The sequence below is a fragment of the Schistosoma mansoni genome (genome assembly GCF_000237925.1).
Source record: "Schistosoma mansoni, WGS project CABG00000000 data, chromosome 3 unplaced supercontig 0192, strain Puerto Rico, whole genome shotgun sequence".
In the NCBI taxonomy this organism is placed as follows: Eukaryota; Metazoa; Platyhelminthes; class Trematoda; order Strigeidida; family Schistosomatidae; genus Schistosoma; species Schistosoma mansoni.
In genome coordinates, this window is record NW_017386013.1 from 91,149 (window position 1) to 199,233 (window position 108,085).

Consider the following 108,085-nt stretch of genomic DNA (forward strand, 5'->3'; position numbering starts at 1 on the left):
ATGTATGTGTATAAAACTGTTGCTTTGGTCACATATATTTATGGGATCCTTCTAGGAAGGTTCTAGCATGAAATCCTGAAATACGTTGTTATAGTCAATATTTGGTTTTGGTCGCTCGACTGATAGAATAACTTTCCTGTATCAATAAGCAAATTTATTCGTTTTACTTGGTAACTCTCTTGTATCTTTTATAAATTTACCTACTTAGTGAAATTTCGATTTTACTACTGATTGAACGATTATTGGTTGGATTATTGAGAGATGAAATTTGTTTGGGTATTGTACATTCCAATTTTTGACAAAATTTGGTAACAATAGTTTGGAACTTCCATCAATCCAATCACTTTTTTTCAGTACAGTTTTACGTTTGCTATAAGAGGCTTATGTTTCTTTCATGGAGAATGATTCGATAGTGTTGTATGTTTTGTCATGTTCGAAAACATAAATCTCGAACTATATCAGGAGGACCCCAGGATTCGTTTCTCAAGCTTCTTTCGGATACAATGTAGAACAGTGTAGACTTTTGATAGATCTTCTTGGTTGTCATAAATGTCTGCGAATTCTGTTAATAACTGATGCAGATCGCGCTCCATCAACGTTGAAGAGAGGCGATAGCCTCTAAGGTGTTAGTCTGTTTGACGTCCCCCCGTAAGTTGAATTTCCATAGACTGACACTTTCACCGACCGAATATCTATCTATTCCCGAGCGTCGACTACCTTGGAATATCCGGCTCTCTTTGAAGTTCAAGTGAATCGCCCTTATATCTGAATACTTTTTAACATTTCGTGCCATCCAAGTGAATGAAAACTGAGTATTTTAGGTCTGCTGAGGGACCACAGATGAATTTCAGGAATAATAGCGGGGAGAGTTTGGTGCCTAGTGAAACCCTAGTCACAATGATAAACATGGCCTCACTTCTTTAAAGCCTAAACCCACCTGTGAAGTATCGGACAATGATGGAATAAACCACCTAGTATGGGATGAATCAAAACGGATGAACGAAAGCCAAAAAAATGAATTTTCGATGCTTTCAAATAAAATATTAACATCGACCCAGTACGGTAGGGAGGTCCAACTGTGTTAAGGCTGATCAACCCTTGTCCAGAGAAGCCAATCGGCTTTTCTTGAAAACCCGCTGCGTAAATGTGATCATGTCCAAAAAGCCTTATTTCTAAGTATTGGCTTGCGAGTACGACACTGAGTTATTGGATATTGAGTGCAGAGACTTCCATGGTTTTCCTTTCTGTAGATAAGAATCGGAAGTTATCAGTCAAGAGATTAAAATCTAATGTCACCTAAAACATTCTGTAGATAGCCAAGTGATAAGTAGTTATTTGAATCTTATTATCAGAAAACCAGGACAGAATAACAAAATAACGGTCAGTAACCTCCAATTGGCCTTGAAAGTTGTCATTTTTCAAAAGTACTACATATTATTGCTGACAACGAAACTATGTACAAACAATACAAGGTAGTGAAAGTTAATTTTATATAATCGCCTTACAAATACAAGCTTTCTCAAGACCTCCGGGTTCGCCGAGTTTCCAGCAGAGCACCTGCTTTTTCTACGAAATCTCTGCAGAGTGGGATCAAGGGTGTGACAAGATTAGAAGATTATGTCGGAAAATATTTGGTCGCCATATTTTATCCTTCAAACTTGTAGGTTTTTTAATATCAATTGCTGTGGAAAATAACGGGCATATATTCCTCCATTTTGGGGAACTTTGAGTGAATTTTGGAGTTTCCACCAAAGTTGTAAATATATGATGGTTTGCCTGGAAGTTTGAAGAAATTTTGGAAAAACCCCGAAGTGTTATAAGATTTTGTACACATATTGAGGAAAACTCAAGAGTTCACGAAACATCTCGGGGATTCTTCCCTAGACCTGAAGAAAAACTACTCAAGACGGACAAAATTTCCCCAAAAACAGGGATATGTATGATATACTAGATAATCAGGCAATATTACCTATTTACGTTTTCGTGTAAGACGTTGCAATCGGCGGCCACGCCGTGGGGAATACGGTATCCGTCTCTGAGTTTGTTTGGTTTGCTTTTTTAGCCTTATTGTGATGGTCTAGTGGAGGGTTGATCCCAGACGGAGCTAAATAACTATGTAACATTTATTTAAGACACAAAACACCAACATGAACCTACCTTTGGGTCTAATATAAGATAAGGGGACGAGACTTAGACGTTTTTCCATTCGACCTAAAGTGGACTGGAAAGTCTTATCACTATCAAATAACTCACTCATTGAACTTATTCAAGTATACCAACGTTCTCAATGAGACTCAGTGTGGACTACGGAAGCCGAATCCGAGGTGATATCTCGAACTGATGGAGAATAGGATCTGATTAATTTATTCACCAATGGACTTGAAGACTTTGAAATGTGTCCACAGCTCTAGAAAACGTTTATTAGTCGCCGCTACACAGCCTTCAGTTGTTTCTAACTTATGACTTACTATTACTAATTATTACAGGTCTTTAAGCTTTCTGCATTTAGAGAAACACAGTAAGTGAAATGAGACTCCCTGGTGGGGCAACTTCCAGGAATTCGCTCAATGTTTCATTAATTTGGCCCTAAGACTTCTACCAAATCGGCATTTTTATCAGGGTTCCGTTTTTGTCTTAACGAGCTTCCCACATGGCTGAATTCAATTATTCGCTGGGTTCACTTTTAAAGTTTCACTATAAATTAGTTTATTGATGAATCATCAAAGCCATCCTCCACTGGTCAACTGAATCTTAAAACTAAAAAATATTTTGCTAGGCTGACTTCAGAGCATGTTAATGAAAGTTACTCAGAGATCCTAGTAAACGCTATTTGAGCGACTACTTCGAAGCTGAAAAAAGAGAATGCGGATTTCGGTAAATCATTTCTTCTTCATGAAAAAATGTGTTTGCCAAATGTGAACTGTTTTGTTTGCAAGACATAAAAAGGCATAGAATGCGTAATAAGCATAGCAAAACGCAAAGTATAATCGGCGCTTCAATGTATACCTACAGCTTCGGCCTAACTGATAAATATTTTTTTGGAAGACACTATTAGACCAGTGTAGAGTTTTATAATTTAAGCAATACTAATTCTTCGAATTCTCAAGGTTACACCAAAGAGTATATATATATATAACCAAAAGTCAGTCAAAACCAGAAAGCTATATTCAAAGTTTTGCAAACTGAGCACTTAAAATAACCACACAACGGTCCTGTCAAAATTCATCAACAACGAATGGAAAGAACAATTTGTGTATGCGTTGACAATTAGTTAGAACAAAAAAACAAAAGAAAAGTAAGGAAGATATCGATCCAACCATTCCGTTTGTCATGTTTTAAACCGAATGTACATCAAAAACTGACAACTCAAAAGAGTTACGGAGTTGAACTAAACATATGAACAGATATTTGATTGTCTATTTAAGGGTTAGCAGAGAAGAACACAGGAAGCGTGATCGTTTTTTGACGCAACATGAATGACATTATTTAATATGACAATTCAGTGGCAGTTTCAAAAACTTAGGGTGTTTCGATAAAAAGCAGAATATGCTAAAAAACTATTGGGGTAATTATTGCTATCAATCCAAATTCAACTAATTTCTACAGACCATTCAACCAAATAATAATCATTTACTTATCAATTATTAGCTTTAAGAATAACCTTGAGGAAAAGTGAAGACTAGTGGATTTCAACTATGTAAAAAGCTTGACAGTGACGTAATAATGTCTTTTGGATACCTCATGATCCATACCGAGAACCGATTGAATTCAGGAGTATATTTCACTTACTTTCGACCGATATAAATCAACCATCCCACTCCAATAAACTAAATATGAGTTGGCTACTTCAATTATCACGTTACGAGCCTGGTCAGCAAGATTAGATGAGGATTAAGTATCAAACGATATGAACTTGAACATTAACCTTTGATTGAATGCGTTCACTCCATGTTTTCCCGGAAAAAATCAATGAGGCGATTTATAATAATTTTACTGAATATACACGCATACAAACGATCATAATGTTAACCTAGCTTCTCTTCCAGCCACTGTGCAGGAATTCTGCTCTTTTAATTCACTGTGAAAGCGATAGATCATTGTTCTCAATTTTGCATGAAGTAATCACCTATAAGACCTTTCAACGTACATACTAGGCTAGTAGTTAGGTCAATACGTACATATCATGATGTATTTGTCAATTGTTTAGTGAAGAGTAATAAAAGCAGTAAGTGGACTACCAGTCCTTCCCTTGATAAAAGATTCATTTAAAATTATTGGTATTTTGATAAAAATCTGGAACAGATATCTTGATGTCAACGTCAACCATGTAGAAATTAAAGCTCGTCTGATTAATAATGCTGATTGAGGTCAAAATGTCGGGTATACTATGTTTTGATGTTAGGTATTGTAAAACAATTAAAATAGCTCTGGGGATAGTTTTCGTGTTAATTGCCACTAGTTAACGAGGATAGCCTGCAATGTCGTGAGAACTGATTCTACTATTGAGATTCAAACCACGTGCTACAGGTAGCATTAGTTTCCTTTACATTTCAGACATCTTACTAAAGAGTGATAACCAGTACGTGACTTGTATTCGGGTTTTTTTCCTAGCTTTCTTAAATCACTGAATGACTAAATACTATTACAGTATATTGTTATTTGTGCAACTATCTTCATCATTTGTAGAGCACAGTTAATTTATCAGTATTTTTCATATGAAATTATTTATAGCCTGAAACTTTCATCAGAAGAGCTATTAAATTTTAATGGTTATTTGTCAGACTTTCAAGAAATCAATTGTGAAATTTTAGCGATCTCCCCTGATTCCCTAGAATCTCATATCGCATGGTATTGCGCGCCAATTCAGAAGAATGGGCTTGATGAAAATGTCCACTTTCCATTATTGGAAGATAAAAACATGAGGATCTGCAAAGCATATGGAGTTTCTAACGAGGATAATGGAAGTGCTTTAATGTAAGTCTTTTTATAAGAATTTTCCATTGTAATGGAGTGGGGGAATTAGGACTAATAATCCTATGTAACATTGGCCATATTGTAAGCTTTGGAAAATTATTTAAGTTCAGTTACTATTCATCAATAGATAGAAACATTTTCGATAAGATTTATTTAAAACTAAGAAATACAAACTCGAGACTGGAAACTATTCAGCAGTCGGTTTTAATTCTGCAGGAAATCGATCGCTTATAGATTAGTTAACCAATACTATCTTCGAATATGACATTAATAATGAAGAATGCCAGCTTCTTTAAGAAGGTAGAATCGCTCTGCTGACTAGGACTGAACAGCGTGAGGTCCACACCCGAAATGTAGCATTTGTTCTCTCCAATCACCTAGTCAATAATGTATTAACCCTCAGTTTAATGTTAATGAAATTCGTGTGATTATTAATTCCAATACTTACCGTAAAACTGAGAAAACGTCATTATATTCAGTCACAGCTAAACAAAGTGATATGCTGAAGTAGTAGGATGTATGTATCATAGCTCGCAGAAAGCTCAATATAGTCATCTTCCTATTTTTAGAGTATACCGGCTAAAATTGAACGTTAACATCATGTTTTCATATTAGAGAACATTTATTCAGGTTCATTGAAACATAAATATAAACATTATTTTAGATGACTGTTACTGTAGTGAAGAATGGGTGAATGTTTATTCTTGTTGATATTGCAGATTTCGATAAAGCATATTGTTTACTTATTTGGAAAGTTAAATAAGTGGAGGGGAAGTTAAAAATGGGCTATTCCCGTTCTTTTTACGCTTTTGCTTAATTTGAACATTCATACAATATGTAAGTCTCCTAAACATTGGATATATCTCCAAGTATTGCCAATAATTTAAATAAAAGTTTGATTTCATAATTCACCAAGTGGACAATAGATTTGGCGTTTAGAGAAAAAAGGTATTGGTTTCAAGTATAGGTGTGATCATCAGCGTCTAACTGAAGAGTCACAAACAGAAACAAATGTGCATTCCGGATTCTACTATCAGCCGCGATTGTTCTGTTCTATATAACGTGTAACATAATGGCTATACTTATACAATCTGTACAGTGTGCAAATTCGTCAACAAATGTGTCGAATTCAGTCTTTTTTTACCAACAGTGAAATGATTCAGATCGTTCCTAGTAACGACATGAAAATTTTTGAGTTAGTTTTTATCTAGATCACTGAATACACAAACAGCATTTAAGCCAAAGCGATATACATTTCCTTTTTCCTTGAATTTATTGAAATAAATTATAATGAAAATACAGTAGATTGGTTACATTTTTCAGCTGGAGCTTCTTCGTGTGTCAGATCAACTTTCTAGTATAATTCTAAATGGTATTCAAGTTACGCAACATAAGCGGTCACTATTTGAACATAGAAAGCTTTTTTACACAACTGATAACTATATCTAAGAGAAAAACACCAAGGTATACGCTGAGAGACAATTTATCATGTTTATTGGCAAAAACAGATGTAAACGTATAATTTAATGGGATTATATAGGTCATTATGTAAAGGTTTTGAAAGAAATCGTGGTGCATTTCACCTTTATAATCATCATTTTAATTCATTAAAATAAAAAGTGATAGTGAGGACGGAGACTAAATTACAAATTCCGTAACAAATATTATGACTGTTACCTGGATATGTCCTGATGATGGCTAGTAATGAGATGCATGATGAACATTCTGTCCCACATGGGTCTTGTCACGGGGAATTACTTGTATCTCAGTGCCCATATTAGCAACAAGACTAGAATCTGCTACCTATCGCTTCAAACCCCAATAAGATTATTTACGGAGCTACGGCCGTTCGAGAGACCAAATTATCGACTAAAGCACAACGTTGTTAAATGTCATACATGACTGGCCAGCATCAATTTTGTCAACGAATAAGAGCTAACATTAAACTTACTTTCAGGACTTCCTACTGATTACCTCCAACCAATTAAAACTACTTTAAGGGATTGTATCAAACAGCATTCAGCTATGAATAAGTCTATTCTTCATAAATTATTTGAAATTAATTAATAAAAAATATTCTGTTTGACGTAGTAACTTGTGTTTATTATTCGGACTATAACTAATAATATTATCACCATTATTCATTTGGTATTGTTTACTTGAAGCTTTCCATTGATGCTTAAGACTGAAGTTGACCAGCCCCTTAATCGCATATATGCATACTGTCCGTATTGTTTCGATATTGCCTTAACTCACAGGCATTATAAGCAAAGAAGGATGTTGGCTAGTAGTGGAATGCGGGACGCGCGTTTCGTCCTATTCGGGATTCGTCAGCTGAATCTCACAGTTAATGTTCACTCTGGGACTTGAACTCAGTACCGTTCTCTTCAAACGTCAATCCATTACTCACTCAGATCCTGATAGCCACTTTCTTGTGAGATGGGGTGAAGTTTAAATAACGCGATAGCATTTGAAAAGAACGGTACTGAGTACAATGCCTAGAGTGAACATTAACTCTGATATTCAGCTAACGAGTCCGAAATAGGACGAAAAGCGTGTCCTGGATCCCACTGTTAGCCACTATTCATCTTTGCTTATCACTATTATTATTATTATTATCATTATTAATAACATCAGAATCTCATTTGTACATAACTACTGTAGTAAAAGTTTTAAAGGAGGAGGATAAAAGATGTGTGTTATCGATCTAAGGTTGCCATGGTTAACGATGGGTGTATTTTACAGAAGTTTTTAATTAATTATGGACAGGCATATGACTGAATAGCAATACTGGTCATGATATATTTTGTCAATTACTAAGTAACATTTCATTTTATTCTATCTAAATATATATATATATATATATATATATATATATTTATTTATACATATTCCAGTGCAAAATGATAACTTTTAGTAATTATAAAAACAATTAAATCAATATTCATGCAACACCTTTTTCTCTTCCAAAGGCACTTAGATGTCAATTTTACATATATTACTATAATGGCGAAACTACATATTTTTCATTACAAAACAAAATTTCTGTAACACATTAACCAAATTTAGAAACATCACACCTTAAGTCGCAACGTTTATTATATAGTTTTACAGGGGCATCAGATTATTTTTATTCCTTTTGTAAATAAACAAAATCGAACGAATTATTTCTGTTAACTATCATTAGATAGACTTGGTTGAGGTTTGGTGTATATCGAAAAATTTACACCTAAGAAATGATATATTTAGCGGAATGCGGTTGGCACTGTGTGATTTATTGGCTGAAATAGCTGGTTCGTGACAATTGTTGAAAGAGAGACTTGAACTCAAACTCAAATTTCAGTCAGCTGGTGATTTACTGCTGTAGTGAATGAAAACACTTGTTGGGGACAATTGAATGTATTTAAGCAAAAATTACAGACTTTGTCACTAAATTCTGATAACCATACAATGAACAGTTAATTTGAAAATTAACAACCAATTGTCTCAATCTTCACTGTTCCTTCTGTAAATATCAGTTCATCTCCTCTAATTCCATTGTTCATGCATTTTCCCACCAATTGCGCTTCATTTCGATTCTTTCCTTGTCGGTCTTCTGCCAAAATACATTCTATGTCTGACCATCGCCATATACTACTTACGTGAATATAAGTAGACCACACTACACTGCGACTATTAATATTTAGCTATTAAGTTGAAGTACATCAATGTTAGTTCCACATTATACAAAATATATAACCTTCAGCCCCCTACATACCATGTTGTTTTCTGTTTAGCGAAATCTGAATTTTAACTACCGTTCTTACAACAATTAATGTGAGGTGTTGGTAGCGTTTCCTCTCACTAACTAACTGTCGTTTTCCTTCATATGGCCACATATGTCTCTACTCTGGGAGTGTCATATTAAATCTGAGAAAGTTCCTCCTAAAAAGTAATCTTCAATGATCAATTTGTTTCGAAAGAAAATAATTTATATACACTTAATCAATTTGATATAAATATATTTTCCGTCGTTGTAAGGTAAATCGAATTCAGCATGTTGCCGAATTTTATAACATTTATCAAAGAATACGTTTTGTACAGCAATACCAACATCTGTATACGTCATTTCATTAGTTTCACAAATGTTGGTCAGTTTTATATGGTTAAGAGAAAAAAAACATTAATAGTCTTTCTTACAAATTACCATTTAGTTGTTGTTCATTGACGCTTACTTATTTTTGCTTGATGTAGGAGCATTTTTGTAATCGATACAAACGGATTGATACGTGTTACTATATGTTTAGATAAAGGAATACACTTCTCTGTAAGGGATATACTACGAATGGTGAAAGAGTTACAAATGAAAGATAAGGAAGATGAATTGGATATTTTAAAGCACTCAGAAACAACAATAACAACGCCGCTACTTGATTAGTTAAGCAAAGCGTTGAGAAAGAAGTGTTATGTGTTATTGTATATCTGGTTAGTTTTCAATTATCAATGGTTTTTGTCTCTATATGATAATTCCTTCTGTTGAATCCTATGTAAATTCATGCTTACTGTGCAATTTCTAACTTCGTTTTTCTAGTTCTACTGTTACTTTTAAACCTTGATATGCTATGATTTATTCTGTCATTGCTTCGACTTGTTTGTTTGTATTTACTTTCCAATGATAATGCAAAACATAATTATAGTTTTATCCAACTGTATGATAATCCTTATAATTATGATATGATATATACTATTTCAGCGTGAGAAATATAACGATGCATATTTTCCATTCGTATTCTTTGAAATTTGATTTTCTAAAAGTTAAACGTTTATCGATGGCTTAACGATTAGCTTTTCATTTCAAACTACTTTAAGTAGTATAAGAAATATCAGAAAGTTGTAGGCATTTATTAATTGTGATTGTTCATAAAAGATCGTATTCGTTTGAGTTCAAAACTTGTTTATTATTATATCTGTGTTTGAAATCTTATACACAACATATTTTCGCCTGAGGCCGATGTGCACTATGCATCACTTTAAGCATCTATAAATGTAGCAATTTATTCTGACATTTGGACTGAAGTGTAATCATTAAAGTGGTAATAAAGGAAGCACATGACTATAAAATGGATTTATATCAACGCGAATAGAGGATAAGAATGCCGTATATCCAGTGTATAAAGCATTTACATTTGAACAAAAAATACCTAGGAAATATTATACGTAAACAGCTTACATTTTAATATTCACTACTAAACTAAGATACATTCTAATAGGATTTTTAGCAGTTTGGATTTCCCAGTTGTTAATATATTGACTAAACCTTGATCCATCTTGGTTCCGTCTTGGCACTGAGTTTGAGTCCCGGAACGATCATTAACTCTGTGATGTAGGCACATCCAGCTGACGAGTCCCGAATAAAATGGAACGCACGTCCTGAATTCCACTGCTAGCAACAATCCATCTTTGCTTATAATGTCTGTGAATCAGGGCAATATCGAGGAAATCCGCACAGGATACACATATGCCGATTGGAGACTGATCAATTGAATTTCTAAGCATCAATGGAGAGATTCAAGCAAATAATACAAAAATGAACTAAGAACAATAACTGTTTAGTCCCTGCTGAATTATTAAAACATTCGAATTAGAAGTATGACCAAACTATAGCCCATGGTGTTATTTCGACGATAAAAATTCTTAACAGACATAACAGTACAACATAATAAAAACAATTAGTTTTTAATTTACGATAGGAAACATTGAATTCATGCAAAATATATGTCATAAATTACTATCATCATGTACTCATTAATTGATTAAAGCAAATTCACTCACCAACCATAATGAAGAGGTCTTTACCTATTGACTTGACGCAGACTAGCTGTCTGTGACTCCATACAATATCTTGATCATCCACTGACAACATTTTCTAAATTACTTTGTGTTAGTCAGTTAAGCGTGTATACGATTTATGTGTAAGTATAATAAATGTGCTAACGACCTCAGTTGATAAAAGCCTTTAGATTTAACAAGTGGATTGTTGTATCTTATTAGTACTCTACATCCAAACGTAACAATAATCAGTTAGTGTTTTTGTCAACATGATGTATCCTCAGTCTTGAATGGACTTACTGTGAAACTTGTAAACACATTGCAGTTTGATCGGTGGGATTCGATTGATTCCTATACAATGATCAAACAATATAAATATCTCAGTCCAATCAAAGATCAATCAGACCTCAAACAGCTCGTTGATTATGTTCATGGTTGTGGCCCTAGGTGACTTATATGTAAATAGCAGGTGAAATCAGATGCCTTTGGTTAACGGAATCACCTTTCTGGAACATACTGCGAACGGCTTCCAATCACTTAAAATCAAGAATATTTCTAGTCCATTTGAGACTAGTTAGGACATATTGTACGCAACAGAATAATAAATCGATGATCATTTCTAATGATCCTAACTAGATTAATGAATGAACATATAAATGAATATAAATCTCATACGATATTTAGTCTTGTAAATTCTCTTATCATTTGTCTTCATGAAATTTCCTTACGTTCATAAACTTTATTTTATTTAAGTTTCATTATTTATCCGTCCTTTCCGTAAAGTGAAAATTAGTAGATTTTTACGCTTTACAACATGGGAACATTAAATAGTTTGTCTACTTTAATGATCGTAAGGATTCTATTTTCATACTACATTTAACTCAGTGTTTCCATCACTTGTAGATGTATTTTCCAACAAAACCATAAAAATGTTGATGAAAATTTCTCAAATATAGTTGTGTTCATAATTATACGATATATATACATTAATCATTTGTTTATGTAATTAAATGTAGCTCAATGATTGTAAAGGTATTAAAGACAGAAAAAAGGTGTTTATGTCAAAACCATGTGACTAAGATTGCTTTATTAAATGATTTTAAAGCTATTTAACATATAAGGTCGAGGTTCCTAGTATGATCTAGTTAAATGAAATTATGATGATTAAATTTTAAGCGATGACGTTAATAATTAATTAATGTAATGTAATTTTTAGTTTTGACTAGATAATGTATGTTGCAATGTTCGTTTATCAAAAATCTGCAGCTAAATGTTGTTAAATTAAGAATGTTTATTCATTCAGTCTTTGTACGAAGAAACATTTACTCACAAAGATCTATTCTCTGCGTATCACAGATACTTAAGGATTCCATTTAATCACTCGCTACTGGCTTATTGTCTCCTTCAGCTGGTCCATCAATATTGCTCGCTGCTACAAGTTGATTGTAGTTCGGGTCGAGAATAGAAATTAAATCCAGGACTCGTGTTTTGTACTATCTGGAATTGGTCAATTAGATTTAGTGTTATCACAGTGCTAATGCTCATATGAACACTCAAACAATATAACAGTTCCTTCGAACGTTAGTATGTTACTCTTTAGATTACTGAGTCAATAAAGTAATCAACTAATTCAGTGTGTATAATGCTTGTTAGTGCTTACATGCGTTTGTTTATTGATAAACTTGAAACATATCTATGCACTCAGTTCAATATTTCAATTGTCGAATACAAAATCAGGCAACTAAAATGATTTGTTAGTTCAAGCGATAATTTATTTGGATTTTATCAGTTTTCAAACTTCTGTAGCTTCGATATTTTTGTAGTAAATAATTCCCAACTTTGGTTGCTTTGTAAATCGACTTTGAGCCAAGTATCGGTACATTTCTGAGTTATATAATGTTTCTTTTGAAGTAAAAGAATTATATTTTGTGACGGCTAGAAGTCATCTCTTCATACTAAATAAATACTGATTTTTAGTATGATTAGCGTTGAATAACATAACAGTAACCGATAATTACAATCAGGCTGAGCTTAATTGGAAAAAGAGCAAAGTGTGATGTCGTACATTTGTTTAATCTCGATCAATATTCACAGTAAATTAGAAAATGGTTTGGTAATGAAGTGAGTTTATAAGTTTGATGTGGTGCATTCTAAGATTTTAATACCACATAGTTAAAAAAGGTTACCTGTCAATTGAAAACGTAATAAAATTTATTCATATATTACTTAATACGTTTGTCGTCAGATCCAAATAACTCACGAAACGTTAGAAACACACTGCGGCGTTTAACTTTTACAAGTAAAAGATAAATTTTGTACACCTGCAGTTAATCATGGTTGATTTTAAACTAAGATAACCTTTATAACACAGATATTTCGGCAAAATTATGGGAATGAGCTTGAGTGATTCTTGAAATGACCGCACGATTTTGAAACCAATTTTTAGCCAATGAACAGATAGGTTTCACGAGTCAAAAGGATTTTCCAAACGAAATAAATAAACCTGTCAGACTTCAGTGGGTTTAAAAAGTTTATTGGTTTTTCAAGACTTATTCTCAGTTATCTAATCTAAATATTGTGAAAATATTACCATAAATTCTGATTAATCTAAATGTAAATTCATCAGCACTAAAGGTTTCTTTCTGAACCTCTCTCACAGCAAAAATGAGTTTTCTGAAAAATTTATCATTCCCTATAAAATCTTTATTAATCAATTCTCTGAAGAGTTACGGCGAATAGAATATAGAAAAATCATTATTTTCTTCATATTCTTATAAAAAAGTCATGCATTAAAATTGTAATCCACTTTAACATTCCTACTTTACTTGCTGGCCGTTTACTCAGTGAATAACTCATTGACTGAAGTTTGATCATTCTCGGTCGGCACATGAGCATGCTGTGAGGATTGCCACAATATACTCATTATGACACAATTTGAAATGGAAATACACGCCCTGGCTTCCACTGCAAGCCACATTCCATCTATTCCGAATAAACTTGTTTCATAATGGGTATATCGAGGCGATCCTCACAGGATATTCACATGCCAACCAAGACTGACCACATTTCAGTCAGAATATCAACAGCGAGGTAATCCAAGCTATTTCAAGTAAGTGGCTAACTGGATTCATTAACTTAGTGGATAACGCTATGGTGTTTGAAGCAAATGGTACTGGATCTGCATCCCGGAGTGAACATCAACTCCGGGATGGAAGTACATTCAAATAACGAGTATCAAATAGGATAAAATGCACGTCCTGGATTCCACTACTAGACACTTCCCATTTATTCTTTAGCAACTTAGGTATATGAATACGTAATATTATCGTTTTTACATGGTTATGTTGAAGTGAATTCTTCCTAACAATTTTTTAGAATAATTCATTTTTAAATTTCCTACAAAACTGGTTAATAGTTTTCTCAGTTCTTCTTGCTTCCGCCAAATTAATGGACTGTTACCAATATTTTGATTTTGAGTTATTTGTTTGAAAGAGATTTATTTAGGTTACACGTTTACGTAACATTTGTGAATTAAACAATCTTAAAACATTTGTGCCTAAATCTTCGAAATCTTCATTTCAAAATTAAATTATAAACAAGACACTTCAAGTTGTATACAAATTTTCAAAAATCAAGGATATTTTAATAATTAGGTTGTAATCTAGTAATGTATTTGAATAATTGTAAATGAACTGTTGTATAATACTGACAAAAGTGTGTGTTTTTAAGGTAGCTAACTCCATTCAGTCTAGATGAACAATCTTATTTTGTCATAACGATTATCTTTTTATCCTATGTGTGGGTAAACGGTACTGAGTCTAGGCCAAAAAGGAGGGAAAATTTAACCTAATTCCTAACCTTAACCATCAACTGTGTATCATGATTTTTATTCCTCACGCTGGTTTATAACCTTCATTCGGTCCTAGTTATTAGGTGGACGCTCTCAAGGTCACTTTGTCATCGCTCAAAAGTCGTCCATATATTATATTCTCAACGAAAACACTTAATATTCGTGCGATTCAATGGACACCCAGCAAACCCGTTGCAACGCTTCAGTGGTATCGTCTACTGATGGAGGTTGCTGATCACCTGAAGGTCAAACTGTCGTGAAACGATTGGTGCGTCATCTCGACAATTCATAAGGTTTTGTAGAAGCGGTCACATCAAGGCATTTTTTGATTTGAATAGGGCTCAGCGATACTATGTGTGATAATTTTCATCCTTCAAATAGCGTAAGTGGTGCCATCGTAATGAAATACAATTGTATATCATAAAAACATTGAAGATTCGTCCTATATTAATATAGGACGATGGTATGGCGATGGTATTCCTGCAAAAGCTGAGACTTTCTCAAATATTTGAATCTACTCTACGTGTAGTGTTACAAATACTTGTCTCAATCACACTGAGATGCCAGCCATAGGATCGGTACATGTGACTGAGGAAATTGTTATTCCATTGATTCACTATGAGGATGACGTTGCGAGCCTCGATTACATGCCACCCCTAGGTAAAAGTAATTATGCAGTTTTACGCTTTGACTTCCATATAACTGTCAATCACGAGCAAACGTCAGCTCAATCCAGATCTAACATCTGGAAAGTAAACATACAAGACATCATGCACTCAGCGTCGTCAATAGGTTGGACAATAGACCCAGAGTCCTCGACCGAAACGGCTTGGGACAAATTTCGAAACTTATACTTAAAATTTGTCGCACCCCACATCCCTTTGACTACACCTAGGGGCCGAGAAACTCTCCACCATGGTTCAGTAGGGAGGTTCACATCCTTCTCCGTAAGAGAAGAAAAATGTGGAATAGATTTAGGTTACTGGGGACTGATGAGACAAAATCTCAGTGTTGAAGAGCTCGGAATACCTGTATCTCGACCCTCCGTAGTCTAGAAAGTTGTACGAAGAGAAAATTGGTAAGGAACTCATAGAGTGTCCTAAACGCTTTTATACCTACATAAACCACAGGACAAAAAGAAGAGGAAATGTTCCTTCACTATGGGCAGACAGTACTGCTTCATCATTAGTGGAGGACGACTTTGGCAAGGCTCAAACTACTTTAGCAATGTATATATCATAGAAACGCCCTTCCCGCCAGACCATTCAAATCCCTTACACAAACACTGGACAGCATGACCACTAAAGAACTCGATGTCTTTGGTCTGCTAAACATAGGCAAATCCATGGGGCCGGATGAAATGCATCTTGGGTTACTAAAGGAACTAGCTAACTTCATTGTGAACCTTTTAAGTATATGCTTTAATCTATCTGTAACCCAGGGTTGACTACCAAAAGACTGTAAGAACGTCATAGTAAGTCCTGTCTTAAAGACAGGTACGAAACGTAAACCTGAAAACTACTGACCTGTTAGCCTAACTAGCCTGGGTGTTAAAATTTTAGGAAGAATTGTTCGGAAGGGGCTGTTTAAATATTTCAATGAAGACCAGATCCTTTCAGAGGATCAGTAAAGGTTATTCCTGTCTCACTAATTTAATAGCCGCTTGTGAAAAATGATGCGCTCTTAATGACCAAAAGTTATCTATAGAAGTAGCCTACATCCATTTCAGCAAAGCTTTTGACAAAGTTCTGCACAACCGGCTGTTATATAAGCTAAGAAATGTCGAGATTGCAGGCAATCTATTGATGTGGATAAAGGACTTCCTAGTTGGGCGCCAACAAAGGGTACGGGTGAACTCCAAGTTGTCTAGCTGGGAAACTGTGCTTACTGGAGTCCCCCATGGTGCAGTTTTGAGGCCATTGTTATTCCTCCTGTACGTAAATGACCTCCCTCGTCTAATATCGTCATCGGTCTTGCTATATGCTGACGATTTCAAGATATGGAGAGCAATACAGAGTAAGGGTGATAGCTAAGAACTCCAAAACGACCTGGAGAAATTATCTGAATGGTCCCAAACCTGGCAGTTGCCGATAAATACTTCCAAGTGTATTGTGATGCACATTGGTCATCAAGGTACAGATACATACACAATGAATAACACTGAGCTGACTATTGTTCAGACACACAATGACTTAGGAGTCATCGTTATCCAAGACTTAAAGACTACTGCACACTACCGTGCAATAGCCGCCAAAGGTTTTAGAACTTTATGTTCAATGCGTAGGGCTTTTAGTCATTTTGACGCTAAAACGTTTTTGACTTTGTATACAGTGTTCGTGCGTCCTAAACTTCAGTACTGCATACAAGCCGCTAGCCCCTGCTAAACGAAAGACAGTGGGCTTCTGGAAAATGTTCAGAGAACAGCAACCATCTTAGGCCTTCTACTATTCCTTCTCTATGTCATTGAATTAACGCTATTGCTTAAGTCGTCGACATTATTGTTTGCGGATTATGTCAAAATCTGGAGAACAATAAGAAGTGAGGCCGATCGTTTTCATTTCCAAGCTTACTTAAACGAATTAGTTGGATGGGCTTGTGGTTGGGGCTTAGAAGTTAATTCCAAGAAGAGCGTACTCATGCACATCGGCACGGTAATAGTTACCACTATACTATTGATGATACATCTCTTCCACGCGTCCAAGAACATAAAGACTTAGGAGTAATAGTAATTCATGACTCGAAAACAACTGCTTATTGCAACGCAGTTGCTTCCAAAGGTTGTCATGCGGTATGGTCACTTCACTGAGCATTCAAATGCTTTGACGAGGAGGCGTTTCGAACTTTATATCTGTCAGGATTAACACGGGTTCACCAACCTATTATCTTTATTGCGGAAGACTGAATGTTCAATGATTTTATGTTGTTACGACAACTTCCAAGTTGGGGCAATTTTCAGACATGTTTCCCAAACAACCGATAAAGGGGGAAATGAGTTAGAAAATAAGGGGGAAATACGCCGAAATGTCTGCTTTTTCGCCTATCCACGCGGTTATAATGCGAATTTTCTCCTGCATGTTGCTCTGCGTTTCAAATGTTGTTCAAATATCTACTTTTCTCCTATATACACACCGATTTATCTAATTTAGCATCCACTCTTAAAACACTCTTGGCATGACCCCAAACATCTGTGTTCGCCTTCATTCTCACCACACGAAAACTGAAATCCACCTCAAAAATTGGTGCACATTCAAAGAAATTTAGTGAAAAGAAAAAGCGTATTGTTGTACAACATTATGAGTGATTAGCAGGTGCTAGAGCATCAATTGTTATATTTTAATTGTAATTGCAAAGTGTCATTGTAATTTGTAAAGAGTTACAAAAGGAAGATTAAGTGATGTATTATTGAGGCGTATTTGAACATTTAAAAAGGTTAGAATCACCCATGACAGGACTGCTATCCAGCGTCGAATCTCCAATGAAGTGCAAAACAATCACCCCAAGTTTACGAGGCAGCGCCGATCAGGACATTGGCTATTGCACAGTTCCTAAAACACTCTACACTACCCCTCCCAAAAACGGAGTCACGTCACACACTGCCACTAGTCCTAAGAACAAGACTGAACACCAAGCCTCTGTAGCCATTCATCCAATGCCCAAAGACTAAGCTACTCCGAAATGCCCACCCATCTATGCCTCTATATTGCCCAAGCACTGTACTTGCGGCTACGATCCGAAATCAATCCTCCCAGAAATCGCTCTAATAGCTATAACCACTCAGACACTGTAATACGAAATAATATTAAATTCTCTGTAGTCACCCACCAACCATATTGGTATTAAACTAAACGAACATGAATATAGAGCCAGTGCTCCCATTTCTTCCTCTTCTCTTGGCAAAAGAGACAAACCACTGGGTTTGCATCACACCCTTCTACTAGACAAACACTCATCGTACCTGACACTGATGTTAATCAATGCTCGATCTATACAAGATAAAATGTGTGACCTACGCACCCTATTACTTCTAAACAACCCTTAACTTGTTTTGATAATGGAAAGTTGGTTGTCCTCTGATATCACAGACACGTACCTCCAAATAGACACTTATGTGCTCTTCCACTGTGTTCGAGTCACCAAGAAGGGTGGCGGTTGTCCCGTATATGCATCAAAAAATACGAGTGCGGGAACCTGTAGTGATCATATCCTCAGCAAACTACCAGATTCGATATGGCTTGCCATACACACCCATGAATATAAAGTACTAATCGAATGCATATATGGAGCTCCTAACACTTCCAGTTCAACTGACACCATTATAAGTGGGTCATTTGCTAAAGCTGCCTCTCTTGACTTCGCCTACAAAATTGTTTGTGGTGATTTCAACCTTCCATTCATCATTTGGAAGACACATTCTGGACCATTGTGCTGAAGATACCACCAGTACTGTAGATTGACAATACTTTACCAGTAACACCGATAATGGAATCGCACCTACCCAGTAAAATCAAAAGCGAGGAAGTTGGAAGGTATATTTGGTGGGTTATCAATGTATCGAGAAGTGACTGATCTAATCCGGCTTGTAGTGACCTGCTTTTCTCAATGAGAACGCGATTGGTGTAATGGAAACAATTATTATTATAACCAATTGTACTAGTGATTGTTTTATTGTACTCGTTGTTGTTTAACTGTTTCAAAGCCACTTCTTGTTCCGCTATCCATCTTGTTGGTTCGAACATTCTTACGCTCTACTCTTATTGCCTGTAATCTGTGGCGCGTCTCGGTATTCAATCGACGCCACGAGGTTTTCAGTAAATATACCCTGTCTGGACCAGTTACAGTCGTCTGGTTTGCGAGTTATCAAAGGGACCAAGTCGTTTTTGGGCGCGTAATCTTATTGTAGTGGTGATCATAGTTAATCAAGACTCGGCGCCATCTACAGGCTAATGACCGTGGGAGAGGCTTTGTACGCCGCTCTGAAACGTGATGTGGTACGGATGCATGACCGAGCGCATTTAGCTGGTTGAGTCCACTAAAACTAATGTGGTCTACAATGTCGAACACTTACAGAGTTATTGATTTTGGGGATTTATTTACAGCTATACTACCATCCCCTCTAAAATTGCTTTTAAAGCAATTACTTCCTATATCAACCAAAAGACCAAGTCTAAGCTTTGAAAACTAAGAAGGACGTACTCTATATCAAAAGACTTTAATGCCCTGCATCAGGTATAATCTGTACTTGAAGGAATGCAAAGTCATCACAACAAACATAAACAGACAGAACGTACTGCACTCACTGCTGTTTCTGAAGCCTAAAACTAATGTCGGCTCAGAACTCCCCACCACACAAAACGAAACAATAACGTTAGCTTAATTGAGCACCCACCTATTGCTTCTAGATACTACCAAAGTCAAAACTTTTTATACAGCTCTCTGATCTCCCATAATTCGACATATACACTACCTCATCATTTCTAATCTATCTCCCCCTCGACAGTGCTGCTATGCGGTCTCCAAATGTTGACAGCGACAATCCCACTATTCTGGGATCATCTAAATACTCCGACCTGATGAAGAGTGACACATCTTTCTCACTGTCAATAACTGTCTCTTGTCTTAAAAGCTCCTTGACGGAACCTGATCACTCCCTTAATACATCGCCTAGCCATTCAAATCATTCGCTTCTACCCAACACTCCTGAACATACTTCTTTCGCCAAACTAAACTCGGAACACCTTTCTCCCACTAACCACATTGGTATCAAACTAAGCGAAATTGAATATAGAGCCAGTGCTCCCACATCTTTCTCCTCTAATGAAAAAACCCCTAAGCCGAATGTGAGTTCCGGTGCCGATGATATACCATCAATTCTCTATAAAATGTCAGGGCCGGATATACATACGTTACTGCTCAAAATATACACACTATCTTTAGAGGTAGATATATATTCTGAAACCTGGAGGGTAACGTAACAGATCTATAAATATCACCCCAGTTATTTCGCGCATAATGGAAAAAGTGATATAAAATCAACTATCAGATCACCTACTTAAAGAAGAACTAATAGACCCATCACAACATGGTTTCATTAGAACAAGATCATGTAGTACATGTCTCATAGACTTCTTTAACGAGGTTACTCGCATACGTGACCAGAAGAAGCTAGTGATTATACTTTATTTCGATATAAAGAAAGCCTTTGATAAAGTACCTCATACTCTCCTAATCAACAGACTCCAGTCAGTTGGAATTATAAACCCCCTATTGCAAGGGATTAAGTCTTTCCTCACAAACAGATACCAAATAACCAAGATTAACTCTACAACATCTACACCTCGACCAATAATCAGTGGTGTTGTGCAGGGTAGTGTCTTGGGTCCATTGCTCTTTATAATCCACATCAACAATATATGCCAGTGCTTTACCACAGGTAAAACCTACCTCTACGCTGATGACTTAAAAGTCATCCATAAAACTGACATTGGTGATGTACGTAGTGCTATTCAAACGATCCAACATGGACTCAACAAAGTAGACGACTGGTGCAAACGCTGGAGGTTAGAGCTCAATACAGAGAAATGTGGTTGGCTATGTATTGGAGACACGTCTCTCAAAATAGAACTAGCACTTAACAAAAACCCACTGCCCAGACTGACATCAGTAACTGACCTAAGGGTACATTACTCTGACAGTCTTAACTTCTCAGAACATATCTCAACTAAAGCATCTCAAATGCGGAGATCGCTTGGCTTCATTCTTCGCAATTTCTTTCAAAACGAACCTAAAATCATCCTGCATAAAGCCTGCGTAAGACCCATCGTCGAATACTGCTCGTTCTTATTTTCCAACCTACGCCTATCTGATATATTTAAGGTGGAAGGAATACAGCGAGACTTCACTCGCAAAATACTTAAGAACGACCAACTCACTGACTACAAATCCAGATGCCATATCTTAGGACTAGAACCCCTCTGGAAAAGAAGGCTTAGGTCTAACATAATTCTTTATTTCAAACTCCTTAAAAACCTTACTTATTCCACATGTAATGTAGCTCTCTACCAAGACTCACATGGATACAACCTTCGAGACAAAGTATCCACTGTCAAAATTGAAAAACACAGATCAAAAACACGTGAAAACTTCTTCCTTATCAAGAACGCATTGATGTGGAACAGTCTTCCTTCTGAAATACGCATGGCAGACAAATGGCATACGTTTCAAAGACTCATTGATCAAGCCCTTACCTGCACAGATCTGGCACAAACAAACACATCTGCGTCCAACAGACATCATAGGCTCTCTACGTATATAGACTAAATTGCCTTACTTCCCTAATTTGTAGTTGTATTAGATGCTTTCCCCTCCCTAATTTTAAATTGAAGTAGACAGGCAACTCACTGGACCTATCAATACTCGGTCGCTAAACGACGCTTACAAATACCCTAAAACGTCAGAAGAAACGCACAATCGACTGCCTACTGCCAGTGTTCGTACAACCACAGAACCTGTCACCCATCAACCGGTTAGGATAGAGTAAAATAACATCATTCCAACCTTGACTTCCCTCGTTCATTGTAACCTACTCCACCTTGATAAATATCACAGCTCATTGTTCTTTATTACTGCATTCTCTCCTCTGGAGCCCCTAATCACAGTTCACTCTTGCAACATGAGTTAGTATCAATTTAATCTAATGATTTATCATACCTCCATCTGTTCCACTAATAAATGTTAAGCATTGGTTATCGTTCATATCCAAATGCCTTGCTGCTCCTCGGTTTCTTTTTCTTTTTTTTCTCTTCAGAATCTTGCTCTGATGGCAGGGCAACATAGTGTGCAGAAGAGTAAAAAGCTGATAAAGGATAGACAAGAAAGAACTCACACTAAATTCGCGCTGATGTTATTTTACTCTATCCTAACCGGTTGATGGGTGACAGGTTCTGTGGTTGTACGACCACTGGCAGTAGGCAGTCGATTGTGCGTTTCTTCTGACGTTTTAGGGTATTTGTAAGCGTCGTTTAGCGACCGAGTATTGATAGGTCCAGTGAGTTGCCTGTCTACTTCAATTTAAAATTAGGGAGGGGAAAGCATCTAATACAACTACAAATTAGGGAAGTAAGGCAATTTAGTCTATATACGTAGAGAGCCTATGATGTCTGTTGGACGCAGATGTGTTTGTTTGTGCCAGATCTGTGCAGGTAAGGGCTTGATCAATGAGTCTTTGAAACGTATGCCATTTGTCTGCCATGCGTATTTCAGAAGGAAGACTGTTCCACATCAATGCGTTCTTGATAAGGAAGAAGTTTTCACGTGTTTTTGATCTGTGTTTTTCAATTTTGACAGTGGATACTTTGTCTCGAAGGTTGTATCCATGTGAGTCTTGGTAGAGAGCTACATTACATGTGGAATAAGTAAGGTTTTTAAGGAGTTTGAAATAAAGAATTATGTTAGACCTAAGCCTTCTTTTCCAGAGGGGTTCTAGTCCTAAGATATGGCATCTGGATTTGTAGTCAGTGAGTTGGTCGTTCTTAAGTATTTTGCGAGTGAAGTCTCGCTGTATTCCTTCCACCTTAAATATATCAGATAGGCGTAGGTTGGAAAATAAGAACGAGCAGTATTCGACGATGGGTCTTACGCAGGCTTTATGCAGGATGATTTTAGGTTCGTTTTGAAAGAAATTGCGAAGAATGAAGCCAAGCAATCTCCGCATTTGAGATGCTTTAGTTGAGATATGTTCTGAGAAGTTAAGACTGTCAGAGTAATGTACCCTTAGGTCAGTTACTGATGTCAGTCTGGGCAGTGGGTTTTTGTTAAGTGCTAGTTTTATTTTGAGAGACGTGTCTCCAATACATAGCCAACCACATTTCTCTGTATTGAGCTCTAACCTCCAGCGTTTGCACTAGTTGTCTACCTTGTTGAGTCCATGTTGGATCGTTTGAATAGCACTACGTACATCACCAATGTCAGTTTTATGGATGACTTTTAAGTCATCAGCGTAGAGGTAGGTTTTACCTGTGGTAAAGCACTGGCATATATTGTTGATGTGGATTATAAAGAGCAATGGACCCAAGACACTACCCTGCACAACACCACTGATTATTGGTCGAGGTGTAGATGTTGTAGAGTTAATCTTGGTTATTTGGTATCTGTTTGTGAGGAAAGACTTAATCCCTTGCAATAGGGGGTTTATAATTCCAACTGACTGGAGTCTGTTGATTAGGAGAGTATGAGGTACTTTATCAAAGGCTTTCTTTATATCGAAATAAAGTATAATCACTAGCTTCTTCTGGTCACGTATGCGAGTAACCTCGTTAAAGAAGTCTATGAGACATGTACTACATGATCTTGTTCTAATGAAACCATGTTGTGATGGGTCTATTAGTTCTTCTTTAAGTAGGTGATCTGATAGTTGATTTTATATCACTTTTTCCATTATGCGCGAAATAACTGGGGTGATATCTATAGATCTGTTACGTTACCCTCCAGGTTTCAGAATATATATCTACCTCTAAAGATAGTGTGTATATTTTGAGCAGTAACGTATGTATATCCGGCCCTGACATTTTATAGAGAATTGATGGTATATCATCGGCACCAGAGCTCGCATTTGGCCTAAGGGTTTTGATGGCGGTATTTATACTCCTAATGTCAAAGTTTATGGTGCTAGTATAGCTTTTGCTTGCGCATTTTATGTTAACATCTAGGGCATTAGATGTACTCTCGTTTTGTGAAATCCATTCACTTAGCATTTCGCATATGACGGTTTGGTCATAATACGTCACGCCATCGTGCAGTAAAGAGTGATTGTGATCTTCGTTCTTTCTCATGCGTTTTGCAGGGTGCCGACATAAGTTTTGGACTGTAGATGCAGCTGTGAGCGCAGTACGTTCTTAAAGCCTATACTCTGATTGGCGACCTATACTTCAAACAATAGTTAATTAAAGCATTGCTTCGACGCCTTACCAACAGTCCATAATTTCTAACTGTCTTATAAGCTTGTAAAATGGTACTCATAGAAATAGTGTTTTCCAACAGGATATGAAACACGAAGCATTGTGTGAGATAGTACCAATTTAATCTAATAATTTATCATACCTCTGTCTGTTCCAACATTAAATGTTAGGCATTGTATATCGTTCATATGCAGACGCCTTGCTGCTTCTCGGTCTCTCTTTTTTTCTCTTTAGAATCTTGCTCTGAGTGCAGCAGCATCTGGTTAATGAATTTTCAAGGATTTTGCGACACCATGCACCGCAAAATGGAGAAACCTTTTTTTCACTTAATTTTGAAATCAGAAAATAAACTTCCCGATTGAATTATAACTAATTTCGACAAACCAGAAATGAAAAGAATAGCCCAAAAAAGCGCCACGATACCACATTATCGTTGCTCAAATCCACAGCAACTGGATTACGAAATAGCGGCCTCATGTCAGGTCATCCAAGGTTGTTAAACCGAAGAACTGGGAACGACTTGATTACCGTTTTCAAATTACTTAGTGATAAATTTGCATCCAATGTGCCTTTATTTGTTGTCTTCCGAAACAGAGAATTAACAAGGACTCTAAAAAGGTTCACAAGCCCATAACAAGTCACCTGTCAGATGATTGGCGGCTTTTCCATCGAATCATCAACGAGCGGGAATCCATACCTCAACACGTGATCGAAGCTCCATCTACCGACTCTTTCAAACAATTCTGGATCAGATGAGAGACCATCATTGACAGAACTACCACAGGTCATCTAGCCTCCTGTCCTTTCCATACTGAAACTGAAACGGTGGGCTGCACAAGAAGCACAGCAGACAATCTTCATATCTATTGAAGTTGATTCGTTTGTGGTGGGATAGTTAAGGTAAGACTGCTTAGCCTGATTCTCTTGTATTAGGATACTTTTTGAACAAGAGCATTGTAATAGGTCGAAATAAACAAGCTTCAATTGACTCATGATCTCAACTATATTAAACAAGCGTAAATATGATATAAATAGACAAAGAAGTGAATAAGTGGAGGTAGTTAAAATAGAAGCTGGAAGTATAAAATTTTGTGTACCTTTTATAAATAGTACTGAAAACGGTGTTCCGATGCTCAAATGCCTATCTCCCTTTTCTGTCGTAGCTATTTCAGCCCATCTTTATCGAGTTTTAGGGTCATGAGCAGACTTCACTTTCAACAAATTGTTTAGTTTTGCTCGTAGTAGGATCACTCGGTTGGAGGTGAAATCAATTCAACATCACAAACACGATTTAAAGAGGTATTTTGCACAATAAATTAGTAGCAATACCATTGGTTCGCGACATCCCCCTTGACCATAAGGAGCCGTAGTTTAACAACACGTTCTCGGCAGATATGTATGGATTGAAATTATCTCCTCACCATCATATTGGCTGGTCAGTAACGCCACCCTCCCTTCTTTTCTGATGTTAGGCTCTCGTACTTTTGTGGTGTGTGAGAATATTGCTTTAATCTGAGCTTAGTCTCTGTTGTAAATAAATTTTTCATTATGAAACTAATTAGCCGTCTAGATTTAGAAATAATAAAGGAGGCATGTTCTTCAAACTTTAGGCTTCCTGTGAATATACATAGATCGTGCGCTGATTTGAGTGTTTGAACCCTACTTTTATTTAAATAAAATTATGGTTCATAAGGATGCTTTCAGTAATCCATGATCCCACACTTGTCAGGATCAAATGTTATTTACCAATTTTCGCTCCAGATAGTTAGGTTATTGAGGTCACTTTGAATCTGGGATACAGTTTCACTTAGGGATTTATGCTCAAATCTGTATACTATTTTGAGATCATCAGTGTATGAGTATGGTCTCCCAAATGTTACGGTGTTACATATATCGATTATATGCATAAGAAAGAAAAGTGGACCTAATACACTTCCCTGGATGACTCCACTAGTTATTGGTTTGGGTGATGAGAGAGAGTCATTGTACTTTATCATCTGTTTACGCTCTTTTAAGACGGACTTTAATTTGACGAGAAGTCTTTTGTGTGTGCGACCTAATCAGAAGCTTTCTTAAAGTCTAAGAATGGGACTGATATAAATAGGCTGGTGTTTTGTTCGAGAGTTATGTCATTCAGGTAGTCTACTAAAAATGCCACAGGTATTCTGAGTTTGACAACGCTTTAACGAGGATCACCTTCTACCACGAATCATACCCACCCAGTGAAATCAAAAGACAGAAGCGAGAAGGTTCGAAGATATATTCGGTAGGTTATCAATAAATCGTGGATCGACTGATCTAATCTGACTAGCGATTGCAATGGATGTCGATCTGGGCGTTCCCACTTGTGATCTGGTGCGGATACATGATCTATCGCCTTCAGTTAAGTGAGTCCATTAAAACTAATGTGGTTAGCATCCGATGTCAAGCTACTTGTTGTCCAGACACACAATGACTTAGGAGTCATCGTTAGTCAAGATTTAAATACTACTACACACTGCCGTGCAATAGCTGACAAAGGTTTTAGAACTTTATGGTCCATACGTAAGGCTTTTAGTCATCTCGAGGCTAAAACGTTTCTGACTTTGTATACAGTGTTCGTGTGTCCTAAAATTGAGTACTGCATACAAGCAGCTAGCCCATGCCTAAAAAAGACGGTGAACTCTTGGAAAGGGTTTAGAGAACAGCAACTAAGCTGATTCCCGGAATAGCGAAGCTCCCGTATGGTATTAGACTGACCAAGCTAAACCTATTCCCGCTGTCATATCAAAGAGTCAGAAGCGACTTGATCACAGTTTTCAAATTGCTTAGTGATGAATTTGCACCTGATATGCCCTCATTTTTCTTGTCTTCCAAAACAGAAAATTTACGAGGACACCCCAAAAAAGTTCACAAGCCCGGAATGAATTACTTGTCAGCTGACCATCGACTTTCCCATCGAATAATCAACGAGTGGAATTCATTACCTCAGCATGTGGTTGAGGCTCCATCCGTCAACTCTTTCAAAAGAAAGCTGAATCAGCTGAAAGACCATTATTGCCAGGACTAACACAGGCCATCAAGCCTCCTGTCCTTTCCATACTGAAACTGAACACTTACAGAGCCATTTATTTTGGGGATTTATTTACCGCTATAGGGAAGCAACAATGACTTGAGACTATACCGAAACAATAAGAGGAAAAGTCCAAAATAAAACTTGTGATAAAGATATTAGATGTATATTGGATATTGGATATAGACTATTCTAATGGTCCTTCCATATTCATCTGTAATAACCTGACGACCCCGATCGTTTTAAACTACAAGGTTACTTATGTTATGTTAGGTACTTCTAAAGATAGTCAAGTCGAGGCTTCTCTTGAATCGCGTCTAAACAAGCTCGATGAAGTTGAACGAAAGATAAGCCTAATTATTCAGCACGCCGGTAGTGCGCTTGAAGAACTTTCAAAAGATAAACCCACGGTAAAACAAGTCGAAAGTTGCACACATAACTTCCGAACAGTTATTAAGGAAGTAGAGACGGAAATGAACTCACACATCAACTACCTATCACATATTTCCGCGGGACTACCGTATGAGGGGTGCACTTACGACAAAGCAATTGACCTCTATCAGACTCTTGACCAACTAGTTGCTGCCAAACGTCGTTTAGATTCCTGTTTGTAATTGTCTTAAATAAAATTTCCCCACAAATGTTTTCTCTTTTTGCACTGACCCTATGTCCATAATCGGATTTCTGCTCGTTTTTAAGTTTTTTATAGGTTGCATAAAATGGAGTCAGACCCAGCAGTAACGAGTACTGTTTGCGAAGGCGTGTTACACCCAAAGAACAAATGGAACGTCCCTACTGATAGTCCTAATCCAGTTAGAAACTCAAATATCTTTTCAGATGATGGCCTTACCACTCAAAAGACACCTTGGAATGCTTTAGATGACGCAGAGACAGCGTCTAGTGTAGGCGAGTCTTCAAGGCGAAACAGCAAGTACGATGACAATATGCCTGTTCATTCCGCATGTCCCGAGTTTGAAATCCCGGAAATGGAGTTTGACGAATTTGAGTTGGAATTAGCTACTGAAAAAGGTGTGTTTAAGTTTTTTTGAAGCCTGTTCATCATATTCTTGGAGGCTTTCAAACTCAAGTGGTTTTTCAGACTTTTTATGATTACTGATTTAATCATTTGTGTGGCGCATATATATTTGGCACCTTGTGTCAGTGTTCATGTTTTTAAATATACATTCGCCTTCAGACTTGGTAACTGGGATGATATCTGAAACTGGCTACCACTGACTATATGGCTTAATCATCTTAAGTGGAGGTCTGGATAGAAGATTAAAATTTGTTTTTAACTCTGTTCAAGGATTAGAGCCCCTAAACACTTCGAAACAATGGGGAGAGGAGCATTTACACTGGTAGGTTTCCTCCAGGACTCTCAAAATGATTCACCCGGGGTTATGAATAGTTATTGTATTACTAACCATGACCTAGAGTTTAGAGTAATCCTGTCTGGATGCTCTCGTTTTCTGGCCTTCTCAGTCTATGGGAAAGGATATAAATCGTCTTTTGATAACCAGAGAGGAATCAGTTTGTCAACTATAATCTAAATATTGGCCTTCGTCATCGTCCAAATACTTAAACATACTCCAAAAAAAAATACTCAAAACATACGTCACACACATCTCACGCACCTCAGTTGATGATTCATGGTTTCAACTATTGACTTTCCATTTTCGTTTATTACCTTAAAACATTCCTCACTCGTTTGTTCTGTTATGCGCGGACAGTTGTTGGTAGACATTTTAGACCGAATACTCACAAGTTTTTAACTTCCAGTTAGGTTTATACTAGATATGAACACCGCAGTCGTAAAATAATATACAGATTAAATGTTGGGTCCAGCTATTTACCGAATTTGCTGATTATATGTTTTCCAAAAGTTGAGACAATACAGTGGAAGATCAGGTGTAACTTTCAAAAAGAATAATGTTCAAAATGTTACGATTAGCTATTTGGCATTGATATTAGAGGTTTACCACATAAGTACATTTCATTATATAAAAAATAAGTATTAAGAATATATGAACTCCCAGACATAAAAGTTATCAAAGAAACGCGTGTCACAAAACACGATACTGTATACAGTAATTTTGTTTAAAACCTAAGTAGTGTCACTGTTTATGATCTGCTGTTCCAGATCCGTATATTTATGTTCAGAACCTATGCAGTTGGTGCCTGTATATGACGATGCTGTTGAAATATGCCCTAAAATTAAAGCTCTATGACTTTACTGAATGTTTAATTACCTGCATTGTATTAAGTTGGAGGCTTTATTGAAACTGATTTTCCACAGTTCCATAAGTATATTTTTATCGACTTAGTAAACTAACTAAATCTTTAGTTGTAAATACTGATTTTAGGTAAAGGTCATAGAAAAAACTCATGTAAGTGACAAATAAGGATTACTACTGACTACCGTTGTCCTTCAGCTTAATCACTCCCGATACAAAGTTCAAAACCCTTGATATATTACTGAAACCTGATTTCAAGCAAATGGGATTGGGTGAATGTGTACTTAGGATATTGTATGCATTTTGATCCTCAGTAGACTTACTTTTGCTGCCAAAAGGTTGTAGTATTTGTCCCAGCATAGCTTGACTAACCACCGAGTTCTACAACCCTATGTTACAACAAGATGTCAGTTTACCAGAAAGTGTAGGTCAATATTAGTATACTTATAGGAACCCATAAGGAAAATTAGACTATTCGTGACTAGCTAGTTGAAATTACTTTTTATCTTATGATAAGGTCCATCACAAAAACACGCGTTAGGAAAAATAGGTGTAAATAGCGTACCCCAACCATTTTAATGAATGAAAAAGGCGCACTTAATCATTCAGGATGGTTTAACAAAATGTTTCACCATTGCAAGATGAAGTAACCTTTAGAAGAGGTCTGTGTAATTTATGTGGCCTTCTGTGGATATTTTGACACTAATAGTATCCATAGCGTTTTCTGCTTTCATGTTGAATAGATTGTACCTCAGTAAAAATAGAGACTGTTGACAGATGGACATAGTATCGTTCGTATCTTAAATAACTGCTCACTGTACTTTGTAATTGCGGTTTAACACTAAAGATTCCACTGTAAGCTTGTTTTAAACACCGTTGCACTGAACATGGCTTAAGAAACTGATTGCGTGCCACTGAACCTCAGCAGATTAGTGGGATTTATTTGGCACATCACGTGTGTTTTTATCATGTATATCATGTAGAAAAATTCAAATTTCCTTATTGTGGGTCGTTTTTTTTTAGAATTTTGTTATCTAACCTATAAACATGTGATGGTCTCTCCTCATAGAATTAGATTAGTTCATTATCAGTGATAATCGTTTGATTATATAAAGACTAATTACATATACTATCAGGAACAAAAATTCATTTCTACACAGCGTTTTTGTACACACATTCTTTCTCTATTTTGATAGAGTTTTCGTCTGACGAACAGTTGTTTGAATCTGGTCGTATGACACCAGATGGGTTAATCGACGAAGACTTTGAACGTGAACTTGGATGTGCAGCCAAGGCAAGTAGTTCATTTGTAGTTTTAATCCTTAGTAAATTTAGTTTTTTTGCATTTCGTTCTCATTCTTTCCACATATTTATGTTTATCTATGGCTATCGTTAGTATATATTTAAATCAATTTCCAACTCATTTTATGCTTATGAATATTCCTAACTGACATCGTCTTTTTTTACATATCTTCGTGGCTGTTTCAAATAAAAGTGGGTTATCCGTTTCATTGTTTACTTGGGTTTCATGTGATAGTTTCTTACCAATAGCATAGAAGAGCAACTTTCAGTTATAGGGTAGTATATTTCATCCTGCGAACCATGTGATTTGGCTAACATAAAATAACTACTACTTGATTACAATTTTAATCCAGTTTTCACTTCTTGTCCCTAAACTCACGCCATTTACTGAGACACTACTTTCTTGTATGCTGTACGATTTCGTCCCTGGTTAGAATGTATCAAAAATTAATTTCACCTCAAGAATCAATTATGATTACAAACTTTGATTATGTAAGGTTTCAACTGAATAAGGGTGATCTATTCATATGTAGTATTAAATTATAGTTACTAATTAAAATGCATTTGACTTCCATAAATTGAACATAGTATTGTGATTAACACAGCTTATATTTTGTTTTAGTTCACATTACCACTGTGGTTTTAATGTTTATAAGTATCTACAATATATTTTTTTCTACTCACTGTTTTTTTTGCCGTTACTTAATCTTATGATCCATGGACTTGGGCGCTGTTATGTCCCAATACGAATTATGAATGGTAACTTTTGAGAACTATTTATGGACCAATATGATATATATATATATACTATAATTCTTAACTGAACTATTTATATTCGCGTTCATCTTATTATAAGCTTTATTTCGATCTATGAACTATTATTATACGATTTACCATTCTTGAGTTGTCCTTAGTCTATTAATTACTGTCACAGCCACATTTGGCTAAATCTTGTACAAATGTTGTTTTCCTATTTATGGTACGATGTTGTCTGTCTGTTTAGTATATAAACCCGGTATGCTTGAAATGAATGATTCATACTGCAGAGGCTGAGATTGGTGTTCTGGACTTAACTGGCTGGGCTAGGCAGAGGCAGGATCGATAAGTACTTTAGACTGCTCGTACAGGTTTCATGTGTCATTGGTCCGATCGATAAATCTCGGCTCTCTAATTGGTGGCATCGTCACGTCATATATTAAACAGCATCCGGGCGGTCACAAGTTATAACAGGCACCACTTGATTTATATTTAATAATAAGTTATGTAAGTTGTGCCTCATCTTTAATATGGGCAATTATCCTGTCACTAGTTTTTACACGGTATATTTCGGCCCATAGTTTAGTGAATGAATGGCGTGTGACTTTTAAATACCAGGCAACGGATTTGAGTCCTGCTTTATCTACTTCGATTTGGCAACTGAGTAGTAGTGCGGTGTGTTTTATTTATACGGACAGATATAAGAAGTATGCATTACGCATGGGAAGTAGAATTCTTACTGAAAAAGGAGGAAAATGATGAGAAGGGAGAAAAAATCTGAAAGCAATGGAAATAACAACAGGAGCGAACGAACGATGATGTTTGAAATAACAATTTCAAAGAAGATTTGCAAATGATGTGTTTAATGTGTTTCTTTTTTCATATTTCACTAAGCCGCTGTGATCTTTCATTAAACAATAAATCGGTTATCACCACCTGAGTTCTCGTTCACTACAGTAGTATCAATAGCCTTCACACAAAATGTGATTAAAAGTCGAGTACGCGAGTCTGTGTTTGATAAGTTGCATCATTAGTACACAATTATATTCAGATTGTATATGCTTACATTATTACGATTATTACTAGTTGCCCGACCGTTGCTGCAACCCTGACGTGGTGGTCGAGCTCACCTATCTTAATGAACCAATCGAGCTATACTGGCTGGAACAATCGTTCCTCAAGGTCCTACCATGCCAGGCAGGTCGATTGGATAACGGTAAGACTAAAAGCAGCAAATCCAAGGTCCGAAAGCGAAGTCGTACTACTGACTGTACAGAAATGTGACGGCAGTAAGGTGTTTCCTTCAGACAACCAGCATAACAGCGATGCTGCCTTCCCACAAGGAAGAGTGGGGTTAGAAATGGTCAAACCTAAAAATGCACACCTCGCCTTATCCCACGGATTTCCGTCTCCAGAGATAAGGCCCCAACAAGTACGGAGCTAATACAACAATTACTCACAAAAACGTCGTGTGTGACCGACCTCAAGCAGTTGTCCCTTGGGCACTGCGGAAGAGCAGGCTGGTTTTCGACCTAGACGTGGTTGTATAGACTAGATATTCACTCTCCGTCAGGTTCTAGAACATAGACATTCAGACGTCCCACAATCGTAGTAATTCTCGACCTTAAGGCGGCATTTGACTCCGTTGATCGTGATGTTCTATGACAGTGTTTGCCACTGAAAGGAGTACCAAAGAAGTAGATTAACCTTATAAAGGCTCTCTACTCGAACACTACTGGTCGAGTTAGAGCCTATGGCGAACCGTCATCATAATTGTTTACCTCAAGTGGTGTTCGTCAGGGCTGTCCACTCTCTCCATTCTTGTTTAACTTTGTCGCTGAAATAACACTTTCATCATCTAGATCTCCAGGAGTTGAACTTTTACCGGGAGGCTCACTTATTGACTTAGAATACCCCGACGACATAGTTTTATTTGGTGAAGACGCTGACAAAATGCAGAGTCTTCTGACCACTATAAGCAACTATGCAGGCATGTTCGGGATGCGATTCTCCCCCCTCGAAGTGCAAAATGTCACTTCGGGATTGGGTTGCATCGACATCTGAACTAATGATAGGGAGTAAAGTAGTTGAGCGTGTTGACCGCTTCACTTATCTTGGGAGTCTCATCAGCCCTTGTGGTCTGGCGTGTGATGAAATCTCAACACGGATACAGAAGGTTCGTCTAGCTTTCGCCACCTTGCGTCATTTATGGCGTAGGCGAGATATCCGCCTAGCAACAAAAGGACGGGTTTTCTGTGCAACAGTTCGGTCCGTCCTACTTTATGGCAGCGAAACATGGCCGATAAGAATAGAGGATATTCGTAGGCTACTAGTATTCGATCATAGATGTCTTCGAAGCATTGCTCGTATATCCTGGGACCACCGAGTAAGTAATTCAGTCGCTAGGAAATGGGTACTAGGTAAGGATGGCAAATCAATTGATGGAGTGGTGAAACTTCATCAGTTGAGATGGTTGGGACACGTTACGTCTGCCCAACCACCGACTGCCCCGACGTGCGATGTTTTGTGGTGTAAGAGTAGGGTGGAAGAAAGCTAGGGGCGGCCAGACCAAAACGTGGCACAAATCCATGAAGTCAGTGACAAGTGGACTGAGCCATGTTGGTAGGTGTAGACTACCTGGTTGGGATTCACGAGATGATAGCAATCGATGGTTAGAGACCTTGAATGACATGGCTCAAAATGGATTGCAATGGCGCAGGTGTATGCACTCTCTGTATTCTGTCAAATTCTAGTCTTCTGAATTCTTCATGTTCCTTTTTCTTTTTTCAAATTTATTTCACTGTATTATACTCCTTCAATAACATCAACAACATGTACGTACGTACGAAGTTCTACGTTGTAACTGACTGAATAACATCTTCAAACCCTAATCTTTCGGATTACTGTTTATACTCTTACTACTTCTACCACTATAGGATTTGAATCGACAACTGCATCTCTGTACTGATGTGGTATGGCAACTCGAACCGATGTACGTACGTACGAAGTTCTACGTTGTGACTGACTGACTAGTTTTTATTTGTAGGTGTTTATTTTGAAGATGAATGTACACGCTATTTATAAAGGAGTCTTATCAATCACAGCTTTTAATATAAAAAGAATTAATCTATATTCATACTGAATTATACTATTTAAACAATATTAATTTCAAGTAAATACTATTAACTTTTACTTTTAACTTGTATTTAAAAAAATTGTAGGCTTATTATGCAGGTGTTTTGTAGAGTTGTTTGTTCATGTCATCATGGAGCACGTAATATACAAAGAAAAAAAAACTAGGTATTTCTTTGTAAAAACTAAACGTCATGTGTGCAAATCAGTGTTGTGGAAACCAATGAGAATTTCCACAAAATCAATAGAAGTAGTCAACTTGATTATTTTGTCCCAATTTTTTTCAGCTTGTTCTTCCCATTGTGTCAGTATTAGTCAGATAGTTGAATTAAGTTACGTGGTTCAATATCTCTGCGATGTCACGGTGGTGAATTGTTTTGCACGTGTTGTTAGTGTCGAATAAGGGCTTCTTGTTTTTTTTTAAAGTACTGGTAAATACACTTTCATTGTTTTTATACAAAAATACGTAAAATAATCAAAAAAGCAGTAGAATGTTTGAATATCGGTAAACGCCATTTAAACCATTAACATCGATTTTTGTCATTTCTTCTATCGACCATTTTATTTTGCGTGCGTGCGTACGTTTACTCTAACTGAATTTGTTTTTCTATCTGTCGATTTGTCGAAATGGATTTTTTCGGTATTGTTTATTCTTTTGTATATTGTTTTGTTTGTATATTGTATATATTGTATATTGTTTTATCATAAGTGTTTTTCAGTTAGTGATATAACGACTACTTTAAATCATTAAATTTACTTCATTCTAAGCAATCGGTTAATATGACTAGTCATCACACAGTGTAACTCAAAACTGAGTACATAAACAGCAGGTTTGATAGATTAGTTACTTCAGAAGCACTGCGTTATGGTAATTTCCTCTCTCAGTACCGTTGTAAAGTCTAATCACTTGAACTAAAATACATCTATATTGCTCCTTCATTGTCCATGATTGACTGACTACTTGGTAATGTTTCCGTTGACTCTAAAATATATTTCCTTCCTTCAGTTAGCGAACTGGATCAACCTCAACAGGTCAACTTCTATCCTGCTTTCTACATTGTCAACTGTCTGATCTACCTCTGTTTTTCCATCTTAAGTTGTTAATAATAAATTTGTGGCGCCAGTTTTCAGCCAATGGATATTGGTTCAAATAGATCGACTCACTTTTTGTCACATTACGTGATTAGAAGAACAGAGTAGCTAAAGAATTCTAGAAAATGAAAAAGTAGAGACGCGAATACTCTTCCTTCGAACCCTCTAACATTTGATACGATAAGGAACGGCGATGTCCTTAACAATGGTTGCACCCACTACGGTTTTGTATCCATATCCGCCAACCCTACTGCCTAGTTCAAGGCAAACAAAGGCAAATCCCTTTGCTCTTACCTGCAACCACCGGTCTCTCACGGATAAGGCCAGAAACTGAAGGCGTTACGATTTTCCGAATACATGGCGTGTTGAGATTTATCAGCCTCGATCCATTTACATTCGATTGATCGTGTAAAACAATTCATCTTAGCATTATATGTTCACCTATTGCGAGCTGCTAACTGACCGAAACAGCTTTGAGATGAGCTCCCTAAGTTCTATGAAGATAGGTTTCCTGTCACTATCAGGGCGCTTTACTGCTTACTTAAATTTCACAGATTGAAGTAGAAGTTTCACAACCCTTTCCAAAGTCTCCAAAGAGTTCAGTTCATTTTTTCTAAATCTCTAGTACGATTTTCCATTGTAATAGGCAAATTTGATAAGGCTCCTGGATTGTCATAATCTACGTTTCTTCCATTGAATAAGTCTTTGTTCATCTCATGAGACACTGTGAGCCTGTTTGAACAGATACCTAAGTATTTCGTCGTATCGATAATAGTCTTCAGATGGTTCCGACATGACGCGACCCTCAATAACTCCTCAGACCTGCTACAACAATCCATGAGGTATGAAGGTTGTCCATCATCATATACTTTTAAAGCCATGTAGATTTCAAACTGACTCATAAACTTCTGATAAGACATTGGTTCCCCATTAAGATACCCTAATTCTACTTTTGGTGCCTCACTCCCTCCCGTGCCTATGAGCAATACGGACTTAAAAATACTTTTACTGTAAGGATGCTTGATTGGTTGGTACTCTCTCTAGTCAACCAATTCTCAAACATCTTTACTTAATCGACACCTACCGATCTCTCAAACTGGTTTGTCTTCCTTAAATCTGTTCCACTCACTAAGCAAGCTTTTACACTGGGGCCTACTGGGATCATCAATATCACACAATTTATCAAGATTAATAATTTGGGAGCTGTAATATGATGTATTAAAAGGGATTTGTCATACAACGGGAAAGTTTTAATTTTGTGGTTGTTCGTTGAAGCCGAATTTGACTTCTTTTGACTTGTAACTGGCATTAACAAATTAGTATGACCAGTAACTATTCTCAACGTTGCTGCAACCCTGACGTGGTGGTCGAGCTCACCTATCTTAATGAACCAATCGAGCTATACTGGCTGGAACAATCGTTCCTCAAGGTCCTACCATGCCAGGCAGGTCGATTGGATAACGGTAAGACTAAAAGCAGCAAATCCAAGGTCCGAAAGCGAAGTCGTACTACTGACTGTACAGAAATGTGACGGCAGTAAGGTGTTTCCTTCAGACAACCAGCATAACAGCGATGCTGCCTTCCCACAAGGAAGAGTGGGGTTAGAAATGGTCAAACCTAAAAATGCACACCTCGCCTTATCCCACGGATTTCCGTCTCCAGAGATAAGGCCCCAACAAGTACGGAGCTAATACAACAATTACTCACAAAAACGTCGTGTGTGACCGACCTCAAGCAGTTGTCCCTTGGGCACTGCGGTCACGCTCTCAGGTCGTAAAGACCACTTCTAATCCAATTTTTTTTCCAGGTACCTGTAGAAGAACCCTTTCACGGTGTGGGCAACTGGGAAGTGATAGCTGCCCTCATAACTCTAACAGCACTCAAGATCACTGTATTCATAATCAATCTCCTTATTCGACCCCTATTGTTCCTCTCACCTCGACTTTCAACACTTAACTTCCTCTTTCGGCTTCCTCCTCAAGTGTCACCATGGCCAACGATCCTAGTGCGCGAAACACTGTCCCAGGTCTACTAAAACCTCTCTCCAAACTACACATTGGAGCCTTCAACGTACTTACCCCTATGTCAAATCGGTCAACAGGCCTCCTTTGCTAATGACCTAGAATCTCGTCCCATTGATGTATGCTGTGTCTCCGGAACACGCATACAGGATCCTGGTGTGGTGATTCACTTGACCTCACCTCGCCAAAATGCACAGCCGACGAAATACACCCCCCATATATCTGGCGGCCCTATGGCTAGTTCTCGTGGACTGGCAGGTGTAGGCATAGCACTTAGTACAAGGGCAGAACAAGTACTGTTAGAATGAGTCCCCGTTAACAGTCGCCTTTGTGCTGTCCGGCTAAATGGCTCCGTAAGAACTCGGAAGGATAGGGACACAAGTCGTTGCCTTTTTGTCGTTTCTGCCTACGCTCCCACTGACTGCAGCCTGGATGAAGTGAGTGATGACTTTTACCGAAAGCTCTCTGAACCTCTTCAAAAAGCTAAGCGCTCAGACATAGTACTCGTAGCGGGTGACTTTAATGCCCAGATAGGCAGCCTAAACCAACTTACTTACTTACTTACTCCTGTTACCCCTCGTCGAGGAGCATAGGCCGCTCACCAGCATTCTCCATCCAACTCTGTCCTGAGCCTTCCTTTCCAGTTTCTATTCATCCTTTTCATATCTGCTTCTATTTCCGGCGTAATGTGTTCTTTAACCTTCCTCTTTTTCGCTTCCCTTCCGGATTCCAAGTTAGGGATTGCCTTGTAATGCACATTGGTGATTTCCTTAATGTATGTCCTATCCACTTCCAACGTCTTTTCCTAATTTCCTTTTCAGCTGGAAGCTGGTTTGTCCTCTCCCATAAAACGCTGTTGCTGATAGTATCCGGCCAACGGATGTTGAGTATTTTGCGTAGACAACTGTTTATAAATACTTGTACCTTCCTGATGATGGTCGTAGTAGTTCTCTACGTTTCAGCTCCGTACAGTAGGACTGTCTTGACGTTCGTATTGAAGATTCTGACTTTGAAATTAGTTGACAGTTGTTTTGAGTTCCATATGTTCTTCAATTGTAGAAATGCTGTCCTTGCTTTGCTAATCCTCGCCTTTACATCTGCATCCGATCCTCCTTGTTTATCAACGATGCTTCCCAGGTATGTGAATGTTTCCAGATCTTCCAGAGTTTCGCCATAAAGTGTGATTGCGTTGGTGTTCTCCGTGTTGTATTCGAGAATCTTGCTTTTTTCCTTTGTGAATGTTGAGGCCTATCGATGCAGAGGCTGCTGCTACATTTGCTGTCTTCATCTGCATTTGTTCGTGTGTATGAGAGAGGAGGGCTAGGTCATCTGCGAAGTCCAAATCTTATTGATTCTGAGAAGTCCATTGTATTCCGTATTTCCCCTCAGATGTCTAAGTCTTCGTATTCCAGTCAATCACCAGAAGGAAGAGGAAGGGGGAGAGTAGACAGCCTTGTCTGACTCCAGTCCCTACTGGAAATGCATCTTTCAGCTGTCCTCCATGCACGACTTTGCACTGTAGTCCATCGTATGAGTTTTGGATAATGTTGACAATCTTTTCAGGAACTCCGTAGTGTCGAAGAAGTTTCCATAATGTTCTCCTGTCCACGCTGTCAAACTCCTCCTCATAGTCAATGAAGTTGATGTATAGTGATGAGTTCCACTCAACTGATTGTTCAACGATGACCCGTAGTGTCTCAATCTGGTCTGTGCACGACCGATCCTTACGGAATCCAGCTTGTTGATCTCGAAGTTGAGCGTCTACTGCGTCTTTCATCCGGTTGAGCAACACTCTGTTGAAAACTTTTCCTGGTACTGATAACAAACTGATGCCTCTGTAATTCTCACATTTGCTCAGATCTCCTTTCTTTGGTATCTTGGTGAGGTATCCTTGTTTCCAGTTCGTTGGCACTTGTTCCTCCTCCTAAATCTTCTTGAATAGAAGGTGAAGCATGTTTGCACTTACTTCTATGTCTGACTTCAGTGCTTCAGCTGGTATATTGTCAGGTCCTGCAGCCTTCTCACTGTTGATTTGTCTGATGGCCATCTTGACTTCTTCGATCGTTGGTTGAGTGACATCTATAGGAAGTTCAGTGTGTGCTGCTTCGATGTCCGGTGGATTCAATGGGGCTGGTCTATTCAGCAGTTCGTCGGGGTATTCTACCCATCTTTTCCTGTGTTCTAGAACCTCTGTGATTGTCTTTCCTTCTTTGTCCTTGACTGGTCTTTACGGTTTGCTATATCTCCCTGCCAGTTTCTTCGTTTTATCATATAGTTGTTTCATATTCCCTTCTCTTGCAGCTTTTTCCGCCGTCGTTGCTAGTTCTCCCATGTATTTCTGCTTGTCGGCTTTAATGCTTTTCTTCACTTCTTTGTTTGCTTCTGCGTAGTCTGCTTGTGCGTTGACTTCCTCTGCATGTGTTCAACTGTTGTTAATTGCTAGTTTCTTGTTCTTCCTTTCTTGAATCTTGTCCAGGGTTGCCATAGAGATCCATTCCTTGTGATGATGCTTCTTAGTACCAAGAACCTCCTGACACGTTGAAGTTCGTGCTTCTTTTATCCCTTTCCAGTTGTCCTCCAAAGTAGTCTCTTGTTCTTTCAGTAGATACTGTAGAGCTTGGAACCTGTTGTTGAGAGTTATCTTGAATTCGTTAAGCTTGTCAGTATCTCGAAGGAAGGCTGTATTGAACCTTTGTTGTGCTGTTTGTCCAATTGTCCAAGGTTTCTTTAGCTTCAGTCTCATCTTGGCCACAACCAGGTGGTGATCTGAAGCTATGTCAGCTCCTCTCCGGGTTCTCACATCTTCCATTGACCTTCGGAATATTTTGTTGATACAGATGTGATCTATCTGGTTCTCTGTGCTATGGTCCGGTGAGATCCATGTACCTTTGTGTATGCGTTTGTGTGGAAATATTGTGCCGGGTTTGGGGCCGGCAGTAACTCTAGAAGAGTTACAGGCGGAGTTAGCTTAAACCAAACAGAAAGACATTTAAGTGGGTATTTTAGTATTCCGGCTCAGCGAACAGAGAATGGTGACGGTCTGTTGCAACTGTGCTCAGACAATCGTTTATTTCCAACAAGCACTTATTTTAAGCATAAGGAGAGACATGGTCTAACACGGCGACCCCCTGCAGCAAACCAACGATGGACCCAAATAGACTATATTACCATCAGTCATCGTTGGAGAGGCTCGATAGAAGACTGTCGCTCGTTCTGGAGTACATGTTTAGACTCTGATCACGCTTTAATACAAACACGCATTTGCTTGAGCCTCACTGGAAGCAAAAAAGCCACATTGAGAAGACCCATTAGAGTTGAAATCAGCGATGAGAAAGTCAAAGGTAAATTCCAGTAACACCTGAAGTCACACTTAGGCAATTTCGAAAGCGAGTCTGACCCAGGTACTTTTATTACTTAGTATTCTCAGACACTTCACTCGACAAGTCCCCAAATCAGAACACGGTTGAACAGGAATGTAATTATATTTCAAATAAAAAGGTTGGATGGAAGTAGGAGTCACAATAAGAAAAACGTAAGTATACTTATAACTTTTACACAATACTCTAGGGTCTTCACCAAATCTCTACTAGCACTGAGTGGTTAGAAAATAGCCAATCAACCTGCCCCATCACAATCCTGCACGCGATATGCTTTAATCCAATCTGTATCCCACTAACAGAAAGATGTACGAACAGCTACGGAAACAGCAGCGACATCTATCAGTGATTTGAACCAAAGGGTCACGAAAAACCAGTGGATTTCTGCTAAGTCTATTGCACAAATAGATTCTTGTAAACTCATCCCATCAGGTTCCGAACACGATGAAGAGCGAAAACAAATGAGATCTAGGTTAACCAAAAGTCTACGGAGCCATCGTGGGCGACGAAAGCAAAAGAGATGGAAAAGGCAGCGACTGTAGGTAACACCAGACAGCTTTTCAAATCAATAAAAGAAACTGGAATTAAGAAGTCTAGTTTAAGTGAGACGATCTCGGAAAAAGACGTCACTCTTGTTTACTTTCAGTCCAGACGTTTAGTACGATGGTTGGAACACTAAGGAGCAGTTCAGCTGGCCTTCGGCTACTCTTCGGATACCCACCATTTCCAAACAACTTGGATGGAACATTGAAATAGGACTTCCGACTGTAATTGAGGTTCAAAAGGCTATAGCTAATCTGAAACGAAGAAGAGCGGCTGGTCCAGATGGATTGGCTTCAGAGGTCTTTAAATATGGTGGTCCAATTTTAGCGATTAGGTTGACCAATATTTTATCTAAAATATGGAAGTTGGATATAATCCCATCCGACTGGTCACAATCACTTATTGTCCCAATATATAAGAAGGGGTCAAAATCATCCTGTGATAACCATAGAGGAATTAGTTTGACTAACGTAGCATCTAAAATGTTAGCCTCAATAATTATCGGGCGCCTAACTAAGACTCGTGAACTCTAAACACGAGAAAATCAGGCTGGCTTCAGACCTGGTCGTGGCTGTATTGACCACACATTCACTATTCATCAGGTTTTAGAACACAGGCATGCTTATCGACGTCAGACAATGACAGTTTTTCTTAACTTTAAAGCAGCATTTGACTCTGTAGACCGAGAGGCTGTGTGGCAGTGTCTGTCATTGAAAGATGTACCTCAGAAGTACATAAACCTCGTGAAGGCTCTTTACTCGAATGCTACCAGTCGAGTGAGAGCTTATGGCGAACTGTCATATGATTTTACAATCTCAAGTGGTGTCCGGCCAGGCTGTCCACTATTCCCATTTTTGTTTAACTTTATTATAGACCTACTGCTGGAAATAACTCTTTCGTCGACTGAATTTTTATGAATTGATCTCCTACCAGGAGGTCCACTTATCGACTTAGAATACGCAGATGACATAGTCTTATTTGGTTAAAACGCTGATAAAATGCAGAATCTTCTGTTAGCACTCAGTAATAATGCCAGGATGTTTGGGATGCATTTTTCTCCGTCTAAATGTAAATTGTTACTCCAGGACTGACCTGCGTCAACACCTGAACTAAGGGTAGGGAGTGAAGTGGTCTGACGCGTCGAGAACTTCACTTATCTTGGAAGTCTGACAAGCCCTAATGAGTTGGTGTCTGACGAAATCTCAGCACGGATTCAGAAAGCTCGTTTGGCTTTTACCAACTTACGTCACCTATGGCGAAGACGAGATATCCGTCTATCAATGAAGGGACGAGTATACTGCACAGCAGTTCGCTCTGTTCTACTTTACGGCTGTGAAACATGGCCATTAAGAGTAGAAGGTACTCGGAAGTTACTAGTATTTGACCACAGATGTCTTAGAAATATTGCTCGCATCTGCTGGGATCACCGGGTAAATAATAGTGAGTTTAGACTCAGGGTATTAGGAAATGATGGTAAATCAGTGGATGAGGTCATGAATCTTCATCGACTGAGATGGTTGGGCCACGTGTTACGTATGTCTGAACACCGAATACCATGACGCGCTATGCTGACTAGTGTAGGGGATGGTTGGAAGAGAGTTAGGGGCAGCCAAACCAAAACGTGGCATCAGAGCTTGAAATCACTAGCTGGGGTCCGCGTGACTATCGTAACCAATGGTTGGAGACTCTAGGTGACATGGCTCAGAATCGATCACAATGGCGTTGGTGTATACACTCTTTATCTTCCCTTAAACCTTGAGATTAAAATTGCTTCATATCTGTCTTTCTTCCTGTAATATATCCTTATACAATCTTTCTTTTATATATTACTATCATTGAAGTGACTACTTCTATGAATTTGGTGTCCATCTTGTTGTGCTGATGAGGTATGGCAACTTGGATCAATGCATATGTGTGCCTGGTCCTGCGTTGTAACCGATTGACTGACTGAAGATGGCCATTCAATAACTTTAAATAAACAGAAACTTAAACGTTGCCACTGCCAATAAAATATCCGGTAGAGAAATATTCAGTATCCAGGTACACTAAAAATAGGTTTGGTACTGGTTTAACAAAGTTGTCCAAGTACAAACTATCAAAAACTTCAACATGGTGCACAAAAAATGAATAGTTGCGAATGTTTATCGTATATTCAGAAAGACGCGAAATGTTGCTGCCCTTTGGAAAGCATACGTGGAGTGATTTTCACTCACACATTCGTAATACATACAACATGATCATACAAGGGTTTCTAACTACGCAATGTACAATCAATAACATTAGTTGTCTAAGGATTATGCTCAGAATGACTGAAAAAGGGATCTGTCTTGAATGACTTCCTGTGCCAATGTGATTGAAACAGGTAAACTAACCACACTCATATCTGTACACTTATTTTCCAGTACTGAAATGACAGTCACATTCCATGGTGCTTCAAAGTAGTGTGACGTCCAATTATCGTGAGCTCATTCAAATTACTTACCGATCGACCAATGGTAAGTATTCTACCAATGAAACACAGGATACATGTCAACTTCAATATGATCTGGAAATTAGTAGTATCTCTCCTTTCAGCCTATAAATGTTTCGATTAGTTTCACCATATCCCACCACGGCTGTAATTTTTATTTTTCAAGTATAGGTTACTGACTAATCAGGGAATTTTTAAACTTCTGATAAATTTAAATGATTAAGTTCATTGAGTTATTGTCACCAAATATTATACAACTAGTTTTACGATAATATGCTGTCCATTTGATATACTTATTGTATTTTGATTAAGCTACTTTTTTCCAAAAAATCCATGTTCTAAAGTAATTATTTTTATCATAGCATGTTGAAACTTCTACTCTTCTTTTACTTATAGGAGCTCAGTGTTCAAGATGTAATTGATTCTGATTATCCAGATATTTCTCGACTGGGTGTATTACAAGGTGCAGGAGATGATAAACTCGGTCGTAAAATAATTGTTTTCTCCGCTTGTCGTCTACCAGCAGCTGATTTAATTGATCATCAACACCTCCTCATGTAAGTCATGACTATTTGATGGACCTGGGATTAAATGAGTCAGCATGTCAAAGCTCCAGGCTACTCAACGTTGATGGCTCAGTATTAAAGCATTCAACTTTCAGCCATTAAGTTGTAGTTTCGAATCGCACGCCACCTGCTTCTTTTTGGGAAACCAGTTAGCATCACTAACCTTCACACTTCGAGTGTGGCTCATACCCAAGTATCTGGTGAATGAGTCAATTAATTAACCAGTTAATTGACTCGTCTAGATGTAAAATTAAAGGGAGAGATTAATTTTGGTTAACCACTCAACTTTTTTAAATAAATGATACTATTTACCGTTTTGTTCAGTTTACACCTCTGAAATAGCATCATTCTTCTCACACAAATCCGTAATTTATAGTTTTTCCTGGGAAAGGTTAAGTCAAACATTGTTATGTATGCATTAGGATCTGTTTGATAGGATAATTCTATACATTTGCTACAATTATTATCTGCCAACTGCTTTTTCTTTAGTTGACGCTAAACCTATCGATGCACTACTGCTGATTGGCTTACTCGTTTCATACAAGCAAGTTACCGTCGTTGCTCTCTTGATGTTATATTCGGGCCTGCCTATAATAATCAAGCTATATTGGCTTGAACCATCGGTCCTATCATTACATGGGAGTCGGTTATAGGAAGGTAAAACTAAGTGTTGCAACTTGCTATCCGATGACGAAATCGTACTGCTGACTTTACTGTGAGATGCGGACGGGAGTATAGTTTTGCAGGAGCTCGATATTTAAGAAGACAATATCAAAGTGGAAAATCTCTGTATGTAGCAACAAAACATGAAATTAGGACACAGTTAAATTACCAACTAATAGTAGGAACAAGTGATCAAATAGTAACAACCATCATTATGGAAATATGAATTGGGGAAATGCTATCAAGGTTTTCCTCATACGTAAGGGATATCATTTATTAACAGAAAGCTCGATAACCTGAGGTCTTCCTAGCAAAAACTCTTGAGACTACTTTGTCCACAATCTAATCCCTTCCTCATTTCCTTATACTTCTTCTCTCCCTACTCTTACTTCGTCTCTTATGGCTTCATCTTATTTTCTACACCCTTGTAATTCCAATAATTCGAGTTCAGGGAATGTTATTCCTGGTTCTCTAAAGCCGTACTGCTAACAATGTCCTAAGCTTTTGTCGAGCTAGGGAATACAATTCATTACCCAGGACTTTAATATCTCGTCTCCTTGATGTCCTGTGTCTCCGAAACTCATACAGGATCCAGATACATTTTTGCCGTCAGAAGCCTCATTTCTTAATCACGAAGTCACTGCTGCTTTTACTCCCTGTGATCGATCTTTAGGAATTCCCTCGTTTTTAAAGATTTTTACTTTTCTGAAACTTGTATGGAACCCAAATTATTTATTTATTTTTGTAACTAGAAGATTGTAAATACCTTTGTTGTCCATCAGATACTAAGTTAAATATTTGTTCAAAGTAAATAGTTTAACACACTTCAACAGAATAGGCCACTACCCTGTTTGAGGCAGACAATCTAAAATAAAGCGTGCAGTTTTCATATGATGATAGATACATATATGCCATTTTCAACTAAATTTTTGTTAGGCTTTCAAATTATTGCTTTAATTAACGTAGTTACGTGTGTGTGCGTGTGAAGTATGTGCATTTGCGGACTGTTTTACTTGTATGAATCAATACGGACTTTAATGATTCTGTATAATGAATTTGATCAGTCAGGTTTTTCATTCATCAAAAAATACTGTATCATCACACATGATAAACTTATCAGGAATCCGATTACCATAAGCACAAAACTGTGATTTAGGTAGTGGATTCTTTCAGTTTTTGAGTAATAATTGTTCGGAAAAGTTTATGACTTTCAAAAAGATCAATAACTTGGTTAATTCCCATAAAGCACTTTATAGATTAAGGAACTTTTTTATGAAATAACGTTGTGTGGCTCAACTCAAGTGTCAACTATCGAATGCTGAGTTTGGACTACATTACAGTTATTTGTGGTTTTTAGTAGCTGGTGGTATCTATAATACCCACTGACTATGATTGAAGGCTAAGTACACAAATTTCTGTGTTCAGTTAAAATGGATTACATTGGTTAAAAATTAGTCAAAATCTTTTGTCAAATAAAGCACGTGTCTTGTGACTTTTGGAGAAATATTAACACTAATTTTCTATTAGTAAAGGGTTAAAACTGTGTCGCCTGTACTGTCTCGAAAATCGGGTTTACATATACCATTCTCATTTACTCAGGGTCTGGTTCAAAGCTAAATTGAGGAGGGTAGTATGAAAGAACTTTCATAGCAATCTCTGTCAATGGAGAGGAGATATTAGACATCCCGAATGCTAGGGGAACATCGGGTTTATATGGCCAAACAGGTTGACAAAGCTACGAAATTCAGCGGGCTCGACATTTCGACAGGGATTGAGTCCCAGACGGTGATAAAGAAGAAAGCGGGATGGCGAGCGTACAACTGCAAGAGCGACTTATCAAAAGTGGGACAGGTGTGGTATAAGCTGCTTTTATGGACAGATATAAGTAGTATGTAGCAGGAATGTGAAGTTGGTTGCTTACCAGCAGAAGTTTGAAATAAAGAGAACAGGAAGGAAAGCGGAGAGCAATCTGAATAGTGACCGAGTTGGAAGAATGATGGAATATGTAAAGGACAACTCAAGGGAGATGTACAGATGATGTATTTGATGTATGATTTTCATATTTTATAAAGGCACTGTGTAACTTTGCATAAAATAATAAATTGGTCTTCCCCACCAAATCTTCATTCACTATACAACTAACATAATTATGAAGCTTTACACTGGATATGACTGACCTAACTACAGTACATATTAACCTTTGAAATAACCAGTAATTTGCCTTTGTTCGTTTACCAGACTTGATCGGTTAACTACTGTTGATCGATATAAACTGCTTATATGAGTGTAGTGAACGAGAACTTAGCGTGGAGAAAACCAATTTATTGTTTAATGCTCAATCACACAATCGGTTTATTAAAATGTGGAAATCATAAATCAAATACATCGTTTGCAAATCTTTGGATTGTCTCTTACAAGCTTCAGTGTTCCTTCACTGCTGTTGTTACCTATATTAATTTCAATTTCTTCCTCTCTTCTCTTCATTTCAATTTTCTCAACCTTTTGCTCACATACAGTCCACTTCCGATCAGTGTTACATACTACTTATATCTGTCAACGTAAGTAGCATACACCTCACGAGTATCTCAGTACTTACAAGTCTGTGTACAGCTTTGTTTCTGGTATGTGCTAACACTCCTAATATTGGATTATTATTCCTGTTACCTTTTAAAACTTTAAATGTAAAACAACTTAAACGTTTATACCTGAACTTATTCTAATAATCTATGTTAATTTTTCATATATATATATATATAATTACCATTTTAGGTATATTACTAAAACATTGGAACAATATGTCAGTATTGATTACGTCCTAATTTACTTCCACTTCGGACTTACTAACAAAAATCGACCTAAATTTAAATGGCTTGTTCAAGCTTATAGAACATTTGGGCGCAAGTAAATTGCTCACTATTTTATTATTGAATGACCAACACTATTTTATCGTTATTTTTCACTTTTGATGGACTCTAAATGATGCTTATTTTCATTTGAAATAGGATAAATATGGCGAATAACTCGGTATACCTACGTTTGGTTGGGAGATTTCTGTAGATTAGTTTACGTTGGAGTTCGTTTTTATCTCCGATTGATAGCAACCATAGAACCTTTACGAATCAGGGAGTACTGGATAACCATTGGATCTTGAAATGATACTCCTCACTAGTGTGCACTTGAGTTCTCTCCATAGCCCAAATCCATGGCTTTCAGTGTTTACGACGATTTTCGTTACCTTTAGACCACTTAGTAGTAGTAATCCAATGAGCTCATAAAAGTGGAAAAAAATTAAGCTTGATTCATAGTTAATCAATGTCTTTAAAGATATATCGGTGAATTGAAGGTTTAAACCATGCCATCGACTATCTCAGATCACTTAATCTTGATATACTAATGATCTCACTATTATAAACACTTGATATGTTTCATATTACTAACGGAAGACCTTATTAGTTGTATATTTTTTGTTTTATTCGGCTCTTTCTGAATCCCTTATAACTTCTCCCTCTGAGTAGTTATTATTGACCTGGTAGATTACTGGGATAGATCTTAATAATGGCTGTAAATGTTACTCAATGAATATAGAACAGATAGAATTTAGCCGTCAGTGGAATCCACAACGCGCGTTTCGTCTCATTCGGAACTCGTCATCTGGATATGGGTAGATATTTGTCTGTTTTTAATGTCGTCATTTGTATTGTCCGAAATTCTTGGCATTGAATTTCATGCTAATCCCATATCTTGAAAGTTATACCGTTGAGACCTCTGTTTCATGTATTTTTAGTTCCTTATCCAGTTATACATTGAATGGTGATATATTATTCCCGTTAATTCATCGATGTTTACTTTATCAGTAGTAGAGAGTACCCTTTATGTAATTGTTGTATTATATAAAATGATAACATAAGGGATTAGTTACATCAAGACTGCGTTACTAAAGAAAATTAGTCGTTGATGAGTTCAGAAATACAACACGTAATAGTTGAAAATCAAATACTCTAATTAATTAACTATTAAGTTAATAATAATCCTTCGTCTCATATTTGATAACATTTTTGTCAGGTTGACGTTAACAGTTTCCATATAATTTATTTGAAATTAGTTTATTATTGCCTTTTTTTATTTACCTCTCTCTTCAGTTTTCGTAAAAATTTGAAAACACTTTACATAGTACATCCTACTACTGGTATAAAAATTTTATGGACTCTTTTCAGACCATTTATCAGGTAGGATTATATTCCATCTATACGTTTGTTAGTTAATATATCTATACATATTCATAGTTGTAAATATTATTTTTGAATATTGTCAATGTATTATGTGATTGATTTTTAGATTGATTGTATTAGAATAATGTACGATTGTTTACGGTTAACTTTATTAAAAAGTATAAGCGGTAAATAAATAACGATGAAATAATAACTTAATACTTACTTAGTTACGCCTGTTACCTCTCGTGGAGCATAGGCCACAGACTAGGGATATCCAAGGAACTCTGTTACGGTCTCTCCTCTCAAGGTTTTACCGTAGCACTGTTCTTCGTTTTGATGTCTACCTTCGATTCCCGGTACAATGCGTTCTTTGGTTTGCTTCTTTATCTTTTCCTTCAGGTATCCAAACCCGATGCTTGCCTCATGATACAACTTGATGGTTTTCTCAATGTGTTCCCTATCCACTTCCAGTGTCCTTTCCTAATTTCTTCTTCGTCTGGAAACCGGTTTTTTTTGTCACAGTGGGTTGTTGCTGATAGTGTCTGGCCAATAGATCTGAAGTATCTTGTATAGACAACTTTATAAATACCTTTACTTTTTTTCGTGGTGGTAGTAGTTCTCCAAATTTCAGCTCCGTACAATAGAACTTTCTTGACATTTGTATTAAAAACTTAAATAATTTTTAATACTTGTGTCCACTCCAAAATTTAATTTGAAATTCAGATATACAACTTAATTTTATGAGATATTACAAATAGTATTTGTGTGGTGTACCCTACTTATGTTGACAGAAATGAGTAGTATGTTTATTCATTTATTTATTTATTTATTTAATCACATACACATTGGTACAAAAGGGCACCGGATACATATGCGCCACACAAAATAATGAGAGTAGGAGGAGAAAGGGGGAAGATGCGTATATATAAAAGAAGGAAAAAAAAGAGAAGAGTAATGATGGGGGAAACTGAAAAGTACAACCAGAAGAACTCTCTCAGTTAAGAAAGTTATGACCACTCTTTATGAAGAAAGTAAAAGAAGGTTACAGCAGGATCGCAACTGGCTTCTATTCTGAGCCATATCTGATAACGTCTCTAGCCACTGTGCTGCACCATTTCTTGGACCCCAGCCAGGAAGTCGTGAAGGACCAACAGAAACTAGCCCTTTGTAGCTTTCTTTCATGCCACGACACCATGTCATACACTGACCACCTCTCCGCTTTTTCAACCAGTCCCAGAGTCGGCAAATAATGCACGACGTGGAAGTCTCTGGGACGACATTCGTAAAACATGTCCAAGCCACCGAAGTCGGTGTTTCAAGATGGTGACACCAATTGAATTATCGTCTCTGCGCCCGAACACACGATGCCGAACCTCTGCATTACTAACATGGTGTTGCCACTGAATGTCAGCAATCCTTCGGAGACAACGATGATGGAACACAGAGAGACGTCTAACATCCTCAACTCGGAGAGGCCAGGTTTCACAAGCATAGAGCAAAACTGCTCTCACCGACGCGTTGTAGATCCGACCTTTTACAGACAGACTTACATCATGAGGGCGCCAAAGATGGCCCAGATTGGCATAAGCTGCTCTAGCTTTCATTATACGTGCATCGATCTCACCACTCACGCCACCGCCAGCACTTATGTAGCTACTTAGATACACGAACTTCTCAACTACTTCAATCTGCTCACCATCCAGGGTGAGTACAGGATTAGAATCCTGCCAGTCTTGTAGGAGTACTTTGCACTTGGAGGGTGCAAAGCACATGCCGTACCTGCGGACACTGATTGCCAACTGATTAAGTGCAGATTACATGCCTTGAGCATTATCACACAGTAAGACAATATCATCCGCATAATCAAGGTCGAGAAGTTGTTCTCCAGGCAGCAGATCCACACCGCCATCACTTACATCCATCAGAGCTGTTTCCAGAATGTCATCGATGGCAAAGTTGAAGAGGAATAGTGAGATTGGGCAACCCTGCCTAACCCCACTGCTTGAATGGAACAAGGAAGAAAGGTGGTTGTATGCCCTCACTCTGCCTGAGGTGTTCGTGTACAGGGCCTTTAAGATGTTAATAAACTTCTCAGGCACACCCTTCTTCAATAGACAATCCCAGAGGACAGTCCTGTCCAACGAATTGAAGGTAGCCCTGATATCAAGATACACTACGATGTAACACCAATCAGGTGTAGAATGCCTGGTAGCAGAAGCTTGAGAAGATTAAATTGAAGAGAACACTGAGGAGAAAATAGAGCAATTGTAATAACAATGGAATTGGAAGAATCATGAAGCATGTAAAGGACAGCTGAATGAATATATCCAAATAATGTATTTAATGCTTGGTTTTCATATTTTACGAAAGCACTCTGTAATTTTGCAACAAATAATAAACTGGTTTTTTCCTACTTGAGTTCTCGTTAACTACATTGTTAACAGAATCTTCAATGTAAAAGTTTGTAATGTTTCTTCGATGCAACCATTATAGCTGACCAGCCCAACTTCACCTGCTACTGAAGAAATTGAAATCAGTTTTCTGATTCCAAAGAAAATATATTAAAGTTCTATTTTTTCAAAGATGAAGTAATGAAGCAATTCCTACTGTGTCTATACTTATAACAAGAGAATTTTGTTAACTGGTCTGTACTCGTACTACTTTCTGGAGCCTGTTTTTTGACTCGTTAGCATATGGTGTTTTTCGTTAGTTGGAGTAAATTAATAATTCTACTTATGCTGGTGTTTTATAAAAATCCGAATAAACTCTCATGTCTTTCACTTTTGCCTTAGATAAAAAGTATACTATTCTTGATTGTTTCTGTAAACTTAGTCATCATGCTACATATCGATTCGCAGACACTGATATGATAATAAAATTCTCATCCGATTAAAGATTGTTTTCTTTATAAGCCCATAACATTGCACAATCGTTCACAATTTGAATTACAATCATTCAACATCATATCAACTCCATTAATCAACTTTTTATAGTCATATGTTTTTTTGTTTGTTGCTCTCTACATATATCAATAGATATTTCATATCACTAGATTTTCTATTTGCATTAAAATAACGCCTTGAGGTTTACTGGTTAACGGCTGGAGTTGTCCTTAGTGGTCAATAAGTGTGTTGTATCTAGCAATTTCGGCTATTTTCCCTTTGATTGATCGGTTTAATGGTACATGTTAGGGTGTAGTTTACATTCTGGATTTCACTTGAAATGTCTGGAGTTATCCTTAACTATCTACAGTGAACATATCAATGTGGCTCACTCCACTATGCTGGATGAAGAAAAAAAACAAATGTTACGGTTTGGAATGAAATCCCTAATGAAAATTTACACTTGAATACGCGAAACCCAAAAGCCAAACGAACAGAAAAGTGATCGTAAAATGCTAGATACAACACATCTATTGAACATTGAAAACATTGCGGATAACCCCCAGCCTAGTTCACCCGCCATTCGAGTCGCTTGTTTATACTAGTTTGGAACTGATTTATTTCAGCCCAATTCATAATACAGCTGAAATATAACTAATAAAGTAATGTTTATTAAACACACTATAGCTTTAAATAATTTTCTGAAAATCATCGGTAACATATATGTGGAAAATTGTAAAAAAAATTCCTGAAAGTTACCTTTTATGTGTTTGTCTATATAGATTGGAATGTGTTACACGTGAGATAATTTACAACAAATATAAGATGTGATTGTTGTCTCTAAATATTCGATGTTTATTCATTAATGTAGGATAACTGTTTTTAGTCAAATTTTATGATGAGACGGCATACATTTGTAATACAGTTAATGCATTTGTATTTGACTACTACCTATTGGCGGTTGACATATAAGATCAAATTAAAGAATAAAAAATACGTTAATTAATAATTAAGACAAAATGATATCCCATCTCTGTGTAAGAGCTAGGGGTTTCAAAAGTGAACCATCTAGTAATATGTATGGTTTAGCTGTACGCGTCAGTTTTAATCTCGTATAGTAGACCTTAAATGACTGACGTAACTGATAACCTCTTACTGGTGTACATACATACTTACGACATATCCTGTTTTACAAAGTCATGGCTTTAGCAGTAAAGATACTCAAGCTTTGACCATCTGATTTCTGATTCGAACAATGCTCTACCTAATTCAAATTTAAATTATCCACTCTAAAAGATATAAGATTAATAAAAACTGAATAAATGTTCTACTATTATCTTCTACCTTAATGCTTGTCACTGACTTCGTAATCGCTTTCTATAACCTTAGACTACTATACTTGAACTCAAAAATAGGGAGAAGGTGCAGAATATGAGTAAAACTTGGGGTCCACGTGATCATCGTGACCAATCATTAGAATCGTTTGCAATGGCACAGATGCATCCACTTTTTGTCTGCTCTTAAATTCTAAGTTTTGGAATTCACCATTAATTTTTTTGTTCCACTGATTTTTATTTCCTCAATTTGTATCTTTGATGCCTAATTTTTTCTAGTACCACTAATACTGTTATTACCTCTACCACTCCGGGATTCGGTCTGACAACTTGAACCGATGTATACATGTATCAAACTCTATATTGCTTTTGACTGACTGGTTTTCAAGGAATATTTGTAGACTCCCAACACTGCGAAACGCACGCGTTGATCAAATTCGCACTTTTATAAAATTAATATTTCTTACCTATCTGTTATTCACTTATGTTATTGTCTGCACTTTCGTAAAGGTACCATTAAATTATGCCTTATCCAAAGTGATGATTATAACAAACACCCCTAGCGCGATATTTGCGTTTTATTTTTTTCACTTCGTGCTATAATTTGTGGATAATATATACCATGTGTCTGTTACGTGCTTAATTATTTCAGACGTATGTGATATTTTCAAAAACCGTTTTTTAAAAAAATAGATTTTGTAACGATTAGTTTAAATTGTAGTTAGTTTTCGTTATGGATTAATCGGTGTTAGAAAGCAGACCAATGGATTTCATCTAAGTAGTCTAAAGATTAAGTACTCACTACACGATCTTTAGGTCCAGGTTCTGAAACTTAGTGAGGTCGTCGGTGCACACCACTGAGTAGCTTTATGCTAGGAAGAAACTACTTACTGTCTAGTGATCTCGGTTTAGTATTGATATACTAACAAAAAAGTATGTACAAAGGCTAACTTATAATGTGCTTTTAAGACTATACATTTAAACTTAACCTTAACATCAACAACGGAAAGATTCAATCACTGACAAATGAAATAATATCCTATCTTATGTTATGAATATAACTGTCGAATTGATTTTATCTGATAGAAATTGGTTATTATCAGTATTACTTACATTTGACCAGCTATTAGCTATAAACTCTATCTTGTTCACAACTTTTCTGTCTTTTCTCTCATTTCAAACAAATAAAAAAATGAATATTTCAGTTCTAAAATGTCAAATAAAGTAGTTTATGCTGAAACATTATCCGAATTAGAAGAAACTTTATTCGTTGATCAATTGCCAATACCACAACGTGTTTTAAAGTAAGAGTGTTTTTATATGAACAACAATGTTTTGTAGTTTATATAGGTATCCTTCATTGCATTCATTGTGAATTTGTCGATTCAAGTAAATATGACCATTTCCGCTTACTATTGAACTTAAATCAGAATCTACCTCTCCTATTACGTAATTATCATCACACACACACACACACGGAAAGTCTATTTATTAAAATTGTTGTCTTTGAAAAACTTATCGACATTTTCATCCTATGGTATGAAGAAATGTGATTTACGTATATATGGTGGAGATTTGTAGCTCGGGTGGATGATTTAGGTCGAGTTTTGTTCTCTGAACTGGATGGTTTGATCGTGGGGCTCATTGTTCTTCTGAACATAATCAGCACAAATTTCTACCTTAAGTTTATGCTGATGATATTGCGTGGAAGAACAATGAAAGTTTCACGATTAAAACATCCAGGTAATAGAACAAATGTGTACCAAAAGTTATTCTAATTTGAACTTAAATAATAAACCTGCATATTATTAGTCTATACCTTAGTTTTCCAGTTGATAGGAACTAGATGGTTTGTTAAAGTTACTTTTAGATAATGATAAATAATTAAACAAAATAAGCCTGTTAATTCATTAATTTTTAATAAGCATGCATTGTCGTTCCTGCCATTGTTCATTATAATACATACAGTTAAGAGAAATCTTAAAATTCAAGTTGGTGATAGCAAAACTATTAATTTATGGTCGTTTATTTCCAACAAGCACTTATTTTAAGCATAAGGAGAGACATGGTCTAACACGGCGACCCCCTGCAGCAAACCAACGATGGACCCAAATAGACTATATTACCATCAGTCATCGTTGGAGAGGCTCGATAGAAGACTGTCGCTCGTTCTGGAGTACATGTTTAGACTCTGATCACGCTTTAATACAAACACGCATTTGCTTGAGCCTCACTGGAAGCAAAAAAGCCACATTGAGAAGACCCATTAGAGTTGAAATCAGCGATGAGAAAGTCAAAGGTAAATTCCATTAACACCTGAAGTCACACTTAGGCAATTTCGAAAGCGAGTCTGACCCAGGTACTTTTATTACTTAGTATTCTCAGACACTTCACTCGACAAGTCCCCAAATCAGAACACGGTTGAACAGGAATGTAATTATATTTCAAATAAAAAGGTTGGATGGAAGTAGGAGTCACAATAAGAAAAACGTAAGTATACTTATAACTTTTACACAATACTCTAGGGTCTTCACCAAATCTCTACTAGCACTGAGTGGTTAGAAAATAGCCAATCAACCTGCCCCATCACAATCCTGCACGCGATATGCTTTAATCCAATCTGTATCCCACTAACAGAAAGATGTACGAACAGCTACGGAAACAGCAGCGACATCTATCAGTGATTTGAACCAAAGGGTCACGAAAAACCAGTGGATTTCTGCTAAGTCTATTGCACAAATAGATTCTTGTAAACTCATCCCATCAGGTTCCGAACACGATGAAGAGCGAAAACAAATGAGATCTAGGTTAACCAAAAGTCTACGGAGCCATCGTGGGCGACGAAAGCAAAAGAGATGGAAAAGGCAGCGACTGTAGGTAACACCAGACAGCTTTTCAAATCAATAAAAGAAACTGGAATTAAGAAGTCTAGTTTAAGTGAGACGATCTCGGAAAAAGACGTCACTCTTGTTTACTTTCAGTCCAGACGTTTAGTACGATGGTTGGAACACTAAGGAGCAGTTCAGCTGGCCTTCGGCTACTCTTCGGATACCCACCATTTCCAAACAACTTGGATGGAACATTGAAATAGGACTTCCGACTGTAATTGAGGTTCAAAAGGCTATAGCTAATCTGAAACGAAGAAGAGCGGCTGGTCCAGATGGATTGGCTTCAGAGGTCTTTAAATATGGTGGTCCAATTTTAGCGATTAGGTTGACCAATATTTTATCTAAAATATGGAAGTTGGATATAATCCCATCCGACTGGTCACAATCACTTATTGTCCCAATATATAAGAAGGGGTCAAAATCATCCTGTGATAACCATAGAGGAATTAGTTTGACTAACGTAGCATCTAAAATGTTAGCCTCAATAATTATCGGGCGCCTAACTAAGACTCGTGAACTCTAAACACGAGAAAATCAGGCTGGCTTCAGACCTGGTCGTGGCTGTATTGACCACACATTCACTATTCATCAGGTTTTAGAACACAGGCATGCTTATCGACGTCAGACAATGACAGTTTTTCTTAACTTTAAAGCAGCATTTGACTCTGTAGACCGAGAGGCTGTGTGGCAGTGTCTGTCATTGAAAGATGTACCTCAGAAGTACATAAACCTCGTGAAGGCTCTTTACTCGAATGCTACCAGTCGAGTGAGAGCTTATGGCGAACTGTCATATGATTTTACAATCTCAAGTGGTGTCCGGCCAGGCTGTCCACTATTCCCATTTTTGTTTAACTTTATTATAGACCTACTGCTGGAAATAACTCTTTCGTCGACTGAATTTTTATGAATTGATCTCCTACCAGGAGGTCCACTTATCGACTTAGAATACGCAGATGACATAGTCTTATTTGGTTAAAACGCTGATAAAATGCAGAATCTTCTGTTAGCACTCAGTAATAATGCCAGGATGTTTGGGATGCATTTTTCTCCGTCTAAATGTAAATTGTTACTCCAGGACTGACCTGCGTCAACACCTGAACTAAGGGTAGGGAGTGAAGTGGTCTGACGCGTCGAGAACTTCACTTATCTTGGAAGTCTGACAAGCCCTAATGGGTTGGTGTCTGACGAAATCTCAGCACGGATTCAGAAAGCTCGTTTGGCTTTTACCAACTTACGTCACCTATGGCGAAGACGAGATATCCGTCTATCAATGAAGGGACGAGTATACTGCACAGCAGTTCGTTCCGTTTTACTTTACGGCTGTGAAACATGGCCATTAAGAGTAGAAGATACTGTCAAGTTACTAGTATTTGACCACAGATGTCTTAGAAATATTGCTCGCATCTGCTGGGATCACCGGGTAAATAATAGTGAGTTTAGACTCAGGGTATTAGGAAATGATGGTAAATCAGTGGATGAGGTCATGAATCTTCATCGACTGAGATGGTTGGGCCACGTGTTACGTATGTCTGAACACCGAATACCATGACGCGCTATGCTGACTAGTGTAGGGGATGGTTGGAAGAGAGTTAGGGGCAGCCAAACCAAAACGTGGCATCAGAGCTTGAAATCACTAGCTGGGGTCCGCGTGACTATCGTAACCAATGGTTGGAGACTCTAGGTGACATGGCTCAGAATCGATCACAATGGCGTTGGTGTATACACTCTTTATCTTCCCTTAAACCTTGAGATTAAAATTGCTTCATATCTGTCTTTCTTCCTGTAATATATCCTTATACAATCTTTCTTTTATATATTACTATCATTGAAGTGACTACTTCTATGAATTTGGTGTCCATCTTGTTGTGCTGATGAGGTATGGCAACTTGGACCAATGCATATGTGTGCCTGGTCCTGCGTTGTAACTGACTGACTGACAGACTGGTATGAGCAGTCCCGTGTCCTTATTGGTCCTTTGTCCTCCTAGTCCTTCCAGTTGAGTCCAGAACGTCAATAACAGCTTCAACTACGCTAATCGTATACTTCAAACATACTTGGTTTATACACCAGCCAAACAGAACTCATCACACCATAAATTAGGAAATAACATTTACACAAGCTCAAGCCAAAAAGTGGCTGTACTTGTGAGAGACGGAAATTAATAAACTAAACATTTAGTGGCCTTATATCTGACTCCAGTTATATCGTATAAATGATTATTGTCAAAATTGACATGCTGACTATTCTCGTATAGGATAATGGATTTAATTCCCTTTGGTGTATAACGGAATTAAATAAATCGAACGCGAGAGTGGATCTTTAAATACCCATATGTTGTACACTCACTGATCTGGACAGGAAATGAGAGGGATGAAACCAATAGAAGTGAGCGAAGCGAAATGACGAGCGGTGAAGGCGTGTAAGCCAACTATATTTAATCAAGCGTCAATCAATATTGATAGCCAGATAAAAATGGGTTACAGACATGTGATGAGTAGATTAAGAAGTATACACACATGGGCTCATATAAAAACATTCAAGATTAGTAAGCGAATTATTAAAAGGGTGAAAATATGACTCAAGATGAATGGAGAAATTGGCCTGTCCAGAAGCTAGAATAAGGTAATATGGGCTTAACTTAGCAACCGACACTACAAGCATAACTTAAAAACAGTAAATCGTACAGCAATAGTCTATAGGTCTTACAGTTTATCAAAACTTGGTGAGATATGTCCATATGAAATTATCTTAAACTGCGAAACACAGCTATTCACATCATAAACTATATTTACACATTTATCAGGCATGTATTCACATGGTTAGCTTGGAACTACACCTTTGTGGGTGTTTGCAATTGACTGGCTTTTCAGACTGACAAATTTGCTGGATCGGTGTATGAACTTGTGGTCCTTTGGTTGCGAAACCAAACCATTTAACTCAATTTATGGTCTCTCCCTTTCCCTCTGCTACTACATAGCTATTGTAGTTATGTTAATAACTTCTGCATACTGATTGTTTTGTTCTCAATTAAATTTATTTCCTTACTCCTGTTACCCCTCGTGGAGCATAGGCCACAGACTAGGGATATCCAAGGAACTCTGTTACGGTCTCTCCTCTCAAGGTTTTACCGTAGCACTGTTCTTCGTTTTGATGTCTACCTTCGATTCCCGGTACAATGCGTTCTTTGGTTTGCTTCTTTATCTTTTCCTTCAGGTATCCAAACCCGAGCTTGCCTCATGATACAACTTGATGGTTTTCTCAATGTGTTCCCTATCCACTTCCAGTGTCCTTTCCTAATTTCTTCTTCGTCTGGAAACCGGTTTTTTTTTGTCACAGTGGGTTGTTGCTGATAGTGTCTGGCCAATAGATCTGAAGTATCTTGTATAGACAACTTTATAAACATCTTTACTTTTTTTCGTGGTGGTAGTAGTTCTCCAAATTTCAGCTCCGTACAATAGAATTGTCTCAACGTTCTTATTGAAAACTATGACTCTGATGATGACTGATAATTCTTTCGAGTTTCATTTACAATTCAATTGTAGAAATCCTCCACTTGCTCTTCCAATCCATGCCTTATCATCTGCATTATATCTTCCTTCTTTATCAATTAAATGTACCATGTAAATCTGATTGTACAGCTTGAAGTAGAATAATATCTCTAAAGTTAAATCTTTTCATAGAATGTTTTAATCTACTTGAACAAATGGGATTCATTTTTCGCTTTTTTTAACTCCCGTCTTTTTATTTGTTGATGTTGTATCTCAATTAATTAACTAATTATTAATGATACCGTTGTTATTATTGTGATAAGTTTGCTTTGTTTTATTCGTTCATTTAAGCTATGATAAATCCATTGTAAAATATCTACCACCAAGATCTATTCCGAAAATTCAAAAAGAGTAAGCAAGTTATCGCTAATTAATTAGCTAATTAGATCAATAATTGTGAATTTATTACCTGTTTAACAAAAATGTAATACAGTTTTTCATTAAGATACTTTTACGTTATGCCTATCAATCACTGTTATAACTTTTGAATCCTTGACTTTTTTTTGCTTAGTGGTACAAAGACTGCTATTCGACAATGCTTAGTAAACACGAAAGAATGCTGATAACAATTTATTTGATTCGACAACTTCAGGGTTTTCAGCTTCAAGCACAAATCAGTTAAGGATTTTAACAAAAGTTTTTAAACCTAAAAAAATTAAAAGAAAATGAAAGGTGACAAATAGATCTACGCCTTTGTGATTGATTTTGAGCTATTCCAATCTATATCTCCGTATTATTGGTTACGATAATGACGCTCACTCCTACTAAGTAGTCTGTACCTACATTCCCATCTACATTGCTCGTTCTTACAGTCAATGAATACATGGAATGATACCATATCTTCATTTGACAGCGCTTGGCTTTCAGAAAGCAATATCACCTTAGTTATTCACAATGCATAAAGCATTATAGAAGATACTTTCATATAATGCTTCGGATTAATAACATTTTGTGATGGTTCCGTTATATAGTGAAAATTGTACGAGATTAAACCAATGTCTCATGAAACATTTACACAGATTCCCATCAAAACTCACGTCAATAATGAGTTCATTTGTTTGCTTGTTGGTTTAATCTAAATATTATCCATAGCCTATGTGCTGAATAATAAATGCTATTAAATTCACTTGGTGTTGTTTGCTTGTATCTTCCCATTGTTGTTTAGGATTGCAATTTGTCATCCCTTGTTGACATATATGCATCCTGTGCGGATTGCCTCGATATTGCCTTTTCAGTCACAAGCTTCATAAACAAAAGTTCAGGACGCGTGTTTCGTTCCACTTGGGAATCGTTAAATGGATGTACCTGTATCCTAAAGTTGATGTTCACCCAGAGACCAGAACCCAGTACCGTTCTCTTCAAACGTTATCACATAACCCACTTAGCTGCTGAGTCCTGATAGCCATTAGCTTGTGTAATGGGGTGAAGTTTTAGTTAATTTTGTATCGTTTGTTTAAATCCTCAACCCTGGGATGCAGGTACTTCCAGCTGACAAGTCCCAAATAAGACGAAACACACGTCCTGTATTCCACTGCTAGCCACTAGCCACCTTTGCTTATAAATTAATACTGTTGTTTAATCCTGTAAATTATCATCTTATTTTACCCACATTTCGGAGAATTTGAGCGTAAAAGAGAAGTCTTTAAGAAATTGATCTGCTCAAATTAGTGAATTTATATGTAGCGAAATATCGAAAACTTAAACCTGAAAAAGCCTGCTTATAAACTTTAATAAAATTCCTAAATCACGTAAAATCATCGTTATATACGATTAAGTTTCATAAGGTTTTGAGCGATAAGTTCTTTATTTAAATGATCTATGCACTCTTTCGATAATCAAGCGATATTCACATTTCAAGGCCTTTTGATTTGTTTCCGTAAACGATTAGAGATGTTTGTGCTTTCCTGGGTTTTGTTGCTAGGGGATGGATGTGGCTATTGGTTTTCTAAAATGAATAGGGACGTTAGTTAGTTGTCTTGATGTAATGTGTAATACACCAGACCCACTAAGCAAAAGGGAAGATTGAAATGAGTAGGAATATTTAATTGCCACACTAAATTGTAATGTACACAAATTATTAGTACGCATCCGACTCTCCTTCTGACCAAGAGGACGTGTACGCTGAAACCTTTAGTAGATGTCAGACATATTCCTTTCATTAGCGCCTGTCTTTTATGATGTCTCACCGTTCTGGCATTTAGGTGGCGTATCATTTGATTACACACTTTACTCAGTCATGTTGATGATAGTGTGTAGTCGGCCAATCAAAAACCTCCGAATGACAGTTAGATGTGATTGGCCAAGAAGTTTAATTCTCTAAGGTGTGTTTTTGCATGTGAATCAGGTTAGGCTAATGAATTCCCTTCTTCGCTGTTTGCCTTCTCACTCGGTACCTGGTTAGGGGCTTTAAAATAGGAAGTGTGTGTATTAACATTAGTCTCGAACACTGAGTATCATAATACAGTTGTTTAGTAAATATCTTATGCCAATGTGGTATGATAACTTGAACCAATGAATACATGTAAGGTTCTACGTTGCGTATGGTTGACTAAAGGGATTTCTCATTCAGCCACTACGGTTCAGATTCGAACTCTTCCACCCCTTTCTCAATTTGAGCAACCGAAAAATATCATTAACCCTCACATAAACACTAGCTCATTAGCAAGCACATAAATGTCCACTTAGTAAAATAAGTTACTTATGTAATTTGTGAGTACTTGAGTTCATACATGTCTGTCTCAAATCGTATGTTAAGATTCTGACACAATATTACATAATATTCGTATTATCTTTTATTCTTTCAGTTCTACTTCTCGAGTATGTGCACCTTATATACCATCGTTGCCTGACGCCGCTTCAGTATTCTCTGGTGTATATGAAGAACCGTGCAAAGATGTTACTCCAGAACCTCAACAACAATTTAATGTTAGTTTACAATTGTAAGTATGTAACGTTTAAATATATATTAGTATTAAATTGTGCAGATTACTGGATTTCATTTGAATCACGAGTCGATTCAAGTTAGATAACCATTAGAAGCCTGAGAGCACTAGACCATCTCCTCATCCTAATATGGGACTCCTCGGCAGTAAGCATTTACGACCTTGCAGCCAGAAATAGAATCCAGGATCTTTGGTCTTGCGCTCAAACGCTTAGCCTCCAGACCACTGGGCTGGTATCCAAAGGCGTACATATTTAACTTCAAGCACTTCATCATTTTGCGCAACCACCTCCCACTGTCTCAGGTAGCTACTTCCCCCCTATCGAACTCGGTTTAGTTCCACCGGTCACGGCTTCCCACTGGAACTCCGGAAACTTATATATATATATATATATATATATATATATATAATCCATACACTTACTGTATATTATGTTATATTATGTTCTGTATAGCGTAAACAAAGTTTTGATTTCAATTAGAATCTAAACTTTAAATTGAAGCATTGTTCTTTCCTCCCCCTCTCTCTCTTCAAATAGCATTAAAATGAATAACGGTGGTCGTTCTATTCCTATTGTCTTTGAAGATGCTATCGATTATCTACGCGATCGTGGTATGTGTTACTTTTATTTTCTTTTTAATAAAAATAAAGTATTTATGTTATATTTTTGCTTTTTAAATACTTATAATAAAATATGAATAAATGGGGGATAACAAGGTGAGTTCACGTTTGCTCTGCAGAATCCCCACAATTCCAGACTACATTGGATATATGGTTATAACAGCTATAGTAAGTATGATGAGTTATCCAGATTGTTGAATTGATAGTCTACATCATGAGCTGATCTTTAACGTAACCCACTTAGCCACTGAATGCTGATAGCCATTAGCTTGTGTAATGGGGTGAAGTTTTAATTCATTTTGTATCGTTTGTTTAAATCCTCAACTCTGGGATGCAGGTACTTCCAGCTGACAAGTCCCAAATAAGACGAAACACACGTCCTGTATTCCACTGCTTGCCACCATTCATCTTTGCTTAGAATGCTTATGACTCAAGGCAATATCGACGCAATCCGCACAGGATGCACATATGTCAATAAGAGACTGACCAACTACAGTCCTAAACAACAATAGGAAGATTCCAAGAAACAATACAAAATGAATTGAAGCAGTTCAGTATGTTTTTTTCTTAAACGCATGAATTTCAAGACTGTAAGGGGGCTTAGCAATTCCAGTTGATTACACGGTAAATTTCAGTCAATCAAACTTAAACTGTTCTTTTCAAAGTGACAAATTTTAGTCGATAGTATTGGATATGCACTAAAAGATCAGATAAACATGTTATTGACCTCTGCTGAATGATCAATCAATGTAAATATCTCAGTTCCATAGCAGGTCAGTCGTACCACGAATAGCTTGGTGACAACTTCTCAGATTGTGAAGCTGAATGACCTAGACTCAAATCCCACAGGGAGCATCAGTTCCATCAATATTTCAGATATACTTTTCTTACGAGTGTCAACTAACGCAAAAATCTAAGCGTTTACTTCATTCCTCTCTCTCTTTTAACTGTTTTAGGTTTAACAACAGAAGGAATCTTCCGTCGATCTGTCAGTCTGAAACAATTACGGGATGTACAGAATTTATATAATAATGGTAAACTCGCTTTATTATTATATTAATCATTATTATTATTACTTACTTACTTACGCCTGTTACCCTCGTGGAGGAGCATAGGACGCCCACCAGCATTCTCTATACAACCCTGTCCTGAGCAAACCTTTCCAGTTGTTATTTATCCCTTTCATATCTGTTTCTATTTCCCGACGTAATGTGTTCTTTGACCTTCCTCTTCTCCGCTTCCCTTCAGAGTTCCAAGTTAGGGCTTGCCTTATGATGCAGTTTGGTGACTTCCTTAATGTATTTCTGACCCACTTCCGATGTCTTTTCCTAATTTCCTCTTCAGCTGGAAGCTGGTTTGTCCTCTCCCGTAAAACGCTGTTGCTGATAGTATCCGGCCAGTAAATGTTGAGTATTTTGCGTAAACAACTGTAGCTCTTCTAGAGTTACTGTCGGTCCCAAGCCCGGGTAAAGGAGGAGGGTTTATAAATACTTGTACATTCTTGACGATGGATGTAGCAGTTCTCCACGTTTCAGCTCCGTACAGTAGGACTGTCTCGACATTCGTATTGAAGATTCTCACTTTGAAGTTATTTCACAGTTGTTTTGAGTTCCATATGTTCTTCAGTTGTCGAAATGCTGCTCTTGTTTTGCCAATCCTCGCCTTTACATCTGCTTCCGATCCTCCTTGTTTATCAACGATGCTTCCCAGGTAGGTGAGTGTTTCTACCTCTTCCAAAGTTCCGCCATCAAGAGTGATTGCGTTGGTGTTCTCCGTGTTGTATTTGAGAATCTTGCTTTATCCTTTGTGTATGTGGAGGCCTATCGATGCAGAGGCTGCTGCTAGCTTATGGCGAATTGTCATATGATTTTACAATCTCAAGTGGTGTCCGGCCAGGCTGTCCACTATTCCCATTTTTGTTTAACTTTATTATAGACCTACTGCTGGAAATAACTCTTTCGTCGACTGAATTTTTATGAATTGATCTCCTACCAGGAGGTCCACTTATCGACTTAGAATACGCAGATGACATAGTCTTATTTGGTTAAAATGCTGATAAAATGGAAATATTGTGCCGCCTATAACCAATTTGTTGAATGCACATAGATTTGCAAATCTGTTACCATTTTCATTTCTCTCTCCTGGTCCATGTCGTCCAATTATATCTTCATATCCTGTGTTGTCCACTCCTACTTTAGCATTTAGATCTCTAATTAGGATGTTGAGGTCCTTTCTTGAGCACTTCGCTATAATTGATTGCAGCATTTCATAGAACTGATCTTTATCGTCGTCGTTGCTATCATTGGTGGGTGCATAACATTAGATAACGTTCATTGTGATCTCTTCCTTCTTTGTTTTGAATGATGCTTTGATTATCCTGGATCCATGAGATTCCCATCCGATAAGTGCATTTCGTGTTTCTTTGGATAGCGTTAGAGCAACTCCCTTATTGTGTGGAGCATTTCCCCTTCGTGACCGGAGTACAGCAGCGTCTCTCCCGTACTTAGCCTTTGTTGTCCAGCTTGTGTCCCATGGGTTTCGCTGATTCCATGTACTGTCAATTTGTATCTCATCATTTCCATTGCTATTTGACTGGTCTTCCCTATCTCCCACATTGTCTGGACGTTCCATGTACCTATAAAGAGTGTTGCTATGGTTGTTATAAGGTGTATCGGCCTCGTGACTTCCAAAAAATTTCGGCTTTCATCATGAGGCGTCATAATTATTCCTTCGACTCCTAGGGCAGAGTTTAAATGGTTTGAATAATTTTTTCTGGTTAGCGTTTTTTAACGAGTTTGTTTTTCTACGGGATGGGGTCGCTAACCCCATGCCCAACCCTTCTCCTTTACCCGGGCTTGGGGCCGGCAGTAACTCTAGAAGAGCTACAGGCAGAGTTATTATTATTATTATTATTGTTCTTATTATTAATATTATTATTATTAATAAACTTAGTTGAACAGTGTCAATCACACAGTCAGTCACAACGTCGGACGTGGTACTTATGTACATTGGTTCAATTTGCCATACCCCATTAGCACAGAGAGATGAAATTTCCACGCTCTATCCCAAAACAAAAGATTAGTTGTTTTCCTAGTTTGTTACCCAGTATAACGACTCAATCAATATTTTTCATATCAAGAGAGTCACTTTTTTCTATTGTACTCAATGTATCCCATTCACCTTTTTTTTAATTATTTTACGTAGTTCGAAAGATATATCGTATAGTGTCTTCAGTGGCACACAAGAATGTATGATAGTAAAAGCACTTTCACTATTTCATCCAATTTACGTGGATGGATTTATATAGATTTTTCTCATGTAATCAGTGGAGAAACTAAGATGCTAACGTCAATCTGAATGAAAAACACATGGAGTATCAATGATTTGCAACAATCGAATTCCTTTGAGGGTGAATAGCTTTTCCAGTTATGAGCTTATGTAAACCGATTGACTCCTTTACATTTGCTTCTTGTTGTTTCAGTACAGTTCCAGGTCTTTGATATTGATTTCTTGAACAAAAATGTATTGTCATTTACTTATATTTGTTTCTCTTAAACTTGACATATAATAAACGGTCTTCCTCACTAGTTTTATACATAAATTGCTTCATTTCAGATGATCAGAGCTGTACCACGGTCACCTTGTCTATTGAATCAGCACAGCTTCAAATTCCAAGCTCTGATCATACCCATTATTTTGTCACCCTACTGTTCCAAATTTTGTTTCTTCGGGTTGCGTTATTGATGTTTAGGGACGATTCAGGATTTTTGATACTTTTCAATGTTAATTGTCTAGCTCTTACTGGAGCCAGCGTGAAAAAACTTATTTTTCTAATTATGCCAGGGAAAAGTTATATATCCAAGTAATTATGTAGTGATCTACCACAGTCTGATTACTCTAATGGCGGTAATCTTCAACTGGAACCCAGTCGGGATCTTTTTTACTTACCATATGTAATTAGGACACCCATGAACTTCTTGAGGTGTAGATGTATCGTGTGTTCAAATTAATTCTTAGCAACCATCAGCTTCTCAGGTTATAGTCTCCACGGTCTAGCGCAAACTAATTGTCAAGTCGTAATTATGTGATATCGAGTGCTATGAGATTTACATTCCACTCCATATATTTTTCTGAATATGCCACTGTAATTTCATATAATAGAAGTGAAAATGTGTGTCTTCGTTTTTACTACACAAAAAGCGTATACTTCACAGCTAGTCATGCCAACATGAAGAGATACTTTCAACGATGAGTTCCCGAGAATTTAAATGGACTGTTAAGTTATAAGCACATAGGAAGTTTGTTCCCAAGATAGTATGTTCAACCTCTACTACTTCGAAATCCACAAAAACACTAATGTAACCTAGGATTTGGTATCAATGATTGTTTCTCATTCGTTAAGATCGTAATTTTGTTAGCTGCTTGATATAGTATTTTGCTGATCGAACAGCACTTTCCTCCCGATCGCGCTGGCGGAATAGTGCTAACCTTCATACCATTGTCTACATAACGTGGCCCCGATAATTCTGTTCATGACATGAGATATGCTGTCTTTTGAGTGGCTAGTGAAAGTAACCAACATAACTACCTGGCTGGAAAGTTTAATGTAAAACTACTCGTCCTCATGCATCTTTCTGTTTTAACCCTATAGCTCTAGTTCTACCTATATACTTTTCCAGTTGTTTTTGGTTAACAATCTTTTTTCGGAATAATGAGCGTTTACATCCAATTTCAATGTTAGATGCTGATGCTTGTAATGTGGAAAATTTATTGTCAAGGTCAACCAGCTGTTGTTGAAGTGATGCTAAATCACTAATATCAGTGTCAATTCTCTTCCCTGCTTGTACCATGTTGACACAGCTTTTGTGTGGGTACATTTCAGTCAATTTGTCGGTCACATCTGCCCAATCTTCGAGGGCATTTAATTTGTCAGACACTGTCATTAACTGCTCTGTATTTTACCATAACCCTCACAGACATATTCGTTTAAGTACATTTTCATTCAGCCTATAAAGTCCAACTGTCTCACATGTCCTATGAGTTGTAAAGGTTTCCTGTCATCAAGATTATAAACAACCATCAATTCCCGTAGTCTTCTTTCGTATGGAACTGAAGTGCTCTGGGATACCACTGCTTTTATTCTATAATATGTCTCCTTCTTAAGCAGCAAAGCTCTGGAATCGCATTTATTGAGTTCATCGTCAATTCAGTTGTGTTTCACTGGATCTGAGGAGATCTTTTCAACAACACTACCAATGTTTATAGTATCAGCGGACAGAAACATATTACAATAAGTTGATAGTGACATTCACAACGATAATGTACATATTAACATGAATCAGGGTATAATGTGATAATCGAAAAAAATCCCTCGTCGAACAACTGTGGCTGACCAAAACGTAAATGTTTAAGTAAATGTAGTGACGTTCAAGAAGAAAATGTCAAGTAATTAGCCAATAATGACCCATAAATTATTTTCTCTCTTACCCCTTAATTAGTACGTAACTTCATTTGTTATTTATTCTCGAACCAATTTATGATGCAATCTTTCCCAGCCTCCTATAGACATATATTTTCCATATAACTATACATACAGATACAATATACAGCTTAAGTAAATGATTTCTTCGAAAAGAAAATTTTCTTTGCTACATAGTAGAAATAATGTCAATGATTGATTATGTTTTGTTACAGTAGTTAGTAGTATGGAAGGAAGTTGTTTTTTTTTCCTTCTTAAACGATGAAATCTTACAAAAATATAAGTGTTTTTCATGATAGGAATTCTTTTTGTAAGCTAAAAATATTTTCTCTTGTAAGAAAGCTTCTGATTAATGTTCTAATCAATGATGCTAGTTGTAGACAACATTGAGACCAATAAGAATTTACATTGCACATGGATTACAATAAATCTTATTATTATTACTAATGTGCTACACTAATCCTAGTAAATTTGACAGCTTCTCGGTGGTTAATATGTCTTCATTGAAGAAGGCCGTATTGGTTCTGGGGCGTTTATAAACACGATCTATCATTCATGTTTATCACTAGCACTCAACATTCACTGATGTTGAGAGATTGCAAGTTTCTGGCGTTTTGATTGTACCTATTCCCCATTGAAGAGTAGAGATATTCGAGGAACAAAGTATCTCATTATAAATTCCAAGACTGTTCGCAGATAAAAGATCTGCTATCTGAATCTGAAAATCAAACCCACTTGATGGGGGAATACGCGTTTTATAAGCAAAGTTACTGAACAATGAATACTATAAGACAGGTCAACAACATATATGAAATTCCACCCTTGTTTTGTACTACGATACATATGTGAAAAATGTTTCGTAGGACGAATTTTCATGGACAGTTGAGGTGGGTACATAAAGAACAAACTCATCACAAGTTATATGATCTATTCTTGCGGAATAGATGAAAACCATTTAGATAAATTCCACTGTTGTACAAATTGTTGGTAAGTTAGGCTTCTTAGAAAGTCACCAAACTCTGATGTTTACTGTAAATTAGCCTTCTGAATTCAGTAATAACTTTTTTACCCTTCTAAGTGAACAGTGAATGGATGAAGGATGTTCATTAACTGATTCAAGTGATGGATGAATCATTTCTAGAGAGCCGCGAACTAGTGACAAGCTAGGCTACAAAAGACTGACAGATTTTCACTTATCCATATCCGTGCAATAAAAGGTAAGAAATCAATGTGTTAAGATTATACACATACCGTTATTACTTCTGGAGAGTTTATTGCTACCTACAGTAGCTTTGGTCTGTAGAATATTCTGAAATCAGTTACCCTGAGTTCCTATAAATGAACTTCAATTTATCTTCATAATAAGTGACCTGGTTTACGGGTAGTAAATCGAATAGCTTGTCTTATCCTGTTACTCAACACACCGTAAACGTCTTAGATATGCTGCTTTGCTCAGCTGAAACAAACAAGAACTTAGAATGGTAAGTGCTCGTGAGCCTATGACTGTGAGTCGGTGTAAATATGTACGTTGAAAGTTGTCTTCAACTCCTGCTTTGTTTCCGTTTACCTTGGTCTCGTACGTCCTTCGTTAAAATTCTGCAAACTTCATAACATGTGTGTTTCTTATGAAGATGAGACCAGAAATAGTACACGTCAAGTTTAACACAGTTTGCATTTGGTTGATCGCTAAGTAGTGAACAATATCGCGTAGGTCAAATGCTTCACAGTGCTAATCGGAACTTAGACCCAAGAGTTCTTGTCGACTTTCTTCAACCGCTACCTTAACATATCGGGCACAATAGGGTACATCTTCGTTGAAAGATCAATAGTTGTTTGAGGTCACACACCAGCCATTGCAGATAATCACGGAAAACGGTCTAAAGGTGGTTAATTCCATGCAGTTACGAAACCTTTGGTTAGTATCAAGTTAGAATGACTGCCGCTATCTGCACACTAAACATATGGTTCAGTGACTTCATTGACAGTTAAAAGCCAACGTTTCAGCCTAAGTTCACTGTTGCTAGGCACACTCTTACTTGTCTCACCAAAGGCTGGTATTAAACTGTCTACAACCGTATTCGCTGACTAATTTAGGTCAGAAACTCGCAAAGTCAACCCCCCACCAATCGTAAATTAGCATTTGCATATTACGCTGAAATTTTATCAACCAGGCTTACGCATGTTAACCAAAATAAATCGATGTTTTTATTCGGTCTGCATAATGTTACAATTCACACATCGTTGGGAATCAGTATTCACCATAATATCTTCAAAGCAATAATAAGATTTTGAAGGATCTCAATACGGAAGACGGTACTCGCAAATTGACAGAAAAAACCAGAAAGTTACTTCCAGCATAAATTTGTTGGAAACAACATTTCTCGATTCCAAAATTTTCTGGTCTAACATTATCTATTGAGATGCTTCCAAAATTTCCTTCATATTAGTGTAATACTGCCATTTCAACTACATTTCCGATAATAAATCAACATACCTTTCTGTTACAATACAAAAGTACTACGGAATTTCCATTTTCTCGATGACGGCAGCTACGACTAGTTGTAATTGGTAAAAGAACGACAAGATTCTGAGAATACTAGAGTTGCCCGACCTACCATAACAACATGAATGAGAATACTTACAGTTGGAAGAATCCTATCAAACAAAATACTAAATATTACTGAATAATTTTCCTCACGGATACAATACGACTACTAAGATACAAAGATTCTTCAACGTTTGTTGATGCAAGGAAAGTTTGTACTGATTCTTAGTGTATCTCTCCTTACTCTTCAACGTACTAATCATAACCAGTTATGACGGCATTGCGGCTACCCAGTGAGCAGGGTTGAAAACGCTTAAATTTCTACTGTTGCTAAAATCATTAACGTTAGGCGAACACTGATACTCTAGTATGAAATATAATTTATAATACGGTCCGATTTTTACCCTAACATTAGACTGGATAAAAAGACTGGGGCTGCCACCACACTCGATATGGATATTTAGACCACTGGATCAGATGACGTTATGCATAGACACTCAATTCTAGTCAACTATTGAGAATCAAATTGTAGGAATAGGACAAATTACTCACTAAAATGGAAAGCTATTCACATACAGTGAACCCAGAGTGAAAATAAATTACTTGAAAGGAATGAGTAATTTTACATAGTGTCTAACAGATTTAATAAATCTGTGTATTTATCTTCGACCTCTAGCCAATCATTGGTCACTGTTACATTACTAGCAAATTTCTGTGATTATAGTTTTATTTTAGGAGGACTATCAAGTCACTAACGGATATTCCACACGTGAAGTAGACGACGACTTTCTATTGAATTCAACAGGTGACACTGTTTCATTGACTATGTGCGAGAGTTTTTCTGGAATACGCGAATATAGAATGGTGTCTTAATTTAGCAGAAGATTGGATTTTACTTTCTTGAATCTAAGATTTTAGTGTCCTGATCGATTTACTCCTGAAAACGTAAGGTGAACGTAATAAATCAATCACAAACTATGTCTGATTTGTAATGTTTGCTATCTATAATTTCCTTCGTGTGCGATAAAGAGCTTTAGTAAGTTCGTATTTCTGGCAATGATTCAATGAATAGAATTTACTTGAAGCCGATCTAGAAAGGCTGCCGCTTTCAGGACTGGACTGTTTCGACAGGTCATCGGGACTGCATGAACTGGGTATGGCAAATCTGAGGCGTAATTATGCTGCTTTAGTAATCGATAAAGGCTTTGAGATCGCTAACATAAATAATAGTATCCCTGAAGTTGGATAAGATAGGAATCTTGACGTCTACCTAAAGCATATAGATAAGTGCCTGTAAAAGGGAAAGATTTATGACCATACTAAAAATATCTATTGTGAATACGAAACAAACTGATAATAATGGTAAACCTTTCATCGATAAGTATAAGCAATGTATCTATGTGCTGCCGTCTTATGTAATTTATTCAAACGAATGGACCAATATCTAAATCACCAAGAAGTGTATCTACCAGAGTTATTACTAATTAGTACTTATTGAACATTTGGAGTCCATATTCCTTCGTAAAATGTAGGTGACTTATCAGTTTCATGATATAGGGGATTACTGATTAAATAGTAAAGTTACCAGACTACTAAAGTACCATCCACAAGTGAATTGAAAGCATTACTTGTTAAATCAGTTTTTATTTTCATATTATAAGCCTTACATCATAATTATACCTATTTTGTACTATGCATTAGTGGACAATCAGTGGTGAATCTCGTTAAGTTATCGAAAATTGACTATCTGTCAATATGAACTAAATCTATTTGATATAATTTGAATGAGATATATTTCTAGTGTACCCCAAGTGTCTTTTTTCTTATATGGGTCAAGTACTATACTCTCGTATCGAGTATATAACTAGAACACAAAATCAGGAAAACCCCCATAACGTTAAAGTAGTTGATGTAGTTCAATTTTCTGCTGTTGTCGCGTTGTTAATCACGGTTGTTATTTTTCTTAACTAAATATCAGACTTCGACTTCAAGTCGACCACGTTACAAGTATTAATTTGTAGTGGCTGTTATTTTTGGCCACAGTCAAGTAGTTTGACTCAAACAACATGGTATGTAACACTTAGTTCTTACCAATGGGATGATAGAAATTATTTTCCAAAGAAAATTTCTCCTTGTCATTTTTCATCCGTAGCGTTACATGTGAACTACATTTTCTGGAATGATGGATTATTTGAACGTTCTTTTATCGTTAACTTAGTCTTTGCCTAGTTTCATGTGCTTACAATTTGGCTAAACATTCATTATTAGGTTGCGAATTGCATTTGTCAGATTTACGATAGTTTCATCACAGTAAATTTACTACAATAATTTAGATTGTTCAATAAGTTATTGTACCTGAGATGCATAAAACTACAGAATTGGTTATTGTATATAGTTGGTGTTGATTTTTTGTCTGCACCTTGCAATAACGGAATGAATGCTAGGAAAGCGAGAACGTTCTGAACTATTTTTCTCATTAATATTACTATTGTGGTGTGGGTTACTTATATCCACATAAGTAGTATATAATAATGGTCGGGCAATAAATGTATTCCAGTAGAAGATCGATAACGAAAGAACGGAAAGGAAACGTAATTGGTATGAAAATGCATCAACAATAATAATCGAAGACTATGGACTGATATTTGCAGAAGGAATGGTCAAGATTGAGACAATTGATTGATTGTTTGTGAATTAACTGTTTACTATACGGTTATCAGATTTTAATGAGATAGTCTGTAATTTTATGTTTGGTTATGTTCGGTTACCCCGCTCGTCTTCTTTTTTACTATATTATTTAACAGCGTACCGAATTCAATTACTTCTAGTCATCATAAATTCACTATGCATATGTAGAGCTTAGAATATACTTTATAAATACTAATAAGGTGAATCCAGAATATATTCTTAAATAAAACAAAATCATGGTATTTGTTAATGAAGTACTTAAGCCTATGGAAACGGATTTTCTCAGTTTTAGACATTTTAGACATAAATTAACAGATAAGCACATGGGTATAAGTAGAATGTAAACACCATGATTTAGAAAGGCATAAAGAAATAGGTTGGTAGTAAAGCCTAAATTCAAGACTTTTGATAGCTTATTATTATTACCATTATTATTATCATCACTATTATTATCACTATCATCATTATTAATATTATTGTTATCGTCGTTGTTATTAACAACAGTTTACTCTTGTATTTAAAACGAATATATTTTGTAGTATTTAAATAAATTCTTATTTTCTACTGGAAAAGAGTTCTTCGGCGTACCTAGCATGTAATTAAAAAAATTTGGGGCAGAATTAAAGACTATTAGATTCCTTTTATTTGACTTTCTGTATTATGGTTTCCATCTTACTTGAGTAGCAGTGGACAGTGGGAAATGAAATACTTAGGTACAGAAAAACATATACAGGTAGATAGAAGAAAAATGAATCAGATATTTACTGATTACTACTTATACATTAGCAAATATTATGTTCTTCTGTATCTAGACATAGGGATACAAGTATGTAAAGTATTCTGCAGTATATTTTCAGTTGAACTGTAAGTTAAATGATGAGGAATTCTTTGAGGTAAATATACAATTAGTGGTAATAATCTTTATAGACATGTTTTTCAGCACTTTTGGTCTTCTGTTAAATATATGTTTATTTCACACACCCATTTCAAACAAACCAATCAGTTATATCTAAAAAGGAAATCAAGCAAATCAGTGGAACTTTCTAACAGTATGTAACAGAAAATGATTACTATTAGTCTATGAAAATTTCTTGTATAAAGAAGTCTCAAAGACGTAGCTAAATTAGCAAAAGTCAAATGAAAATGAAAGTCTATCCCTCGAACAAGTAGATAAAAAACTACAGTACTTGCAATAAAATGGGAAATAGCAGATACCAATGTTAAGTCACAGTATCATCAGCAGATTCCCTTATTTACTCAGAGTACGCAGATGATATAATTTTGTTTGGTGAAGAATGACAAAATTCAGACTCTTCTGAGCTTCATGAAAAAGACACAAGCGTGTAAGGGATGGGTTTTCCACCTCTAAAGGTAAAATGTTGCTTCAGAGATGGTTAATGTCAACACCTAATCCAATAATACAGACTGTAGTGGTTGAGAGATCTGGTCGCTTGACTTATACTGGGAGTCTTATCAGCTCTTGTGAGTTTGTGACTAAGGAAATCTAGAATTCGTAAATTCATTCCCTTATCATATTGTCGATCCCTAATTTTTTTCTGCTACCACTTAAAATGTTACTCTCTCTACTTCGGTCATTTGTCTTCAAAAATTCATCGTACTCTTTTGATATGGTATGAAAACTTGAATAGATATATATAAGTAATAGGTTCTAGGTTGCTATCGGATGTCAGCAATTTTGGAAAACGTGCTATTAGTTTCAGATAATCAAAGTTTAGAACCGTGGCTCAAACATAGACAGTCGACGAGAATGAAGATACGACACTAGAACGGTTAGATTAAGAAAGATCTGAAGGAATCAAATGATAGCGTAAATAAATAGAATAAGTAACTCAGATAACCAACATTGATATCCAAAGCAATCAGTACAGTAAAAGTGATTGAACAACGTTCGAACTACTGGTTTTCAAAAAGTAGTGTCGTGTAAAACACAAATTCGGAAAACAGGTGAAATAAGGTTAAAATAATTGATTTAATATAGCTTTTACATATGCACAAAATAATGAACGAATTAGTAGTGAAATGCATAGTAAAAATAGACTATTCTTAATAACTTAAATTTTTAGACTATTTTTTTTAGTAAAAACTGACTGTTCAGTGTCGTTCAACAGCTTTGTAAAACTGATTTGTGAATATCGTAAGCAGAGATAAGTTGTGGTTAGGAATAGAATCCAGGACTTGCGTTTCATCTTGTTTAGGAATCGCCAAATGGATCTACCCCCATCTCAGAGTTGATGTCCACTCTGGCACTCAAACTCAGTACCGTTCGCTTCAAACGCCATTGCGTTGCCCACTTAGCTACTGAGTCCTGATAACCATTAGCGTGTTTAATGGGATGAAGTTTAATTCGTTTGTATTTGTTGTTTGAGTCTTCTTACCAATGTTTACAACGGCTACTAACAATCTCTTCTAACAATGATTGTGAATTAGGGCAATATCGGGGAGGCCACACAGGATGCACAGATACCAATAACTGACTATTCAATTGCAATTCTAAATATTAATGGGAAGATTCAAACAACCAATACAAAAATAAGCTAATATATGAACAGTTGTTTGTTTATCTAATCTTTTGTAATTTTTCTGGTGCATAATAAAGTAAATTTATTAATTGAATAATCATTTTTCTATCAGAATTCCTAAAACAATATACTTTATGACTTAATTATACACTGTTCTTAAGTAGTTTTTGGTTTATAACAATTGAGTTGAGTGAAACTGATTCTCCTCCCAAAAATAGAAAGAAATTGATAACTATGAGAAACGTTTTGAGTTTTATTTACCTCCGAATTTATTTGAGGAGGATATGTGGTTACCTGAACTTTCCGAATAATCTAGTAACCATAGAAGGTTTGATTATTGATCTCCGATACCATTTTAGTGTGAAATCATATATTGGATAGGAGTGACTATCTTATTCAAATAAATGCTTGTTAACAAATTTTTTCTTTAAATGAAGGTTTACGAAGCCAAAGCTTTCTGTCATTTTATAATCTAAAGACTAACTGTGATAATAGGGAAATGTAAATAATATCTTGTTTCATAATGAAAGACTATTTATAACGTGTTACAACTTCACTATGAACAGCCAAGTATTGTATACCTCATAGTACAATTAAACAACCTAATATTTTTTGTTAATTTGAGTTCTAAGATTTTTTAAATTTCTGGATGGAGCTCTACGAGGTGACCAGATTATTTATTTACTGTATATGAAGAAAGACTATAAAGATCATTGATTTTCAGAGTCATCGAGTTCATAATTAGAAAGATCATTCATGCTATATTTGAAGGAATCGTAAGTAGTCAGTATGACCTTTATAAAGCGTTTTAAATTGTTCTATAAATTATATATACACATAAGTGTTTAATAGTAATTTTCACGATGGAAATTTCTAAGGTGGAGACCATTATTTTGTAAAAATGAACAGAGAATAAGTTCTGTTATGAATTTAAAAGGCTGTCGCAAATTTGTTGTGATTCTATGTCCGGCTTCTTTTCATGTGATTTATCCACTAATAGAAATACGTCTTTTCCAATCTTAGCTCTGTGCCAAAATAATGACGTTCGACCGGTATGAGCAGCCTAGCGTCCTTATTGGCCCTATATCCGCCTAGCCCTTTCTATTGAGTCCAGAATACCAATGACAGCTTCTGCTATGCGAATGATTTGTTTCAAGCATACTAGGTTTACATACCAGACAGACCATACCATAAAAAATAGAAAATAATATTTGTACACGATCAAGCCAAATGTGGCTGCAAACGTGGAAGACAGTAATCAATAAACTGAATATATTTTGGGAACAGTAAATCGTATAATAATAATTCATAGGTCAAAATGAAGCTTATGATAAGAGCAATATAGATATACATAATTTAGTTACTGAACAGTGATACAATGGGAATATATAGAATAATAGTCAATTAATAAATCCTGGAAGTTACCCGTACTTATGTCTTCACTAGGATATAACAGGTTCATTGATTATTAGATAAACATTGAACGGTAAAGTCCAAGCACAACAGAATGGTGACCGATATTGCCTATGTCGTAAGATGATAAGGTAATATTGTCAAGTGACAACAATTATAAATATGTGCCATATTGATCATACTCATTACGAAACCTGATGGCACTTAAATTCAATGGAATGCCAAAAGTATGGGCGAGTTTTGTGGGATTGCAAACCAAAAAGTTAACAGCTGATTTTCGGTAATCATGTACCTGATATCAGTCTGTTGTGTACAATAACTTTAAAATAATGTTAGAAATTAGGTGAAGAAAACACTGACAAAAAGATAAGACAGTAAAGATAAAAGAAACCGACTAGTGTATGTTAGGTTAAGAATCAAATGGATTGCTTTTAGATAAATTCATCTATCTAATTCCCTGTCTATAAATGATTAATATGCATTTTTATGCTATAAAAACTACAGCTGATTCAAAACACTCATTGAAATATGTAAAATCATGTTATTCCAAGTCACTATTTTCTAATTACAAGCTGAAATGCTTTTGGACACTCAAATAACTACTGTATTACATTTTATTTTGATGAATATGGTCTTTTTTATTCACGGATGCCTAAATTAGCTTCAGATCGTGTCATCTTATTATTTACAAAAATTTGTTTCACTTTGTTTCATCTTTGATGATTTTCTCTCTCAGTTTTTCGCAATGTTATCAGAGTATTGGTATTCATTTAGTAATAGTCAGTGAAAGAAATACGTCTTTTCACTATTAACTAACTGCTTACTTTACTCATGTATCAATCTACATAATTCTTATTTTCTTCAAAAAAATTATCCTTACTCTATCCGAACATGATATATACGTTTAGAATGAAAAAGTAAAATACAAATCAATACAATCGGAAATCCTCCTACATATTGTGAATTATGTTTATTGGTTTAAGCATTAAAACCAATCGGAGAGTAAATGGTTTATCAGCAGTGAACCAATCATCCTTTCAGCATATATTGTTTTTTCCAGTATCTTTCTTTCTCTTATTAACAGGTGAAGAAAAATCAGAATAGAAATGTTGCACTTCAGTATTTTGCTAGTCCATCAAGTTATACGATAAAGTCAATTGCTTTCTGTCTAGTTTTTCAGTCAGGGAAACTAATACATGATCACAAAAAAGAAATAGAGCAATGTTTGCAGTAAACTTGTGTCCAATCACATTTCAAGTTATAAAAAAATTAACAATTAAAAGGGAAGCGAGCAAAGTAAAAAGGCAGGAATCTGAAACTGAAAATTAACAGAATTCACAAAATTAAACGTGGGTGAGAGATGAAATAAGTAGTAGTAGGGTTGGGGTAATTAAAGTGTTTTCTTTTGTTTTCTTTTAACGTTTCACTAAACAATTCAATTGACTAAAGTTGTTTCAAGTATTTGATTATGGATAGTAGAATGAATTGCCAACTACCATTTATATGACTTACAAGATCAAGTTTTATTTAGGTAAGACACTTAAATGAATTTATAAATTTTAAAGTTTAAAATACCAATACTATAATTCAGTTGATAAATTGTTCGAAATGACTTTTGATCAAGAAAATACAGCTTCATAGGAATAAAAGTAATTCATCTGAATGTAAATTCCAAGTATCGGGGAGTTTCAATTTTTATAACTCCTCTTATCTGACGGTCATCGTAACAGCTGACCAATGAGATGTAACAGTTGATCAAGCTTTATTTTTACTTCATTACCTTGTTATCCAGAGTAGATGAATTTTCACTGAGTGATATACGATTGTTTTATTTTGGTTATATAAGTTTTTTAGTTAGTTCATGTTTTAATAGTAATCAGCCAAGAAAATATCTGACTGGTAAGTAAATGATTATTGTATATGTTACAACAAAATTGACAATAAATATTTCTCAAGTTTTAAGCATTACGACAGAAGTTTGACTTGGTAAATTCACATTCATTGTGCTTAAGGTAGATTGTTTCGTGAAGTCCCTGAAGTGGTGTCTTACACTGAGTGACAAAACATCAAGAATTTTATTTTCTAATCATTGGTATATTGCAAATATATCATTATTCTGATTACTTCTCAAATTGGTTATAACGCTACTTATCCTTTTCCACCAGAAGAGAAATGTCTGTTTTTTCAATAAATTGATCATTTCATCGAAATCACTGAAAATAGAATATTTAAATCGAAAGTTTTTTCCCTCGATTGTATGTTATTTTATGAGATTGACATTGTTTTTTTACACTGAATTTGTGTTGAAATATCTAACAAAATTAAATGCAAATTAAATTTGCAAGATTTAGACAAATATATCCCCCCAGTAGTCTGCTTAAATTTTCTGAATGAAAATAATCAAACTTTGGGAAACAAACGTATTTTGCATTTTTTAAAGTACAAGATAGTAAACTTTTCATTAACACCACTAAATAATAAAATTATCATATAACAATAATTTCTATCAATCTATAATTATTGAATCAAAACATCAATTCAAGAAATAGGTTTCGAAGTATCTAAAAACCATACTACTAACAAGTCTCAAACTAAAACGATACAGTTGATCGGTGCCATCCTGGTTTCCGAATAATTATCAAGCTTATGCTAATTTGTAGTAAAAGCTTTTTGACAGGTCAAATTAATTGAAATAAATCACTCAACAAGTGTTGATATTTGTGTAGGATGCTGACAGAGATCGTTCAGTTTCTGTTTACATTAGGGACTGAATTTGGTAAGAAAATCATTGGAAATCAGAAAGCAACCGACTGCTATTTCACTCTGGTATAGGATTTTTCAGAACCGCATATTCTGTGACATAGCAGGGGATCAAACCTAGTTCTATTAGGCATTCTTAAAAAACCTTGAAATCAGAGCTGACACTTATTGGTACGTATTTCTGTCTTAAATCGTTTCCTTGGCTTGAAAAGTTTCAAAACAAAATGACACAATTCTACAATTTCTCCTGGTTTTCACCATTTTGTTTAATTCATGTGGGGCGCGGTTACATTTACTGACTTTCTGTAATCCTGATGGAGATGTCATTATTCTAAACTACTAAAATATAAAAACACAAACATTCTGTTCTTAATTATTAGTTATCTGTTAGAAGTCGAACTAATCCTTCATTCGAACATGATATGATGTTCACAAGAATTAACAACCTGAATACTCATTGATCCTAGCATCTTTTCACTTTATAATTATACATTTCATGAAATTTGTGTATAGACTAACAGAAAAGTCTTTTGAAAATTCATTAGGATATGTTATCTCAACTGTATTATACTCAATAAATTGGATATTTATTTTTGGTCTTGTCAATTCGAACTAATAGATATATCGTCTATTTGATAAAGTTAAAATGAATTTTTTTTAATTATCTAAGTATTTGGCTGGGGGCACTTGACTACTCTTCAGTCAGGATAAATAATGTAAAGAAACTATTGAGAAGTTCTGAATTTAAATATTTTTATTTGTAGGTGATTCATCAAAGGTGGATTTTAAGTGTAAAAATACATGACAAAAACTGAATGCCCCAGAATATTTGAGTTTATTGTAGAATTAAAATATGTTGAATCAAATATGTTAACATTGGTCGTTTTTTATTCAGAAATATACCTGAAAATGATGCACTGAAAAGATTCACTTATTAAGTTGTTAATAAAATCACTGACTAAGACAACAGTTCAAAGATCACTACTAAAATTATGTTCAGTGTAACCATGTGATATAGATAAATCATATGGTTTTTCTGTTTGACTGAAATTTCTATATATTGAATCGATGTTCCAATGTAATCAGACTGAACTATTCGACTTAATCCTTCGTTTCTATATCATTATATTCACTCATAATTTAAGATGTGGATTTCCATAGACAACAGATTTATGCAGTAAATTTTAATACATATTGATTTGATATTCATAAATTGGACTCGTTGTGTTGGTAGAAAAAAGCTGTAGTTTAGGAGTAGGCTTCTGATGGTCTTGAGTTCTCTGAAGAAAAAAAGTGGTTATTTTATAATCTTCCCAAATCCTCATGATTCAATCTTAATTGTGTAACACAAAAAAAAGTGAATTGATTCTATCATACTCTAATCAATCAGTGGATATAGACATTTAATTACACGGATAGGTCATAAAGTAGTGATTGACGTTATTTATAAATAATATTTCTCAGACAATTTGTCTAACGTAACTATAAATACATGTGATTTATCATTTTGCTACAGGACATTTTATAGTTAGTAGTCAGGACCATTTATTAATATAAGTAAGCTACGACATTTTATCAGTTTAGGGTTGTGGAGGTTGTTGAGTCTTGATTGAATTCATGAGCTGATCAATTTTAGATCACCATTAAAAATCTGAAAGCACTGCAAGGCCGTTATGTCCCAGTATGGGACTCCTCAGCAGATTTTAAGCGATTGCACGCGAAGCAGAAGGTACTTGTTTATAATCCCACGTTCAGGATCTTGGATGCGCACTGCTGCGGGGTTCCACACTAGGATAAAATGGTCGTCCATGTTTTCATTGATGGTCTAAAATTGATTTGTTCATGATCTCGATTACTACATTTTAGTTTGCTGATTCTGAAAAGAACTTAATGAAGATCAAAGCAAGAATGGTTTAATGTTATCAATTCACTCATTGTCACTAAATGTAACAGCACTGAATTTCAGATAAATTATCAATCTTATTTTCATTTGGTATAATTTAATCTATGTTAACTAAGACGAGTGGCATCTTATAAGCAACAAAATTACAACCAATATTATAGTAATTGAGTTATATCTGTCAAATTTCAATGTTGACTGCTGGACGAAATGACTGAATACCAAAGTAGAATTAGCTTGGTTTTAAATGGTTGAAATCCTAGGAAGAACAATAATTCAAATAACTGCTTATTAATACAAACCTAAGGTTTAAAGCATTCTACGAATTGTTTTTAACGATATAACTCAACCAAATTACGTTCAGCTATGAATGAAAAATAAATATTGAGTGAAAATGCATCAATTTTTAGTTAATGATCTAATAAAAGTTAGTAAAACAATGAAATACTTTCTTTTACCTTATGAGCTTCGAAACACAAGAGTTGTAACTGATCAGAGATGCCATTTTGAAATAAACTTTATTGAGTTCTTTTTTCATATTCGAACAGAAAACCAAACGACCAGTTCCAATCCTGCTTTTGTAAATAGTTATGACAATATTAGTCAACAATAATGAATACAATACCTGTTTATTTTAATGACATAAATACAAATGAAACTGTGAAGAATGAACATTTTATTCGTGCGTTTCACTGTTTTTTCGAATTGTTTTCAAAGCCTATTTCCAACAATGAAAATAAATTATTTTATAATACGAAGTATTTGAGTAAGTTTGAAAGTAAATCATCATTTTTACAATCATCAATATTAAATAATATAAATGATGATTGTAAAGCATACGATAATAATGATATTACTGCTACTTCTTCCACTAGTACTACTACTAATAATAATAAAAATGAAAGGAATAATTTCAATACTAATAACTACATAAATCATGAAAGTTGTGATACTTACAACAATACACACCAATCATTATTTTCATCAGGACTTCAGAAAACTTTCCGAAACCATTTCATCATTCCACAATATGCTTCCTACATGAAATGTGAAAAATTTAATGACGTATTAAAAATTGAAGAAAATACAAATGAAATTCCTTTAGATTTAAGTATATCATCTAATCTTCATAAGTCATTAACACATTCAATGAATACTACTATACATACAACACCTCATAATATTAGTAGTAATATAAAACTAAGAGAAGATAATAATAATAATAATAATAATAATAATAAACAATTGCCATTTTGTCAACTAAATTATGAATATTCTCAAAGAAACGAGCATACTAATGATAACAGTTCAGTAAACCATCCACATTTACCCTATGATCTCTATATGAAAAGAAAAAGATCGTATAGAAAAAATACACTTGTGACCGCTAATGATGATCATATTAGTAATTCGAACAATTATTGGGAGAGAAAGCAATTTACCAACGTTGATACGAATAAAAAAATGGCTCATTTTATTAAGTCAAATAAACGATCTAATAAATTGGAACAATCGCCAACTGTCAAAACAGCATTGCCATCATCTATAGTAACATCCGTGTCAACAGTCAATCACATTGAATGTAGTCCACCTGGTAAACAACCAGTGACTCGATGTAATCATTGTCATGTTCTATTTCCATCTTTGTATGAATTGAATAATCATTTTATCAAAGAGCATGATGTTATATTGCAAGCTGAAATGGAGCATACAAAATCGTGGAAATCACATACAATAGATGACAGTTGTTTACAAGTACGTTTACTAATTTTATTAGTATAAGTATATATACATATGAAGTTATAAGTAAGTGAATAAACTGTATGTGAAATTCTGATTAGAAATTTATTTATTTAAAGATTTTTAGCCCAGTATGACTTTGAATCACATGGTACTTAAATTTAAAAATACACATGTTATTATTTTTTGAAGGATTTAGTATTTTCTACAAACGTTAACGGCTATAAGTTTTATGATTTGTAAATGAGATCATTTTCTAATTCCTCAAGCAAATGATGAAAAACTGACTAACATCTAGCCTATTTAAATCCTTATTTCAAAATGTTCCACAATTTTGGAAATTCCTTAGGATTTTGAAGACAAAGATGTCATCATTTGAGGCTTCTGAATAGTCATACTTTTGGGTTTTATATTTCATGGTAGACAAGATACTACTCAAACAATAAACAAGGGTTCACAAGTCTACATTATAGAACTTCAGTCAATTCACAGTATAGTGTAACCAGAAAAAGAGCACCCAACAAAAACCAATTAACATCTAGATAGTCTGACCCTGGGACTCCTCAAAAGTATTCATTCATCATTCCACTTCTAGCCATGCTTTGTAATAATATTAAGAGACTCGAAAACAACGAAACCTCATGTTGGTGATATCATTAAAAAACTTAAAGTTTTTATCGCGAAATAAGAAGTAGATCTTATTACAATCTAGTAAACTTTTGAAAGAAACTTTGTCATTGATGCATATTTCATGTGAAAACTAATTTCGAAATAAAGTTTGTTCATAGAATTATATAATTATATTATCATAACATTTTACAATTATCTCTCTTGAAAATTCTGAATGTGACAGGGAGTTGATGATAAGAATTGGAGCCTGAATAATTTTTTTAACACAATGGTTAGATCTACCTTTTTAACATTGACCTTTCAGTATTTACTGGTTTTATTTGTAGAATACAATCACTAAATAAATAAATAATGGTAATAATTCGAAAAAGTGTATTTCGATTAACGTGTCTATTATAAATTAATTCCATGATAATGAAGTAGCATCTACAAATTATGACACAAATTTATAGGTTAAAACCTTAATAATACTAAATGAGCTTTAATTTGGCAGAAATGAGTCACATTGGAAACATTCTACAAAATCTGGTTGGAATCATGACATTATTGCTTTCAATTAATAGTTGACTATTTAGTTGGGACCTACAAAACTTGATTTCTAGCAATATTCGACCAAACATAAGTTCAGAGAATTAGCATTAGTGCATTAGTGTGACTCAGTCTGCTAAATGAACCTGTAATTACACACTAGTAATTATTGTAATGTATCCCAATGTGGTCACTTGCTGGAAGTTTAGAATGTTGAGGAATGCAATACACCAACAACTATATCTTTAGATCGCGTACTGAGATTTCACAGAAGAATAATGCAGAGAAATTTATTTCCAAGATAAGTTTTGATATTGATGAGTCACATTAAAGCTTAATAATCTCCAAATTAAATATATGAAAAAATCGTCGTTTTTGTAGTTACCCTTTCTCTCTCTCTACATTTCTTTGTCTAGAACATGAGGATACTAATGAATCGTTCAACTAAAATGAACATGTCTGGTTACCCATGTCCAAGTTGTGATTATGTAGCTAAATGGCCAACAGAATTGCAAAAGCATATTATGGTTCATTCAAAACAACGTCCACATCGCTGTATTATATGTGGATTATCATATAAATGGAAATGGGATTTAGGCAGACATTTTGATAAAAGTCACAATAGAACAATGAATCCCTATAAGAAAAATGTATTCAACCATATACAAAATCATAATAATCGATTAAAAACTATGAATAAGACAAGTATGAAAACGAAAAAATTGTTGCCAGTTTATAAAAATGGAGATGATTTTTCAAAATGCAATGATCAATTGACTTATTCAGTGAGGAATCCTAAATTATTTTCAACATCAACATACATCATACCAAACCAACAAATTGAAATTCGTGAAACATTAACACGAGACAAGACAATAAAACCAATTGATTTAACAAGTTATACTCAAATGGATATTGTTTAATCATTGTTTCAATGGATTAACTAGTGAAAAAACTTTGTCTGTTTATTTCAAACTGACACCGACAAATTTGGTAGTATTCTCGGTACTATTACACCAATTTCCAATGCAGTTATACAGTCGTACATATGTGGTCTTAAATGACTTATTAGAGTGAATAAATTTTGATGTAGTTAGCCAGCCAACTCCATCCGAAAACATATTAGAATAGCATTAACTGTTCTTTCTCTCTCTCTCTCTCTCTCTCTCTCTCTCTCTATATATATATATATATATATATATATATATATATGAACAAATGAAGCGAAACATGTTTTCACATTGATGTTATACATTTAATTTACCAATTAATAACTATTTATTCAAGTTTATGGTAGTTTTAATTTGGATAATCTATCAAAATAATTGCGCCAAAAAGAAAGGATGATGACAAAATACACAGTTGTGGGCCTTGTTGTAGAAACTTATATGTGTCCTTAAAGGATTTTCACATCGATCTGGAAAAATACAGTGAAGCTATTACCATTACTATTATTGTCATTATTATTATTATTATAGTCCTTATTGTTATTGATGCTGTTACTCGAGTCTAGAATGTCGTCATGGTCAACTGGAGTGAAATGAACTCGATTCATTTGTTATTTTAAGTTGAAATTATTTTCTGTGGAATTAATTGAAAGTATTAATTCAGTTTTCTTTCACGTGATTAACTGGAACAAAAGATATGTTTTGCTTGAATTTCTAAGTCAAATAATTTATACCACCTATTTGTGGAAATTATTGTGTACAACAATTAAATTTATCATCTAGAAAAATAGTTTTTTGTGTTAGACATATATTTCTGGTCAAATGTTCAATATTATTATATATATTATTATCAATTCACGGATAAATATTAAATAAATCTTTTTCCAAATACATACTTCATTGATTCCAGTCAACCGTAGATTCCATTATTAAATGGAACATTGAACAGCTATCCTGTTAATAGATAGAGCTCTTGAAAATTACATGAACACATTTTCAAATTTAAGTTCATTAATGCTTTATATTTCCTAGTTATATTGAAATCATTGGTAAAAATCATGCTAAAAACCAAGAAGTCTTCAAACAAAAATCTTCTCTATATTATTAATTTATTTTTTTTACGTTTGTTATGCTCAAATGACTTACTACTTTTCAGTAATACTCAGTTTGATGAAAACTTGAAATGACTTATCAGCTGTTTAGAATAATAGGATAATTAAGTACGATATTAATTGATAGACTAAGCGAAATCAACAGACGATCATGTATGAGTGTACATCACTTAATAAGGTGCATTACAACCTAAGTCAAGATGTACGCTGTTAGATCATCGCTTGTTAAGTTTCATCCCGTAACAGGTGGATGGTGTATATTATTTGACTACGTCATTTTACTTCACTTGCATCTGTATTAAATAGGTACTAATTTTTAAGTGCTGTAATTCAAATAGTTTCCGATTATGCCTGTTACAATTATTTTTGTTATAAGTGGTTTAATATATTCATTTATTGCTAAGTAAACTTAAGTGTAGACCAATAGAAAAGTGTCAGTCAAACAAGCAGAAATAAGTTTTCAAAGTGAACACAAGTGTTCACTAGTTTATTAGTGACAAAATAAATGACATAGAACTCAAAGCCTGTCATCGAATACATAGTTGTTCATTCAGGTTTTTGCATTGATAATCAATGATCCATCAGTATAATCTATACTAAAGTTTTATATTAAAATTTGTTCATGATTGCACGTAAACTCGTATAAATCATAATCTACTAGTAACGTAAACAAGAATCTACTTCTAAATAAACGTCGTCTATTCACAGAAATCATTAGATGAATATTCACTCAGTAAATATGGCAGATGATTTCAGGAAATCTAATGAGATTTCGACCACTGAAAGAAGAAATTAGATTTTAAAGATTAAGTAATACGTTATCTTCATGGATTACGTCACAGACTAATTTTAATTAGTAATACGCCAAAAACTGGGAAGTACTAGACAAATGTTTCATCCTAGTATGGGACTTTTCAATGGTGCGCACTCGAAATCCCACATGGGATTGAAAATAATGCTTTCTTGGTGAACGCTTAACCCCTAGATCACTGAGTCGGAATCCAATAGCATCGATGTCTAACTTTAACCAGATCACGATATTTCCTAGCTACTTTTTTATTGTTTCCGGTGAATAAATACCTCACACTCAACATGATTGAGCTCAATTAGTTACTACCTCTTCCTAGAACTTCTGGAATCGCACTCGCAGATCGTCACTAGTGAACACTAAAACTGGCTAACTAGGACCAGTCTGTGGTGTAATCTACAAGATCCACAGGCCTAGTTACCATAATGTGATGTGGTTTAGTGGTCTATTGTTTAGTAAAAATCCCTAATTCCCTTATTTTTTTATATTCAGGAGTTTATTCTATATATTCTAAATATTACTAAAGAATGTTCTCAATGAAAGCTTGTTTGCAGTTGGTAGATTTTAACTGAAAACTGTTTTTGTAACTAAAACCTAACTGATCCACTTTTAGTCTGGTTTCATTTATTCTCTGAAGAAAAAACAATATATATTTACTAACTGTCAAAACGTCGAAAATTCGGTTTTTTTATCGGTCGAGATATTACGACAATATTAAAAGTTTTTAGTATAAATGAATTTTGACTATTAGTTCAACTCATGAGTTGGGTTACGTCCTATTTTTACTCATTAGCTGGAGATACGCTTCTCGTCTGTGTTGGTATTTACAATGTGGTTCAACTCCATTAACTTTCGCTTCAAACCATAACCCGTAAACCACTGAGTTACTGAGTCCAGATAGGCCCTAGTTTGTGTAAAGTAAATGATTTTTATCTGTAACAGTTCATATTTTCCCGTTTATTGATGAAGAGCTAGTATATAGCTAATCCCCCAGGACCAATATATATCAAAAAGCAATAGTCAGCTAGTGACCTTAACATTAACAAGAGGGGAAATATACGCGTTAACAAATAATACTGAGAGAGTTATCGAAAATAAGATTATGTTCTAACATACACAATCCATTTAAAATTGATTGATCACTGGGTAGTTAGCAATACCACGTGTTCCAGTCCTTCTTAGTGCTGATTGGATTTTATCAATCAAGTTGCAATGTCTAGTCTAAGTGGTTTGACATCGCTTCCACTATCCTAACATGTATGGCGATCGTTGGAGGTAGCTGACTACATTCGTTTGTTCAAAAAGACTGTGACATGTGTACCTAAAACATTATGATCAAAAATAAATTTTAACAGGTTTTTTCTAATGAAAATCATGTAAATTAGAATATTTCAATGAATATTAGTAATACTGTGGTGTATGCTACTCATACTGACAGATATAAATATTATGCAACCTCAATCAGAAGTAGAATGCCTGAGTAGAACAGAAAGGAAATCGGAGATGAATCAAAATAACAACAGAAAATGAGGAATAATGAAGTGGGTAAAGGATAACGCAATTAGGATATTCTAATGATGTAGTTAATGTATAGTTTTCATGTTTTACTAAGGCACTCTGTAATTTTGCATTAGACAATAAATTTGTTTCTTTCACTTGAGTTATCATCCATTACAATACTAGTCTTATATTGATTGATTATAGTATGAATTTAAGAATAAGAGGACTATCCAGATTTTATTATTTAGTTGTTTCATTGAAATAACTTGTCTACACTGTCCATTTAACTTCATCTTACTTTGTCTTACAATTTATTCAGTCTAACTATAAACTAGACATCAAACTTTCAATTCTCATGCACGTTTCAAGGTAATCAGTTGTTACTATTTTGTGTTGTTTGTGTTTTCAGAGCAATAAGTTCTACTCATTGTATGGGTTATAATAATTTTCCTGTTTTTTTTTCTTAACACATAACATTTACATGCTAACTGAATAACATTAGAATAGATTGTTAGGCTAGCAAATTATGGTTATTTCTCAGCTAGTCTTTACCCTTTAATATGAGTTTAAACAAAAGAAAATCAACTCAGATTATCCACGTTTTATCCCATTCGGAACTCGTCAGCTGATCGCACTTATGGCGAAGACTTTGGTAGAGAATTTAAGTTTGAAGAGAGTGATAATTGCATCGTCATGCAGCAAAATAGAGTGGGAAATACTTTAATCTAAACCAGCTGTAGTACGGTCAAGAATTCAGTAGCACTATAATAAATCCGTTTTCAAAGCCTTAGAGGCTAGCAGTTCGTCCGTCATACTAGCGACATATGTGAACTGAAAGCTCAAGATGGATGACTGGTTATCCGATTAGTGGTGTTTGGTCTAAACTCAGCCTGGAGTCCTTCTACGGTTACTATCGATCCCTACCCCGGATGGAGGAGGAGGATCGGACATGAGATTAGCAACTCCATCTCGTAGAAAAAAGCCTTGCTAAATATATGCTAACCAGAAGAAATCATTTAAATCAACGCTTATTTTCAACTATGTATTTGGGATGTATTGTGAACTGTTATTGAATTATTAGATTTATCTTATAACAGTAAATTTTTGTACATAGAACTTACACTAAATATACCACCTTGACGTCTTCTTTGACGTGCGAAAATCTATGGGAATAAACAAAACAGCAGTCGGTTCAGGATAATTCGACCTTTACCATAAATTATAATCGTATCGGACAAGGAGTTTTTACAAATCCGTACTTCATTCTTCAAAATTCAAATTGGTACTGTTTTGGTAGGGTTTTCTTCGCTTTCCGACTAGATATCAAAATGAAGTTTAGAGAATTTTTTTCACTCTTGTTATGAAGACTGTTCTTACATAAGCAGATATGAACTTCAAGCTAAGACGGGTGATCTTTTGACATAGTTTAAATTACGATTCTTAAAAATCGATTTTGTTGAGCATTCGCCATGACATTTATCACCTGCACTACCAATGTTACAGACTGAGGAACAAAAATTTAACAGTGACTGCAAACTGAAGCTTAAAAATGGAAATACATTGTAATACGTCTGTGGTCGAAGAATTTTAAATACTCTTGATTTCTTGAGGACCTTTCAAATTTCTATACAAAGATATACTTGTGATATCCTATCTGACTAACATGGAATCAGTTTCAAATCAATGCATTCATTCAGTTAGCTCATGTTTTATACAAAAAGTTGGTCTAATTAAGTATGTTTCAGAGTTAGAAATCTACTTGTTAGAAGAGCTCCCTAAGTACTAACGAAAAGCTACTAAATGGTTCAAATCATTCTCTCGGTCTAACCATAGAATAAGAAGTGATCTCATTGTAACACTTTTCATAATAAATAAAAACACGAGTGTTGAGATTTCTCAATGTTTCGGCTTCTTTATGATAGGCCATCTTCAACCGGACACAAAGGCTATTAAAAATCTATTAATTGGTTGGTGAAATTGAATTCCTTACAGTATTGTCAGTGACTGGAACTTCTTTCCAGAATGAGTGATATGGGCTCTCTTCTTAAACGGTTTCAAATAGAAGTTGATCTTTACAGAGATACTCCAATAAGTAAAGCTGATGAGTCAGACATTTATAATGTTTGACAGAGTTTTGTGGAGCATTGTTCTATTTGTAAGTTAAATTAGTCAAAGTTTAACCTTAAATTCACTAACAGTATGAAGTTCTGATTACAAAAATCAATCGTTACTAATTACTCTAACTATAAGTAAGCTTTAGTTCACTGGCGATAGCATTCTTTTGAATTATAAATACGATAAATTAGATTGTACACAAACACTGCGCCTTAACTAGAGTACCTGTGTTAAATTCAAACTTTTCTGCCAAGACAATCAGGATAGAACAAGCGAATTCAATTTCACTGAGCACATATTAGTTTTGAACAACGTTTATCAAACTATGTCAAACCAAGATGTTGACTATCCAGTCGCACAACAGTTAATTTTAACGAGAAGACTTTATTAACCACTTACAATAAGTTAGACTGTCAAAAAGCACAGTAACTTTTGAAAGTGAGGATGAAATAAATTATGAGTGAGTTTGAATAAATTTGAGATGTAGTAACATTTCACTGCAATATTGGTTCAAATCGGGGTTAGGTTAATAGTTAGCTTTACGGTTAGGTATAAGAATTTATGGTATTCATAAACTAACATTAAATCCTAATTTGAACACAATTCGCAATCCTACACTCCAACAGTTAAGTACCTATAATAAGTTCGGAAAAATTTTTTAATCACGTAAAATCAATATACTTTGTTAAAATTCTTTGATTTTTTTAATGATCATAGTTCATTCACGTATATATATTATATTTACTGTTTTCTGACTAGTTGAAACGGGTCGACGTCTCAAGATCATTAAACAATATGACCTAACTTCATTATACATACTTGACAAAATTACCCGAAAATTCACAGTTTAATAATATCCCAACTGGTTAATACTCAGTGTTATCTTCTCAATAATAGTATACACATAATTTATATTCTGATCAAGTTTTTCCTCTATCTCTTTTTCTTTGACTGTAAAACTATTTCTACTATTCTAACAAACGTTAATGATCTAAGTAATTATTTTTTTCCAAATGTTCTATCATGCCTTTGTTTAATGCATGAATGAATAAGTATATATTCATCTTTCCTTTACTCTATTTATTGAACACACACACATGTATGTACACTACCTCTCTTTCTCACACACGCTCACTTTGTATTGTTGTTTCCTTGCTCTTGCTTCTACTTAATGATTTCATGTCAAAACATAGACTATAGAAAAATAACCTAGAAAGCTGACCGAAATGAAAGAATTATTCAATTAGTTTTACTAATTTCTCCCACTTTTAACCTATATATATATATATATATATATATATATATATATATATACAGCACGTGTTTTCTTGTATTTTATTGTGTAACCTGTTACTAAGATAGAGAAAATAAATTGGTTTGTTTTTATTAACAATTCCGTTATTTTTAGCGTTGTATTTTCCTTCTGACATTGCTTTCCTCTTTTTCTCTCCTCTTTCTCGTCACAACATTAAGAATCATAGACTGGACTACATCAAATGCATGTGTGGGTGACTGAGTGAGGGGGGAGCTGGAGAAAAATGTAAACTAATCGTTTGTTGTCTTTATCTGCTTTTACATTTTGCATGATAGTATTCAGGATGAAGGATGGTAGGTATATTTCCTTGTTTATGAATGTATTTATGTGTGTGTATCTGTTTCTACGAGCTTCCATAAATGTAACTGTGAAATCAAGAAAGAAGAAATCAGTGTTTTTATGCACAAATCGAGCGGAAACTTTAAACAGCCGGTCTACTTCTCACAGTGCCTCATTGATCAAATATACACGCAAAATGAATTCCTTAAGGTATGTAAACACAAAAAAATATAACTGTGATATAATTACACATAGCTATACAAATAATGATATTAAAAGTCCCACAGGCCATTGCTAACGAATAAGTAATCCATGTATCTCAGCTGACATACGTATACTTCATTGCATAAAACAACACTGGCTTATTGAAATATTTTTAATCTTAGAGATGTCGAACATTAATATAGTTTGGGATAGAAGTTGAAAGTGTGTGACTGAAATCCACATTTTGTTTGATCTTAGAAATCATACTTAATTAAAGTTACAAATGAAAAAGCATAATCGTTACACATTAATGTTAATAACTACCCAACGTTTAAAGAAGTCGTTTAGCTAAGTGAAATTTGTAGTGTATCACACATCCAGCTTGCAAATGCAAATTCAGTAAACTAAAGATTTTCCATTCATATTATACAGTCGTAAAAAATTGTTTTATTTTGGATACAGGTCAGCAAGTTCATCAGGTTATTAAAAATCTGTGTGAAATTATACAAGATAGTAAAAGTAATCATATGTCCATTTGATGATGAAAAATGTCGTGTTGTTAATTTATCGATAATGTTTGAGTTCTATCTATCAAGTTTTGTAGTGTAACAACTAAATTCAATTGCTTTGAGGAAATCGTGGAGTTTATTCAACTTCAGGTAATGTATAATTCACTAATATTAAGAGGAATTAGTGGTATAGTACATTAAATTAGTTCCATTTATTGGTTTGAATAGTTCAATTTTATGAGCATATAAATCGCATACACTAATTAATTCATAGATTGATCAATGTGTAGTGTGACCCAGTTCAATTTACTTAACTGTTACAAGGAATCAGTAACTGACAAGTCCAGTGTAATCCGACATCATTTCGATCTATTTTTGGTACATCATACAAAGCCTCATTTGTAGTCTTCACCTTTCTCCTTAAGTTGAAATATATTAATATTTGCTGGTGGGCAGCCTATGCTCCTCTACGAGGGGTAACAGGCATAAGTAAGTAGGTAAGAACAACGAATAATGTTTAATGTCCAGTGATCAATGGTTATTTAAACAAATGAGTTATACTAGACTTTATTTGTGGTTCTAAATTTTAGCGGTAACTTTTTTTTACTTTGGTGTCGGCTGACTACGCAATAAAATTTTGAATGACAACTTGAGTGTAAAACTGTTGATAGGTTTTCTTCAATTGTTTATGGTAAAAAAATATCCAATAATTATCAACACTATTTTAATTTTTTGGGATCATAGAGCTAAACTAGTCTATCTTAACCATTTATCAAAAAACTTCCACCTTGCATTCCTTTTATACGTGCATAGTGGAAATAAAGGGACTAAATTTTCTAGATCCCACCAAGAATAATGCATTAATTGACAAGAAAATAAACAGTAATAATTTTATATAGTTTTGTTTTGAAAATCTAACCGCTTGTGGATCCAAACGTCTATCAACAAAACATTGACAAATAGTCAATATTTATTGACTTCAAGTAATGATTTGGAGAAATTTTTTTCCTTTGTTATGAACTATAAGCGTTTGGTCGTTATTCTCGATTCGAGAAACTCAATAAATTATTGACTTGAAATTGTACATAAGTTTAAACGATGTGTTTACCTGAAATCCGGTAATCTTCCGGATTATTAATTTCGATATAACTGTAGAACCTGAAGAGAGTTTATTGAAAAGAATATTCCTCATTTATATGTCAGTGTTTAATATGATGATAATTTTTAAAAAGTTATATATATATATATATACATCTTTAATAAGTGTAGGTAGTTCTCTGACCACATCATAACTTGGAAACATTTATTCATTTATAACTGACAGTGGTTATTTCAATTATCACTATACCATACGTAAGAATCAGTTTGTAAGGAAAATGTATGACTTTTCTTATGCTTGATAATTCACATGATGTAGCCAGCTGATCGTCTAATTACTTTATGGATTAGTTGAAGTTAACTAAAACAATTTCGAGGTAACTATCATTTTAATTAACTCTATATTTTTCACTTATCGAATAACATCATTGACAATTAAAAATGCAGTAAAACATATAATTGGTGCAGAAGAACAAATTTATTAAGTGACATTTCCATTTATTACCTTGTTCAGCTAAATAACTAAATAATTGACTGGTTAAATTACCAAAGTTTTCTATTTTAAACATAAGAACTATTCACATCTGAATTCAAAAGGTGTTAATAAAAAAAGGAAATATGATAAGTTTTTATTCTAGTTGTAAAATAACACGCCCTTCCCTCATTTTGATTAAAAAAACTGGAGAGGAAAAATAAATCATTTTATTTAATATTATTATCGTTATTGATTTTATCCACAGTATTTGAATTCACCTAATCAAAACAAAAGCGTAGGAATAAGTTCAATGGTTGCACTGACAAATGATGTTACTGAGACTAGCAAACAAAAAATGCACTCATAAAGTGTTAATGAATGATTTATTCACTTTGAGCAATTTCATTAGAAAATGAAGAATAAAACACACGTTGTAAAAATAAATATATAGTCAGGTGATATTTAGTTGCATTTCAAATTTCAAGCAAACAATAGATGAATGCATCATTAAAATAAATTAGCTAACTAACCAAATGACCAACTAACGTTTCTCACTGGTTATTTTTTTCATGCAGACTATTATAACGAATAAAATACTTTATTAGTTATGAAATAATTTGAATAGATTTGTTTAGATAAATAAAAAAAATTGAAGAGTTAGCTAATTGATGAACGAAGAAAGGAGAGGGATAGAAAATTTAAATGTTTTACCTACTTTTCTGACTTTTACAATGTTCATCATTTTTTGTGTCGACAACCATCGTTTATCATATATTCTTTTATTTCTTGAAAGGAAAGTGATCTGATATATATTTATTCAATACGTTTTGAATTTAACATAATTCATATTCCCCGCAAATATATATTTCTATTCAAAGATTGATATATTTCGAAATTTTTCTCTTGACTTAGTGTTGTCTCGTTTATTTTTATTCTTTTCCCTCAAATCTCCCCTCTGGCAAATTTCACATTCATTACCTCAAAATGTGGACAGAAAAAAGTGTGTATGCATTTATATGTGAGAGAGGAGGAGGAAGAGGGGAAATATTAGCCACTCCCAATTTTTGAAAGTTAGTTATATTGATTTTGAAAATCTTAAAATATCAATAAATATGAGACCTTTTATTATACAAAGAACTAGATAACATACTTGTGAATTCACAATGAAATCTTCGAATGATATAGGATCAGCTTGTTTATTCAGTAGGAGCAAAGTGAATGAAATGAAACTGACCAAATCTGTACACATTTCTTCCCGTTTGCTTTCAGTTTATTACTGGATTTAATCAATCCATCTATACATATATGAAGGAAAATTACACAATAAAATGTCGCCAATGTATTTTTCATACAGAAACGAAGCTCCATATGTGAACGAACAATAATAACAATGAATATATTTGGATGAAGAGATAAGTTTGGTACGGATTCGAAAAAAATATTTCTGGAAAAGTAGTTTTGTACTCTTTTTGTTAATATACATGATTCAGCAATAGGGTTGATTTTAACTGTACATATCATGGTGATCATACAATATGGTCTTGATTTCAAATTCACTTGACCAAATATTAGCAGAAGAGTAAGGTATTATCACCGTTGATTAGTTATCCATGTTGCAGGATACTAATGAAAATAACTAAGATAACATAAAACATAATAGATTATCTAACTAACACCAAACGATAATGATTTTAGGTTTCATTTTGACTAACAGCACCGTGGAAACAGACAGTTTTGCAAAAATTTTCCAATTATGTATTCGGTAAAGAAAATGCATTCATGATTAAATATTCTTAAAAACATTACATGTTAGATCAAAAATTAAATATATTTTGTAAGTAAAGTTCAGGCTATTTGTAAATAGCACAAAAGTACAAATTAAAGTTTAAAATAAGTTGTCATTATGAATCAATCAAAATCTTAATATTCCACCAGTAACAATAGATGATTTAACGCACGAACCGACTTCAACTGTTTCCCCACACCTCGTATTCTATACTTAATGACTACCTGGAAAGTTATGATTGTATTCTAGAAAATGAAATCAGTTAAGGCACAAAAAATCCTTATAATTAACGAAGATATCCTCAAAACAACCATACCACAGTAGGTGCCCCATATGAGATCATTAGCTGATCTACTTTTTGGCAATGTCATAATCATACGAATTAGCGATAGCAAAATGCATGCATTCAACACGATAAAATAAATGATCGCCAAATCAATGATGCTTGAGTACATTAACCATAAAATACATGTTATTGTTACTGTAGGTGAATTCAATTCAGAAATCAGTTCAGTATAGCAACATTGAATAGATAAAGCTTGACAACCCTTACCACACTCCCCGCGACAATTACGGCTCGCTGAATTGAGCTGTACAAAATGAGACAAGGAACCTCTAGTCATACACTGTAGAACAAGATGATTTTGTAGTAAGGCTGGTGATGGGTGTTTCCCCCTAAAATTGCATGGAAACACTTTTCGACTTTCAGGAGAATTTAGAGATCTCTTACCATATTTACTAAACAGGGACTTGACCCGCTTCATGAGCCGGCTTGCAAACGCTCTTCTTTATATTGATCTCGTCTTTATACGTTGTAATTCACTAAACCAATTCCAAAACGTGGCTTATAGAAGGCCTTACAATACTACGAAACATGAACTAAAATTCTGTGCGTTCGGAAAAAATGGAAAAGACGAAAACCTTGATATAAATCTATTAAAAGCAGCACATATGAAACGCAATATCAATCCAGATTTTTTATTACAATCCTATAATTTGAGAAATCGGAAACTGTAGCAAAAAGATGACAAACTGTAGTCACGTGAACGACTTACCAGTTTCCTAAAAAGGAAGAAAATCGGATCTAATGTGACTTCAATGATTTCTCATACGTAGCTGAAAACCAACAGTTTTCACTACCAGATTGCTATACTTAACCATTTCAAAAGACATCAACTTAGTCTTTCACGCAATAACCACAATAACGAACTGACAACCATGCCAAAGTTGAACCACTGAACGGTGGATCTAGCTATCTCAATCAAATGCTATATTCTTGGTTGCTTCAATTGCAACATACAAACATTCATTCACTCGCAAGCACAAGATTTGTGGAAAAGTTGATGGACCCACGCGAAGTTGTTTGCCAAGACGGTCATTGTTGACGTTGCTGTTTTAAGCATATTTCAGGTTCTATTCTCGTGTACCATATATTCATTTATTTTGATTACATTTCCCTTTCGAAGCATTCATCATGCATACGTCCTCCCTCAATTCTCACTTTCTACTCTATTGTCAAGTGAGTGACATAAATATAAATAGCGTTGACACCAGTACTTACACTGTAACTACAAGGACGACTAGTAAAAGTCTTAGTTCAGGGGTTAGTAATAAGTGTAAAATTGCTGCATCTCACAACAGGTTTAGATGAAAGCTCAAGACGATACCAGTTAATGAACCTCGACTGAGTCTCTTACTAAGTAACTAGGATTATGCTCCTACTCAGATCCCTTTTTTAATAAGACTAGTAAACAAAAAAGAAATAAGGGAGGAAAACGTCCCTAACTTCCTGTAGATCAGGGTGTTGGAGATAATAGACGTAAAAGTGGCAATTGTATCGCATGTTTGATGGTCTTTAAAACCAGTGATTCAGCATTTGAATGTGATTTCTGTAGTGACTGAGTCCACTGTCTCTGTGATACTGCAATACCTAAGCAACACTATGGATTCTTGTTAAGCCACCGACCGAACTAACAGAAGAGAATCACAAGACCTCACTGAAAACAATCGTACTAATCCTCATCAGCATACATAATCCATTCAAAATAGGCTTAACTAAACACGTGACCATGGGAGCCACAACCTACTACCTCAGTCTCTGTTAATAGTGAGGGGCAGTTTGTGTAAATGAGGAAGGAAAACTGTGACAGCATGGCTTCCAGAACACAAAATATGGGGGAAAAGACTTTAAACGAATCTCTATGATTTTGTTTAAAGTTCCAAGCCCGATGATTAACTCACAAAAATTACGACAGTATTTGATGAAGAAATGTGGGACAATTACAGCACGATGCTTAGAATGAGTACCGCTTAAGCAAAACTGTACTGACTATAAAAGAGCCAGAACGCTACGAAAATTAACCCCCTCCATTAAAAGTAACTTTAAATCAAGCACACGTAACAGAAGAAATATTGGTGACATCCCGGAGACCATCGCCTAAACGGTTCCTTCCAACCCAAGTTAGACACGAAAAGCTGTGGACTGTAAGAGATGCCTCCGGATGACAATTATCAAACACCCAAGATCCTAATATCACTGTAATTCACAGAGTCCCTTATCTGATTGCTGTTATTCAGGATGACGCTCGCGGACACGACATGAAACGATGGCGTTAAGTACCGCGTAGTATTGGCTCTCACACCATCACAATAATTAGCGTGTCCAAGTTACCCCGTCCGTCACACCCCACGACCATTAAATCCCAGAGTCTGATGTCTGTAAAATTCAGAAACCAAGGAGGCCTAACTGAAGCTCTCTGGGCCTGTTACTACTTGAAGGATGATCTGTTTAGTCACGTCAGATATTGTGAAAGCTGACCTAGATCGATAAGTCCACAACAAAAGGCCCAATAAAACATACGTCATTGTCAGCTGACCCCAATCAACAAACCATAATGCAGAATACAGTCCGGTCAGTGGAACACGCTTTACCGATAAAAAAACTTCAGCAGCCAGTTCCCATAGAGCTGACTGACCCCCATCCCCCAAGATGATAATTTGTTTAAAACCCCAAAAACATATACTGCTGTAGGGGAGTACCAGGTGATGAGACAATTAATCAAGTGCCTCTACAGCAGCGTATGAGAACTAAGGGGTGAATTAGGAGTAATGAGAATCATGCTGCTTCACTTGGATCTGAAAACCATATTCTCGGCTAAAACCTGGCTATAACCTGATATTACAAACGACAAAGCGAGCATGCAAGGCATGATACTTTTTGACGTGATAGGGTGCGCAAAACAAAGATTGGAGTGGTAATATACATCAACAGCAATTTAAAAACCGTAACATCAAACAATACCAAATTAATATGGTTGAGAGAACTATGTTAGTGTTGGTTCAATGCGAAGGTCACAGAGTCTCCCATTGAAGGGATAGACTGGTCCCCACAGATTTCGAAACTCAAAAAGACAGAATAATCCAGGTAGTACTACTACTACCAAACCTAAGGCACAGTGAGATACTCTCGTCTGGAGACTTCAACACTCAGTCCTCAGATTTCAAGCAAAATGCAAAGACTGGTCTTATAAACGATTTAATACAGCCACTAAAAGTACGAGACTGACTGAACAAGAAGTTGACGTCACAAAATGTGGTGAGAACGGAAATTCCTCAAAACAAGAAAACTTTCTAACAAATTGTTGGCTTGTAATCGAAGATGTCCATTTTGAAGCACCAATAGAGAATAGTGATCATAGTATTGTCACATTTTAAAGTGGTTACAGACTGTGCACTTCGATGAGACAAGAATCCTCCTCACATTTGGTCCACTAAAGTGAACCATATAACCATGAGAGACATCCTGAACACGCCCCAAGGCCACAGGAGTGGTGTAGGAGAACAGTGCATGACTACCTGAAGATAATGAAAGACATTATTTAAGAAGATGACATACAAAACGCAACACGAGAAAAATCTACAGCTGGAAAGAAAAGATCATGGTTAAAGTGTAGCAGAGAAAAAATAAAATGTAATCATCGATTTCAAGCCAACAAAGTGTACCGTAGGCCGGAATAACGGCCATATCTACGTTCATGCAATCGATGAGCTTGTCATACTATGATGTCACTTCTTTATAAAATAGATTATGCTGTGAATTTTGTTGTGACTGTAATTTTCATCCACCATGTCAGACTGCCTCACACCGGACGCGTGCATTGTATGCTGGAGTGATATCCTAAGTTGTAGGAAGCTTAATGATAGTCGTGGTGATTTTGAACTAGACCGTCCGTGACTAATGGAGAAAGGTTTGAGGCCAAGTTTAGTTCTGGTATTTGTACTGTAAACTATGTTTTGATGCCTAAATGGCCATAACCTGTCTCGAAACAAAATCGTTTGTCTTGTTTCAGGTAAGTCTTACTGGCCTATAGTTTGCCCTTTGGGTTTATAGGCCTAATTATCTATGATTAGATTGTAGTGACCGGTTTGTCTCGACAAGAACACGATTGGAATAATAGAAACAATTATTATTATTTTAAACAATTGTACCAGCGATTGTTTACCGTACTTGTTTAACTGTATCAAACTGACTTCTTGTCCCACTATCCGCCTTGTTTGGTTCGAACTTTCTTGCACTCTGCCTATTTTGCCTGTACTCGTTGACACGTCTCGGTATTCTTTCAATACCGCGAGATCGCCAATAAATATACTTTATCTGGACTAATTAAAGCCTTCTGGTTTGCAAGTTATCAAAGGGACCAAGTCGTTTCTGGGCGCGTAATCGAATTGTAATGGTGATCATAGTCCATCCTCGACTCGACGCTATTACAAGATAATTTAAGTAACTTGTCTTTTCAAATGAAACAAGTATTACGATATCTATTCACTCTAGTATACTTGGTTGTCGTATAATTCAGCCTCATTTTATTCACAAAACAACAGACATACACAGCATACTGAGAGCGGATCTCCGGCTTTCCACCATTCAACGTGCTTCCAAACGCAACACAATACGTCCAGATGATCTGATAGTGCCTGCAATAGATCACTCGCAACTCTGACTTGGTTCCAGGCTCTCAGGTACCTAGATCTAATCATCCCTTCGAATATATTGCCGGTATGCACATCAACTGAATCTTCAGTATTAGTTCGACTCGTTGACGATAGTAGGACATTATAATATTCAAGAAATAAAAGACAAGAGATAGTTTGCTTTCGTGACTCCCGGGAAAACCATAAATAACACTGAGGATGTAGATCACCAATGCAGATGATTTCTGTCAAATGATTGGGGGCCTAGTCAAATTAAACGTGAATGGTACGACTTCGGAGTCACACCTCGCAGTCAGTATCTAACATCGATTACACTTTCAACAAATCAATGTATGGCTGCTTCGAAGACTGTATGACACAAAGAGCGTGATTACGTAAATATATTAGCAAAAATGATTATAGAGATGTTAGTGAGACAAGCCCCGCTGGTTTGAAAACATTGGCGTCAACATTTATAGGATCACATAAGATATGGAATTTCGGCACACTAAAAGGTTAAGTTTTGCATTGAAACCAAAATCCCAGCGAAAAAATCATAGTGTAGTGAGCAACTCAATCAGTTGTCTGGAACTACCGTTGGAGTAAATCTCCCGATGAGATACGTGTATATTCCCAGCTCAATTAGCTTTTAACTAACTGTAACTGCCCAAATAAGTGTATTGATCCAACCAATCAGTTAATCAATAATTTCAAACCAAAGGTCGTCTCTATCTTACTGTGTTGCCAATGTTACGATAGAACGAGGCAGGCGAACCGCCGTTGCTCACAAAGATGGCGGAAGTAGTGATTCTTGCCTCATCCTGATTGGTCACTGAGTTGGCTGCCGAAATTACGAACCAAAGTTGAGTTTATTTCCAGCCGTTAACAATAAACAACAATGAGTAGCCGTGCTGATAACATAGATCATTGTTGTTCTGTGTGGAATTGTAAAGGTCAGTGGAGTTTCATTCACTGCTAGCTTCTTTCACCTCCAATCTTAATGTAAACATTAATCTACACACTCAAGTCATAAGCGTATTTATCATAATCTCGCGTTAATGAACCAAATTGACGATGTTCGTGTATTATTGACCAAATGTTCGGAAGTGTAACTCATCGGACCTTTTTTGTCTGAGAAAGCCTCAGAAATGAACGTTTTATATCTACTTAATCCGCTAGATTCTTATATCGTAGTGTATTTCAGTCCATAACCATATTTGTATCCTTTATAGTCGTAACTCGTTCTACACCACTCAGATCCAGAACATTGTTTTTTGGCCATCTGCACTTAGTGATCACTACCTCTCATGACTAAGTTTACTTGTTTACGATATCCGTAGGAGACATCGTAATACTGGTCTACGTTGGATTATGTATGTAACTAAGGGCTCCTTTATTTCTCCGCTCATTAATATTACGGAATGTTTGTATGTATTTGTACATATATGAGTAGGAATAAAAGCGGGGTCGCTTCTCATTGGTCAGTTACATAAGCCATACTTGACCGTCATGTAAGTATATTTTAGCGAATACCAAAGTAAAACTATGTTAAGCACCAAGTAAGGTGTTCTGTATAACGTGTAGGGAGATTTCGTTGAAGACTATTGCTCCTTAAAAAGTTTCTATGGCATGTGCTCGTTCCTGACAAGTGAGTGCCTCTAATCTAAACATGGACTCCATGGTTTTTGTCCTACCCATCAATAAAGTCCTATACGTTCTATGTAAATCTCTTTACCATTAATTTTTGATTATATTTCTCAGTTCCAAGGCTATCCTTAGCTTTTTCTACTAAAAAGATGGCATGAAGACATTAGTTACTCAAACTCCATGGTAAAATCTACATCTATATATTAAAAGATTGTTATTCAGAATACTCCGTATCAAAACTGACTACAAGCTCTTATGTGATTTCGTTACATGAGTAATGCCCACGGTAGACGTAGTATACTTGTTGAAAACGCCAAATCGGTAGATCGGAGACGATATGAAACGGCTCAAAATTAGTTCCTGTGTCAAAAACCCATTCATTTCCTATTTGTACGTGATATCATTCAATATTTTCTATTGCTAGACTTTGTCTGTATGTTCAAGCCCATATTTTGTGTGTAGTTTTCCACTATCACCAATAATATTCCCAATTTAAAAAATATTAGAATGTCAAAATCACTGGTGAGACACTATGCCAGCCAAAACAACCCTACCAACTCAATATATTGGATCAAAACAGCGGCTTTTGACACTCTTCAGTTATTGTAGGAAAAAGCCTATTTGGTTAAAACTTTATTAATTGTGCTTCAAAACTTATTAGTACTCATACTTTCCTGATTTATAGAGGGTTAGCGTTTATCCTGTCCAGCTATTGCACATCATTCCTTCTGATCTGACCAGCTGTTGTATAAAAAACCATAGAACATAAACTCACTTTCTCCGTTTCTCACTTTCATATACCTACTTAAAAATTCTACTAACAATAGTATTTGCTGAGAAGTGTTTTTTCGTCAAGCACTCAACCAGAATATGCCAAAACCAAAAAGATTAAAGCATTATTTCGAAATTGAGAACGTTAATAGCTACTAAATTGTTATCCATTACGGTCACACAATTAGTTGTCATTCCATATTGTTCTATAAATAGTCATGTGTTTTCGATTGCATCATTGCTTATAGTAACACAGAATTAACTTTTTGTTGTTTATTTATCTTCTCGAATATTAGTGGCTATGGCAAATGTTCTGCAGTTTAATCTGCGCATTTTGCTTTTTTGCAAAAATGAAAATTAAAAAATGATATCTAGTGCCCCAACAATAAGCTAAACCATTGTTTTCGAACTAGTTAATCAGGTCATATCGGACTCACTACTAAGAATGTCACAAGAATTTCGAGATTGGCAACAAGTTTACCAGTAACACCTTTATAACTGAAGTTTGACAACTCTGTCAAATTAGAAGTTTGAAATGAAGTTTCAAGTTATATTTGAAAAGCTATCAATATTTCGTGGAGCATTAAACATGGTCTGGCTAGCGATTCTGATAGCTGTGTCTCAAGGCGTACAACTCCGCCTGTAGCACATCAAGGGCTGCCGCTGATAATAATAATAATAATATATTCTGAAAATAATATTTACAGAATTCACACCAGTTTACAGGCATGATCAGATTGTTATAAAAATCAACACTTAATGTAGAGAACAAACATGAAATATAAGAAAGTTTTATGTTTGCTGGTTTAGTAATTGATAAATAGTTTAAATATGGCATATGTCACGGCAAGCCAATGCAACACAAGGGAACTTGTCATTTTTTTATTAAGTGGATAGCCTGATGATCGATCAACATTGTTCTGTAAGGTTATTTCCAGTGCCAGAGCGAGTTATTATTAATTATCTACAACTAGAGAAAGTAAGATTAAAGCAAAGAGCACGGAACAACAAAACAATGATAGCAAGTAAGAGGTTAAACATTTAAAGTTCCTATAATCTCACTTGTGGAGTAAGATACACTTGCAGGCGCTAGAGCATTTAATGCATTTTCAGAGGAGCAAAAAGCATTAATTGAGCGAACAAACAATGGGAGAGAGTTCAACATACGGATAGTTTGGGGTAAATTATTCCAGAGCCTAGAAAACTTACAGGTAAAGTAATTCATATAGAGAGAAGATCTACAATATGTTTGTTTCGCTAAAGACAAGGAGTTACGAATGTCGTAATGTGGGGCTTTAGCATTTTGAATCGCCTGATCGGATGTGAAGGAGAGTTTGTTAAGTATTTTGAAAAAGAAGATAAGGTTAAGTTTGAGTCTCCTCATTCATAAAGGGTCAAGCCCTAGTTTACTACACCTCGAATTATATGTCAAGACACTATCAGGTCCAAGAGTACGAAATGTAAATCGTCTCTGCACTGATTCCAGTCTTAATTTATCCTTTATGCGCGTGCTACTAAGGAGAAACGCGCAGTATTCGAGGAGTGGTCGAACACAGACTTTGTACATTAGAATACGAGATTCGCTGTTATGAAGGTTTCGAGTTATGAAACCTATAAGGCGTTGAGACTTGGACGTTTGTTTCATTATCTGTTCAGTAAACGACAAGTCGTCGGAGTACCTAAGTCCTAGATCTACTGCTGTGTGTAACCTAGATAACATTTCCCCATTTATGGTAAGATTGAGGTTGAGTGATGTATCACCGAAGCATAACCAACCACATTTAGCTGTATTAAGCTCCAGTTGCCATTTCGAGCACCACTGTGCTACCTTGTTAAGCTCCGTGCTGATACAATTTTGAATATTGCTCAGCTCATGTGGAGAAAATGAGTACACCACCTTAAGATCATCTGCAAACAAAGAGGACTTACCCACACTAAAACACTCACAAATATCATTAATGAAAACTAAAAAGAGCAAAGGACCTAAGACACTACCCTGAATTACCCCACTTCTAACAGGGACTGCGTTCGACAATGAAGAGTTGATTTTAACTATTTGATGTCGATTGCTGAGGAAGGAATCAAAGCAGGCTAGTAACGGGTTTT

General features: G+C 35.6%; 6 protein-coding genes across 6 annotated transcripts; 4 read left to right on the forward strand and 2 right to left on the reverse strand.

Moving 5' to 3' along the window:
* Positions 1-4,918: 4,918 nt before the first annotated feature.
* Smp_093780 (peroxiredoxins, prx-1, prx-2, prx-3,putative) lies at positions 4,919-9,391 on the forward strand (the record flags this gene model as incomplete). The annotated part of the gene is made up of 2 exons (XM_018791191.1): positions 4,919-4,974; positions 9,208-9,391. 2 exons carry the CDS (start codon positions 4,919-4,921, stop codon positions 9,389-9,391), a joined length of 240 nt encoding a protein of 79 aa, XP_018645604.1.
* An 18,512-nt stretch (positions 9,392-27,903) lies between these two features.
* On the forward strand, positions 27,904-28,251 carry Smp_006980 (hypothetical protein; the record flags this gene model as incomplete). The annotated part of the gene is made up of 1 exon (XM_018791192.1): positions 27,904-28,251. One exon carries the CDS (start codon positions 27,904-27,906, stop codon positions 28,249-28,251), a length of 348 nt encoding a protein of 115 aa, XP_018645605.1.
* A 68-nt stretch (positions 28,252-28,319) lies between these two features.
* Smp_006970 (hypothetical protein) lies at positions 28,320-63,599 on the forward strand (the record flags this gene model as incomplete). Its single annotated transcript, XM_018791193.1, has 8 exons — positions 28,320-28,666; positions 31,068-31,180; positions 44,961-45,121; positions 48,563-48,694; positions 49,933-50,019; positions 55,426-55,524; positions 60,948-61,007; positions 63,461-63,599. Exons 1-8 carry the CDS (start codon positions 28,357-28,359, stop codon positions 63,597-63,599), a joined length of 1,101 nt encoding a protein of 366 aa, XP_018645606.1. The 5' UTR covers positions 28,320-28,356.
* Positions 63,600-65,682: 2,083 nt separating this feature from the next.
* On the reverse strand, positions 65,683-66,956 carry Smp_006960 (hypothetical protein). The gene has a single exon (XM_018791194.1). The coding sequence runs from the start codon at positions 66,848-66,850 to the stop codon at positions 66,539-66,541; it is 312 nt and encodes a 103-aa protein (XP_018645607.1). The 5' UTR covers positions 66,851-66,956; the 3' UTR covers positions 65,683-66,538.
* A 1,885-nt stretch (positions 66,957-68,841) lies between these two features.
* On the reverse strand, positions 68,842-69,162 carry Smp_113680 (hypothetical protein; the record flags this gene model as incomplete). The annotated part of the gene is made up of 1 exon (XM_018791195.1): positions 68,842-69,162. One exon carries the CDS (start codon positions 69,160-69,162, stop codon positions 68,842-68,844), a length of 321 nt encoding a protein of 106 aa, XP_018645608.1.
* Positions 69,163-85,008: 15,846 nt separating this feature from the next.
* Smp_125970 (zinc finger protein, putative) lies at positions 85,009-87,365 on the forward strand (the record flags this gene model as incomplete). The annotated part of the gene is made up of 2 exons (XM_018791196.1): positions 85,009-85,299; positions 86,859-87,365. 2 exons carry the CDS (start codon positions 85,009-85,011, stop codon positions 87,363-87,365), a joined length of 798 nt encoding a protein of 265 aa, XP_018645609.1.
* Between the last annotated feature and the right edge of the window lie 20,720 nt (positions 87,366-108,085).

Excerpts from the sequence above, each read along its gene's own strand:
- Smp_006960 (XM_018791194.1), bottom strand. The coding sequence starts at position 66,850 with ATGGAACGTCCAGACAATGTGGGAGATAGGGAAGACCAGTCAAATAGC.